At 45.3% G+C, this 144,179-nt stretch overlaps 1 protein-coding gene and 1 long non-coding RNA gene across 5 annotated transcripts; both read left to right on the top strand.

Moving 5' to 3' along the window:
• The first annotated feature begins 31,762 nt into the window (after positions 1-31,762).
• Positions 31,763-86,065, top strand: PFDN4 (prefoldin subunit 4). Of its 4 annotated transcripts, none has more exons than XM_053247195.1 (5): positions 32,006-32,332; positions 37,799-37,906; positions 39,800-39,940; positions 45,250-45,383; positions 84,671-86,065. In XM_053247195.1, the coding sequence occupies exons 1-4, from the start codon at positions 32,288-32,290 to the stop codon at positions 45,379-45,381; spliced, it is 426 nt and encodes a 141-aa protein (XP_053103170.1). In that variant the 5' UTR covers positions 32,006-32,287; the 3' UTR covers positions 45,382-45,383; positions 84,671-86,065. The 4 variants fall into 4 exon arrangements, with proteins under 4 accessions (XP_053103172.1, XP_053103170.1, XP_053103169.1 ...); XM_053247194.1 differs by lacking the exon at positions 84,671-86,065 and adding an exon at positions 63,803-64,151; XM_053247197.1 differs by lacking the exons at positions 32,006-32,332; positions 84,671-86,065 and adding an exon at positions 31,763-31,906 and having other exon boundaries at positions 45,250-45,635.
• Positions 86,066-96,057: 9,992 nt separating this feature from the next.
• Positions 96,058-105,708, top strand: LOC128323658 (uncharacterized). Its single transcript, XR_008306414.1, has 3 exons — positions 96,058-96,829; positions 105,383-105,444; positions 105,577-105,708. It is a non-coding gene; the product is annotated as an uncharacterized LOC128323658 (long non-coding RNA).
• The last annotated feature ends 38,471 nt before the right edge of the window (positions 105,709-144,179 follow it).

The raw sequence follows: 144,179 nt of genomic DNA, 5'->3' as shown, positions 1-144,179 counted from the left end.
AAATTACATTAGCTGGATAAATCCATGAGCAAGAATTTGGCCTTCTGAAGCTCATCTGAGAGGCATTAATAATCATGAAGCATAAATCCACAAGAGGTGGAATGAATTGTCCCATTGTGCATTTGCAGATTTCATGAGAAGTGTAATTAGTGCAGTGGCTAGGAATGAAAACAAAGCTTTTGATAAAAGTGCATATTTACAAGAAATGAGAAGTGTGGGAGGGAACTTGTCCAGAACAGTCTTTGAGACGGAAATCATTTCCAAAATGCTTTCCTGGCACATAAATCCTCAGGAGCTTTCCCAGACAGCAGACTTTACTGCGGATTTACTGTGAAGCTTTACTGCAAGTTTGAAGCCATCCCAAAAACTGATGCAAAAAGTGGATTTTTTTTAACCCCAATATTGGGTTACACTCTAATGTGCAATGAAAAACCTGAATTGTGTATGAAGTGCTCCCCAATAGCTCACAAGGACTTTGTGGTAAATTTGACCAATATGTGAACTCACACCCTCCATTCCGGAGGAGATGCGAAGTCGGGTGTGAAGAACTTCCAGGGTGACTGAAAAACTATTAGGGAGTGCATGAACCTGTTTGGAGACCCTTTTATGGGCCTCCAAACAGGTTGAACACTGGGCAGTTCGAAGGTTCGACGGGGGGGGGGGGATAATGTTAAGGACCCAGGAGGGTGCACTTACCCCACCCCACGCTGTGTTTCTCATGCCGGCGCTTGCTGAAAAACCAGTCCAGTGGGACAACAGCATACCTCCCTGATGCCCCGTCTGCCCCTCGGACTGGAAGTGACAGGAAGTAGTGTATGCATGTCAGTGCGCGTGCATGTCACACTCACACACACATTGGGCATGCACACATGTGCAACATGTGCACACTACTTCCTGTCACTTCTGGTCCGAGGAGTGGACGGGGTGCAGGAAGCTATGCTGCCCACCCACCCACCGGACCACCATTTTTCAGCGAGCACCAGCAGGGAAAATGTGGCAAGGGGAAACACGGTGTGTGGGAGGGTAAGTGCACCCTCCCCTGCCCTTAAAGTTATCCCCTGCTCCTGCCGGTTCTGTGCACATCCCTAAAATCTATCTTGGGAGGGGGAAGGAGAAAGCAAGGCAGGAGTGCCTGATGAGGTGCCTGCCATCCTGCTCCTCATGGTTTTAGCAGAGGTAGCCCCTCTGTGCCACTCAAGGCAATGAAGGAGCCATCTTTTATGAAGGAGAGAGAGGGAGAACCAAATTTAAGTGTATAAAAATAAACTGTCTTTAAAGAAGTGTTTCTGTTATTTGCTTTTGGTGTTTTGTTGCATTATATTGTTGAAGTTCTAATAATTGTATTTGCAATTATTGGGGTTTATTGTGGGGTTTATTATTAAAGCTCCTCTGTGGGGTTTGCTTGAACAGCAGTACAGGTGGCCCTCGTTATGTGCAGGGGTTCCATTCCTGCCTATAGGCATGAATATGGAAACTGTGAATAACGAAACCTTACCCTTATGGGAGCCACTTAATGGCGCACCGGGGAAATGACTTGACTGGCAAGCCAGAGGTTACCGGTTTGAATCCCTGCTGGTATGTTTCCTAGACTATGGGAAACACCTATGTCAGGCAGCAGCGATACAGGAAGATGCTGAAAGGCATCATCTCATACTGTGTGGGAGGAAGCAATGGTAAACCCCCTCCTGTATTCTACCAAAGAAAACCATATGGCTCTGTGGTCGCCAGGAGTTGACACCAACTCGAAGGCACACTTTACCTTTATCCCACTGGCATCCAGCATTCCTACACAAAAATGGGCTAAAAAACCAGGGAGGAGACAGAAATAAGATAAACAAATTACTGTACCTTGCAGTTCTTCAGCTCTCCAGTAACCCCACCCCCTACCCCCAATTCCTCTGATTTTCCATGAAAAATTGTGGGGAATTTTTTTTAAAGCCATAGAATGGCTCTATATGCTATAAAATGGCAGCTGGAAATGACATCAGAAGTCATTTCTGGGTCATTTCTGGCCACTTAAATCTGCAACCAAGTGAATTTTAGCCTATTTTAATACTGCGGATAAAGAAACCAGGTCTCTAGGACCCGTCTGTGGATACACGAAACCACGGTTGTTGATAATATGGGTAACAAGGGCCACCTGTACAAAGATACCTTAAATACATTACCATCCTGCTTGAGGCTGGTATATTAAGGGTGCCAGGAGTGCGGGCAGAGGGAAAACCTAAAAGGCAGCTCCTCACTTGAGCATTTTTTGGGGCGAGGAAAGACACTTTGGGAGTGGGAGAAAAATATTTAGGGACTGAAGATCTTAGTTTTGTGGAATCCAAGCGAAAGAGTTGTGGTATGCAAGGACAAGGCCGTGGAGTGGAATCGGGAATATTAATAGTTGAATGAAATAGGCATTATGTATAGAGAGTAAAGTGCAGACGGCTTTTCCGTGCTCTTGCTGCTGGCTGTATGCTAGCCCCGCCTCCACTCCAGGACTGGATGACAAGTAACTAGAGCCCCTTTCAAAAGCTGGCCTGGATCAGAGAATGGATTAAAACACCACAGGATTGGTGGGGAGAGTTTAGTAAAAATGAGGGAACTGCTCCTCAGATGCAGATTCTACATCTCTGAAGGGTGCTGATTTACTACTACTACTACTACTACTACTACTACTACTACTAATTATATCCTGCTTTTCAACAAAAACAAAAGTTCTCACAGCAGTTTACATAGAAAAATAATGAAAAGGTGACTCCCTGTCCCCAAAGGGCTCAGAGCCTTCACAGAAACACAAGGTAGAGACACCAGTAACAGCCACTGGAAGGATGCTGTACAGTGCTTGGATAGGGCTGGTTGCTCTCCCCCTGCTTCATATGAAGGAAATCACCACTTTGAAAGGTGCCTCTTTGCTCACTTAGCAAAGAAATCTCTCCTGTCATGTTATGTATGGCTGCTGTGGCACTGCTGCAGGTTAAAGCAATGGTTTAATATTGTTTGATATGGTTTTACAAAGTGTGTTGATGAGTGTTAGCTGATTTGGTTCATGAGAAAGAAAAGCAGGGTAGAAAACCTCCATTCATTCATTCATTCCACATACTGTATATACCATTCAATCACTAGTCTCTAGGCCAGGGATTTTCATACGTGGGTTCCCAGATGTTGTTGGACTTCAGCCATTGTGACAGGATAACAGGAGTTGTAGTCCAACAACATTTGAAGATCCAAGTATGTGAATCCCTGCTCTAGGTTACAATTCAAACAATCAAGAATCAAAACAGTCAAAATTAAAACAATTAAAAACAAAGTATTTAAGTACAACTACCCAACGCCTGGTCAAAAAGCTGTGCCTTTAGGACCTTCTTAAAAACCAACCAAGAAGTCAGACCTCCTATTCCGACAAGGAGTGCCTTCGAAAGTGCTGGGGCAGCTACAGGGAAGGCCTCATCCTGAGTTGCTACCAAACAATATAAATAGGTGAATCATGCACTCCAGAGGAAATCCTTTTGGGTTTCAGCATTAACCATGCTTCTAGTTCCCATTTAGAAAGAAGTGTGCCTCAGCAGTTGGAAATTTGTGGAACGCTGCTCCAATGAATATGGAAGCCACAACAGAAACCAGTGTGCATTCATCACACCACCTTGGTAGAAAGGATTTTGACTATACTTAACCAGTTAAATATACAAACCAATTTGGTGATGCAAGCAGGCTGGTTTCAGCAAAAACAAGATCCAGTGGGTGGGGGTGGGGCGGTGGGTTGATCTGGAAGGTGTAGAAATGTTTCAAAAGCCAAACACACTAAAGAAAGATTCTGTCAGCTGGCCTTTCTGAGAAGCCACCTATCTCAGTCATAAACATTGCAGCAGGGAGGCATTGAGGAACTTTTAAAAATCAGTAAACAAAGACAAAGGCCAAGACAAATGATGACATGGGAGTGAGGACCTATATGAAGTAGCTCATATATATTCGTGATGCAAAAATAGAGCTGAGATATTTATGAAGTTCTTTACATAATTCTACAAACTTTGGCTAGGTGTAAAGAAATCTGTTAATATTTCAATCATCTCCACCCAAGCAATGTCATAGGAAGCTGCCATATACTGAGTCAGGCCATTGGTCCATCTAGCTCAGTATTGTCTACCCAAACTGGCAGCAGCTTTTCCAAGGTTGCAGGCAGGACTCTCTGGAAACAAGGTGGCGCTTATACCACCAAGTACTACTACTTAATGCGGCTAAGCCATGGCTTCCAGAGGACCAGCAAGAGTGTCCTAAAATCACCTGCAAACAGAAAGCTAGTGAGCTAGGCAAAACATTCAGGGAAACCCACTCACATTTCTTAAAAGAGTGTGTGGTAGCCAAAAGAGTGTGGCAGGGAGTAAGCAAGCTGTTAGAGTGGCCTGATTTGGAAAAACAGACTTGGGAAGAACTAACCTTGGGTTTGAGCGATAGAACCACTTTTCAAGGTCCCAGAAAGAAACCTTCAAGGAAACGGGACGAAACTGGTGCCCTCGTACTAGGGAATTGGAACGTTCCCCTTCTTGTAATCAGTTTAGTAAACCTGTATGTCATTTATGCAATGCTCCTGCATAGGAATAGGGAGTGAAGACGTGACCAAGAGGTTCACACAGATGAGACAGTAAATCTCTTCTGGAAAAGTTTGTATGGTTATGTGCAAAAAGACAAGCGTAACTCTTCTAAACAGCAATGGGACAAATTATGGAAATGGACATTGGACGTAACCCCCCCACCCGATTACCTGATATGCCTTGTAATCCCCCACCCCTGAGTTACAGTACTACCTGCATATACTTCATACCCTTGTGGGTTTCCAAATCCTTGTGTGTAAATCTTTGTAGATATATCATGTACAAACAACCACTTTGTATATAATTGTGCGTTGGCAACGTACTGTATCCTTTGGTAGTTTGTTGGTTCAATAAAAAAACATCTTGTCCTATTTTGGATATGCCAGAGAGGGATGGCATATCCCTTACCAGATGAGGCTGCTCAGGGGAAAAGTAAAAGGTTCCAAGATCCCTCCCAGGCATCTCCAAGATAAGGCTGAGAGAGAATCCTGCCTGCAACCTTGAAGAAGCTGCTGCCAGTCTGGGTAGACAATACTGAGCTGGATGGATCAATGGTCTGACTCAGTATATGGCAGCTGCCTATGTTCCTAATAATAATACAAATGATTTATTGTACCTATAAGGACTATGCACTTGGCAGAAAAGAAATATGCAGTTGCTTCTCATGTGTGACAAAGGATGCAGTTCTCTTTCATCAAGAAAACGTTTTCTTGAACTGCATTTTAAACCACACAGCCAATTCTGGCTTTCTGTCTACTATCGATAAAATGCTGGGCACAGGGGCTGGTTAGGAACATGGCACCACCATCCATAGTTGTTTGCTAACAGATGACTGAAAACCAGGGGTGCTGCTCATTCACAACTCCCAAAGCTGAGCAGGAAGTTTCCGTCCTACCCAATTTACAATCATGTGAACTGACTGACAATTTTGATTGACTACCTTGTAAAAGTAAAGTGTGCTGTCAAGTTGATTTTGACTCCTGGTGCCCACAGAGCCCTGTGGTTTTCTTTGGTAGAATACAGGAGGGGTTTACCATTGCCTCCTCCCTTTCAGCATCATCCTATATCGCTGCTGGGTAGCTTTTCCTCCTACTTCGCTTCCACACCATCACTTCTACCCAGATTTCCATAGGAACATAGGAAGCTGCCATATCCTGAGTCAGACCATTTGTCCATCAAGCTCAGTAGCTTCACAGACTGGCAGCAGCTTCTCCAAGGTTGCAGGCAGGAGTCTCTCCCAGCCCTATCTTGGAGAAGCCAGGGAGGGAACTTGAAACCTTCTGCTCGTCCCAGAGCAGCCCCATCCCCTGAAGGGAATATCTTACAGTCCTCACACTTCTAGTCTCCCATTCAAATGCAACCAGGGTGGACCCTGCTTAGCTAAGGGGACAAGTCATGCTTGCTCCCACAAGACCAGCTCTCCTCTCCTCCATGGCAAGGAAGAACTCTCTGCTGCAGCTCCCATGTCAACTTTAATCTGGTTAATTGTGCAGTGGACTCCTCCCATGTGATACATAAATTTATCATCCTGGCAGCATTGGAAGGAATGCCTTGCTACTGCTCCCCCATGTGGAGTGAGGTTTGAGCCCTGCCTTACTGAGCACAACAGTAAGCCTCAACAACAGGCTGAGCACTAATGACATGATTCTAAACATGTTTACTCAGAAATATGCTCTACTGAGTTAAACTAGGATTTAAACCCTAGTATGTTAGGATTGCAGACCATTACCAGATCCCCACCCCAAAGGCCTTACACTGATGGTACCTTTTTATCCTCTATTTCTTCTTTCAGCTCTGTAATTCTGCTGGTTTTTCTTGCAAGCATGTTGAGTCATACTTGCTACCACAAAACCAGCTCTCCTCTTGCTCTCCTCCTTTCCTTCCACACAACTGAAAATTGGGAGCACACACGGCTCCCGAACCCAGATAGAATACTGGGTTCTTGATTGTGTGATGGAGCTCCTAGTTTGACCCTGAGTACTCGAGATCCCACTACTGACAAACAAGACAATTTCCCCCTCGCAATCATAGTCATAAGCCCTGTTATGAACTTTTTAAACCCTTCTCCACCCTCGCAATCCCTGAGTCACTGTGTTAATTATTTTACAGTTCCATTTCTTTTCTTTTTTTAAAAAAAAGAACTTCTTCAGAGGCTGAACACTCATCCTCCCCACCCGATTGCTCACGTAGCCCTATAAGAGCATCAGCAGGGGGGATATCTTGCTACACTTCAGCAAAGTCCTTCCATTTTATCTGGATTGGATTGGATTGGATTTTGAATATTTATACCTTGCCTTTGGGTTCAAAATGACCCCCAACGTGCCTTTCAAAGAGATAACAATACAACACAACTCTTTGATCTCCTGGACAGTGGCCAGACAGTCCTCATAGCTTCCATTCTGCTGCTTCAGGACATGGGCCATTGGAGCAGAGTAATTCTGGTAGGGAAGGGGGAAATAAGTGCCTTGCACCTGCAGTCCTGAACCTTCTCTGGGCCAGGGTTGGCCAACCTGATGTTATACAGCAGTTGTTGGACTGCAGTTCCCATCATGCACAGCCACAATGGCCAATGGCTAGGGATTATAGAGACGTAATCGAACAACAGCTGACAGGCCTCAAGTTGGCCAACCTGTGGTGATGGCCAAGGCCCTTGCTGTGGCAGTTTTCCAGGGAGGCAAGGGGCACAACTCACAGTGTGTGTCATCCTCTGGCCAGTGGCAGTCCAAGGGCAACTGCCAGATAGAACAGATCTCTTTCTGGTACATAGGAACATAGGAAGCTGCCTTATAATGAGTCAGACCATTGGTCCATCTAGATCAAACCTCTGGTCTGTCTGAGCAGTCGACACTAGGGCTGCTCAGCTTCAGCCCTCCTGCAGATGATGGCTTACAATTCCCATAATCCCTGGTATTGGCCACTGTGGCTGGGGATTATGGGAGCTGTCGTTCAAAAACAGCTGAGGGGCCTAAGCTGAGCAGGCTTGGTCTACACAGACTGGCAGTGGCTTTTCCAGGGTTGCAGGCAGGGGTCTCTCTCAGCCATATCTTAGAGATGCCAGGGAGGGAACTTGGAACCTTCTGCATGCAAGCAGGTAGGTGCTCTTTCCTTAGCAGCCCCCTTCAGGGGAATATCTTATAGTGCTCACATGTAGTCTCCCATTCAAATGCAAACCAGGGCAGACCCAACTTAGCAAAAGGGTTAATTCATGCTTACTATCACGCGTTGGGGAAGTAATTTTTCTTGGGTCAAGAGGTTGCTGGTTTGGATCCCTGCTGGCATGTTTGGGCAGCAGCGATACAGGAAGATGGAAAGGCATCATCTCAAACTGTGTGCAAGGAGGCAATGGTAAACTCCTCCTGTATTCTACCAAAGCCAACCACAGGGCTCTGTGGGCGCCAGGAGTCGAAACTGACTCAATGGCACAAATTTACTTTACCACAAGTCCAGCTCTCCTGCCGTGGTAAGGGAGGTAAAGCAAGTTTTAGTTAGGGCTCAACTAGAGATATGCACAAACATGCTTTCAAGAGGCATGCTTCCAACTGGAAGGGCCTCTTCTGGGGGGGGGGGGAGAGCCTTGAGGGCAGAGCTTTATTAAAGGAAAATTTGAAACTGCACAGTGATATGCGATTGCCTTCCCATCTGTAGCTCACACAGCTATAACATGCCTGAGCATTCTGGATATTAGAAATGAATTCTGCTGATGTTCAGATATCCTTTCCTCTAATGCGTTTCATAACGTCTGGACAGCAAAAGATACATAGATAAGGACAAGAAGTTTGCATATGCATACCTTAAGCATGCTCTAATACAATTCAGTTTTGGATGTTTCTTAACGGTAAGGTGCATTTTGTGTTTGGTGGCACATTTTAAAAAGCCTTGTTTGGTGGCGGGGTGGGGGGGGGCAGTTCTAATTGAGACTATGACATGCAGAGAGGAAGAAAGTCAACATTTCCCACCCACACTATTTCCCCACTGAAAAACAACCCCCCCCAGTTGCTTTTTACCCTCAGGGCAGCTACTAATGGTATTTCTTGTTCATGCAAAGCATGTGCTGTGCCACTGAACTCCCTGACCCTGCCTCATATTACTCTTTTTACTTAAGTCCAAACTAGTTGTTAGTTTAAGGACATGTTAGAATCCCATGATGGGGACTGCCCACATTCCAACCCACATAAAAGAAGATAGTTCCTGTTAAGAACATAAGAACAGCCCTGCTGGATCAGGCTCAAGGCCCATCTAGTCCAGCATCCTGTTTTGCACAGTGGCCCACTAGATGCCGCTGGAAGCCACAGGCAGGAGTTGAGGGCGTGCCCTCTCTCCTGCCATTGCTCCCCTGCAACTGGTACTCAGAGGCACCCTGCCCTTGAGGCTGGAGGTGGCCCACAGCCCTCCGACTAGTAGCCATTGATAGACCTCTCCTCCATGAAGTCATCCAAACCCCTCTTAAAGCCATCCAGGTTGTTGGCTGTCACCACATCCTGTGGCAGAGAGTTCCACAAGTGGATCACACGTTGTGTGAGAAAGTACTTCCGTTTGTTGGTCCTAGACCTCCTGGCAATCAATTTCATGGAGTGACCCCTGGTTCTAGTGTTGTGTGAGAGGGGAAAGAATCTCTCTCTCTCCACTTTCTCCACGCTATGCATGATTTTATAGACCTCTATCATGTCTCCCCGCAGTCGTCTTTTTTCTAAACTAAAAAGCCCCAGGTGTTGTAGTCTTGCCTCGTAAGAAAGGTGCTCTAGGCCCCTGATCATCTTGGTTGCCCTCTTCTGTACATTCTCCAGTTTAACAATGTCCTTTTTAAGATGTGGTGACCAGAATTGTACGCAGTACTCCAAGTGTGGTCGCACCATAGTTTTGTATAAGGGCATTATAATGTTATCCGTTTTATTTTCAATCCCCTTCCTAATGATCCCTATCATGGAATTTGCCTTTTCACAGCTGCTGCACATTGAATAGACACTTTCAACGAGCTGTCAACCACAACCCCAAGATCCCTTTCCTGGTCCGTCACCGACAGCTCAGATCCCATCAGCATATACTTGAAGTTGGGGTTTTTCGTTCCAATATGCATCACTTTACACTTGCTAACATTGAACCGCATTTGCCATTTTGTCGCCCACTCCCCCAGTTTGGAGAGATCCTTTTGGAGCTGCTCACAATCCGTTTGGGATTTCACTACCTGGAAGAGTTTGGTATCACCTGCAAATTTGGCCACATCGCTGCTTACCCCTGCTTCTAGATCATTTATGAATAAATTAAAAAGCACCGGTCCCAGTACAGATCCCTGGGGACCCCACTTCTTACTTCCCTCCATTGTGAAAACTCTCCATTTATACCTCCCCTGTTTTCTGTCTTTCAACCAGTTAGCAATCCACACATGTACTTGTCCCTTTATTCCATGACAGCTGAGTTTCCTCAGGAGTCTTTGATGAGGAACTTTGTCAAAAGCTTTTTGGAAGTCCAGGTAGACTATGTCAACTGGATCACCTTGATCCACATACTTGTTGACACTCTCCTAGAACGTCAAAAGGTTGGTGAGGCAAGATTTACCTTTGCGGAAGCCATGCTGGCTCACTCCCAGCAGTGCCTGTTCTTCTAGGTGCTTTACAATTTTATCCTTGAGGATGCTTTCCATCAATTTGCCTGGAACGGACGTTAGGCTAACCGGCCTGTAATTTTCCGGATCGCCCCTGGATCCCTTTTTGAAAATCGGTGTTACATTTGCTACTCTCCAGTCCTCTGGTACAGAGCCCGATTTCAGGGATAAGTTAAATATTTTAGCAAGGAGGTCGGCAATTTCACATTTGAGTTCCTTGAGGACTCTTGGATGGATGCCATCCGGCCCTGGTGATTTGTTAGCTTTCAGTTTTTCCAGACAGTTTAGAACATCATCCCTTGTCACTTCTGTCAGACTCAGCTCTCTAGCCTCCATCCCTAAAAAGCCTGGTTCAGGAACAGGTATATGCTCAGTATCCTCTGCCGTGAAGACAGACGCAAAGAACTCATTCAGTTTCTCTGCAACCTCCATATCCTCCTTAATAATCCCTTTCACTCCCTCATTGTCTAATGGCCCAACCGCCTCCCTGGCAGGTTTCCTGCTTCTGATGTACTTAAATAAGTTTCTGTTATTGCCCTTGATACTTTTGGCTAAATGTTCCTCAAACTCTCTTTTTACCTCCCTTATTGTCACCTTGCATTTCTTTTGCCAGAGTTTGTGTTCCTTTCTGTTCTTTTCGTTTGGACAGGCCTTCCAATTTCGGAAGGAAGTCTTCTTCCCTTTAATGGCTTCCTTGACGGTACCCGTTAGCCATGCTGGCATCCTCCTGGACTTAGTGGTACCTTTCCTCCTTTTGGGTATACAATCTAACTGGGCTTCTAGTATTGTGGTTTTGAGTAAACGCCATGCACTCTGGAGCGAAGTGACTCTCCTGATTTCCCCCCTCATCTTTCTTGTTACTGGTTGGGATTGTGGGGGTGGGGTGGGGTGGGGTGTGTGTGGTGTGTGTGTGTGTGTGTGTGTGTGTGTGTGTAACTCTCCTTACTGTTTTCTCATTGAAAATCAATCCCCACCCACACCACCCCTGTTCTGATTCCTGGGATTAGCAGCAAAACAAATGCATTGGCCAGGGACGTCATCATGTCTCAGGTATGGACAGTGTCAACATAGGGCATTGTGAGTCATAGGAGAATAAACCCTAGCCTAAGCCTGCATAACTTGGGGAGGAGAGCTGGTTTTGTGGTAGCAAGCATGAATTGTCCCCATTGCTAAGCAGAGTCCATCCTGGTTTGTATTTGAATGGGAGACTACATGTGTGAGCAGTGTGAGATATTCCTCTCATGGGATGGCACCATAGCTCAGTGGTAGGACATCTGCTTGCATGCAGAAGGCCCCAGGTTCAATCCCTGGCAGCGTCTCCAAAATAGGGCTGAGAGAGATTCCTGCCTGCAAACTTGGAGAAGCCACTGCCGGTCAGTATAGACAATACTGAGCTAGATGGACCAATGGCCTGACTCAGTATATGGCATCTTCCTATGTTCTTATGTAACTTCTAACCCCCATACAGAATGTAGTCATGTACCAGTCATGGACTGGAGTCTTCCAGGTGTCTGATGCCCCCCTCTTCTTGCCATCCCAGCAAAACCAGGAGATGTATCAAGCAGTTTGTGATTTATCACAAAGCCTTACATGGCAAGTTGAATTACATTTGACTTGGTGGACCACAAGTTGGTCAGGCTGGTTGCCAGAGCCCAGGGGCTCTCAATCTTGGGTCCTCAGATGGTGTCTTTGGCCACTGTGGCAGGGGATGATGGGAGCTGCAGTCCAACAACACTTGGGGAGGACCCATGGTTGAGAACCCCTGATATAGCCCAACAGGGGCTGCTCCAGTTAGATGACCACAGGTACAATGGATATTTATCTACCACTTTTTAACCAAAGTTCTCAAAGCAGTTTCCATGGGGGGGGGAGGTAAATAAATAAGACAATTCTCCATCGACAAAGAGCTCACAAACTAAAAGGATACATGAAATAGATACCACCAACAGCCACTGGGTGTGTGTGCGTGTGTGCATGTGTGCTGGGGCTGGATAGGGCCAAATTGAAGAAATGCTGTGCTGGGATAGGATAGGGACTGATTAAAGAGATCCATATAGCTTTTGTGAAGGGCACTTTTATTAAGGAAATAGGGGGCTCTCCTGGATGAACTGAGCATTTTTCAGCTGGATTCTTATCAGCAACTTTGCGCCATAGCCACTGCTTACTTATATTGAGTGAGGTTGTTGAAAGGCGATTGCACAAAAGCTTGAAACAACACCAAAGCCACTGGCCTTCCAAAGTATGTTCAATGACTTCTCTAAGAAGCCCTTTGTGCAACCCCAAAATATGTCCTTGAGGGCTGCACAACCCTCAGGGAAATATTTTCTGGTGGCACAGAGGGCTTTCTGGGGAAGAGGAGGATGTCAAAAATTGCCACTTTGCCCACTGCACCAGTGCAGTTCTTTTAGGCTGCTCTCTCATTGCACTGGTGCATCCTTGCTCTGCATTGTCAACCAATGGACATGTGAAGTTCCTCTGGTTTGGGTGGTCTGTAATGCTATATTGTAGTAATTTTATGCTAAAGGTAAAGTGTGCCATCAAGTCGATTTCGACTCCTGGAGCCCACGGAGCCCTGTGGTTTTCTTTGGTAGAATATTGGAGGGGTTTACCATTGCTTCCTCCCATGCAGTGTGAGATGAAGCCTTTCAGCATCATGGTGCTATAGCTGATATCCAGACTGATGTTATACATGCCAATAAATGTTCCATATATGCTGCTGGGGAGGGATGATATTTGCCGATCTCTCCTTCCTTCTGCAGTCACCTGTGCCTCCCAGAAATATGGCCCTGAGGATTGCTGAGCCCTCAGGGACATGTTTGGGAGGCACCAGTGGCTTCAGATGGAAGGGGAGATCAGCAGAAATACCCTCTCTCTCATGTGCATGTAGGGTGTTTTTGAGTGTGTGCTACATTCATGTTCTCAGTGTGTGTGTGTGTGTGTGCGCGCGCGGACGTGTGTGTAGAGAGAGAGAGAGAGAGAATATATATCACAAATATAGTTTTTAATTTTCATTGTGAACTTTTATGAGATATTAGCACAAATCGTAAACAACCAAGTGTAGCAAACAAGCAAGCAAACAACCAAAGAAACAAATAAATAGCCCCCCCCCCTTAACTGGGCAGATTTATTTTAAAAAGAATTATTGTTTTAATACAAGCACTTCTAGCAAAAACGACCTTAAAAGAGGCACACCTCTTCTCTCATACACTGAAGAGAGAATGCTTCTTCTGAGATGATGCAAGTTCTGACACATGTGCATCCAGAGGTGCACCTAGGTAATTTTGGAGCCCCCCCCCCGGCAAATTAAGCATCATCATGCTCGGCATGACCACACCACTCGGGACAGACTCAAGAGGATTTGGGGGGGCCCAGGACTGTGGAGGCCCTGGACTTCAGCCTGGAAGTCTAGGGGTAAGAGCCCCTCCATGTGCATCAACTAAAAGTATGCTTCAGGGTTGCTGCATGCAATGTACACCCAGTGTACGTTGCATGCAGCAATTTTGCCCCACCCAGCTGTTGATAAATCATGAAGCTGGTGGATTTGTTTGACTAGTGGAGGCTTCAGTTGGGTGCAGCCAGACAACCGTCGGAGCTCCCTCCCACCAAGCCCTCAATCAGAGATTGAGAGGCCTCCCTCCATTTCTCCCCGGAGAATAGTTTGGGTCTTGGTGGGTCATCCTTTTGAGGGGCAGGGAGGAATTTAGCCTCCCAAATCACATTGACCAGTGTGTGTGTTTTTGTTTTGTTTTTTTGTTTTTTTGCCTACCTCATACTGTTCTCTGTAGTTAACTAGCTTCCTTGGTCCCAACAGCAGATATAGTTTGGGTTAAGGTAAAGTGTGCCATCAAGTCGATTTTGACTCCTGGTGACCACAGAGCCCTGTGGTTTTCTTTGATAGAATACAGGAGGGCTTTACTATTGCCTCCTCCTACGCAGTGTGAGATGTTGCCTTTCAGTACCTTCCTATATGACTGCTGCCCGATATAGATGTCTCCCATAATCTGGGAAGCATACCAGCGGAAATTCAAACCAGCAACCTTCTGCTTGTCAGTCAAGCATTTTCCCACTGCGCCACTTAATGTGGTGGAAAGTGGTTAGGCACAGCTTATTGATGTGGTTTTGCATGAAAGGGAGATCCAGCCATTTTCTAGAGCAGTGGTTCCCAAGATATTATCAGATGTTATCCAGATGTTTCTGAACTACAACTCCCATTGGCCCCAGCTACAATTTATTATGGCTGGGGCTGATGGGAGTTGTAGCTCTGAAACATATGGAGGTCCCCAGTAGGGATGTGCATGGAACCGGCGGGGGCTGGTTCGAAGGCAGAGGGCATACCTTTAAGGGCGTGGGAGGGTGTCCTTACCCCTTCCGCCGCATTTCTGTCAGGCCTTCGCTATAGGACTCAGAAGAGGAGTGAGAGGCCGTGGATTTACCCGAGGATCAGGAGGACCAGCTCTGTGATTGGAGGGAAGAGGCACCCTTGATGGGCCAGGAGGAGGGCTTGGTGCAGGAGGCAGAGCAGTGTAACGAATCCCAGGAGGAACGCTCGCTGCTAAGGATGGGCCCGGACCGGTCTGGAGGCCATTGAAAAGGTCTCCGGACCGGTCCGGACCTGGGTGGTTTGGTTCGGGGTGGGGGGTACCTTTAAGAGCGGCGGGAGGGTTTACTTACCCCTCCTGCCACTTTCCCGCTCTGGTGCTGTAAACTCACAAGTAATTGGGGCGGCAGGATACCTCCCTGTCGCCCCTTCCCCGACGTTGCTTGCAAAACCTCCCAGGAGTGCATTGCGTGCAACTGAGGGAGGCTGACTGCTGGGTGGAGCAAATGATTGATTCCAGCTGGCAACCTGCTATAAATTCTGCTGCTTCACTTGGGATGGGCTGCTGGAGTCCACTCGTCAACAGCCTTGACGCCTCCCTCTGTGATGCCTTGGACCCTCGGACTCGGGGCCTTGGGGATCTGGTGAGCGACCTTGGTTGCGGGGAATTCGGGTTGGACTTGGTCCTTGGTAGTGATTTGTTCTCTTGTGCTTCTTTACAGACACTGGGCGAAACCTCTTGCCTGCCTGGAGGGTGTGTGTAACTGGAGACATTTCTTCGCCTACCACTACATTGTGAATTACGGATGGCTTATCAACTGTGGCGGGTTTACTGCAGTTTCCCCCGCTGGCGCTCCATTCAAAAAGTGCCCATCGAAGTGGCACTGTACCTCCCTGCTGCCCCGATGTCCTTCTCAGCTGGAAGTACTCAGAGGTACACAGGACACATGTGCCAGCTTCTTCTGGGTACCTCCGGGCTCGAAGGACACCAGGGTGGCAAGGAGGTACACTGCCATCCCAATGGGCACTTTTTGAATGGAGCACCAGCAGGGGGGACATGGTGGCAGGAGAAATGCAGCGGGAGGGATAAGGGCACCCTCCCCCACCCTTAATGTTATGACACACACACACCCCCTTTGAACCGGCTGAACTGCTGGGCATTTGAACTGGTTTGAACAAACCGGTTCCATGCACATCCCTAATCCCTAAGTTGGGAACTACGGCTCTAGAAGCTTCCCAGCTCAGGGTAATTGGCCTGGGGCTTCTTTTGGTGCAGGGGCATCATCAGCTTTAAAGGCTGCATGGCTCCAGGTGGTGGCGGGGAGCGAGGCTTCTTGCTGACAACTGCTGGGTCTGCTAAGAAGAGTGGTTCTTACCCTTATAGCTGTGGGGCTGCTTTAAGCGAGGATATAATCAACCCACAGGAGTTAAGTATAGGAATATTATTATTATTATTATTATTATTATTACATTTATATCCCGCTCTTCTTCCAAGGAGCCCAGAGCGGTGTACTACATACTTGAGTTTCTCTTTCACAACAACCCTGTGAAGTAGGTTAGGCTGAGAGAGAAGTGACTGGCCCAGAGTCACCCAGCTAGTTTCATGGCTGAATGGGGATTTGAACTCGGGTCTCCCCGGTCCTAGTCCAGCATTCTAACCACTACACCACGCTGGCTCTCCAAGAATAGCATCTTGGCTAACAAGCAATTAGCACCTGCACTGCAGGGGCGGGGAGGGTGGAGAGCCCATTTCTGCTGCAGCATTGATTGGAATTGAATGAATAAAACGATGGCCCTTAAATTCCAAGAAATCTTGCCCTATGTCTTGATTGGTCTGAGGGCAAATTTAACAAATTGCTTAATGGGTGTAATTGAAACTCATACCAATAATTCACTGGGATTTCCCCCCCATTGGGTGTTAGCTCTACATATTAATGGATCTGGGGGTGGGGGGGATGCATGCTGTTTTCCAATGCATATTGCATGCACTATGCTAAGCCAAACACCGAGACTCTTTTGTTGACCTTTTACATTACACAAGCAGAGCAGGCAGACTCCCACTCTATGTGGGTAATTGGAGCTGTTGAAAGAGATGGACTGATGATAAGCAGGCAACTGTCTTACCTTTGAGACACTGTTGAACTCAAAGATCTGGGCCACATTTGTGCTGTGAAACCACCCTGAGGTGTGATTTGTCCTCAGCCTTCATTTACAGGTAAGCCAAAAGAGTGACTGGACCAAGGCTGCCCTAGGCAGCTGGATGAGCCTGGATGTGGGCAGGCATTAGGGTTGCCAACATTTCATTGCCAGAATGAAGGACACAAATTTGGGGGCGGGCTGGGGGGGCAGGAGGTGTATGAAATGGTAATCAAGAGCCTGCATATCATTGACATACATGTAATTGAATTATATACTATTGAATAATGCCAGCATTGTTATTATTTAGAACATAATCAAGTTATACCACTTTTCAACCCAAAACCTCTCAAGATAAGCTGCTCGCCCCGCCACCAAAAGGAGGGACAAATGCTGTCCCTATAGGGACCAACATTTCATCTCTGCAATGTGGGACGACCCACATAATGAGGGACAGTTGGCAACTCTAGGTGGCATGTGCCCCCCTCATACTCCTCTCATGGGTGTAGAAGGGGAAAAAATGGAGATTGAGACATAGCCCAGTAGTTAGGGATGGTTCGGTTCAAGTTTGAGCCACTTGGTTCGGCGAGGTATTAGAACAGGTGACGGTTCGGTTTGAGTTGTCGAACCAGGTCACTCAGAGGCGGGGCCGGAATTGGGCTGCCTGCCAGCCCACAGTGTTTGTGGGGTGGGGGAGGGTGCACCAGCAAGGCCATGAGGGCCCCCCCCCCGCTGAACTGCCGTCACCACCACCACGGAGCTGCCACGAGACCTGGTAAGGTGCCCTCGCCTGCCCCCTCAAACCCATTTTTACATTGGCAATCCCCCTTTTCTTGTAAAGGGTAATCCTTACTGGATTCCTATTTATAAGCAGGGCAATCGAACCAGTCAAACTGGGCTGATCCAAACTGGGCCCGGTTTGGTTTGAACTCAGACCGGCCCCCTCTTTTGGGGGGTGGTCCAGTTTGAGCTCAAACTGGTTGAACTGGGCTGCTTTGAATCAAACCAGGTTAAATTTGAACTGGTTCTGCATACCCCTATCAGTGGTAAGTTTTCTGCTTTGCATGCAGAGGGTCCCAAATTCAACCCCTGGCTTCTCCAAGAAGGGCCGCGAAAGTTTCCTGCTTGAAACCTTGGAAGTTGCTGTCAGTCAGCACAGAAAATAATGAGCTCAATGGACAAATGCTCTGGCTCCATAGAAGGCAGCTGCAAATGTTCTATGCCTCTTATACCCAAGTGCTGTATGTATGCCATAGTAAGGGCATTATTTGGGCCAGAGCTCAGCCTGGGCATCTCCTTTCAGTGTTCAAGCTTAGCTCTAGAATATATGAAGCCAGAACAGATGAAAGTGCTCCTGAGCAGGTGCAGAGTGCATTTCCTTCACTGCTGGGTAACCTCAGAGATTAAGAGGAAAGGGTCTCCAACGTCATCTCCCACATCTCATCAGCAACCACAAATATTCATATAGTGCTTTCTGGCAAAAGTTCTCAAAGCAGTTCACATAGTAAATAAATAAATAAATAAATAAATAAATGTGGCTCCCTGTCCCAAAAAGTCTCACTATCTAAAACAAAGAAAAGTATCTCGAAATGCTATTCACACATATAAATGAAGTTGCGATTGTAATAAGACTGGTTTGATTCCGATTATGGGACCCCTGGCTTCACCCTCAGAAAGCGAGAGAGGCCTGCCAGCCAGGAACTCCCATCAGCCAAAGGTCAGTCCCTTTAGAGGCTGAGCTACTGTAGGATGAAGATTCTCCATCGACCTTCCCTGCAGTAGGAAAAAACCTGATCTTATTGCCAAAACCTGATCTTCTGCTCCACGACGTAGGCGGCAGCGACAATATATAAGACAGCTTTTGGAGAGTGAAATAAAAATTGTGATAGGATGCATTCTGGTATTCCGCATCAATAGGACAAAAGAATACAGTACATTTCTCTGCAATTGCCCATCCATCAGAATATATTTGTCTGTGATTGCACATCAGTGAGTGAGGGGATCTATCTTGCCTGCCAAGTCACCTGCAGTGCAGAGACCCAACTGGCATCTTTCCTCAATGGCCATGGAATAATTCCTGCCACAATCCTCCATGTTTGTTCTCTGCTTCCCCAGACTTTTCTTTTGCTGTTATCACTGCCTGCTTCTCTCTCCCATCCATATAATTTTTAGCCAGGATTTGGGCTAAATATTTCTCAATATGCCACCATCTGTCTTCTGGCATCTCTCCTTCCCCATACCTTTAGAACATCCCGAGTAAGAGCTTTGGTTTGCTGATTATTCAGGCGTTCCATTCCTACACACACACACACACACACACACAGACGGTGGGGGGAGAGGGAGAAGGAGAAGGAGAGAGAATAGAACAATCGCTCCATCTCTCTGCAGTGTCAGTTAACACAAACTTCTTGGGCCATAGTTCACTGAACTCAATGCCCCCTAAGCACTGACCCAGATATCACCATTCTTGTGTATCGATGTTAAAGATTAGATTAGGCTGCCAGAGAGGTTCTTTGGACGAATTATTTGCCAAGGATCCTGCTCCTCCTTTCCACTCCCTGAGGGTTGTGATTCTCCCCAAGGAATGGTTTTGGATTACAGAATGCTTATATTGCCACAGGGGAAATGATTGTGGCATTTATTTGTTTATTGCGGCCAAGTCTCAAATTAGAGGCACTCACTATGAATCATTTACACACACACACACACACACACACACACACACACACACACACACACACACACACACACACACACTCCCCTAGTGAGTCTACTTTGTGGGTGAAAAAAGAAAGGAGAAAGTGTGTGGAGGAATAGAAACAAATTGCCAGGTTTTTGTTTTTGTTCTGGTAAGAGGGTTAGTGTTGCAACAATGGATATGAAGGCACAACATGGTTATTGTAAAAATAATTATAAATGGTTTTTTCTTTGGTTAAACTGCAACCCAAAATAAAAACACAACCTGCAATAAAAATAATAATAAGCTGCAATGAACAGGATAAGGAACAGGATGTAAACCGCCCAGAGATGAAAGTTTAGGATGGTATAGGAAGGAAGGAAGGAAGGAAGGAAGAAGGAAGGAAGGAAAACAATCACATTAGGGTTAACTATTCATTCATCATTACTAGGTTAAATTTCAGTTTTTGCAATTCTGTAAGCTATTTTGGGAAGCCAGAGAGGTGGGATATAAAACCTTTTAATAAATACAAATAAATCTGTAGTGGGCTGATGTACCCTTGTTCAGTATGTCAGCCATGGAATGCCAGTGTCCTCCTTACTGCCTGTGCTGGGGCAGGTGGATGTATGATGTTCCATCTGAAGTGGTCCACTGATGGCAAAACCCGCCTTACAATTCCACAGTACCGCTTCCTGCATGTGCTCAGCTCCAAATGCCAGGTGCACACCTGGCAGTCTCATTCCAATATGCTGTAATCAATCTGCAAAGCCAAAAGAAATCCAGGAAAACACGCCCTGCAGTGCAGAGATTTGGGAGCAGGAAAATGTACTGCAGTGCCAGACTGTTGCATGCTGGTTCACTGGTCCTCCTCGTGTGATCTCCTGAATCATAATGCACATGTCACTGCTTGTCTGGATGCACTGGAGGTTACCTTGGATAGGATCACGTCTGGGGATGGGGCCATAGCATGGTGGTACAGCACCTGCTCTACTTGCAGAGTGACTCAGGTGCAATCCGCTCTCCCCGCTAACCCCCTTACGGCGAGTCTCACTGATTGTGAGACTCGCCTCTATATGTAGCCTTTTTACATAGTCCGGAAATTGCAACTGGTGCAGAATGTGGCAGCCGGGCTGGTCTCCAGGGTTGCCCCCAAAGACACCATTGCTCCTATTTTAAAAGAACAACACTGGCTGCCAATTAGTTCCCAGGAAAAACAGAAAGTGCTGGTTATTACCTAAAAAGCCCTGAATGGCTTGGGCCCCGGGTATTTAGGAGAGCACCCTCTCCTCCTCCTCCATCATCAACCCCACCGCCTATTAAGATCATCGGGGGAGGTCTGGTTGCAGCTGCCACTGGCTCGCTTGGTGGCAGCCCCAACTGGGCCTTCTCTGGGATTGCCCGAGGACTATGGAACCCATGCCCAAATAATATCAGAATCTCCCCATCTCTGGAGTTTTGAAATAACGAGACTCTACACGCTCATGTGTAGAGCCTGCAGGGCTTCTGCGGGCAAGCATCCAGATGTCACTGAGCAGCCAAATCGGCCACACACATGACTACCGGCTCTGTCACAGAACTGGTAGGGGTGGCGAGGATTGGGTCTGGTCGGAAGTCCCAGAATGCCCCATGTGAATGCATGGGGCATTCTGGGGAGACCCCCTAGGCTGGGAAGCTTGTAGGAGCCTCCCAGTTGGGGGTCTTCTCGTGAGTCACTGTGGCGCAGAGCTACACCATGGTGACGCAGCTCCCATTGCAGCACACGACCTCCGAAAACCAGGCTGGACTCCCCTAGCCTGGTTTTCGGAGGTTGTGAGAGTAGCCTCAGTCTGTTTGCTCTGGCTTTCCATTTATGATATCTTCAAGTTTTGTGGGTGGTCATTTTAATTCGTGTTTGCATGACTTCTAGGTTTTAGTTGTTTGTTTGGTTAAATTGTAAACCGCCCTGAGAGTTTATAAAGGGTGGAAAATATGATAGATGTGTTGTGGGTAACCACAACAGATGTATAGATGGATTGATAACCACTTCCAGGCAGCTGTCCAGTGCGTCTTTCAGTTGGCAACAGGGGCATAGCAAGGCTGGAGTGGGCCCAGAGACAAGATTTTAAAATGGGCACCCCCCTCACTGAAGCTCAGCTCATGAAGTAAAGAAATCTTAAATTAGGCTGAATAGTGGTAACAAAAAGCATAGTAAAATTTAGATATATAGCCTATGTGCCACAATAGAACATCATCCTAAATTATTTTTTTAAAGGTTTTGTAAATTGTGGACGATGCAAGTCATTTAATGGTACTAGAGAAAGACCTGCTGTTCTGGTAGCTCCAGGTCTTAATGCTCTCGTCAATTTCGGAGGATGAACACAACTGAAGGAAGCCTGGGCGGGTGCGTGGCTGGGCGAGTCAGTCATGTGACTTGCTTCGGGGGGGGCCAAGGCAGTGGGCCCCCAGACAACTGTCTCCCCTTGCCCTATTATAGTTACCCCCTGGTTGGCAACCCTCAAAAGGAAGGCTGCGCTACTGCCTGCAAGCAGTTCCACAGTAGCCCCATTGCTGCACCATCGGAGCAGCCTTTTAAATTTTGCAGCAGTTCCTGAAGGTCCTTACCATCGACCGAGTGCTGCTGCCCATCATGTTGGGAAGTAATAACAGAAATACTACTACTAATAAAAGCAACGTGCGGAGTGGCCATAGGCAAACCCCTCTTCAGCCCCAGCCGGGCCTTGCAAGGGGAATAATTCCGGCCTACTGTACAGGATCACCAGAAGGGTCACACTGGGTCACACTGTGAGGACAACCGGAGCAAAACACACGAGTTAAACCAGCACTGCAGCTGCATTGGCTTTTGTACACAGTGATTGTATTGGAGGTGGTGAGAGTCCATTGTTATGATTCCATTCTTATGCAAGGATTGCATTTTTCACATGGGTGGAACGGAGAAGCAGGAGGAAGGCATCCCACACAGCTTCAAAGCAGCGAGCCGCTTCCTTGTGGCGAAGGTCAGTGAGTTCAGCGGTTCATCTGATTTCACCAAGGCCACAGCTTTCTCTTTCAAGGCAAGGGAGGAAAAACAATAGGGCTCAGTCTCGGCAGCAGCATGTACCCAGCACAAGTCTTGCCTGTGCATGCGAGGGAAAGCCACCCCGACCCTAGCAACAGACCTCTTTTTCTTTCATCTGGAAAGAAAATCCCATTGAGTCAGACCCAACATGGATTATTCATCCGTGGAACTCACTGGGGCTCGAGCAGAAGAACCCACTTAGGGTAATGCCCTTTAGAGAAGGGAAAGGGGAAACAACTCACCTTTGCAAAAGTATTTAGGGTGGAGCAGGAGGCATAAAAGGTGAAGCCTTAATCTGAAGCATCCTCAGGGAGAGCCACCTCGAGAGATTCCCTTGGTGACTCAAGGCCTTGCAGCCCCTGGCCTGAGGTGAGATGCCAGATGTTGCCCAGCTCCACAACTGTGCTGAGGGGGGCAGCTTCCTTTTAAAACAGATCTTTGCAAGCTTGGAAAGTGACCGAGAGGGCAGGGTGGAGAGCAGGCTGCTGGCAACAGCCTCTTCTCTCTGCTCTCCTTGCATTTCTTGCAAGGTTCAGGATGGTGCCAAAGAGCCGGAGACACAAATTTGTGGCAGTATGCAAAGATACTAAACAAACAAACAAATCTGAACCCAGATCCTCCTAGGACCTAGCCCAAATCCAGCATGTCAGTTGCTTCTTCATATTGGTTTTCTTGGAAAAAATGAAAAGAGTGCTAATCCCTTGGCCCTGCACAGAAGCTTTTTATCAGCTGGTTGCAGCACAGCGATTGTGCAACACACTTCATCATAGGAGGGCAGAAAGTCACAACCTAGCATGTCACAGCCTAGTGGGGCCTCGTCTTGCACACTGCAAGCTACTCCCTGCTCTTCCTAGCAGCTCTGGAGCTAATGAGCCCAGAGGTGCACCTAGGTGATTTTGGAGCCTGGACTAGCTATTTTAACGGAAAGCTCCTAAAGGCCTTTGGAGGCCCCCCACTGCAAGTTAAGCATCATTTTTTAACATGCAGGTTCTTGAGGGCACAAACCACACCACCCTGGATAGACTAAAGAGGATTTGTGGGGCCCAGGGGGTGTGGAGGCCCTGGACTTCGGCTCCAAAGTCCAGGGGTAAGAGCACCTCTGCGTGGACCTAAAGACCTTTGGAGCCCACCCACCCCCCTCCACCAGGCCGGCTGCAAGTTAAGCATCATCTCCCTACACACCATGACAAACACAGTTATTTTTAACACGTGGGGTATATTTATGCAATATGCAGTAGCAGAAACATTTCAACATGCAACTTAACATATTCCCTCCCCACATTTTTCTTTCCCCACTCCCCCCTCTGTCTCTAAAGCACCCGGTGAGCCTACATTTCATAAGCAGGCATAGCCTGAGGGGGCTACCCACACTCTCGTCACATCACTGGTTGCTTTGCATCAGAATCAGACAACTGGTTGTTTTATGATCCTCTCTTCTGGATGGAGCTTTATGAAGTGAGGGAAGAGGCCCATTGACTGCTGTTCCTTGATGTGACACAATTCTTGCAGTCCAACATGTCCAAATGTCTGAGATGTCCAGCTGGAGATACGAAGCTGACTTTGGCAAGATGTTCAGGAAGAGAGAGAGAGAGAGAGAGAGAGAGAGAGAGAGAAGCAAAAATACAGGGCCAGCCTGACTCCATCGACAAGACAAGCAGCTGGCTGGGGTAACAGCTTTCCAGAGGTTCTTGGCTAATATAAATGAAAGCGGGGGGGGGGGGGTAGGGCTGAAAAAGTATTTGCAGCAAAATAGCTTGAGACAATTCTGCTTTCATATTGCTACATTCCTCAGGAATTTACATCACCCAGTGTCCCATCAATGTAATGGGTATGGTTAAGGCTTCCAAAGTTCTAAAAAATGGGAACCAGACTTGGACCCCCCCCCATGCCTTTGGATTGCAAATGTATCCCCAGCCACAAGGATGGCCATTGTGCTCAGAGATGATGAAAGCTGTAATCTAAGGACATCTGGAGACAAGAGTTGGAGAATCCTTGTCCTTAGGGGTTTTAAGGCTTCTTATAGCACATGGTGCATGATCATATACTCTCAGCTTTCAATTAAAATAGCTAGCCCAGGCAAAATGAATATTGTCAGATATTTTGTATATATAATAAACTCTTTTGCTTAAATATAATTTCTACCTCATCTTTCTATCCAGATGCTGGACACTCAAGACATTTTATAAATCACACACAAAACGGGGGGAAACATTTAAAAATGTAACTGGCTTGCTTTGATTTTGCTTACTTTTAAAGGTTTTGTTTCATTTTAAAGCATAATATATGTTTAGTATATTTGTTGCATTTTATTAATGTTGTGAGCCACAATGGAAAGTATGGCTGAAAGTGAGATGCAAATCTGCTAAATACATACATTTTCTTAAAAAGGCATTTAATAAAACACCGTTTTATAAACCACAGCTTCCCAGTAAAGGTTTCATTGTGTATCACAAGTGCAATGTGATCGAATCCCAGTTTACCCAGGAGCAAATCCTGTGGCGTTCAATGGGTCTTACTACCGTATTTTATGGACTATAAGACTCACTTTTTTCCTCGAAAAATATCCGCCAAAATTCAGGTGCGTCTTATATGTTTTAACAGTTTAATATGTTAAAACTCTGAAAAACTGGATTAAAATTAAGGTGCGTCTTATAGTCCGTAGCGTCTTATAGTCCGTAAAATACGGTATCTAAAATGTGCTTAGGCTAGCAACCACAAACTGCGTCACAGAAAAAGCTGTGTCCTATGCAACAACCAATCTAATTTCTGATAAATCTGGCACATTGCCCAAGACCCTGAGGCTATTCTCATGATTGGCCAAAAGTGGGCCCGCTTTTGGGCTAGCGTGAGAACCATCGGGCTTGCAGGCGAGCCCAGTTTCCTCAAAGCGGGTAACCCACTGAAGTAGCCCTCACCTAAAACGAGGTTAAAGGAGAGAATGCTCCGTTAACCACATGTTTTTGATCATGTATTGCTCCACACATGAGGCGACACCCACCGGGCGGCTGCAAGCAGCCTCCTGGGCTTGGGGGTCTCTCCAGCTTGCCGCGCACGCTTGCGCAGGGCATCCTGGAACTTACGGGGGCCACACGGCCCCCGATCCCCGCAGCCCCCGCCGGCTCTGTCACAGAGGCGGCAGTCATGTGGCGGCTGATTCGGCCACCCTGGGCTGCTGCTTTGATCGTCTGTGGGGAGAGCAAGCTAAGCTCACTCTCCCCGCTAACCCCCGTATGAAGAGTCTCACTGATCGTGAGACTCGCCTCCCCGTCTACTGATCTTTGTTGAATGTAGGATGACCAGAAGAGGAAAGGGATCCCATATTTTTAGAGAAGAGGACATTGGGCATTTGCAGCTTTTCTCATCCTTGCATCATCTACTCAAACATGCTCTTTTACAAAAGTCTCAAGGGTCCAAGAGCTTTGCCCATCTCTGGTTAGGACTTTGGTTAGAAGTCTTAAAGAGATGTGTTGAGATGTTACGGGCACTTTCAAATGCAGATCCTGGGTTAGCAATCTGCAATCACCAGAGGCGTAACTAGGAAAAACGGCGCCCGGGACAAGCACTGAAATTGCGCCCCCCCACTGCGCCCCGCCGCCGCCCCCCCAGCATACATCTGACTGACACACATGTGTTTTTTCCTCACAACAACCCTGTGAAGTTGGCTTGAATCTCAAACAACAGAATTATGATGCAATGATGATACACACTACATTATACTTAGGTTTTTCCTCACAAGCAACAACCCTGTGGAGTTGGCTTGTATCTCAAACAACAGAATTATGGTGCAATGATGATACACACCACATTATACTTAGGTTTTTCCTCACAAGCAACAACCCTGTGGAGTTGGCTTGTATCTCAAACAACAGAATTATGATGCAATGATTGATGATACACACCACATTATACTTAGGTTTTTCCTCACAAGCAAGAGAATATCTCCAAAGGTCCTGGCATATAACCCCCTCCCCCATTTTTCTTGCCAAACTTTGTGTCTTTAGCAGGATACTACAGGCACTTGTTAAAGCTAACACTGCAGGTTTTTCTGAGATGGAGCTGTTATAGGAGCACTTCAGCGTAAACTGAGATCACAAGGCAAGCTTTCACAGTGCAAAAACTAGCATGCCAGCAAGCAGTGCAGAACTCATGGTAAAACTCTCTTGAAACACCTTGTAACAATGCACAGGTAGCTATGTTACACTGCTTGAGTCAACTCACACTGCTGTACTACCCAGGCTGTGGGAATTGACTCTCAGTTCCATATACATGCATGCATTTAAGATTGAGTGCCAAAGAATCTTTATGATTTTTTTCTTTCTTTTGGGGCAGAGAGAGGAGCATATAATGCAAACATTAACACCTGTTAGGCACCTGAGAACCATAGTTGGGCAGCTAAATAAAAGCCTGATTCTTTAATATGTTTTTCCCCCCACATGTGGCTTCTGTAGTTTTTGCAACTCATTCAATTTCTCACCCTGACACTTGGTCTGCTACTTCCACCCGCCCGCTGCCGAATCCTTTCTTCCGTGCGGATGTCCGTGTGTGTCTTCGTCGTCCTGCCTGCGCCTGCTGCAGTGCAGCCCCAGCCCCAGCAACCACACTTTCCTCCGCGACGGCGACCGCGCCACCACGTGCAGGCAAACAGAGGAGGACGGATGCACCGCACGCATGCGCAGCATGACATGGCACGCCAGCCGAGTCATGCATGCGTACGTCACTGACTAGAGACCCTCTGGCTGGCAAGCCACTAGAGGGCCTCTTTCTGGCTGTTCCAGACTAAGCGAGTGATGGAGCGAGCGAGCCTCAGCCAAGGGCAGGCGCAGTGAGCAGCATGAAAGGCTCCCGCCGCGGCACCCACCGCCACCAAGCCAGGCCACTGACTGGCCGCCAGCAAAGCAATGGGGAGGTGCGGGCGGTGTGGAAGAGACCGCTCGTGGGGGAGGGGGCACCAACGCGCTCCCTTGACTGCTGCAGCGCTGCTGCACTGAGCAGGAGAAATTTGTATTAAAATTTTATTTTTTATATACATAAAGCATCTTTCAGCATCTTCCTATATTGCTGCTGCCCGATATAGATGTTTCCCATAGTCTGGGAAGCATACCAGCCGGGATTCAAACCTCTGGCTTGCTAGTCAAGTCATTTCCCTAGCATAGGAAAATTGCCTCTTGTCCGATCCTGGTTCATTTATTTTCCTCAACAGCATAGGAAGCTGCCTTGTACTAAGTCAGACCATTGTTGCATTTGGCTGAGTATCGGCTGTGGTGACTGGCAGCAGCTCTCCAAGATTTCATGCAGGAGTCTTTCCCAGCCCTACTGGATATGCCAGGGATTGAACCGGGGACTTTCTGCATGCAAGTAGATACTCTTCCACTGAGTGAAACCCATTGTGTAGAAGTATTCTCAGTCATGAGATTTTGCACAAGTCTTGTTTTCTGACAAGCCCACTCCCCTGCTAGTTAAACCCACTCCCCTGTGAACTGAGCAAAGTAAAAGGTAAAGTATGCTGTCAAGTCGATTTCAACTCCTGGCACCCACAGAGCCCTTTGGTAGAATTTTCTTTGGTAGGTTTTCTTTGGCAGAATACAGGAGGGGCTTACCATTGCCTCCTCCCACACAGTATGAGATGATGGCCTTTCAGCATCTTCCTATATCACTGTTGCCCGATATAGTAGCAGTGGGGATTCAAACCGGCAACCTTCTGCTTGTTAGTCAGGCATTTCCCCGCTGCGCCACTTAAGGTGTATAACTGAGCAAAGGGGCACCTTTAAAAAGTGGCGGTTTTCTTTATTTAGCAGCAGGAGAGCAACTGGCCCTATCCATCCCCAGCACCTCATCCCTCTAGTGGCTGTGGCTGGAGTCTATGTTTCTTTTTTAGATTGTGCCCTTTAGGAACCATTTTATTTACTTATATCTATGCAAACCACTTTGGGGACTTTTGTTGGAAAGCGGTATCTAAATATCCGTTGCATTCGTATTCGGAAACCAGATTCTCAAATGCAGGAGCTTTTATGCATGACTACCACAGAATAAGCAGCATGCATTTGCCCATTCACCCTGAAAAGATGTTTCTTTGTGCATCTGGGCATGGAGATCTTCTTGGGTTTGAAAAAGTTAGTATGCAAATATTCTTGAAGTCTAAAGGGCGCAGTTCTGACTCCATCTGAGTAAACGGAAATTTGGCTAGAGGGAATGTTTTGCTCTTTTCACTTGCTCTAAGTAAGGACTTTGCCAAGGCTGTGAGATCAGCAATTCATCCATAGCCACGCCCTGCCCCATCATAGCTCCCAGGCCTGGCACTGCAGCTCCCCTTAAATGAAAGGAAAACATTTAGTTGGTGACACAATGTGCCTTGAAGCAGCTGCCATTGTGAAATATTACCATTTGACTTTATTTTTGTCTTGCTCGTGTGCCATGTCAATTTAACTAGTCAATATAACAAAGCGGATCTGGAGAATAGATTAGAGTTATTTTCTCATTAAAAAAAACAGTGCTTAAAAAAAGCCTGTATTTAATTAAAACACATCTGCCTCTTTTAAAAGTTCCATAGGCACAAAGGGAAATATGAAAGCTTATGCAATGGAAACAAGTGCCCCTCATTGTGTAGAATTAGCACTCACCTAATAGGGGAGAGTATACCTTAAGTGGTGCAACGGAGAAATGCTTGACTAACAAGCAGAAGGTTGCCGGTTTGAATCCCAACTGGTATGTTTCCTAGACTATGGGAAACACATATATCAGGCAGCAGAGATATAGGAAGTTGCTGAAAGGCATCATCTCATACTGCGCGGGAGATGGCAAGGGCAAACCCCTCCTGTATTCTACCAAAGACAACCACAGGGCTCTGGGGGAGCCAGGAGTCGAAATCGACTTGATGGCACACTTTTACTTTATAGGGCAGAGTAGCCTTTTCCTTTTAACAATAACAAGAATTGGGAGGAGAGCTGGTCTTGTGGTAGCAAGTGTGAATTGTCCCCTTTGCTAAGGGTCTATCCTGGTTTGCATTTGAATGGGAGATGACATGTGAGAAGAGCATCTGCCTGCTTGCATGTAGAAGGTTCCAAGTTCCCTCTCTGGCATCTCCAGATAGGAAAAGATTTTTTTTTTTTAATAGGACAAGATTTTTTATATTGAACCAACAAACGCTAAGAGAGACTCCTGCCTGCAACTTTGGAGAAGCCGCTGCCATACTGAGGTAGGTGGACCAACGGTCTGACTCGGTAGAAGGCAGCTTCCTATGTCTCTAACGGTGATGGAAGAAAGGTGAGCTCTAAATGTAATAAGTGAAGGCTGTAGTCCCATGCACACCTACCTGGGAATAAGCCCTACAGACCTTAGTGGAACTCTGTATACACAGACGAAATCAGGCTTCACAGTACATATATATCTGAAGCAAAGACAGCCCTTTCATGAGGCAAGGTGAGTCAGGCACTTCAGGTGGAATACTGAGGCCTCCGCAGGGCAGCAAAATGCCCTGTGCTGCCACCCTCAGAGTAGCTCTTCGGGACCGATCTGGCCCTCGCTGGCTTGGAGCACCTCTCTCCTCACACTCCTTGCAAAGCCTGCAAGAAACATGAGGAGAGAAGGTTGCTGGAAACCTCCCCTCCTCCCCATTCCACTTTCAGAGTTCAAAAGGGTCAGTTTTAAGAAGGGGGCTGGCCTGGCCCCGCCACACATGACCTGCAACGTGTATCTCTCTATTCATTTCAAAATATAAGGCCCATTCACACATTATTTTCAACACTCATATGATGAGTGTACAGCGTATCCGGGTACAGATCCGCACAGAGGTACAGGCATTCACATGCCATGCCAAACACAGGTACAGAAGTACACTTCCTATCTTCTGTACCATGCATCTGAAAGGCCTGTATCCAGGTCCATTTTTTAAATGATCACAGGTACAGTCATTCACACAAACATTGTACACTAGTACAGTGTAATGTCTGAACTGGGCTTCAGTCATATTTATTTATTTAATCACACATTTATATCACCCCAAACACAAGTTTTCTGAGGCTGCCGCCTCATATGGCCCATCAAAGCCCAGAAATGTTTGCTAGCAGTTCTCCAATATCTCAGGCAAGTATCTTTCCCTGCTATCTTGTCACCGGAGATGGAATCTGGCACTTCTTAATGGTAAGCAGGTGCTCTTCTGCTGAGCTAGTTTTTTCCACATTCTGCTATAATATGTGCACACACATGCATTAGCTGCAGTCTATATGCATATGCAGACACATGTTATTATGGCCCCACTTTTAGAAGCAAAAGAGCACACGTGAGGATGCACTGAACAGAAAAGAAACATGAGAGGCAGGGGTGTACACGAACCGCGGTTCAAGCACCGGATTGGTGCCATGGGGAGGGGAGCATGGAGCAGGAGCTTTAAGAAAGAGGAGAGCAGGTCCTTACGTGCTCTCTGCCACCCGATACAGTTCCCTGCTGAGGTGGTGTGCGTCCCAAGTACTCCCACACGGCGCCAGCACACACATGGCGTCTGTGCATGTGTGGGCGCCATTTGTGTGATCAGAAACACCATTCTGACCACACAAATGACACCCACGCCTGCAAGGACTCTCATGTGCGTGCTGGTGTCACGCAGGGGTACGGACCTGCTCTCCTCTTTCTTAAAGCTCCCACTCCCCTCTCTGTGGCACCAAAGTGGTGCTCAAACCACACTTCATGCACACCCCTGAGAGAGGACACCTCAGAGTCTTTTGGAACCACTTTTCATACACGACCAACACATTGAGGAATATTCTTATTTCAAGGGCTCTTATGAAACAAAACATACATCTAAATAAGAGTGGAGGAAGCTTTATTGATGCATGTTTTGTCCCCTCTCATTTGCTTCTTTTCTCCAAGAGAAAGAGAGTGGCATACAACATTAACAGAGCATACAATAATAAAAATCATAATGATTTAAAAGATTAGACTTTTAAAAAGGCAGCAGATAACAATCAGTAAAATGGCGGGGGGGATCTCATGGAGCGAATAGCCTCCCAGAAGCAAACGTCCATATGGATTGCAATCATATGCACATAGTGTTATTGCACCGATCTACACGCGTGCATATATGATGATCGTATATGCCCACGTGTACATCGTTTCAATATTACCATCATGTGCACTTGATCTCAGTGTGAAGCTAGTATTTTCTCCTCCTCTCCCAGCTACTAACAGCCAGTCTTTCACTCTCAGGTTTGCTCCGCCACCTACCGGTTATTGCTGAGAACTGCATGCAGCCATCCGCCCATTTTTTCCAGTCGGCGGAGCGCAGTTTTCTCCCCCGCCCTCTCTTTTTTTAACGCGGGCCATACCAATATCCTCCGGAGGGGGGTGGATATAAGCCACCCCTCTCATAATCCACCCCCCCAAAACCAAATAAAACGGGGAGCAGATTTTTCACCCTTTGGTCTTCAAAGGGCGAAGAGGAGAGGAAGAGTGGGGGCATAGGAAGGGGGTGAGGGGAAGGCGACTGGGCATCACCTCCCTGCGGAGGAGGGAAAATAGTCCAGTCTTCAAGATGGCGGCCACCATGAAGAAAGCGGTAAGAGGCTGAGGAGGCGGGCGAGGGAGGGACGCAATGCCTGGGGGCTGTGATGGGGGTCTCGCCAGCTCCGCTCGGCCCGCAGCCAGGGCAGGGCAGAGTACGGGGGGACATCGCTATTGCCTTGGTCCGGATCTGTCCGGATCTCCCTCCACACGGTGTGGGGGTGGCGGGGCGGCGGCGCTTGGTCTGAAGGCACGTGATGCATCCGTCTTGTGGGGGTCAGGACCCGGCTGGAGGACCCCCTGCCTGGGAGCCCCGCCCATGCATGCGCTCCTCTGACCCCCCCACGTCATGGGAGAGGGGCGGGCTCAATAGCGCTTCCTCTGCCCAGCCTACCTCGCAGGGTTGTTGTGGCTAAGCGTTGGATCACCCAGATCCATGTACAGCCCCCAGAGCTCGTTGGAGGTGAGGTCGGATGCAGAGGTGAATACTACTAGTAATGATTAAGGAGATCTGTCTGGCCCCTGCATGGGTTTGCGCCTTTTGAAAATTCTTTCTCTTTATCATCATCATCATCCTCAATGGGAGGAGAGCTGGTCTAGTGGTAGCAAGCATGAATTGTCCTCTTTGCTAAGCAGGGTCCTCTCTGGTTTGCATTTGAATGGGAGACCATATCATCATTATTCATTTATGACATATCCTGCTTTTCTTCTGAGGAGCTTAGAGCGCTGTATGTGCTTATGTTTATCCTCACAACAATCATGTGAGGTAGGTTAGACTGAGAGATTCATGACTGTTTCAGAGTCACCCAGTGAGTTTCATGGTTGAATGGGGATTCGAACTTGGGTCTTCTCGGTCCTAGTCCAACATTTTAACCTAGCACCGCACGATATTCCCCTTAGGGGATGGGGCCGCTTTGGGAGGAGCACCTGCATGCTTGCCTGCAGAAGGTTCCACATTCCCTCCCTGGCATCTCCAGATAGGACTGAGATAGACTCCTGCCTGCAACTTTGGAGAAGCCATTGCCAGTCTGTGTAGACCAGTGTTTCTCAACCACCGGTCCCTGGACCGCTGCCGGTCCCCGAAGGGTTGAGTGCCGGTCCCTGACTGGGAGTCAACCCCCCCCCCTGAAATCAAGGGGCACACTTCCTCAATTTTGCACATGGCACGGAAGAGGAAGAGTATCACGGAGGCATGGGACCCTTCTTGTGCCTTGCCTCCACGTGCTGCTGAGATCTTCCTATAGCTATCTTATTCCCTATCTTTACAGCTTCAAACTGTATGCGATGCGGGGGCATGGAGGAAAAAGTATGGCAGTGGGCGCCACTTGAAGGGCTGCTGGTTCTTGCATGCTCATTGTTTGCAGCCAAAGGTTGGTTGATTGAAACCCAGCTGCCTGTTGTGGTCGAGGCGCCTTGAGAGGGAACACTGTTTCCCTCTTGCATCAGTGGGGCTTGCTTGTATGTTGTTTTCATTGGCCCCATGTAGCTTTTGAATTTTTCCAATGGCCCAGCATCCCCTCTCCATTGAGTAATCACAAGCACCTCCACTCCAGACATACTGGAGACAAATTTGTTCACCCAGGCTTTTAGATTCAGGGGTTCTCAACCTTGGGTACCCAGACGTTGGTGGACTTCTACTCCCATAATCCCGAGCCATAATGGCCAAATGCCATTGTTGTTGGGGGTTATGGGAGTTTAACTGAGGGACCCAAGGTTAAGAACCCCTAATATTCAATGTTTGCAAAAGATTCCAAATTTAATTATTTTAATGCTTATATTATTTTCATTCTAAACTGCCCAGAGATGCAAGTTTTGGGCAGTATAGAAGTCTGATAGATAGACAGACAGACAGACAGATAGACAGACTTGAAACCCCTTTACTAACTGCTGGTCCGGGAAACTGCGCATGAAGAATGTAGTGGTCCTTGAAACTCTGCACGAAGAATTTAGCGGTCCTTGACTCCAAAAAGTTTGAGAAACACTGGTGTAGACAATACTGAGCTAGATAGACCAATGGTCTGACTCAGCATATGGCAGTTTCCTATGTTCCTAAGGCTAGAGTCAGAGACATAAGATGTTCATGCACCTGCAGACTTCAAGTTGTTTTACTAGTTTATAGATAGATAATTAGCTATGGGGAACTCGATGGCACACACACAAGTGCAAATTGCTGTATCAGTCAGGGGTGGGGATAAAAAATAATAATAGGGCCATGCATTTGTTAGGTATCAAATGATAATAATTTATATATTTAATTCTCTAAGCCGGCATGCGTGTTCTCCTGGATTTGGCAGCGGAACTCTCGCAACACATTGCGAAAGTTCTGGCCTTGGGCGAGACTTGAAATGAAAGAAAAAATGGAGGTGGCAATGGGCCACAAAATGGCCAGAGGAGGTGGTGGTGGGACGGCCTGGCCTGGCCAGGCCGTCCTGGGTGAGGAGGCGGTGGTGGCGGCCTCAGCAGGGCGCTGGAAGGCATTGGGGGTGGGACAGCCTGGCCTGGCCAGGCCGTCCCAAGTAAGGAGGCGGTGGCGGCTGGGCGCTGGAAGGCGCTGGGGCAGGACTGCCTGGCTTGGCCTGGCCTGGCCGTCCTGAGTAAGGAGGCGGTGGCGGCCTAAGCTGGGCGCTGGAAGGTGCCGGAGGCGGGACAGCCTGGCCTGGCCAGGCCATCCGAGGAAAGGAGGCGTCGGCAGCCTTGGCTGGCCGCTGGGAGGCGGTGGGATGACCTGGCCCGTCCCAGGTGAGGAGGCGGCGGCCTGGCCTGGCTGCCGGGAGCAGGAGGCAGCGACAGGACGGTCAGACGAGGGGAGAGGAGGAGAGCTGGTGAGAGGAGAGGAGAGGAGAGCTGGTCTGGTGGTAGCAAGCATGACTTGTCCCCTTAGCTAAGCAGGGTCTGCCCTGGTTACATATGAATGGGAAACTAGAAGTGTGAGCACTGTAAGATATTCCCCTCGGGATGGAGCCGCTCTGGGAAGAGCATCTAGGTTCCAAGTTTCCTCCCTGGCATCTCCAAGATAGGGCTGAGAGAGATTCCTGCTTGCAACCTTGGAGAAGCCACTGCCAGTCTGTGAAGACAATACTGAGCTAGATAGACCAATGGTCTGACTCAAGATATGGCAGCTTCCTATGTTCCTATGTGAGGGCAAGGGGGCAGGGAAGCGAGTGGGGCAGCTTGTGGAGAGTGTGGGGACGGGGGGGAGGGGAGAGGAAAAGAGAGTGGGGCAGGGGGGAGGGGAGGGCGCAAGAGAGAGTGGAACCAGATGGGGGGAATAGCCAGCCCCAAAGAGCGTACAGATGCTCTGTGTGGGTCGGCTAGTCTTAAATATTACCCTTGTGAGCCCCTGGTGGCGCAGTGGTAAAACTGCTGCCCTGTAACCAGAAGGTTACAAGTTCGATCCTGACCAGGGGCTCAAGGTTGACTCAGCCTTCCATCCTTCCGAGGTCGGTAAAATGAGTACCCAGAATGTTGGGGGCAATATGCTAAATCATTGTAAACCGCTTAGAGAGCTCTGGCTATAGAGCGGTATATAAATGTAAGTGCTATTGCTATTGCTATTGCTATTGCTAGTTGCTTTGTGGCTTTTTCTAATGGTGCAACTCCGCTCCTTGTTAAATGCCTGCTCACAGCTTTGTGACCGTTCAGTTCAGGGGTTCCCAACCTGTGGTACTCCGGATGTTGCTGAACTACAACTCCCATCATTCTCACCCACAATAAATTGTAATTAGGGATGATGGGAGTTGTAGTTTAGCAACATCTGGAGTACCACAGGTTGGGAACCCTTGATTTAGTTGATCCTAATAAGACTATTGCCCTACTGCTACTTTTAGAATGATTTTATCCACGTAGTAAATGTTACTGAATGTGTGTCTTCATCTCTTTTATAATAACAACCTGATCCGTTGTGAGACTTGCAGCTTGATGTTCTGCATATTTTCTTGGAATAAGGCTTATTATATCTAAGGGGACTTCTTCCCAAATATGCACAGAATCACGGCCTTAAGCATCCTATTAAGTATTCTTAGCAAACTGATACAGTTGGAACATAACCTGCTTCAGAATCTAGTGTAGGACAGGCTGTTGCAGAGTGAATGGTTATAGTGCCCTGCATGTGAAAAAGGAGGAGCGGGGTAATGATGTTTGGTGTGAGAACTGAGCCCTATACAGTAGCCCCCAACCCAACTACCCTGCGTTTCCTAGGGTGCTAAAAGAACTTGCTGGTGTAGTCAGTACCTCGGTCCATCGTCTTTGAGAAATCCTGGAGTGAGTTGTTGGAAGACTGCAGATAGGGTAATGTCTCAGTCTCCAAAAGTGGGAGATGGGAAGAAGATCCAGTAAACCAGTCGGTCTGTCTGTCAGTACTGGGGAAGATACTGGAAGATATTATAGCAGTCTGTCTGTAAGCATCTTGATTACAGTGCAGTGATCAGTAAAAGTCAGCTTGGATTTGTCATCGGTAAATGCTGCCAGTCTAAACTTTTATCTTATTAAAAAATAATTGAAAGCTTTCACTGACCTGGGAGTTAGGCCATGGAGCACAAATGCGATCCTTGGGATTGTGCATCCCCTCCAACCTACTTGTACGTTGCACAGAGTGCTTCTGGGGGAAAGAGAGGTTGGCAAAAATGCCACCTCCCCACACCCAAGCTCCTGCACTCCAGAAATGGGAATGCATCTTCTGCACACACACTGCTTTTGACTACATGAATGTAGCATTAGTCAGGATGTCTGCCACTATCAGAATTAGAGGCTCAAAGTCTCATTTGCTGCTTTGAAAACTGGATCACATCTCTTTGTGTGTTCCTTGTACCTTATTTCTTCCTTCTGGCAAGTCTTGACTTCAGCATAGAATTGTCCAGAAATATAGTTGTGTTCCTGCATAATTTGTATAGAAAAAGTCTATATTGGGGCTATATGTGAACCCAAAACCTTAGGGTTAATGGATATGCAAATAACTTTGGCCTGTTCGTCAGATGAATTACCTTGCACATCATCCAAAGATAATATGTAGGGCAACTGCACATTCAGCATATTTGACTCTAGACTAAGCAGGTTATCAGCAGTTAAACATTTTGACATCTTCAGAAAGTATGAAACAATGGCTCTGGAACTTAAGGCATTTGGCAGTTTATGACTGATGGCACCTTGCAAAGGAAGAAATAATAATTCATGCTGAAGATTGCGCCTATGAGTTGGGAAGGTGTCACCCACAAATCCCTTAAAAATATTTTTTATTACAAGTACTGAGAGCTGTACATTTTAATGGTATTTATTTAAAAAGTATTGAGAGAGAAATGTCCCCCTCCATACGCCTTGGCATATGTTTCCTTTGTGATCTCACACATTTCCTAGGGTGTGTAAAGGTAAAGTGTGCCATCAAGTTGATTTCAACTCCTGGCACCCACAGAGCCCTGTGGTTTTCTTTGGTAGAATACAGGAGGGGTTTCCCATTGCCTCCTCCCACGCAGTATGAGATGATGCCTTTCAGCATCTTCCCATATCGCTGCTGCCCGATATAGTACCAGCAGGGATTTGAACCAGCAACCTTCTGCTTGTTAGTCAAGCATTTCTCTGCTGCGCCACTTAAGATGACCCTAGGGTGTGTGCAAATGTCTTTCCTGTAACTCTCTTCAACTTCCTAAGTGATGATGTGCTTCTTTTTATTTCATGATCTTGTCCATACAGTGCTGTACTTATGTGAAACTAGCTCCTTTGGAATGTTCTGGAAAATCATTCTGATGAAACATTGATATGCTAACAAATTAATTTACTTGTTAATTTAATTTAATTTAAACTGAATGGTGAGCATTATGTACTCTGATTCAACTGAGAAAGCAGATTACTGTCCCTTGCAAGCTGTGTGTTTAAAAACAGCATTAAAATTAGCATTAATAATAAAAAAGTCCAGTGTGTTTCTTGATATCTCACTGTTACTTTGGTTCTTGTCTAGGCAGCAGAAGATGTCAATGTTACTTTCGAAGATCAACAGAAAATCAACAAGTTTGCAAGAAATACCAGCAGAATTACAGAGCTGAAAGAAGAAATAGAGGATAAAAAGGTACCATCAGTGTAAGGCCTTTGGGGTGGGGATCTGGTAATGGTCTGCAATCCTAACATACTAGGGTTTAAATCCTAGTTTAACTCAGTAGAGCGTATTTCTGAGTAAACATGTTTAGAATCATGTCATTAGTGCTCAGCCTGTTGTTGAGGCTTACTGTTGTGCTCAGTAAGGCAGGGCTCAAACCTCACTCCACATGGGGGAGCAGTAGCAAGGCATTCCTTCCAATGCTGCCAGGATGATAAATTTATGCATCACATGGAAGGAGTCCACTGCACAATTAACCAGATTAAAGTTGACATGGGAGCTGCAGCAGAGGGTTCTTCCTTGCCATTCATGGAGGAGAGGAGAGCTGGTCTGGTGGTAGCAAGCATGACTTGTCCCCTTAGCTAAGCAGGGTCCACCCTGGTTGCATTTGAATGGGAGACTAGAAGTGTGAGGACTGTAAGATATTCCCTTCAGGGGATGGGGCTGCTCTGGGAAGAGCAGAAGGTTCTAAGTTCCCTCTCTGGCTTCTCCAGGATAGAGCTGAGAGAGATTCCTGCCTGCAACCTTGGAGAAGCCACTGCCAGTCTGTGAAGAAAATACTGAGCTAGATAGACCAATGGTCTGACTCAGGATATGGCAGCTTCCTATGTTCCCTGTGCTTTGTTTGTTAGCCTACCGTTATGGGAAGGAGCAGCACTACAGCAAGTGCCATGTCATCAGAATAATGGGAGTTCCCATGCCACCAGGGTAACGGCATTTTATACAACTCTGGGCGGGTTCGCACAATCATGCCGAGCCTGTCAGAAGGGGAACTGGGAGATTTGACACAGAATGCACGTTCTCCATTTCCGGTCATGAGAACCCAGAGGTTTTTTACTGACATAGAGGTTTTTGCTGAGCTCAACATTTGTCTGACCTCAATGATCTGGTATTTGATGTAGAGTGGAGGAGTTCTGTTAAATTTCCAGGTTCTTAAGACTGGAAATTGGCAGTGTGCATGCCATGCAAATCTTGCTTAGGAAGCTGCCTTCTACCCATTGGTCCATCTAGCTCAATATTGTCTTCACAGACTGGTAATGGCTTCTCCAAGGTTGCAGGCAGGAGTCTCTCTCAGCACTATCTTGGAGAAGCCAGGGAGGGAACTTGGAACCTCCACGCAAGCATGTAGGTGCTCTTCCCAGAGTGGCCCCATCCCCTTACCTGCACACAGACAAAAAACGGTTTGCTACCACAAGACCATCTCTCCTACCTTACCTGCCTTATACCAAGTCATACTATTGGACCAGCTAGCTCAGTATTGTCTACATAGACTGGTAGCAGCTTCTTCAAGGTTGCAGGCAGGAGTCTCTCTCAGCCTTATCTTGGAGATGCCAGGGAGGCAACTTCGAACCTCCATGCAAGCATGTAGGTGCTCTTCCCAGAGTGGCCCCATCCCCAAAGAGGAATATCTTACAGTGCTCACACATGTAGTCTCTCATTCAGATGCAAACCAGAGCAGACCCTGCTTAGCTGGACTCGGCATGATTGTGAGAACCTTTCCTTTGAGTAAAATTTGGTGCAGCTCAAAATTCCTGCCAGGATAAAGACTTTAGTTTGTAACTAAAAGAAATCTCCCTGTTTTGGATAGCTGAAAAGCCCCAGACTTTTAGCCTTCCTTTGCAGGATTGGTGCTCCAGTTCCTTGATGGTTGCATTTGTCTCTTTCACTACCATGGCACATTGTAATTATGTTTTCAGTGTGCTTTGTACTGTGACCCCAAGACCTCTTTCCTGGATAGCCACAGCCAATTTAGAACCCATCAGTATGTGTTTGAAGCATATATTTTCCCCTCTAATATGCATCACATTGCACTTGAATCACCTCATTAAATCAGAAGCTAGAGAGTGACTTACCTTTTGACCACAGAAGCAGCTTCAGAATTTGGAAGACGCCTGTGATGACATCATGATGCTTGATGATGATTCACTCCTGATACCTTACCAAATTGGAGATGTCTTTATTAGCCATCCTCAAGATGAAACGCAAGAGATGTTGGAGGAGGCAAAGGTTAGTGCCTGTTCTTTGTGGTGGTTTTGTTGTTATATATACTGCCCTTCCTAAAGTGGCTCAGTTGCAGTGGAGTAACAGCAGGATAGCAGGCATTCCCTCAACTCCTGCCTGTAGGCTTCCAGCAGCATCTGGTGGGCCACTGTGTGAAACAGAATATTGGACTAGATGGGCCTTGGGCCTGATCCAGCAGGGCTGCTGTTGTGTTCTTGTGTTCTTGTGTTCCTGTGGCAGTTCACATTAAGATCAGAAACACATAATAAAACAAAATAAAAATATTTAAACCAGATTAAAATTAAAACCATAAGGCTATTCTCACGTGCAGTGAAAATTGGGCTGGGTTTCCCTAGACCGATTTTCGCTGCGTATGATTGCCAGGAGCAGTGTGGCTCCCAGCGGCAGCTTGACGGCAAGCCTGCCTAAATTCCCTCCCCCTTAAATGAGGTTAACGCAGCAATTGCTCCGTTAACCTTGTTCAATTGATCGTGTGTCAGCCATGGCTGCTTGCACAGCGGGCACACAAGGGGAGCGGGGATCCCAGGAATACACTGCGTACTTGCGCCGTGCATTACTGAGGCTCGGGAGGGTGGGCCCGCACGGCGGTGCTTCCCTTCGCTCGACCCCCGGAGCTGCCGGCTGAGCCACAGCTGAGTGTGGGAGCACCGTAGCGAAGCCACTGCTCATTTGGGTGGGTGATCCACCCACCCGGGGAGAAGGCACCAATCATCTGTGGGGAGGTAAGCACTCCCGGGCTTCCTCCCTGCAAAACAGGGTAGCCCTTCCCACTTGATCGGGGGAAGAGCTTCTAGATATCCTTAAAAGCCAGGCTAAAAAGATGGGCCTTTAAGGCTCTCCTGAAGGCCTCCAAAGAAAATAATCCTCTTATATCCACGGGTAGTGCGTTCCACAATCCAGGGGGGACAACTGAGAAGGCCCGATCCCAGATCGCCACCAGATGAACCGGTGGCACCCACAGATGGACCCCTCCTGATGTCCTTAATGAGGCTCCTTTTCTGAGGCGCTTCTTAATGATGCAGCAAAAGAAGAGAACAAATCAGTCCGGTAGATCAAGCTCTTTCCTTGGGCTTGCTTCTCTTCTTTCTGAATATTTGTGTTCTGTTAATGATGTGCTCAGCTGAATTGTGCTGTGCATAATAGCAAAATTCCTGCTCTCTAGTTTTTCTGCCTATGTATATAATAGATGCACAGTACCCACATTAAAAGAGCAATCTGTTCCTGTACTGCTCCTGCAGTGACAAAGCAGTTTCTAGAAGTGCAAATACAAGCCTCGTGGCTAGTTCTCACCCAGGTGGTAAATCTGTATGTGAGCCATACAACTTAATAATGCATTTGGGGGCTCACTTGATAGAATGCTTCTCCATATGAAAAAATATAAAACCTTCACACAGAAAACGCGTATGCCAGAGAGGAAGCTTAGCTAATACCCTTCACCCTGAATCTAGTTAATTTTATCTGGAGGGATTTTGTGGGGAGAGTATAGACCAGGGTTTCTTAACCTTGGGCCCCCAGATGTTGTTGGACTACAACTCCCAGAATCCCCAGCCACAAAGGCCATGTCTGGGGATTCTGGGAATTGTAGTCCAACATCTGGGGGCCCAAGGTTAAGAAACCTTGGTACAGAGTGTAAGATTCAGTCATCGAGTCCCCACTTGCATTTTGAAGTGGTACTGCCCAGGCACTGGTACTGCCAGGCATACTGCCAAGGCACTGGCGAGAATGAAGACTAAGAATCTGCAGGACTGGAAACGTTGGCTGGGATTCTGACTAGGAGAGTGAGGACTCAGCAGGTCATCCCTAATACTGCCACACATGGACAGGAAGGGCAAGTGGTTTGTGCTGATCTTCCCTTCCTCCAAAAACCCTCTATGTGTTCCAGAAAATATGTCCCTGAGGACTGTGCTCACCTCACTCCTGAAATGGGTGCACCTGCCTGCCCCAAGCTTCATGCATTAAGCATGTTTCAGATAGTCTGCTGAACATATGAAGGTCTGTGTAGGGCTGCCCAGTATGATTCTGTTTTCCCTTCCACATGTTCACTTAATGCATGGCAGGGGCAAAATATTTGAAAAAGTCAGTTATATCCTCCATAATATACTTAAATGTTCAGAGTTAAAACTAGATAAACCTGTGATATGCCTTAAAATGCTTAAAACAGATCAGAGGAATCAGAGGCTGAACTGGAATATTAAAGAACTAAAGGGGTAATGCTTGTCTTCTTCCATATGTTAAAATATTACAAACAGTATTCTTTCTGAAGGATACAGCTCTAAAATTTTAACTAACTTGAAATGAAAATTGAACTTCAGTGTTTTGATATGAATGTGCATGAAGTATAGTGCCAGTGAATTATGCAGTGGCTTACAGAAATGACATTCTTACTACACAAATGTGCTTTTCATTGGTGACCTTTTCTGCACCTTTGAGTCAGTTACAGAAATGAGTACAGGGTACCTTGGTTTCCAGGAAGTGGAAGTGGTTTCCAGAAAGGATTGGCTTCAAACATCTACTTCTTACAGATCGAGCAGATGAGGCCATATAACATGATTTCTAATACAGAAATTGGTTGACATCTTGACTAACGAAGCACTGATACAATGGGAAAAACTCCAGTCAAAAGATCAACTAATTCAGCTCCACTGCTGACTCACCTGTGGGAGCAAATTTTGAATACCTCTGTTTCACCAGGAAGGGCTCTATGACAGCTGAAAATATGTCCCTGGGGGTTGTGTAGCCCTTAGGGACATATTTTCAGGTAACATAAGAGGACTTCCTGGGGAAGGGGAGGTCACTGAAATTCTACACACGCACTGGTGTAGCACTGTTAACTCTTCAGAAGCACTGATGCTACACTGATGCTTTTCTCATTGCACCAATGCTTTGATATGCAGGCTGTCAGCCACTGAATTCCTAGAGAATCCAGAGAACTTGGACCATGCTTTCCCAATTTTTGGCTAGGGAAAAAAAAGACCCTAAAAAGTACAATACTGAGCAAAAGAAGATAGCTTTCAGTGGACTATTTAGAAAATGACAGTTTTTGAACTACCGTCCTTCATGAGATTTAGGTCAGGGGTGGCAAACCTGGCCCTCCAGCTGTTGAACTACAACTCCCATCATCCCTAGCAACTTTTTATTGTGGCTGGGGTAGATGGGAATCCTAGTTCAACAACAGCTGGAGGGTCAGGTTTGCCCACCCCTGGTTTAGGTGTCCAAAACAAAGATAAAAATATATACATGTGGTTCTTCATAGAACTTGTAGAACACAAGGCCTTTGATCTAGTTCAGAATATTTGCAATCCAATTAATACAGGTCTGCTTGTGATAAAATTGCTACATTATTCCTGCATACAGCCAATGAAAATAGTAAATTTTCATATGTGAGAGTCTGCATGCAGGCGGGATTCTGTTCTCCCTGCGGAAATTTATATTTATTTATACTTCGCTTTGTTTTAGATAATGCTCAAGGCAGCTTACAAAATTAAAAATGGCACAACTATTCAGTAAAAATAAAGACAATAATTAAAACAATCTTAAAAGACAGCAATGGTAAACCACTCCTGTATTCTACCAAGAGAAGCACATGGCTCTGTGGTCGCCAGGAGTCGACACCGACTCGATGGCACAACCTTTCCTTTCCTTAACAGTATTTACAGAACATCAGACAGTTTAAAGCCTGCCAGAATAACTAGCAAGGGGTAACAGGCAAGGGGTAATGGGGGAATACCTTTCTAGTGGGGAGTTCCAGAGACTGGGCATGGGGACAAAGAAGTGTCACCTGAGCAGATGTTAGTATTAGGGCATGTTCATATGGGACAAAGCAGTCCTTCAGGTATCCTGGACCCAAAACATTTTAGGGCAGAGTTGTCAAACTGTGGCATTCTAGCTGTTGTTGGCCTACAACTCCCATCATCCCTGGCTAGTGACTGGGGATGATAGGATTTGTATTCCAACAACAGAAATTGTTGGAGGGTTGCAGTTTGACACTGCTGGTTCAGGGCTTTAATTGTACCTTTAAACTTGGGCTGGGAAATGATCCAGTGTAGAAGCTTTTACCGTTTTTCAGGCAGTGCAGAGTCTCTGCTAGAACATTTCTGCTGCTTTCTGTAAAAAGGCGCACACAGTGCCATGTTAAGAAGTACTGCTACTATTTACAGGTGGCCCTTGTTATCCACGGTCCCGGCACGTGTGGTTTCGTGTATCTGCGGTTGGGCAATGGACACCCGACCTCACTATCCGTGGTACTAAAAATAGGCAAAACTAGTCTATCTGTGGTTTCTGGGTGGCCAGAAATGACTTCCAGTGTTTGTGGCCGCCATTTTGCAGGATGGAGCCATTTTGTGGTTCATTCTTTAGAAAAATATATTTCTCTATGACTTTTCATGGAAAATCAGCAGAATTTTTTAAGGGCATTGCTGGAGGCCTGGAGAGCATGGCACGGTACTTTATTCCACTTATTTCTGCCTCCTTCACACTTTTTTTGGCCTCTTCAAACCTCGAAGAGCCTAACTCCCCAATTCCCATTGACTCAATCATTATCCGCGGTTTCGTTTCCCACGGATGTAAGCCAGAACGGAACCCCCGTGGATAAAAAGGGTCACCTGTATTTATTTTCAGTGCAAACATTCTCAAAGCAGTTTACATATAGAAAATAATAAGAGGATAGGCCTCTGTCCCCAAAGGGCTCACAGTCTAAAAAGAAACAAAAGTTACACTCCAGCAACAGCCACTGGAGGGACACTGTGCTGGGGGCTGGATGGGGCCAGTTGCTCTCCCCCTGCTAAATATATAGAGGGAATCACCACTCTGAAAGTTGCCCAATTAGCAGGGGTTCCTCTGAACTATTAAGCCTGATGAATCATTGGCTGTGATTAATCTGCGGGCAGTTCTAAACAGCTTGCGCTGCTGCTGGCATCTGAAACACACACCCATGTGGCTGCACAACAGGCCCATTCTGCTACTATTTGCCATTGCGCAATTGCACACTGCGACACAGCTTGCATTATTCCTAATGGAAGTCACGTTGCAATATGCAATTGCACATCAGTAAGTAAGAGTGGAACAGCCCTATTGCGCAGTAACGTGGACACTTGCCCACAGTGGTACAGATGTTTCAGAACTGCCCACGTGATACTGCAGGACATGTTGGCCATTATATCAGGTCACTTAGAATGTTTGTCACATATAATAGTCCAGTGAATTGTTGCTTGCTCTGAAAATAAGAGGCTGAGAAAGGAAACATTTTTGGTTTCTTTATGGTCATTAAATATATGTGTTTTCTTTTTCTTTTCCAGAAAGACTTGCAGGGTGAAATTGGAGCTTTGGAGTCACGAGTGGAATCTATCCAGAGAGTATTATCAGACCTCAAAGTCCAGCTCTATGCAAAGTTTGGCAACAACATAAACCTTGAGGCTGATGATAATTAAAGGTTCCAGAAATAGTTTTTGCTTTTTGTACTAATTGTTCTCCTCTTACAATAACGTTTTGAGAAGCCCCAGTTAATGTTTTTTTTAAAATTACATTCAGTTTTCTGTTTCATGTATTTAAAGAAAGAGATCTTATTTTGCATACCTATAACTATTTATATGTTTTAAGAGAATGGATCCAAATACTGCTGGTGCATCATCAAGGTTGGGTGCTTAAAAAGGTTTACGGAAATAATAAAAGTCATGCAAATGTATCGGGTTGTGGTGCCTGATGTCTTTAAGACGGTATAAATGTATTACATGAAGTGGAAAGGGATACAATTGTGAATTCATTCAGAAGTATTGATTGATCAGTCTACCTTTGGTAATCATTGGCTACATCCAGATGAATGAAGTGAACATAGGAAGCTGCCATATACAGAGTCAGACCATGGGTCTATCTAGCTCACTCTTGTCTTCACAGACTGGCAGCAGCTTCTCCAAGGCTGGAGGCAGGAATCTCTCTCAGCCCTATCTTGGAGAAGCCAGGGAGGGAACTTGAAACCTTCCCAGAGCGGCTCCATCCCCTGAGGGGAATCTCTTACAGTGCTTACACTTCTAGTCTCCCATTCATATGCAACCAGGGCATACCCTGCTTAGCTAAGGGGACAAGTCTTACTTGCTACAAGACCAGCTCTCCTCTCCTGATGCTGGTGCAGTGGAGTGTTATTTTTGTCAATCTCCCCTTCCCTCTGTGCCTCCTGAAAATATGTCCTTGAGGGTTGTGCAGGAACTATTTCCAGGAGCCACAGTGGGCTTTGGAGGCAAGGGAAGAGACAAAAAATGTCCCTCTCCCATAGCTCATGCGGCACATTTTCTTCACTAGCACTTTCTTAGTCTGGATATCTGCCATTGTTCTTAATCACCATCAGTTTAATAGTAGTAAAAATAGCAGCAACAACATCTTAGTGGTAATCATCAATGGAAGCATAGTAGCTAATGCTGGCTTCGTACTTAAGACCATGCTTGAGGTTGTTGCAAGCTGCCCCAGTCCTGCGAGCGAAACTTGTTTTTGGTCACAGTAATGCTGGACCAAGATGGGGTGTGTTGTACATGTAACTTAGGTTTGATGTAAGTGAAAGATATTCAGTTCTCTGCCACAAGGAGGCAGTGTTCCCTCTAACGGATTCCCAGATGTTGTTGACTACAACTCCCATAATCCCAAAGCAAAAGCCATTGCAGCTGGGGATTCTGGGAGTTGTAGTCAACAACATCTGGGAATCCCTGTTAGCGGGAACACAGCAAGGAGGATATGCTGTGGGTGGGCATGTCATATGAACCCGCCAATCTTGGCATACCATTACTGTTACCAGGGCGCTTTCCAGACTAGCTTCTCATCAGCAGCAAAATGCCTCCCTTCGGGCAAGTCACATTCAAAACATAAACAGTAAGGGGAGCAGTCTTGCCGCAACTAACAACCCAAAGAAACAGCAACTTTTTCACGCCAGATATAGGATGTCCTAGCTCTATTTTGCAGCGATTAAATTTGAAACAAGGCATTGGCAATGTGAATGGCACCCTGCTGTCCGCGTAGGGACTTCGGTGTCACAACGCAGGAAGTGTGGAAGCACACTTAGGAGATACGTCCTGACCCCATTGTAGCATCTAGTCTGGAAAGTGCCCGGATGTTGGGTTTGTGTGCGCTCCTAGGGCTCTGGCAGCAAATTCAGGTGCCATGTTTCTTTTAATTATTATTAAATGCTTATATTGCCGAATCCAGGTGGCCCTAGGCGCTTCACGTTATGTGTGAAGTCGGCACAGATTTTCCTCCGGAAAGAAATGCTTGTTTGGGCCAAAATGAACTCTCTGAAGCGCCATATAACTGCTGATAATAATGTTTAGTAATACCTTGCCAGTATGGCACACTTGTGCTGCATTGCTGTCTGCCTTTCCTTCAAAACATAAAGGATCAGTGTTATTAATAACTAGGGGTAGGCAGTTCATCTTCATCACTTATTATTGATCTGTTCTTATTGCCATGCTAAGAGTCATGCGGATGTTGGAGGAGAGAAGGCCCTTACAATCTAGTAATACCCAAAGAAAAGCGATCAGTTGTTAAACCAATTTAACGCTGTTCAATACTGTGTGTGTTATCCATTTCAAGTCTAGCATATGTATAGAAAACCCAGTGATAGATAGATGCAAATCGAAGTCTTATTATTGTAATTGCAGAGAATCTTTTGGATTATCCTGTGTGGCTTTGGCACCAATAAGGCATATGCTCTTTCGACAGTCCAGAAGATGGCACTAGAGTGCCAGAGATCTGCAGTCACACTCAGAAGAACCATGCAAGGCTACACCCCCCCCCCTACAAACAGTTGTGATTTTTGGCACATTGTAGTGGGAATATGGCCATAAATCAGGCATGCTCAGCTTTGGCTCCCCCAACTGTCTTTTTGAACTACAACTCCCATAATCCACAGTAGCCAATAGCCAGGGATTATGGGAGTTGTGGGCCAACATCTGCAGAAGGGCCGAAGTGGAGCATGTCTGCCATAGATCTAGCTCTATGACTATCTCACCTCTGCTACTGAAAGCAGTTTGGAGTGGCTCATTCAATGCAATCCTTGCCTTCTATAGAAACACTAAGCCGCTTGGGCTATGTACCAAAGTGCTGTGTACTTTGTTAGTGGCGTTTGGAAGCAGATGTCTGGAACAGTTTGTTTTTATTGCACTGGGACACACTGACTGACATCTGAATTTAATGAAGTGCTTGCAGCAGGCTCTTGCTCGGATTCTGCAGCTGGTGTTCCAGACTAGGGTTGCGCTACTGCCAGCATGCTTGTGCAACCTGTGGCATGCTCCATATGTGCTAAATGGATATTTTGTGCAAGAGTGCTCTAGCGTACAAGCACAATTCTACAGATCTCTGTTTTTCATATGCAGCCTTCTTGTGCTCTTTGGTCATTATGCATGAAACTTACGCAGAGAGGCACCTCTCAAAATGATGGTTCTCATATTTAGCAGGGGGGAGAGCAACTGGCCCTACTCAAGCCCTGCACAGTGTCCTTCCAGTGTCTATTGCTGGTGTCTAATTTGTATGTGTGTGTGTGTGTTTTAGTATGTGTTCTATTATTTCTCTATAAGCAGCGCTGAGAACCTTTTTCTTAAAAAGCAGCATATAAGTACTAATAAGCATGTCAATGCTTCACTATTTAGAATGTCAGCTATTGTTCCATTGAGGGGGGAAAGAGTGCCATATGTACAGTTGCCCAAGTGGATGTCAGTGTTCCCTCTAACAGGGATTTCCAGAGGTTGTTGACTACAACTCCCAGAATCCCCAGCTGCAATGGCTTTTGCTTTGGATTATGGGAGATGTAGTCAACAACGTTGGGGACTCCCTGTTAGAGGGAACACTGGTGGACTTCCTTTCCAGCAATGTCCTTCACCAGTTGAATTGCACTGTGTGCTGTCAAACCATTCTCTGGGCCCAAGTTAAAATAGAGTAAATATCCATTGTGTGTCCCACCCTTCCTCCAATGAACTCAAGATGGAGCTCTCTCCTTTTATCCTCACAACAGTTACTTGAGGAAGATTAAGCTGAGAGGGAGAGCCTGACCAGAGTGTTCTTTCTGGGTGAGCGAGGATTTGAACTCGGTTCTCCAGATCCAGCACTATTTGCTACAGTGGTTGGCTCATATCTGAATTTTAAGTAGTGATAGCTCTCTAAGATGAACTTCCTCCCTGTTTTTCCACATGAATTTGTTGCCTGACTTAATCAAGTAAAACATTGCAGAATTCAGTGGGTGGCTTGTGAGTTTGTCTGTCAGCAGCTGCTGCGTTTTGACCACAGACTGTATTTAGTCTTTGAGATCATGAGCAACAGCTTGGAGACTTCTTTGTTGTTGGAGAAGGTCTTTGATCAGCACAGAGTCCTACTTGAGAGAAATACTGGGCAGGTTCATATGACTGCCTGCCAGTCTGGAAGTGGAGACAATATCAGGGATATGTTGGGTGTGACATTTGAATCCACCCAAGTCTGGTTCCCACACACTCTGCCGGAGATTATCTTCCCAACTTCCAGGTCTTGAGTACAGCAGTTGGGAGAATGTCAAGTGGGAGTGTGCTCTCTCATGTCCTGACATATCCGGGACATTTTCCTCACTTCCAGATTGGCTGGCAGTCACGTGAACCCGCCTATTTTCATATACTGGGCAGTTATACCATGTTTTCCAGCAGTGTCTCTCACTGATTTGTGAGAAGGTACCTGCTGCTGTGTGCAAAGTTCTTCTCTCTTGTAGCAGCTAGTTTCTGGCTAATTTGAGTGTTCTCTCCCTGCGACCCAACCCCATCCCACTCGGTGTTCTCCCTAATCTTTTTCATCAGTGTGAGGAATGAGTTTTTTTCGGGGCGGCAGCATCAAAGCAGTGTCCACACACATGCATTCAGAGTGGGGCCTTCCTGATTTGACCTGAGCAGGATCTAAAATTAACTGAGCGGCCATACAAAAACATGTGAGCGCGCTAGAGGAAGCACTGCACCCCCCCCCCCAATTTGAAGTAAGTACAGGGAAGTGAATGAAAATAAAAGTCCATATTGTGCGAGTTTGAGACATGTCCTTGCTCCGTGGGGAACTGTGCCAAATAGATGCCTGTGTTCATCCTCTGCATTGGACTATTTAAAAGGTGCACAAACTTGGTATCTGTGGCCATCTTCTGGATGCTCCTACATGCTTTTGAATTTACTTTGAAAAAGTAACATCAAGCCAGCCTTTGTTTCCTCAGCAGGACAAAACTGGAATACAAAACAGCAGGGAACAGAAACCCTCCCCTGCCAGTACAACAGGGATAGATTAACTGTAAATCTTATGGCTTCTCAAGGCCAATTTACGCATGGCACTTTTAAAGCCACTGCACGGGGAAGGGTGGGTGTGCTTAATTGTTTTATCTTGTGCCTTTCCCCATATCAAAACTGCGCCATCTTCTCCCAAGACTGATATTATTTTTTTGTATTGTAACCTTATTTATTTATTTATTATTTTTATATCCCTCTCTTCCTCAGTGGAGCTCAACGCGGTTATGTATGTAGTTGTGGGGTGGGTGGGTTGGGAAAATGGTCTGTGTGTGGGGTGGGTGGGGGTTAAACATGCCTGTGCCCTGATCTTCTCATCCCCATCCTCACTTGATTTTCTTTTCTGCTTTTAAGCTTTAAAAAAATGATGCTGGAAAACCTTTTTTTCTTCAACTTTTTCAATTGTATGGTCCCACCAATTTTTGGCTAAAGGTAGCTTGTATTTTTTGCAGATGTTCCAGTATATCATCCCTGCTACCTTGTCATGCCTTGGTTTGTAGTCAGTCTGTGTGATCTTTTTACAACAGCTGATGAGGTGGTCCACTGTTTCATCTCCTTCTTAACAGAGACGGGACTTGCTGTTTGTTGTTGACTTTTCGACTTTTGCTCTTATTGCATTTGTTCTTAGTGCCTGTTCTTGTACAGCCAGTATTAAACCCTCTGTTTCTTTCTTCAAGTTGCCATTCTTAAGCCATTGCCAGGTCTTGGTGATGTCTGATTTTCCACTTATATTGTGCAAATATTGACCATGCAGGGGCTTATTTTTCCATTTTTCTGCTCGGTTCTTGACGTGTTCTTTCTTATAGGCCTGCTTTCTTTCATTGATTATTATTTATTTATTTACACAGTCAGACAGGTGTTATTGACTGGTTTGTTTTATCCAGACATCGAGTCCTTCCCAAGGACCTGGGATGGCTGGATTTTATTGTCAATGTTGTTGCTGTTGTTATAGGTATCGTTGCAGAATATAGGCTGTTCCCAGTAAAGCTGCCTTTTGTAATTGGCTGATGGTGATTTCTGTGGCCCCTATGGTGTCACAGAAATCACTATTTGTTGTTGTTGTTGTTGTTGTTGTTGTTGTTATTATTATTATTATTATATTATATTTTATTATATTATATTATATTATATTATATTTTATTTTATTTTTATTATTTTTTGTTTACACAGTCAGACAGGTGTTATTGACTGGTTTGTTTTATCCACACATCAAGTCTCTTCCTCCCCCTCCCCCCTTATTCTTCTCATTCTTCCCCTTCATTATTTATTATAATAATAATATCTGATTATAAGTTTTCCATGTTACATGTCGTTTGACCCTTGTCTACTTGGGGGTGGTGCTTCTACGAGGGAGAGTGCGGTGATTGCCTCAGATTTAGGAAGGGGTGTGGGGGGCAAATGCCGGGCTCCGCCACCAGGAGTAGTACTCTGCCATTCACTGCCCTTCCTTGCCCCACAGGGCCATGTTGTTCATTCCCCCCACCCCTCTGCTTGAGCTAGCAATGCCCTGGCATCAGTGTCTGGCTTGGTGGCCTAGTCTGCGTGTGTTTGTGTAACCGTCTCCAATTTCTCCCAGAGTCCACGCTCCAGAGACCAACACGGAAATCAATTCAGAGGCAAATTTAATTATTCAAAAGGTTTAAATAATCAATGCAAACAAATATGTGTGTTATACATATAATAAATGTACGTATTTAAAAACAAAGCCCCAATTCCTGCAAAAGGTGGCTGTTCATGAGGGTAAAGGTAAGAGGAAACCATGCACAAGAGTCTCTCAAATCATGTAGTCCCCAAAATGGTTGAAGCAGCAGATCCTCCCATTTCTCTGCTGTTCTTAGGCCCGAGTCCCTGGCTCCTGGTGGTGACTGGCTGAATGAAGGGTGCTTGAAAGCAGAAATCTGCTGCTCTCTCCTTTTCAATAGTTCTGATTTTGCCTTGTCTCAGTCTCTTTCTTCCTATCTTAATTTCTTCTCTCAAGATCTCCTTTTTCCTCACACAGTCTCTCGGAATCTTTCTCTCACAGACTGTCCTACAGCAACCTACCGAGGCAAAAAACCCCACCCCAATTCAACTCACTCCACATCCAACAGAGGTGTGTGTGCACACACACTTGCATGCCACTGCTATTGCCTTGGCAGTGTGGCCTGAAAATGCTGAGCTCTCACCCACAGTTCAGGAGGGTGCTACATGGCCTTCACCACAGGCACTAAAATGTCTTGGATCATCCCTGTAACTACTACCTTACTTATTACTAGGAGAAGATTCTGCAAGTATTCTTGAGCTTACCCACATTGTCTTCATAATTTCCTGTCCCCCAGCCCCCGCACACACAAACACTTGTAGAAAGTAGAAGCAAGACTCCACTAACTAGCTCAAACTTTTTCATTAATCATCAAAAAGCACAACTGGATTGTCTTTGGAAACACCAGAGCAATAAATCAGCACCAAATAAGGATTATTAACTGCTGCATGCAAAGGCACTCTTTGAAACTGGTGGAAGAAGATAGCATGCTCAGTATTGGCTTTTTTGAAATTAGCACTTGAGGGTAAACTAATAAAACTTGCAGTTGGATTCCAGTTTGGGTATCTTCAATCTTTGTTGCTCAATAAGATGATTAAAAATCTGAGCAGAGGAAGAAACTCTGGATGTATGTTTTCAAAAGGCAGACATTAAATGGATGCACGGGTCTGGTTCATCAAATGTGTGTGCCTTCCCAAGACTTGGTGAGTGGCAGTTGAATGTGTGGGTTGAACACCTTGAAAATCCGAACACAATGAAAAGTATCGCATTTGAAATTTTGGCTGCCTTTGCACATAACGCCAAACCAGAGTTGTACGAGCCAGAGGTTTCATTTCATGGTTATCTGAATGTGTGGAATTGCAATTTCATCACAAAAGTGACCCGTGGTTTTCGAAGCAAAACTGTAATTTGAACCTTTGGTTTGTAGTAAGTTTTGCTGTTCCAGCCTGAGGTTTGAAGACAGCATCATGTCATCCGAATTCCGCCACTGCTGTAACCTGTGTTTTGTGCTGTGGCTGCTGCCAAAACCATAGAGAGGGGGCTAGAACAGCCCAGAAACATGCCAACTCTATGCCTGCTACACTTCTCGCAGTCCACCTTTCCGGTCACTTGCTCCGCCCCCTGCTGTCTTTGCACTCCTCCTGTCCAGCAACAGGGGAACAGAAGTGTTTTGGAGGTTCCTGGATTGCTTTGACCACGTTTACCATCACAAGAGCTTTCTTTGTCACAGTGAACCAGACTCCAGGATCCTTTGGAGTCAGGCAGTATGTAAATTAAATAAATACACATATTGTCTCCTGGGAAGTCGTCATGATCCCTTCCCGGAGTAACAGAAAAATAGTGCCCCTCTCCATCACCCCATTAGCAGTAATTGTGCTTGTGCAGGACTGTTTGTCTGTGGGGCTCTTGCGAGGGTGGCAGTACAAGTGGTGTGAGGCAAAGGCTTTAAATGCCATTTAAAAGGGTTTAAATGCCCTTTACCTGCCAAGGCCATGCCAAAAAGGCATGATCACGCAGCTCTAGGACAACTCTCTGCGGGACACCTCAACACGGCCGACTCACTACAGGGACAACTTAATGTGAATCTCCGGCAAACACTTCAAAGCAGCTCTCTGCTCTCTCTTCGTTCTCCAACAAACCTGATAGTGGCCCGCACTTCAGAACAGTTCCCTGCTCTCTCTATAGGGATGGGAAGTGCGCTCCTGTCAGGATATGCTGGTACTCATGCAGCTGAGCTTGGGTCTAAGCCTCCTTGATTTGAATTTCTGCATTAGGACAAAAAGGGTTTGGAGAAGCGAGCCAGGTGCAGCTTTGGATATGCCAGTATGCATGCATCTTGGCTCTGCATATTGAAAATGGGCATATCTCCAAGCATCCTTCCTTAAGATTCCTTCCTTAATATTATCTCCCTGCATTTCAATGCCGTTTTTAAAACTTGATGTCCTGGGCTCTGCATATTGAAAGCTGGCATACCTCTGCATATTGTTTGCTTGAAGTTTATAACAGTTTTTACGCAAATGATTTGTATGCAAACTCTATGATAATGGGGGGAGGGGTTATATTCATGCAGTTATATGGGCCTGTAAGTGGTGGTGGTTTGTTTAATGTGGCTACTTATTGATTACTAGAAAAATGCTAGTCTACTCCCATGTTGGACCAAATATTTTCATATAACTGTGTATGGGTTTGTCTACCTTTTTTGTAAGCTACCTTCTGATGTATTGTATCCCAGAGGTGGGAGGAGACATCCTATTAAACTCAAATTCAAATAAAGTAATAATTGCATGTCCACTGGTTGCTGGCAGGAGCTGGAAATTTGCATTGAGTTGTCCCTGAAGTGAGTCAGCTGTGTTGTGGTGTCCTGCAGTGAGTTGGCTGCAGAGAGTTGTCCTGTTCCCTGATCTCACTGAGCATTTCCCCTTGAAGATCATAGCCAATGGCTGCCGCTCCTGTGCTGTGCTGACACCTTGCCCACAGTCTGGTGACGTGAGCACCACGGAGATTGCTAGGACGCGGCCTTGGTGGACCAGGAAGAGGCAAGGACTCCTCTGTCCTGAAACTGGAGGTTGCCCAACCCAGTTTGGAAGATCACCTGTGGGACAATTCCCAGGTTCAAGAATTAATCTCAGATTCATCAACCTGTGGTTTAACGCTGTGTCCAAAAGGGCCCAATGTGTGGATGCATGAAAACTCCATCTGTGATAGTCCATTCACAACTGAAACATCCTGTGATGTCATGAGGTGATGAATATGTATGAGTGAACTTGCCTACAATGTCCCATATTCCAAAGAAGGGTATAAAATGCCTCTATATCTGTTAGGCTAGATTGTGAATGTCTTTTATGTTCCTGAAGTGTTCTAGAACAGGGCTTATCAAATATGGATCCCCAGCTGTTGTTGGACTACAACTCCCATCATCCCCAGCCACAATGGCCTTTGGCTGGGGAATATGGGAGTTGTAGTCCAACATCTGGGGACCCACATTGGAGAACCCCTGTTCTAGAACATGGGAAGATAGAACAGGTTAATTGCCACAGATGGAACGTCTGTTACCCAGTGCATGTAATCAAAGGTCAAGTTATGCAAAGCATGTGTGAACCAAGCCAGAAACAACACATATTTACCGGAATAAAAGACTAGGAGGCGATTCTCGCAATCACCAAAAAGGAGGCTAAGAGAGCCTAGCCCGCTTTCTGGCGACTGAGAACCACTGGGCTCGCAGGCGAGCCTGGTTGCTCTCAAGCGGGTTACCCACTTGCAAAGCCCTCCCCTAAGCCCAGGTTAGTGAAGCGAGCGCTCCGCTAACCTGGGCTCTACGACCGTGTGTTGCCTACGTGTGTTGATCGTGTGTTGTCTACGATCGTGTGTTGCTGTGGCGTGGCTCCGTGCTGCAGCAACTCACGAGGAGACCCCCAACCGGGAGGCTAAAAAGCAGCCTCCCGGCTCAGGGGTCCCTCCAGCATGCTCTGTGCACATGTGCAGAGCATGCTGGAACTTCCGGGGGGCACGCAGCCCCTGCTGGCTCTTTGACGGAGCTGGCAGTTGTGTGGGTGGCCGATCTGGTTGCCTGGGGAGGGCTCAGTGATCGTCTGCGGGGAGAGCGGGCTTAGCCCTTCTGGTAAATACTGGCATAAACTTCATTTAACCTATTTTTAAGGGGGTTGTCTTAAATTCATGGTCATCTTCTCTTGGCTAAATATAGTACTTGCAGATCTAATGAGCTAGCTCTCTTTTTTAGTTCCCCCTGCCTTGTGCGGGCTGTTTAGGGAGAGTTTCTAAAGGCCCAGCATAGGTTGGTGTCTGTTTTTTGGTCTCATTTGGATCTTTAATCATTTATATTGAAGAACCTTGTTCATTTATACAGAATCCTATATGGAGGGAAACGCGTCCTTACAAAGGCCGATATCCTGACTCACACTGCACTTGTGCAAAGGTCAAAGTTGTGCTTCTGCAAGAGGATTGTATCGCTGCGCTAAATCACAGAGGTTTCTGGAACTGCGCTCTTTTCAAAACATACAAGATATGTCACAGGTAGGGATGTATGAGCTGGCTGTTTGGCTGGTTTGGTTTGAATCCGGACTGGATTAGAACCAAACAGTCCTGGTCTGGTCTTCGGTTCGGCCAAACTGGGCCCGGTCCAGTTTGGCCATCGAACCGGTTCGTGGGCTGATTCGGGGGGGGGTATATTGCAAAGGGGAATCTGGCGAGAATTCCCCTTTATACGTAAAGGGCAGTCCCTATAGTAATGTGTGAGGAGGGGGAGAGAAAAGGTTCCTTTAATATTGAGGAGGCAGGGATGGTGGTGGAGACTTCAGCGGTGGGGACGGGCTTGTTTACTAGTACAACAGTAGTCTGGAATGCAAGCTCTAGGCAGTGCAACTATTTATTTATTTGATTGATTGACTGATCCATTGATTGATTGATATACCGCCTTCCAAAACTAGCTAGCACAACAGCCTTGTGCTAGTGCAACATTAATCAGGATGTTGCCTAGTGTTTTGGAGCATGTGGTAAGTCAATTACGCACTGTTGGAAGAAATGTTTTCTTCTGTCTGTCCTGATCCTCTTCCCAATCCATTTCACTGAGTAATCCCAAGCCTAGTATTACAGCATTTGCCATTCCTTTCTGTTTCTCTTTTTGGAATTGTGTATCTACTGCAATACTTGTTATTTGGTTCTTTAAATCTTGCATATGATTATTTAAAAATATTTAATTTTGTTTGTAAGCTGCTCTGAACCCCTCAAGAATGAGGTGGACGAGTTTTAAACTTCCTAAGCAAATTAATAGGATGAGAGGAGAACATTCATCTAAGGAATCAACGTCCATCTAATATCTCTACATCATGCCGAGTTGTATAAGTTTGTACAGCCTTTCTCATCATTGGGGTGTGGCTTCATGGTCCTGAATGACTCATTGCCTGTCTGCAAGATTAGAAGAATCAAAGCTAAGTTTGCAAAATTATTGGATATATGTAGCTATATGTAATATATCGACATATAATCTGTCAGCACAGCAGACCACGTTTATTTGATCAGAAATAAATCTTCCTCTTGACTTAAAAGTGCAATGCAATCACACACGCTTGCTGATTGGATGTCTGTCACTTCAAACATCATGCTCGTAAAATCAGACACCAAAAATTTAGCCAGTGGCAATGATTAATTCAAGGAGGATGTGAGTGATTGTGGGTTGTTGTTGTTTTTAACCACATGCTGCTACTTGGCTTGTTGCCTGAGAATGCAGAAGCATGCAGGCCTGAAAATAGACATTAGCGTACCAAGTGAAAGTGAAATGCCACTGGATGATGGACATCTCCTTCCAATGCATGCAAAATTGGTGCTAAGCACTGTTAACAGCTGCTCAATCTCAGTGCAATAATAAATTAAGGGAGCATTGTACTAACAAGCAGTGATATCACATACTTCCCAGGCCGTGCATGCTAGATTTTTTTTAAATTAGGTGTGTGGGGCGAAAGAACGCCCATTGGAGATAAAATAAAGATGCTGTTTCATTGGTTCCCAGCACAGCCAACATGAGAACCACCCATGTTTCACTGGGGCATAGAATGATGCTCAGCATTCTTTCTTGTCCATCAAGATGCTTTTTTAAAAGGAGGGTGGTGGTCATGAGGGAGTCAGGAAAGACTCCCCCTAGGAACTAGCTGTGAACCAGTTGTTGGGTGTGTGTGGATGCAATCAGAATAAAATCAGACATCATAGAATGGGAAACCACCTGGAGTACATTTCACTGGCTTTTGCTGAAAATAAAGCCTCTGGATCCCTCTGCTTTTGGAAAGCCTGTTCCCTTCTATGGAACTTTTGACAAAGAAACAGCAAGCGAAGTCTTGTGGTTAAAAGATGACCACCCTATAAGGTAGTAGGTCAATATAATCTCCATCCTGCAGATCAAGGTGCTGAAACTATACACAGAAAGGTGACGTTTGAACCTAATATTTCATTTAGTTCAAACTTTACTTCTGGCTAACATACTGTGCAATGTTCTATCTGCCTTGTAATGGAATGTGTGTGCTGTTGCACAAGGGCGCTCTTGCGCATGATGGGCAACCATTAGTCCAGTGGCCATCCATCATGCAACTGTGAATTTTTGGGGTATCGCACAACAGCACACTTGTGCACCTATGCATACATTCCATTACCAGGTAGATGGAACTCTGTACAGTGTGTCAGTATGGATGCAGTCAACCTAAACGTTTGGCAGGGGGTTGCCAAAAAAGTAGTGGCACCAGTTTATCTAGCCTCCATCAGCCCTAAGTGCAAGCAACATTAATTTGGAAAAAAGAAGAAGCGTGTGTGTGTGTTAGATGGGGCAGGACCCCTCTGGTCCTCCCCCCCCCCCCGCTCACTTCATGGCTATGGGTCTTTGTCAGCCTCTGTTCTTATAGTTCCAGCATCTCCGTTTGCAGGATGGGAAGGATGAGTGGGAAAAAGTATGTAAAATGCTCTAAATGGTCGGGTACCTTGGTTTCTAAAGTACTGCCTTTTCCTGCATAAACCCACTGAACAATTAAGCTCTTTCCCAGAGGCCTTTCTCTGTGTCCCTCTGCTGTCAGAGATTAGGCATGTAGTTACTGGAGAAGGGCCTTGTCTGTAGTGGTGCCCAAACTAAGAGTTTATGACATGTTTGCCTGATGACATCTTTGCTATCTCACTAGGTGGATTCTGTCCTGTTCTCTTATGTCTTTCATGCCTTGTAATGGTACTGGAGATCTTTTTCATTGCCTTTTACCAGCTTGGACTTTTTACCTGCTGGTTTGGGGCAGCAGGGAAGTACCTTGCCTAGGGAGCAAGAGGTTGCTGGTTCGAATCCCTGCTAGTATTTTCCCTAGACTATGGAAAACACCTATATCAGGGCAGCAGCGATATAGGAAGGTGCTGAAAGGCAACATCTCATACTGCACGGGAGGAGGCAATGGTAAACCCTTTCTGTATTCTACTAAAGAAAACCACATGGCTCTGTGGTTGCCAGGAGCTGACACCGACCCAACGGCACCACTTTACCTTTTTTCTTGTATCCAATATCCATATCTATCCAATATGTTTTTTTCAATCTTTTTTATTGTTCGTTTTATTTTTAAAGCTTCAATACCACATGTTTTTTCAAAAAGAAACCAGATTGCCCTGCAGAATGTACGTAGACCAGTGGTGCCCAACTTGGGGCTCTCCAGATGTTGCTGAACTAACCCATTTTGTCGTTGGAGATGATGGGAGTTTTAGTTCAGCAACATCTGGAGGGCCCCAGGTTGGCAGCCACTGATATGGACAATGCACCCAGTATTATTCTGATCTCATTACGGTGCATTTCCCCAACATTGTTGCCAGCAGCAGGAATGAGGAAGCCTGACGGGCTGGTCACTGGTCCCCCCATCATACATTCACCCCTCCTGGCCGTGTTCCCCCACCACCACCAGCATCAGGAGCACCACCAGCACCACATGACATTTGCATGTTGGACATGAGTGTGAAGATGCTCTATATGGATTCAGCTGTTTGCTCGTATGGCTCCTTCCCACATCCAGGAACGCTGGTCACCTCATGGGTCTCAGAACCATGGCACAGCCCTGCACAGGCATTGCTGTATCTGCATGCAGCTCCCCATCCTAATGTCCAGTGCGTGGAGGTCAAGGGGCATGGCCAGTTGGTGCAGTCCAATTTCCCCCTTGTGCTCCCATGACACATGGAAGGGGAAGAGGGAATGCGATATGAGACTCCCATTTTCACTGGCAACCCTAGTCCTATTCATATGGTCATACATACAGTCTGTGTACATAGGAACATAGGAAACTGCCATGTACTGAGTCAGACCATTGGGCTATCTAGTTCAGTACGGTCTTCACAGACTGGCAGCGGCTTCTCCAAGGTTGCAGGCAGGAGTCTCTCTCAGCCCTATCTTGGAGAAGCCAGGGAGGGAACTTAGAACCCTCTGCTCTTCCCAGAGCGGTGGCTCCATCCCGTAAGGGGAATATCTTGCAGTGCTCACACATCAGATCTCTCATTCATATGCAACCAGGGTAAACCCTGCTTAGCTAAGGGGACAAGTCATGCTTGCTACCACAAGACCAGCTCTTCTCTCCCAGCATATACACTTACAGATCTGTGTGCACATACAGTCATCCACTGTACTGAATTCAGTGCACATACAGGAGTACACTTCCTATCTGTATCCTGCATTTGAGGAGGCCTGTGTCCAGGCTCACTTTAAAAAAAATGAGTGCATCCGCACTCATTTGCACAAAAAACGTATACATACACAGGCACCTGTGCACATGCACAATACAATATCTGAACAGAGAATCTGTGTGTGTGATCAATGTGTCATTTTGCCCTAAATGCTGGCCCCAATCCAATGCAGGGTTAAGTGCTCTTATGCCCATTTGAAAGAATGGGAGGAAGCATGCTTAGCTATACTGAACCGGGGCCTCTAAGGAGGAGGATGATCTTAGGAGACCAACTTTGCAACAGGGCAAGCAGCTTCATTAGCCTTTCTTGAACCAATGACTCAGATGAAGGAGAGCAGGCCTTTTCAAAGACTGCTATTAGCGCCCAATAAATAATTCATAGAGCACCGTTTAGCAGGCGCATTTGGAGTCACAAATTGGCTGTGAAAAAGTGAGTGTGATCTTTCTCCAATGGATTAATTATTCAGGATGTCACCAAATCATTCTCTTGCTCCTTCCTGTCCGTTTCCTTGCAAATATCCAATAACTAGGCAGTTTGGATGCTGTGGGTCATGCTGCTTGGATGGCATTGATTGGTTCACACCTGAATAGCACAGCGGCCCTCTCAAAATCAAGTCTGGGAGTCAATGCTCATGATTTCTAATCTGATATTCAATTTGTGTTCCATGTTAGGAAATCATGTTTTCTTCCAGCATTTTCTTTTTCCCTTTCAAACTCAGCACGCCTCGTAAGTAAACTCAATTTGTAGAAACAAAGCCATGGAAACAAAACTCATAAAGAGACAAAAAGAAACCACTCATTTATTGGATTAAGAAGGAATGCATAGGTATCCTTAAGGGGGTACCCTTAGATTACCCATACTGGATTCCATAGGTGCTTATGCCCTTGTTCTTCTATTGAATAAGAATGGCCAGTCATATCCTTCATGCAGTGGCCAATAACCTCACTAATGTTGTGGTCTAGCAAACGAATGGTGTGTATAGCAATGGAAGTTGTGCTGCTTGCATAGGGGGAAAACAATTTTCACCTGTCCACCCTCCCCTTAGAAGCAGGTCCTTTTAGATCTCTTAGTGGCTTTCAGTATTATCGACCATAGTATCCTCCTGGATCATCTGAGAAGGTTGGGAGTGGGAGTCACTGCTTTGCAGTGGTCTACCTTTTGGGCAGATTCTAGATGGTGTCACCTGGAGACTGTTGTTTTCAAAACATGAACTTTTATGTGGCAGAAGGAACAGGTATGCAGTCTGGGAGTACTTCTGGATCCAAACCTTTCCCTGGTGTCTCAGGTTGAGGCAGTGGCGAGAGGTGCTTTCTATCAGCTTTGGCTAATACAGCTGAATCCATTTCTTGAGAGAACAGAACAGTAGTACATGCTGGGAGCCTCCAGAAGTCCAGAAACTGCAGTTGGTACAGAATGTGGCAGCCACATTGGCCTCTGGGTCATCTTGAAGAGACTATATTACTCCTATATTAAAGGACTACACTGGCTACCAATAGGTTTCTGGGCAAAATACAAGGTGCTGGTTCTAACCTATAAAGCCCTAAGCAGCTTAGGCCCTGGGTATTCAAGAGAATAAGGGTCTACACATGATCCATATGTAGATCCAAAATGGGGTCTGCGGGGAGAGCGGCCTTGACCCACTCTCCCCACAGACAATCAGGCAGTCCTCCTTGGGCAGCTGGATTGGCCGCCCAGATGATTACTGGCTCCATCACGGAACCAGTTGGGGAGGCGGGGTTCAGGAGCTTCCCGGCCCCCAGAGGTCCCGGGCGAGTGCACAGGGCATTCTGGGGAGCCCCCCAACACTGGGAGGCTTGTTGTAGTCTCCCCATTGGGGTGTGTGTGTGTGCTCTCATGAGTCGCTGCAGTGTGGAGTCGTGCTGTGATAACACACGATCCTGTAACCCACTTTTGGGGCACTCTCGTGCCCGAAACTCATATTAAGCGACGGACTCTGTAAGCGGGCTTACCACTGAGCTGTCTCTGGGAGCCACATGGCTCCTGTTGCTGCACACGAGCAGCAGGAACTGGGCTGGGCTTCCTTAGCCCAGTTCCTGCTGCTTGTGAGAATAGCCTCCATGTCTTCTTCCCCATGAGCCCCATCGCCCATTGAGATCATAAGCCCCACTGAGGGCTCCGGCTGCTCCAGACCCACTAGCCCCACTTTTAAGCAAACTTGTTGTTCCCTTAACCTCGGCAGGCAATCAGCTGGGCAATCGCCACCAGGTTGAACCTTCCACCTGGCATGCCGCCATTCAGCAGAGAGCTGAGGGGAAGGAGCGGCCAGACCAAGTGGCACTTGATACCAAGCTCGTGGTGTGGGGCATCCTGGGATGCGAAAGGGGGAAGTCCTCCTGCTCCCAACTCTTGCTGTCACTGCTCTGCCGCTCATGTGGGTGTGCGGCACAGCAGAGGGCGGCACAGCCACCACTCATCTGCTGGGGGAGCCGCTGCCTTCCCCACAGCCCTTGGCAAGGGTGGCCGAAGGTCGTGTGCACCACCTTACTGTCTTCTCTGCTGCATTCCAGGCAGGGTTTCACTGTCCTCCCAGCAGGGGTTTTATTGCTGCGGCTGCTGCTTCCATCAACCAACTTCCTGTACACACACACACACACATCTCTATACACATAACTCTAAATAATATATTTACAGCTTTAAGCACATCTAAATAACACCTTTAACATCACTGAAAAATGCAAGCCATAACAGCTCTCCCTTCCTTCAAATCGCCACCACCCATTCTTTCCTCAGTTCTCTGCTTTTCAAGCGTCTGCCTACTTTGTCTGATTCCCTTTAGCAACCCTGTTTCTTGACCAGCCTTGCTAGTACTCCTCGCTCCTTCTCCCCTTAGCATACTGCCCCTTCACATCTCCACGACATTGCTTTGGAATTCCTTCCATTGTTCCTTTCTTGCCTCAGTTCTCAATCTCTTACTCTACCTTCATGTTCCTCTTAGTCTATTGCTTACTTTGCAACATTCCTGCAGCTTCCATGCTTCTGGCCTCCCTTTTTATTATCTCCCCTACCTTCTAGAACCTTCAAAGTCCTCAGCCTTTAATCTTGTGAACTGAGTCACAAGACATTGAGAGGGGGTGTTGGGAGTTAAGGATTTAAAGTGTGAGATTTAAATCTTGGCTGAACTGACTACTCCCCCTCCCTTCTCAGAAGCTGGACTGCAAACTGCTTTGTTCTCTATCAACATTCTGAGGCTTCATACCAGTTCAGCCAGGCAGTGTAGATTTCATTCTGCCACAAGCACAGTAGAATACAAGTGAGAGGTTTTTTGTGGGGGTCGAGTCAGAGAGTTGCTTAACTATGTCAACATTAAAAAAAAGTGGCCCATAACTCAACATAGAGGATTTTCTCTTTTAGGCAAGATGTTCTTTGCAAAGCTTATTCCAGGAAGACTGGGAATGAAATGACTGCACAACAGAACACAGAAGAAACAAGCATATTATACGCTGTGCAACATGGAACGAGATAAGCTTTTAGACATCCACACAGTTAAGGTAAACAAGGCTAAAAATAACCCTGGAGCGGGAAACAAATTGAGCAGAGAATGTGATTATATCTAATTTCCATGGACTTCATGTCATCTTGCACTCTCAATGTTGTTACCACTTTAGCAGAATAATAACTATGTTGTTCTTGTCTGATCATTTGTTTCTCCTGCCCCACAGAACAGTTTGAGGCAGAAATAAAAGTGGAGTGAAAATGGAAATGTCTTGAGTCCTTTCACCATAAACTGTCAGGGTCAGGCAGGGACCATGGGCTGTTGTAACCGGATCTACTGGTGTGTTCTTGGGACTAGGCCAGGTTGATGCAGGAATTGGGAGCATGTGCTTGACACGGGCTACACCAGAAGAAGGGTAGACTCATAGGCTCATATACTGGGCAATGCTCAATGTGCTGCAGCATCTTCCTAATTATTATTATTATACCACCCTTTGTCCTAAGATCTCAGGGTGGTTAACAAGATAAAAACAATAACATTCAATAAAAGCAGCATAAAATCAAAACAGATGCAGCTAAACATTTTAAAAGAGCAGGGCCAAAAAGCTCATTGGCCAAAAGCCAGAATGAAAAGGGCAGTCTTCACTATTCTCCTAAAGACTGGGAGAGAAGGAGCCATGCAGATCTCAGCTGATACAAGTTGAGAAAATGCACACTTGCAGAGATACCAACATTGCACAAGAGACTATCGTAGCGTGTTTGCATGGCCATTAATTTTTGTAGAGTTTTGAAGAAATTCTGCTAAAAGCTCCCTTGAAGCTTAACATAAGAAGAGCCCTTCGGAATAAGACCAGGAATCCATCCAGATCAGCACTGTCCTTCTAACAGTAGCTACCCAGATGTCTAATAGGAACATAGGAAGCTGCCTTATTTCGAGTCAAACCATTGGTCAATTTAGTTCAATATTCTCTACACCTGGGATTCTCAGTGTTGGGTCCCCAGATGTTATTGGATTTCAACTCCCATAATCCCTCACCAAAGGCCACTGGGGACCCAACACTGAGAATCCCTGCCCTACAATATGGTAGACAACCTTGGCTTTCCAGGGCGCTTTCCAGACTAGACCCTACAACAGGGTCAGGACATAACTTGGAAGTGTGCTTCCACACTCCCCGCGTCCTGACACCGCAGCCCCTACGTGGACAGCAGGGTGCCGTTCACATTGCCAATGCCTTGCTTCAAATTTAATCGCTGTGAAATAGAGCTAGGACGTCGTATATCCGGCATAAAGAAGTTGCTGTTTTGTCGGGTTGTTAGTTGCTGCGAGACTGCTCCCCCTACTGTTTATGATCTGAATGCGACTTGCCTGAACAGAGGCATTTTGCTGCTGAAGAGCAGCTAGTCTGGAAAGCACCCAGCTGTGGTTGAACAACAACTCCCACCATCCCCAGCCAAAATAAATGGTGATTGGGGGTGACAAAAGTTGTAGACAAGAATAGCTGAAGATTCAAAAATTGCCGGCCTTCGTCTTAGGGATGTGCACAAAACTGGTTTGCCTGATTCGGTTCGAATTCAAACCAGGTTCGAACTGGGGTGGGGAAGTTCAGTTTTGGTTTTTCTCAACACTGCCTTTGATTCAGTTTGAATTTGAACCTGTTTTGAACTGGTTCAAACCAGTTTGAACTGGTTAAAACTGGTTCTAGCCTCCAAAACTGGGTTGGATGGTAGGCGCCCATGGGTGCCAACTACCACCCAAACCCCAAAGCAATCAGACACTCCTACAATTTTTAAATGAATTTTTGAATTGTTTAAATATTGCCCCTTATTTCCTATGTGGAGTACCCAGGGGCAAAAAAACTGGGGTGGGTGATAGGCACCCGGGGTGCCTACCACCCACCAAGCCTCAAGGCAAATGGGTGCTCCTACTATTAATGGTGAATTTTGAAATTATTATTTTTCCCATAGGGAATAATGGGGATGTGGGGAAGCCCTGAACCCCCACTTTGGGGGTGGCAGGTCACCCCTAAGTGGGTCTGGGGGCACAGCAGGGATGGCCTCAAGCCATCTGAGACATCCCCAAGACCCTGGGATTTTTTAATTCTTAAGAAATGAATTTTTAAAGGTATTTATTTTCCTTATATTTTGCAGCTGGCAGTTGCAGACTATAACTTTCCCTGCAAGGGAACACTGTGTACTGCTGAACTTAATTGCTTAATGACTGACTTGAGGTCAGCAATTAGGGTCAGCAGTACACAATACACATTGGCCCCTTCAGTGAAAGTATTTCTACGGGCTGCAAAACGTAAGGAAAATAAATACCTTAAAAATTTCATATCTTAAGAACTAAAAATCCCAGGGACTTGGGAATGTCTGGGATGGCTTGAGGCCATCCCTGCTGTGCCCCCAGACCCACTTAGGGGTGACCTGCCACCCCCAAAGTGCTATGCCCCCAGACTCACTTTGGGGTGTCTTGCCCTCCAAAGGGGGGGTTGGGGGCTGCCCCACATTTGAGGAGAACCTGCCCATGACTCCTAATAATGTTACTTTCATAGTGCAGAAAAGAGCTAATTTGCCATGGCACCCCTACTATAAAGTTAACACAAAAAGGCAGCTATTTTCCGTAAGCTCAGCTCTGGAACATTTGAGGAAACAATGGCCTACATCCAAATTCATGTAACATTTGTGGAAGAGCATAGGTACTTCGTACGTCTTTGCCGTACCCATGAGCGGTGGAGTAAAGGTGGAGGAAGTCGTGCCCCACCTTGCCCCCCATCCCCACACCCTGTCGTTCATTGATCCAAAGGGGCTTGTCTGAAGAGGGAAAAGCCTGCTCCATGATAGCAGGCTGACCTGTGATTGCGCTCAATGCGCCCTCTCAATCACGGCCCGCCCACCGTCAATGGATGACAATGGGGCAACCTGTGGCAAGACAGCTTCCCCAATCGTGGCTTCAAAACACAATCAAGGCTACTTTTGAAGTTAGCAGCAGCCCCAGCACAGACCATTACGGAGGCAGTAGGCTGCACATCATGTCAACCATAGTATCTAGACTCCAAGGAAATACTGTATGCAGCCATTAATTTCTAAAAATCGTAGCACCTCTGTTTTCAGAAATTAATAGCTGACATACGAAACAAGGATGCAGCAGTGCAGTGAGAGAGCAACCTAACAGAACCTAACTGGCAGCACTCATGCAGAGGTGAAGTGGCAATTTTGGACACCCTCCACTTAGGGATGTGTGTAGAACTGGCGATAGGCAGTTCAACAGTAAGGGGGGTTACCTTTAAGGTGCATGGAGGGTGCTCTTACCCCCACCCCCACCCCCACCGCATTTCCTCCACTGGTGCTGTGCTTAAAAACAGACCCGTGGGGTGGCAGCGTACCTCCTTGCTGCCCCAATGTGTGTTGGACTGGAAGTGCCTGGTACGACATGCGCACACACACCAGGCACTTCCAGTCCGACGTGCACCAGGATGGCAAGGAGGTACACTACTGCCCCATGGGACTATTTTTAAGCCCAGTGCTGGTGGGAGAAATGTGACAGGGAGGGGAAAAGAGCACCCTCCCTGCTCCTTAAAGGTAACCCCCCCTGCTGATGAACCAGCCAAACTGCCGGACTCTTCGAACCAGTTTGGAGGTCTGTAAAAGGGCCTCTGAACCAGTTTGTGCACATCCCTACTTCCACTTCCTCAGGAAGTCCTTTGTGCTACTTGAAAATATGTCCCTGAGGGTTGCGTAGCCCTCAAGGACATATTGTCCTGTGGCACAGAGGGACTCCTAGGGCATGGGGGAATGTAAAAAATTGCCACTTCCCTGCAGCACTGGTGAAGATAGGAAGTTCTGTTAGGCTGCATCTTTGCTCTATATGTCAGCCAATGTTTCCTTGCAGCCTTCTCATACAATTTTTGAAAAAAGTGTCTCTTTCTGCATGAATTTCAGGGTGCTAAATCCTTGTGATAAAACTGACAGTGCTATCCTATGTATGTGTCATCAGAAATGTGACTCACAAAACTGAATGGAATTTAGCTCAAGCAAGGGTGCCTAGGACTAGCACTTCAGGTAGGAGGATGACAAAATGTGAGGCCTTAAAGCAGCTTAATTCCTTGTGTCAGAGAAGCAGGCTTGCTGTACGGTACCAATTTCCAGTGGCATACTCAGAAAATAAATGGTGATCATCCTGCCTCTCATTTCAGCAACATCACTTTAAACTAGTCTGTAAATGAGAAACTTGTCAGGAGGGAAATAAATTAACCCTGACAGCTCAGCTGCACCAAAACACATTCATGATTCGTAAGTATGCAAATGGTTATTCATGCTCCTGGACTGCCATCAGAGACTGTGGCTATTCTGACATTCATTATTGCAGCTGATCACTGGCATTTGGGTCCTAGACAACATCCCAGCTACACACTAATGAAATGCTACAGTGTAGATGTAGGAGTCTTGAGCAGTGCAAATGAATAACAAATTCGTTGAATTTAGCCAGCCTATTTGAGTTTTGCTTTAAAGATTTATGACAGCCAGTGGATATCGTCAGAGCTTGGGAACAGCTCAGAACACAGAGCGGCTACAGTTCAGTGGTCGAGTACATGCAGAAAGACTTTTGTTACAACTGATATAATACAACGAATACAACACATATTTATATACTGCTTTTCACCAAAAGTTCCCAAAGCTTTAACGTTGTGGCATCTGCAGGTGGGTTTGGGGCAAAGGTTCAGACTATGAAGGGTTAGCCCATCACGGATCTATTCACTCCATTCTGGGCAGATGATCAAACCTGGAAAGTGAATTGAATCTGGGTGTAAGGGGTTCCTCCTCTTTCCAGGTGAAGCCGGCTATGCAGAGTGTTGATTGGCTGACTCTTATGCCAATCTGATGCAACTTACTTCTATTACTTTCTTTCTTGGGTTGAAAAATTCAAGCCATATATTTACAGTATGCTGTATGAATGTACAGATGTCTGTACATTTGTATATGTGTTTGCATGAATGAATGTACCTACATTATTTTAAAAGTGCATCAGGGTGCAGACCCCCTCAAATGCAGGATCAGGGATGTAACTATAATAGGGCAAGGGGAGACAGTTGTCTGGGGGCCTACTGCCTTGCCCCCCACCCAGAGGCAAGTCACATGGCTGACTCCCCCAGCTGTGCACCCGCCCGGGCTTCCTTCAGTTGTATTCATCCTCCGAAATTGATGTGAGTGTTAAGACCTGGAGCGACCAGAACAGCATGTCTTTCTCTAGTACCATTAAATGACTTGCATCATCCACAGTTTACAAAACCTTATTTAGGATGATGTTCTATTGTGGCACATAGGTGTTGTGTATATAAATTTTTACTATGCTTTTTGTTACCACTATTCAGCCTCATTTAAGATTTCTTTACTTCATGAGCTGAGCTTCAGTGAGCAGGTGGGGGGGGGATTTCAAAATCTTGTCTCTGGGCCCACTACAACCTTGCTACGCCCCCTGTGCAGGATAGAGACAGAAAGTGTACTGCTGTACCTGCATTCAACATAACATGTGAATAACTGTACTTGTGTACACTGTAGACTTGTTGTACAAGTGTTGAACATAACATGTGAATAGGACTTCTGTCATAAACCATTCGTGAAGGGGTTTTCCTAATATTTTTTGCAGTATTTTTCACAATACTGTACTTACCTGAATCCAAGATAAGGCTTTCCCAAGTTCTTTGTTGTTAAGAAATTGGGTAAAAGGTAAAGTGTGCCATCCAGTCGATTTTGACTCCCTGCGCCCACAGAGCCCTGTGGTTTTCTTTGGTAGAATACAGGAGGGGTTTACCATTGCCGTCTCCCGCGCAGTGTGAGATGATGCCTTTCAGCATCTTCCTATATCGCTGCTGCCCGATATAGGAGTTTCCCATAGTCTGGGAAACATACCAGCGGAGATTCGAACCAGCATCCTCTGGCTTGCTAGTCAAGCCATTTTCTGCAGCTCCATTAGGTGGGCGTTGTCTTAAATTCACAGGCTTCTTCCTTTTTCACAAATAGAAGTATAACCTGTATGTCACCTTTATTTTTTAAGGAGGTTGTCTGAAATTCAAACTTGTCTTGTATTCGGGTTAATACAGCAACAAGGCATCACAATATCTGTTGTATTCTATCTTGCAATCTTTTATGTTTAGTGAATTAGAAGTTTGTCCCTGTAGCAATCTTGTAGAGATCATGCCGAGAGTGTGGGGGCAGAGTCAGAAAGAAAAGAGAGGGAAAGGAGTGAAACAAATTGAGTTGTTTCAGAATAAAGCTAAGTTAAACAAACATAAGGTTGCTTTGAGTTTATGAGGGAAGCAGCTAAAAAACATTTGGCAACAAGATTTGCGGGGGGGGGGGAGGAATGCGTGGGTGCCTGCAAAGCTTCTGAAGGGTCATGCATCTTCCTTTCATTTCATTATTGGGCCTACATTCCTGAACTACTGCCTTCTACTATTGTTGCTTGTTAATTGTTGAGACTATTGATTGTTTCTCCAGCTTCCTGACTTGCACAACCCCTGAAGGTACTTTTCCCTTCTCACCCCTGGATTATGTTATTCACTGGATGCCCACTGCAGCCTGGCTCAGATCCCACCACCATTTTTTTCTTATCCACCCCGGGGGGGAACCTGTTCTTCCCTGAAAATGATGGAGGTCCTATTTCTACAATTACCTCCTCGCTATACAGACTCCTGATTTTACTCCAGCACAGCAGAAATCTATATTGCTTCATTGACTGGGCCCTGAAGGCCAAATAATATACAGTCATTTGTCGTTTCTTACCAACTTGGAAGGGGATGCCAATCCTTATGGCAGCTCTTTGAATGTGATTGCTGAATGTTACAGTTCTATTTTAGATTCCAATTGCCTGGTGAATCTACTGATCATTATGTCACAGCATCGTGTGCCTTAAGTGTGACTTGTGAATTTGCCAGCTTTACTGATGAAATCAGTAAATGATCAGGGTTCAGATTGTTATGAAAACAAACTGCTCCAAAGTTCATGAAAAACTGCTACTGGAGCAGAAACGTACCTTGGATAAAAAGAGATGGCTAGGAGGATGGAAAAAGCTTTTCACTGTGCCAAATCACTGGTACCCCAAAACCAACTTCCTGAAATCAAGGCTGTTCAGTCTGTATCGTTCTAATCTTAATCTTCTCATATGGCTCTGCCCCAGAAAGAGGCAGCTCAATAAAGGAAGAGCTACCAATGCCCACAAACTACCAATGCTCACAAAGCCAATTTTGCTCACTGTCCTTCAGGGGAAATTACTTGCAACAGGTGCAAAAAATGGGGACACTTTGCTAAGGTGTGCAAGTTTGCAGTCCACTGCATTACTGATTCACCATATGATAGGGATGAAGCATATGAACCACTTCCTGACAGCATTTTAAGTGTGACAGACTCAGAGCCTGCTTCTCCACATTGTCAAGTTAAACTCAATGCCCATGAAGTGTGGATGATGGCTGATTCTGGTTCTCCGTAAACTATCATTCCCCATCATTTCTGATATGCTTTACAAGAAAGTCCTTACTACATCAGATCTGCACCTGCAGCCTTCAAACATCCACCTTTGGGGATATGGAGGTTCCTGTAGTGCCATAAATGGATACTTCACTGCTGTCCTGGAATACAAAGGATGTGCTGCCGAAGGGAAAGTGTATGTGTCACAAAAAGTAGTCTCAGTATTGGGCTGGAAACATCAGAAAGATCTATGCATAATGTTAGACCCAAATAGCATGGAACCTGTATTACAGATGATGGAGCATCAATAATGATGATGATAATGATGATAACAACAACAACAACAATAATCCCCCAGTGAGGCACTATCTTGGTGTGATTGTGGGGCTTGCGTGTTCTGAGGAAGGTGAGAGCTATGCCAGAGGTCCGTCCATACTGGACAGGTCTCATCAGAGGAGCCAGACGAAGAGTGCCTCTCCCATCAACAATATGGTGAGACGTAACTTTAATAAATCTATACCGGATTGGTTGTTGCCCAGGTCAACAAGGACTGCACCAGGTGCTGGAGTCCCTGGACATCTGGTGGCAAGTGGGCAACAGGATTCAGGATCTTCAGTTGAGCAACCAGGGCTGGAGACTGCAAGGTTACTGGAAGAAACGTTGCTTAACCGGAAAAAATATACGAAAAATGCCAACAAGGAAATAATGATCTGCTATTACAAGTATAGTCCAACTAGAAGAGGTTATTTAAAAAGAATGTACCAAATTTGGAAAGAGAAGCATCCAGATACAGAAATAACAGAACAAAGGCTAGCAGACCAGAGAAGATTCATAATAAGAAATAAAGTATTCACAGGAGTTGAGCTGGAAGAACTGCAAAGAGCAACAGAGGCTCAGGATATGGAAGAAGAATTTCAGGTGGAGGAGGTGCTGGAAATAGAAGGTGCCACTGTTGCTGAACTGTTTCAAAATCAAAACCAGGCAACCTCCCCTTTGCCTTCACCTCAAAAATCTGAATGCCATTTAACAGAAAAGCAACAAGAACTAAAGCAAAAAATAACTGAGAACATGAACCAAACAACCACCAGGGTTCGATTTTCAGCTCTAAAAACAGTTGCCAAAAAACAACTTGCTCAAGCATTAAAAGATGTAAATTCTGCACTTGCAGAAATAACAACCAATAATGTGCAAGAAACCAACCAACTAATGTACAGTGCAGCAACAATAACAACACAAGAGCTCGGATATAAGATCAGTGGACCTGTAAAAAAAGAGAGTAGCACATCACCTAAATGGAAGATTAGATTAGAAAATAAAATCGCCAGGTTAGATCAGATGCTAGTAAATTGAAAGATATGAAAGACAAGAAGCTGAAGAATGAAAACACCAAACAGTATCTGATCCAAAAATACCACATAAATTCAAGGAAAATTAGAGAAGTCCTGGAAATAATAAAACAGCAAATAACAGCAGTGTCAAAGAAGATTAGTAGATAAGAAGCCAGAATCACACAACACAGGCAGAATCTCCAATTCCAGTTGAATCAGAGATGTTTCTACCAAAGCATAGAAGGAGAAACTGCAAGAAATGTAGAAACACCAAATAAAGAAGAAACAGTGCAATTCTGGCGGAAATTATGGGACAACCCAATAGATTATAATAAAAAAGCAGGCTGGGTGAAAGAGGTTGGAAAATGTAACCAACAAATGCAAGATCTAATAATAACACCAGAATTAATAAGTGAAAGAGCAAAGAAAATTAAAAATTGGATTGCGTCAGGCGATGATGAACCGCATGGCTTTTGGCTTAAACACCTAACAAGCCTTCATAAAGAACTATCAAAACAGTTCAATCACATTTTGCAATGAGGTGATATTGAACAATGGCTAACAACTGGGAAAACTCATCTCATCATGAAAGACCAAGCAAAAGGTGCACTTCCAAGTAATTATAGACTGATAAACTGCCTGCCAACCATGTTCAAATTGTTAATTGGAATAATAGCAAATGAAGTAATGCAATACTTATTAACTAATAAGCAGCTTCCAGCTGAACAGAAAGGAAATTGCCCGAACACCAGAGGTACAAAAGACCAGCTGCTGATTGACAAAACAATTTTAGAAAATGGCAAGAGAAGAAAAACAAATCTAAGTGTTGCATGGATTGACTACAAGAAGGCCTTTGACTCATTGCCTCACACATGGATACTACAATGTTTAGAAACAACTGGTGTCAGCAAAAACATTCAGATATCTATAAAAAAAGCAATGAGCATGTGGCGTACACAGTTAACAATCAATGGCGAGACACTCGGACAGGTTAGCATTAGAAGAGGTATTTTCCAAGGGGACTCACTATTCCCTATGTTGTTTGTAATCACCATGACCCCACTTTCACAAATACTAAACAAAACAGGCCTTGGATACCAAACATCTAAAACATCAAGTAAAATTAACCATCTGCTGTACATGGACGATCTGAAGTTGTGTGGAAAGTCCCAGTCAGAAATTGAATCACTGCTAAACACTGTCCGTATATTCAGTAGCGATATAGCAATGGAGTTTGGACTAGACAAGTGTGCTGCATTAATAATGAACAGAGGGAAAATAAGAAAAACAGAAAGACTGGAACTGCCCAATGGAAGCAACATCAAGAACCTGGAAGAGAAAAAACAGTACATATACTTGGGCGTTCTTCAGGCTGATAACATCGCACACACTGAAGTTAAAAGAAAAATTGGAAGTGAATACATCAAGAGAGTTAGAAAAATCCTAAAGTCCAAACTCAATGGCGGGAACACCATACAAGCCATAAACACCTGGGCTATACCTATTATCAGATACACTGCAGGAATAATAGACTGGACCCAAGCAGAGCTAGAGATGCTAGATTGTAAGACCAGGAAAATAATGACCATCAATCATGCTCTGCACCCCCGCAGTGATGTCGATAGGCTATACCTCCCTCACAGCTCAGGTGGAAGAGGAATGCTGCAAGTCCATCAAACAGTAGAGGAGGAGAAAAGAGGCCTTGAAGAATATATCAAGGACAGTGAAGAAGATGCACTTCAAATGGTCAATAACGAGAAACTATTCAACACCAATGAAAGAAAGCAGGCCTACAAGAAAGAACAAGTCAAGAACCGAGCAGAAAAATGGAAAAATAAGCCCCTGCATGGTCAATATTTGCACAATATAACTGGAAAATCAAACATCACCAAGACCTGGCTTAAGAATGGCAACTTGAAGAAAGAAACAGAGGGTTTAATACTGGCTGCACAAGAACAAGCCCTAAGAACAAATGCAATAAGAGCAAAAGTCGAAAAGTCAACAACGAACAGCAAGTGCTGCCTTTGTAAAGAAGCAGATGAAACCGTGGACCACCTAATCAGCTGTTGTAAAAAGATCTCACAGACTGACTACAAGCAAAGGCATGACAAGGTAGCAGGGATGATACACTGGAACATCTGCAAAAAATACAAGCTACCTGTAGCCAAAGATTGGTGGGACCATAAAATTGAAAAAGTGGTAGAAAATGAAGATGTAAAAATATTATGGGACTTCCGACTACAAACAGACAAACATCTGCCACACAATACACCAGATATAACTGTAGTCGAAAAGAAAGAAAAACAGGTCAAAATAATCGACATAGCAATACCAGGGGATAGCAGAATAGAAGAAAAAGAAATAGAAAAAATCACAAAACAAATAATCAAAATCTGAGAAGATTATGTAATATTGGATGATGGAAAGAAATGGAAAAGTTCAAGACTCTCAGGCATGCATTTTATGAGAAAAGAGGGAAAGGAGTCTGATCTCAGGAGAGGAACTGAAGAGGAATTTTATCTTGTCTCCAGTTTTGTCCTCAACCATGAGGCTGATGAAAGTGATGGGACAATCAATCCTCGGTACCATATAAAACATCACTAACAGCTCATGTTCCAAAGACCCCAAGAATTTACAGGCCTGCTCAACTTAGGCCCCCCAGCTGTTTTTGGACTACAGCTCCCATAATTCCCAGTCACAGTGGCCAATAGCCAGGGATCATGGGAGTTGTAGGCCAACATCTGTAGGAGGGCCGAAGTTGAGCAGCCTTGAATTAGGAGAAGTGTGCGTGGTAGGAGACCACCTAAAAGATTTAAAGAATTTGTCACCAAATTTTAAATGAATTCAGTTCTGTTTGTTATAAAGGGTAGGGATTCTTATATTCTATCTAGCCATCTTTTATGCTTTGTGAATTAGAAGTTTGTCCCTGTGGGGATCCTGTATATAGTTGGGGGAGGGGGTGGCGTCATAAAGAAAAGGGAGGGGGAAGGAGAAGGAGAAAAATGTTGTTTCTGAATAAACAAACATAAGATTGCTTTAAATCTATCTATCTATCTATCTATCTATCTATCTATCTATCTATCTATCTATCTAATTTCTATACCACCTAATATGTACATCTCTAGGCGGTGTACAAAATTTAAAATATTTTAAAGTCACCAATTAAAATACACGGCAATAAAAACAATACAATAAAATAAATATTAAAATGAGTTTTAAAATTATTAAAATTATTTCTAATTAATTAATTAAAAGCCCGAGGAAACAGTAGAGTCTTGAGGTTCTTCCTGAAAACAGAGAAGGAGATGCTCTTATTTCAGTGGGGAGCATATTCCAAAGCCCTGGAGCAGCCACAGAGAAAGCCTGGTCCTGGGTTGCCACCAAACAAGCCGGTGGCATCCATAACTGGACCTCTCCAGAGGATCATAAAGACAGCAGCTTTATAACAGGTTTATGAGAAAGGAGACACTTTCTTAAATAGCCTGGACCTAAGCCATTAAGGGATTTATAGGTAAGAACCAGCACTTTATATTTCACCGAGAGGGAAGAGGGAAGCAGCTATTTAAAAGTCTCCAGGATTGCTTCAAATAGTCATCTGGAGATTTTGCCAATTCCTTGGGACTCTAGACCAATCCTGGACATACAAGGAGCCTAAAAAAAGAGTAGATATCCCCCCCAAATTGCTTGAATCATGCAGGCGGGCAGGGCAAAATCATGGATATGAGCATGGATATCCATATCCATGGAGAGCATGGATATGTGTCAGTAATGTAGTGAGAGTGGGGGGAAGGGAAACACAGCAGGAAAACTCACACTTGCTCTTGCTGGAAGATTCATTTGTCTGGGGCCTTAAAGGGTCTTAGGCAGCAGGGCCGGAGAAAACCTCTACCTTAAGTAGATTTGGGCAGACTTCAGGCTTTCATGGTCTACTTTGTTTTTATTTGAATGGGAGTCCACCAACTACAGCCATAATAGTAGCGCAGCTGGGGGTGGACATACATTTAGAACGAAGGAGCAGGATGCCTCTAGCATATACTCAGCCAAGGACGACTGAGGGGGGATATAACAGGTTTATAAAATCATGCATGGTGTGAAGTAAGTTGATACGATTTTTTCTCCTTCTCTCATAACACTAGAATCAGGGCTTTCATCCCATGAAACATAGCCAAGAAATGTAGGACCAACAAAAGGAAGTACTTTTTCACACTATGCATGATTAACCTATGGAATTCTCTGCCACAATATGTGTTAACAGCCACCAGCCTGGACGGCTTTAAGAACAGTTTAGATGAATTCATGGAGAACAGGTCTATTAATGGCTACTAGTCTGGTGGCTATAGGCCACCTTCAGCCTAAAAGGCAAAATGCCCCTAAATACCAGTTGCAGGGGAGCAACAGTAGGAGAGAAGGCATGCCCTCAGTTTTTGCTTATGGGCTTCCCAGCGGCATCTGTTGGGCCATTGTGTGAAACAGGATGCTGGACTAGATAGGCCTTGGGCCTGACCCAGTAGGGTTTATGTTCTTATATGCCGAAACTGGGCATGTTGTATGAATCAATTGGGCATGTCGTCAGGATATACTCCCCTACTTGTAAGTTCAAACCCGACATCTGTAACTTACTTCCAATCTTGGCTATAGATGTTGGGTTAGGAACCTCAAGTAGAGCAGAATATGCTGACATTGGTAGGTGCAGATGATATGCTCAGTGTTGGCATCTCCTTCCCAACACTGGAAGTTGGGCTTCTGCACACACTCTGGGAACTGGAGGTTCCCTTGTTGTGTAAACTCCTTGTTGTGTAAACTCATCCAGTGCTGGGCTAGATCTGAGGCAGATTCCTATGTTCAGCTTTTGACCCACAACTTGTGTCCCAAGGTCACTGTGGACCAAGAAGCTTGATGCAAGTGTGCACTCAGTGGGCATGAGACCCGTGCTTAACATGCCAAGCTCAAGATGAAGAACCCAACATCGTTCTTTGGTGTACTTTTGATTATTGGTTTAATCCTTGCAAACATTCTTGAGAAAATATCATTAAATTGCTTGAAGAGATGGAACATTTGCGCTCTTAAGAATGAACAAATTTTATTGGGGGAAAATGTAATATAAGCAAATAGAATTACCTCTTCATTTTCTTTACTAACAGGAACAATAATTCAGGATTAAAAGTAGAAAAAACTCCACGCTTTCTTCTTTGCACCTGTCGCTCTGTATATCATACCATCACATTTCCTTTTAAATCTCATCAGATGAACTCCCAAAGTCATTGCAGAGATAATAAAGTAGGTTATGACACTCGTCTAGTATACATCAAAATGTCTTTCATATATCTTTAAGCGGTTATTAATCTCTGAATTAGTTTAGAATACATTAACCTTCAAGGTAAATTAGTTCAATCAAGAAAATGACTCTAAAGAATAGATCTCACTCTCATTCTCTCTGTCACTCACTCACTTGCTCACACTTTTAAACTCAGTTTACAGATTTCAACAAGGTATAATCAGGCTCCATTTGGGAACAGTATGGGGTGGGGGTGGGGGACTCTTCATATCCCCTTCCTGTACTTCAGATCATATATCATTATGCCTCAGGAGGACTAGTATTTCTGGCCACCTCGCTGTTTCTATCAACTGAGTGGATCTTGTTATAAACAATTAAATAGGCATATGTACTAGGTATAAATGCCAAAGATACAGTTATTTTGTGTCAAAGCTAAAGGGGAATAATTGTTTGACCTGAGTTGGTAAAGTCATTTATGAGATATATAAAAAAACCATAGCCACAAAGAATGCTCCTTAACTGGAGATGTCAAGGGTCAGCATGGCATAGTGGTTGAAGTATTGGACTAGGACCGGGAAGACCTGAGTTCAAATCCCCATTCAACCATGAAGCTCACTGGGTGACTCTGGGCCAGTCATGTATCTCTTAGCCTGACCTACCTCACAGGGTTGTTCTGAGGATATACATAACCATGTACTCCGCTCTGAGCTCCTTGGAGGAAGAGGAGGATATAAATGTAAAAATAAAATAATATAGATAGATAGAGAAAGAAAGAAAGAAAGAAAGAAAGAAAGAAGGAAGGGGTTGATCCTGAGACGTCTGTGTAGGAACATAGGAAGCTGACATAGGAGTCAGACTTTGGTCCACCTAACTCAGTTCTGTCTATACTGACTGGCAGCAACTTCTTCTCCAAGGTTTCAAGCAGAAGTATTTCCTAGCTTTATCCAGGGATTGAACCTAGGACCTTTTGTTGCAAAGCAGTTGCTTTACCACTGAGCTACAGCCCCATCTCCTGTACAAAGCATATTGTCAGGAACTCCGAGTCCCAACCCTGAGTCCAGCGAGGACCAGACAGGAGAGATGACCTGGCATCAGATAAAGAGCTCTCGCTCATGGAAGAATCCCAGGACATCCGAGTCACCCCCAGTCCTGAGGCTGCTCTCATCCAGCCTCCCTCAGAGTCACCACCAGAGCTCCTCCACCAGAGCAGCAACCCAGAACACACTCTGGACCCCTCACTCTCTCCAGCACCTTGCCCCGCAGACCTCGCCACTCCCCAGGGACCATCTACCAACACAACACCAGACACCCTGCCTGATGAACAGGACACCTCTGAATCCTCACCAAACACAGACCCCAGAGAACCATCTCCAACCCGCCCCCACCTCTTCCTAGAGAAGCCCCTCCGAGTTCACATAGGCACAGATACAGCCGAGCTTGGGAAGCCCTCCAAGACTGGCGGAGAAGTACACAGAAAGCTACTCACCAATGGGCCTACTCGGGAGGAAGACTGACTGCAAGTTTACTTGAGAGTCATGTTGGTAGTTTGTAGGAAAGGACATGGCCCTGACCTGGACTATATAAGCTTCGTCCAACTGTTAGCACCTTGCTAGTAGTAAAAGCTTGCATAGGGAGCTACTCTCAGCCCCTAAGCACTGAACCAACTCTGAGACTGTGTACCTTGCTCCCAGAAACTGGGTTACCCTGCCCCTGCTGCTACTTCCCTGAGCAGAAACCTCGACTCACCCTGCAGTTTGCAGCCAAGCCTTCACTACAAGACCACCCTGTGTCTGGCCTGTCGACTAGCCGCCCACTCCAGCTGGTGAGGGTTGACCCCGCTCCACCACCAGAGCCCTGCCAGCGGGCCCAGGATGAAATGCTTGGCCAGAGGTGCACCTAGGTAATTTTGGAGCCTGGACCTAAAGGCCTTTTGGTACCCCCTGCAACTCCATCTGCCATTAAACACCCCCCCCCCCATAAGCTGCAATGCACTATTTTTTACACCAGAACATGCTCAAGGAAAGCTGGAAACTCTTTTTATTTTTAGAAGAGATTCTGGATAAGATACTTCCCACTGACTTGCAGAGATACACCACATTTTGCATGCTCAGCACTGGGAGGCCCCCCAGGCCTGCGGGGGACTGGACCTCTGCCCAGAAGTCCAGTCCAAAGAGCACCACTGTGCTTGACATACAACCCCTCCATTTTTTGCTTCCAGCATTGGATCTGTATGGGGAAAGCATTTCAGCAACGACATGTTGACAGGCAGAGCCAGGAGAAAAAAAATGGAAAGCAATTCCAGAGCTGAAACATGTCGTGAGAAATGCAGGGACTTGGCAAGTGTAGTGGAGCAACAGTGAGCAACGACGTATAATGGCACACAGTTAATGGTTCAGGCAGAGAATGCTCTGAATGCTGCATAGCAAAATTCTGCTGCTGTTGAAACTAACTAAGCAAGCTCCCGTTCTGCCTAGATGGGAGACTCTCCAGAAACTATACAGAAGTTGTGTTGAGCTCAAGGGGGTGGGTTTGGGGGTGGAATGTGTAAGAACAAAAGAATAGACTGTGGCCACAGAAGGGGCATGAAAGTGCTATGCCTGCCTTCCTACTCATTAAAACATGAAATCCCTGTCATATTAAGATGTTTATGTGATGAGGCAGAAGCCAGTTGTGACTCATTTAAACTCAAGCTGAAACATTTAATTGATTGATTAGATAGATTAATTGATTTTAAAAAACCCTTGATTGAGTCAAAAGGTGTCACTAATTGAAAAAGCAGCAGATATATTTGTACATAGGCATATATATGGTTTTTAAGCCACATCTGAACCTAATGAATGTGGTTTTTAATCTGACAACTTTTCTTCTGCTTTTTTCTTTTCATGTTTAATTTAGTTAATTTTATTACTTTTTATTGTATTTTTATTATTTTTATTGTATCTTGTGTCTATCTTATTGTTGTGAGCTGCCTCGAGCAGTAGTGTACTGGAGGGGCGGGGTATAAATATTTTAAATAAATAAATAAATGGGGGGGGGCAGATTTCCACCCTCCGCTGCATGAAGGTTCATAAACAAGCAAACCACTCCCAGCTACGCTTTTGTTGTCAAACACTTACCTGTACTCTGGTACACAATATATCCACAAGTATGGTCAAAATCCAGCTGGTCAAAGAGTCCAAAGAAAGATTGCATACACCAGGGAAGAGATTCAGCGTATAGGTGCTTATATGCCAATGCCAGAAGCCTCTGAGCCAAGATGGGTGAGCTGGAGTGCTTGGTTGCTAACACAGAAATAGACATAGTGGGCATAACAGAAACATGGTGGAACAGTGAGAACCGTGGGACACTGTTATCCCTGGATATAAACTCTATAGAAAGGACAGGAAGGGGCGCCTTGGAGGTGGAGTAGCATTGGATGTTAAAGAAGGGATAGAATCTAACAAGCTAGAAAACCTAGGAGGCCCGGAGTCCTCCACAGAAACCCTGTGGGTGACAATACAAGGCCTGAAAGGAAATGCTCTACTGGGGGCGTGCTATTGCCCTCTGGACCAAAATGCTGGCAATGACTGGGAGTTGCAGGAGGAAATCAGGGAGGCTTCAAGGAGAGGCAGGGCTGTAATAATGGGTGACTTCATTTACCCACACATAGACTGGGTAAATTCACAGTCAGGTAATGACAGAGAGGTTAAATTTCTAGATATGCTGAATGACTGTGCCCTAGAACAGTTGGTCTTGGAACCAACCAGAGAGAAAGCGACTTTGGACTTAATATTGAGTGGCACCCAGGACCTGGTGCGTGATTTCAGTGTCATCGACCCTTTAGAGAACAGTGACCATAGTGTGATTAAATTCAGCATACACAGGGAGAGAATCACCAAGGAAGTCTAACACAGACATTTTGAATTTCAGAAGAGGAAACTACTCCCCAAAATGAGGAGTATCAAGGGGAATAACAAAAACGTCTTTAAATACATTAGATGCAGGAAACCTGCCGGGGAGGTGGTTGGACCCTTGGATAATGAAGTGAAAGGGATTATTAAAGAGGATATGGAGGTTGCAGAGAAGCTAAATGAGTTATTTGCGTCCGTCTTCATGGCAGAGGATATTGAGCAGAGGATACGGACCTGTTCCTGAACCAGGCTTTTCGGGGATTGAAGCTAAAGAACTGAGTCAGATAGAAGTGACAAAAGATGATGTTCTAAACTGTCTGGAAAAACTAAAAACTAGCAAATTGCCAGGGCCAGATGGCATCCATCCAAGAATCCTCAAGGAACTCAGATGTGAAATTGCCAACCTCCTTGCTAAAATATATAACTTATCCCTGCAATTGGGCTCTGTACCGGAGGACTGGAAAGTAGCAAATGTAACACCGATTTCCAAAATGGGATCCAGGGGCGATCTGGGAAATTACAGGCTGGTTAGCTTAACATCTGTTCCAGGCAAATTGATGGAAAGCATCCTCAAGGATAAAATTGTAAAGCACATAGAAGAACAGGCCCTGCTGGGAGAGAACCAGCATGGCTTCTGCAAAGGTAAATCTTGCCTCACAAACCTTTTGGAGTTTTTTGAGAGTGTCAACAAGTGTGTGGATAAGGGTGATCCAGTTGACGTAGTATACCTGGACTTCCAAAATGCTTTCGACAAAGTTCCTTATCAAAGATTCCTGAGAAAACTTAGCAGTCATGGGATAAGGGGACAAGTACACGTGTGGATTGTCACGGAGCTGGTAGGAGTGGCAGAGATCGGTGGCAACTTGGAAGTCCCAGGATGCCCTGGGGAGACCACTGAGGCAGGGAGCCCAGCCCGGTTTTCTTCCAACATGAGAACCAACAGGCTTGTGGGTGATCCCAGTGGCTCAACGGTGGCTAGCCCGCCTAAAACACCCTCCCCTAAAACCCCATTTTACTAATCGTGGGCCGCCATGGTGCAACTCTGCACCATGGCGACACACAAGTAGACCCCTGACCAGGAGGCTACAATAAGCCTCCCTGCCTCAGTGGTCTCCCCAGGGCATCCTGAGACTTCCAAGTTGCCACCGATCTCTGCCACTCCTACCAGCTCCGTGACAGAGCCGGTAGTCATGTGGACAGCTGATCCAGCCGCCCAGGGATGGCTCTCTGCACGTGTGCAGGGAGAGTGGGCTAAGCCCGTTCTCCCCACCAAGCCCAGTTAGGCTCCACACATTGATCGTGTGTAGAGCCTCATTATCTTTTTTAAATTTTCCTCCCAGTGTATAACTGGCAGAGGCTCTCTTGAGCAAGGAGTTGACCTACATAGGCACTATGAAGTGCAGGAAACTAGACATACTCCCAGATATGCAACCACATTCACAAAGGCAACCATTATCATCTGTGTTTGGCTGGATGGACAGAAGACATTTGTTTTGTGTGTGCCCAAGGACAGCCAACAAGGAACTACCAAAACAGATGTGAATCTTGTGGGAAACTGACCTGTAGAATGTATTTGACCAGCTCCCAGACCTGTGTTGATTGCCTTTTGGTCACTCACAGTGTATCCTTTCAGCTGAAATGCTGAGAACTGAAATGATGAATATGGATCCTCATTAGTATGGGGTTTGAAATATTCATTTTTCTTTGCTAACAATTCACATGTTCAGTGTGTTGTGCACTCATGCAGGGTACCATGCTCTGAATGTGGGGGTCACTGCTACACTCTACTGAAGTGAAATATTAAAGTTCTACTCATGTGTAAAAAAATAATAATGTCTGGATGAAGGGCAATACAAGTACTTTTGAAAACCGATGGCAAACCCCTTTAAAAAAAAGGAATGTCCCACCCCCCATATAGGATAGAATGCCTCTTCTATCACAAGCATGCATCTTCTAAAAGTGAATAAGGCGACATTGTCACATAACATGGAACCGTGGGCCCATTGGACCTGCAGTTCCGCACCCCCTCCCCCTGCTCTCCTGCCAAATTTGGACATTCAGGAGAGCTTTCTCTCTCTCTACAGTTTTTCTAACTGCAGAGAGAAGGGGAACTGGATGCTGGGGTTTCCTTCTTTACTGAAGGACAGCCCCAGCAGCCAATAGCAGCTGGAGCAAAGAGGAGGAGCTTCCTCCCTCAACTCGGGTTACAAAGCAACCAGACTACGTTGCCAGCGTTTGGACATAATGCTGACACTGTGGAACTGGAGGACCAGATGACGGACCTTACTACAAACCGAAGGTACAAATCACTACCCATGGAGGTAAACTGGGGTTCAATTTTCTGTTGTGACTGCAGTCGTCAGCATTTGGACATACAGATTTTGAAACCAGAGGTCCCTTCACCTCCAGTTTCGTGTTTCGTGTTTCGTGTGAATGCGGACAATATGTGCTTCTTGCTTCTGGACTATTGTTTTGATCCGTGTTTAAACTGATGCTACAATTCACATGTTGAATTAACCAAGTTTTAGGTGCCACACATAATCTGAATATATAGGCTAATTCCAATAGCCTGGAAAGCAAATACTTCTCTCTCCCAGTGGCTTCCTCATAGCCTTTTTGCGCCTATTGACAATGTGTCTATTGACAACGGAAATCAAGCTTGACGCCTTGGTTCAACTCCGCAATGATCCAGCAGCAATCATATAACAAATTTGCCCAGAGTAATTTTGGGAATGATCTGTATGCTGACACAACATACAAATGACGCAGAACAAATTCTATTATTTCAGCTTGTTTATCATCTTGTCAACATTTCTCTTCTTTTTCCATGCAGGATTGTAAATCTGATTCACACAGGGGAAGTCAGAGGAAGTGCTCGCCTGTCTACAGCTGCAGCAATATGATGATGAAAAATGCATTCGTTTATCTGTAGGAAAGGATTTAAAGGCTGTTGCATTCATTTGTTACCTAGGACCTGGCACTTTATCATACAGACTCTGGCCAGGAAATTATCTCTTCTTCTCAAGTCCATTAAGGGTATTTTTTTTAAAAGCCCTGACAAATAGAAATACAGAAGTCCGTTCATGAAAAGAGCATCCAAATCGGAGGTTTTCGTGCTCAGAAAGCATGATGAATGCCATCTTAATTAACTTTTTTGCACTGGTAATCATGAATGTGTTGTCACACATTTTCAATTATCTGCACTGCCTACAAAAAAATTAGAACCATTCAGCCTCTCCAGTGCTTTCTGGAAAACAGACTAGGCATATGAAAAGTCACCATCATAAAAATGACAGGTAGGGCGAGGTAGGAATTATAGGTAAAATATTGTGAGTTAGGATTGCCACCTTTTAATGCTAGCCAGGCTCCTGTGCCATTAACTGCTGCACCTCATGCAGAGATTCAAGAAATGTACTTTTCACTGCTTTAAAATTACCTTAGGTAGTGTGGCAATTAAAAGCCCAGAAGCCCTCCAGAGAAAAAGATGGCAACAGTATTATCATTTGCTTGAGTGAACATGTTCCAAATAGGATTAGTGGATGTTCATTTTGTTACAGGGTTACTGGAGACCCTCCTCTTAAAACCTTTAAATTTCCTGCTGGGTTGGGGGAACAAGATACCAGCAACTTCTTCCCACTCCAGAAGCCCTTTGGTGTAGCCTCTCTTTTGCTTGTTGTAGTGAGCTTGACTTCAGCTGTGCCCCACAGAACAGGAGACAGAGAGGGGCAGGAGAAAGGGCAGAGAGAGCAGAGAGAGGTCATGTGGGATGTGGGAGCAGCTGCGTCTACATCTCCATAGCTTTATCCATGAGTCAGAACATTGGTCCATCTAGCTCAGTATTGTCTGCTTTGATTGACAGCAGCTAACCAGGATTTCAGGCAGGAGTCTCTCCCAACCCTACCTGGAGATGCCAGGGATTGAACCTGGGACCTTCTGCATGCAAAGCAGGCTGAGCGATGGCCCCACCTCCTATTTCAGCAATTCATTCATTCATTTCAACAGGAATCTCCAGTTGCAGCCTGACAACTTGCTGCTTCTTTTTTTTTGAGGATCAGAAGAGACTGAGTAAAGTGGTTTCATAGAAAAGACTGTTAGTCTTGAAATATTTAGTTGGGGGAGAGGGGGAACTGTTGTCCTTTCTTTATGGTTTATGTAGCTGTGGATTTTCTAGTATTTTTCAGATGACATTTTGGTTTCTACCGCCTCTAATTAAAAGAAATATTTTGTTGTTGAATCTACTTCATTGACAAACTGTAAAAACAGTTTGTCACCCTGGCACTACAATGGAACGCACTAGGAAGTATATCAAACGTACCTCGGTGTATTTGCATATGCATTCTTCAGTTATTAATGAACTAGTGGCTGTATGGTTGAAATGAATCTGACATTAAATCAAGAGACAGGGGGGCAGGCAGGGGAAGTATTTGCAACCAGTAAGGCTCTGTGAGTGAAGGGTTTAATTACACTCCCATCTTCAGGTCATTAGCTGCGTAACTACCTGTGGATGAAGTGATAATTACTCTCTCATAAAGCTAATGAATTTGCTTTGGCTACACTAAAATTCTGTGAACATAACCACATAAGATGACTTGTGTAATTGAACATCAGTGGATTTTTATGGTTATGTTAGTACCCTGAATGTTGACACTTTACAAATGTGGTGATGGGAATTATTTGAATTTGTTAATAAAATCATAGGTTCAGATGCCTATCTGGGTAGCAATCCTGCACACGCAGCAGAGGAGAGAGTGTGTCCCTCACTACCTACACACACATAAAATAATGTATGATGTAGGAGGTTCATGTAAAATTCCATGTACATGATCGACCAATATGCATGATCCTCCCTCCCTCCAAAAAGTACTGGGGGAGAGGTTTGCACAGTAATCCACCATATAAATGGAGCACTGCTTGGGTAACTTCATCAAACCACTGAGATGGGTCATCTGTTTCAACTTCTTTCAAGCAGACAGAGGCTGCCTTCACACAACCACAGGTTGATGAACCTGAGGTTAAACCTAGGAATTGTTCCGCAGACAATCTTCCAACCAGGGGCAGAGCCACCATTGGGCAAACGGGTACAAAGAACCTAGGCTGCCACCAATCAGGAGCCACACACCACGGCCTTGACACGGCCCCCACATCTGACATCAGACACGGGGTGCTGGTTTAGCTCCCGAGTGAGGGCCGCGCGGCCCCTTCAGGAGTTAAATGGCTGGCGCTGCGTTGGCGGTGTGGCAAGGAAAGTCTCTTCCTTGCCCTAAAGGCAGGGAAGAGGCGCTCCTGGCAGCACTGCGAATGCAGCGCCAGCCCCAGTATAGTTCCCAAATGCAGCGCCAGCCAGACTCCAACTCCCGAATGGAGCTGTGCAGCTCTGTTTGGGAGCCAGAGCACACCCCCCGCATCTGACATCAGATGTGGGGGGCGGGGTAATAGGGGCCGCTGCTGCGGCCGGACACGGGCCACTGGCAGTCAGGCTCCACACCTGCTTCCAACCTGGGTGGGCAACCTCCTGTTTCAGAGCAGAGGAGCCCGCCTCTTTTCCTGGTCTGCTGAGGCTACATCCCATCAAGCTCTGTAGCGCTCCTATCACCAGATTGTGGGCAAGGTGTCAGCACATCACAGGAACAGTAGCCATTGGCCACAATCTTCAAGGGGGTGTGCCTAGCGCGACTGTGCCTGTGACTGTGACAGGGAGAGTTGAGGGCATTTAAACCCTTTAAAATGGCATTTAAACCCTTTCCCTCGCAACCCTTAGGTATAGTCTTGCAACCAAACAGCACAAGCACAATTACTGACAATGGGAGGGATGGAGCGGGGCACTATTTTTCTGTTACTCTGGGAAGCGATCTTGATGACTTCCCAGGAGGGAATATACATATGAGGGCAGGCAAAGGATCCTGGGTCTGGTCCACTGTGACTAAGGATGATCTTGGGCAGCAGCACTCTTAGGACCAGACTTCTCGCACGAAGTCCGGTCCTCAGCACCGGGAGGGTGCCTCCAAATGTTCTGGGGAGGGGGCTCCCCAGAAGCCCAACCCCACCCCACCCCACCGCCACACTGATTTTTCCTGGTTTCACCACCATGTGTGCAGCAGGAGATAGCAGTGGAGGTGAGAGCTGAGCAGGCCTCCCACATGGCAGTGGCAGAGGCTGTCTGGGCCTGACTGAGCACAGTCAAGATGCTCCCACGCACCTGTAAGTCTTGAGTGTCTCAAGCCCTTGCCATCTGGAGAGGCCCCCCCAGGACAGCTGGAGGCCCCTGGAGGTGGAAAGTGGTGCACGCACACCACATGAAATGCAGGTTCCCGCCCTCAATTAATTCCCTTAAGTTGGGGGAGGGCCCTCCAAAGTCCTTCAGATCCAGGCTCCCTAAATGCCGAGGTGCACCACTGCTCTTGGCATGGCAGTCAAAGCAGTCCAGGAACCCCCAACACACTCCTGCCCATATGTCAGCTTGCCAGTCAGGGATTAGCCCACTCATGAGAGGGCCAGTCCACTAGAGAGGACCAGAGGCTCTATGTTCTTCAGGTATCTGTAAGACTGCACCCTCATGAATTATGCCATCCAACTATAGAGGCTCCCACTGATGTGGGACCCTGGTATATCTGTTTAAAAATAGAACTGATACTCCTCCCATTCCCCTCTACACTCAACCTCTAAAGATTCCCAAGGATTCTGGCTCACTCCATGTGTCTATCCATGTCCCTGTGGACTCAGTTTAGCAGCAAGATCCTTGTACACACTCAAAATCCTTGGGCTGGGACTGGTATTGCAGTATATGCAGATTGGCCGCTGCGAGGAATTGTGGGTGAGTAGATCCCCTATTTTCAGTTATTCCTGGCAAGCCAGGTGGCTGTACTAGGCAAAAATAAGCATGCATATGTGCCAAAGGACAACCAGACTGCCAGAGTGGGTGCTTTCACTCCTGCTGTCCACCGGTTTCTATGACTTGGAAAGATGTTGGTGTGGTACCCTTCCCCAGGGCTTGTGTGGATCTAGCAACAGGACTGGGCATTGACAGCCCTTGGTCCATATGTGTATCTCTATTGGCTCACCACTCTCAGTAATACCATTGAGTGCATTCTTGCACCCAAGGGGAAGGGACTGGCCCCTTCTCCCTTACTAATCTTTACAACAAATAGATCAGAGCCACTCTAGAATTCCAGGGGCTGCTTTTCAACTCATACCCTGGGTATGACACCCACCATATGTGTTTTCTTTGTAGGGAAGCAACAGGGTTGCCCGGTTTATGGTACCACTTGCTTGTGCACAGACTTCTTCATCACTTGAAGAGACCTCTCCACAACGTGACCATCTTGTCATCCCATCCCCTTTTCCTGCAGATTGCCAAGTGGGGGAAAACATGAGACACAGTGGAAAGTGAACATCTGCCAATGTGGCTTTCCCCTTTGACATGCTGCAAACCTTGGGATGCGGCTATGTGACGCCCCTGTTGCTGGGCAGCAGTTGGAGAAGTGCGGAGACTGTGGGGGTGGTGCAAGTGCTCAGAGAGGTGGCCAGTGAGAAGCGCAGAAGGCACAGAGCTGTTGGGTTTCTGGGCTGGTCTGAGCTGCCCTCTCTATGGTTTTGGCAGCAGCCCAAGTATAAAACCCAGGATATGGTGGGGGCAGAATTTGGATGACATGATGCCGCCGTCAAACCTCAAATTGGGGCAGTGAAACTCACTTCAAATCGAAGGTTCAGATTATGGTTTCAACTCGATAACTTCGGGTCAGTTTTGTGACAAAACCAGTTTCACATATCTTGACAACCACGAAATGGAACCTCTGCCAACTTCACCTCCAGTTTGGTGATGTGCATAGGCATCCGGGACCATCCATCCACCCCTTCTTACAAGGTAGACTACATTGTGCAACAAATGTAGAGCTGCTACAGTGCAGAAAGCCACCTAATGGCACAGCGGGGAAATGACTTGATTAGCAAGCCAGAGGTTGCCGGTTCGAATCCCAGACTATGGGAAACACCTATATCAGGCAGCAGCGATATAGGAAGATGTTGAAAGGCATCATCTCATACTGCGTGGGAGATGGCAATGGTAAACCTCTCCTGTATTCTACCAAAGACAACCGCAGGGCTCTGTGGTCACCAGGAGTCAGCACCAACTCAACGGCACACATTACTTAAGAACATAAGAAGAGCCCTGCTGGATCAGGCCCAAGGCCCATCTAGTCCAGCATCCTGTTTCACACAGTGGCCCACCAGATGCCGCTGGAAGCCACAGGCAGGAGTTGAGGGCATGCCCTCCCTCCTGCTCTTACTCCCCTGCAACTGGTATTCAGAGGCATCCTGCCTTTGAGGCTGGAGGTGGCCCATAGCCCTCCGACTAGCAGCTGTTGATAGACCTCTCCTCTATGAAGTTATCCAAACCCTTCTTAAAGCCATCCAGGTTGTTGGCTGTCACCACATCTTGTGGCACTTTACTTACAGTGCAGAAACTAGCTGGTATGGCAAGTTCATTGAGAAAATTCAAGCTAGAAGCCAAGTCATATGATGCAAGCAAGCTCTGCTACAACCTTCTGAATCTTCTTCTTCCTCTTCAGGTGACATGTAACATGGGAAGCAATCGTTTTGGTTTAAATGAAAATCCCTGTGTAAACCAAATCATGCAGACTGCCCTGCCCACAGGCTATTAGCGGTGGAGGGAAAGAATACGGGCCCTATGCTTGCCTTTGTGTAGCTAATAGCAACTCCAGAGAGGCAATTTGCTTCAGGAAAATGGCACATGGTGGATGGTGGATTAAATTCTTTCATCCCTTGCCACAGCCCCAGTCTCAGTCACAGTCCCAGCAGCTGCTGTTAGGAGTGTGCACGGAACCGCCAAACTGTGGTCCGGCCCTGGGGCGGGGGGTGGCTTTAAGAGCGGGTGGAGGGTTTACTTACCCCTCCTGCCTCTTTCCCGTTCTGGCGCCGTAAGTTTAGTAGTAATTGGGGCGGCAGGATACCTCCCTGCCGCCCCTTCCCCGCTGCTGCTCTGCAAAACTCCCAGAAGTCCTTTGGGCGTGCACACATTGTGTGCACGCTTCACATCTCTGTGACGTGCGCGCGCGCAAAGGACTTCTGGGAGTTTTGCAGAGCAGCAGCGGGGAAGGGGTGGCAGGGAGGTATCCTGCCGCCCCAATTACTACTAAACTTACGGCACCAGAACGGGAAAGAGGCGGGAGGGGTAAGTAAACCCTCCACCCGCTCTTAAAGCCACCCACCCACCCGAACCGGACCGCCCACGTCCGGACCGTTCCGGACCATTCCGGAGGCCTTTAGAATGGCCTCCGGACCAGTCCAGGCCCATCCCTAGCTGCTGTTTGCAACAGAATTTTGCCTATAACTTTGGACAGCTGCTGCCAATCTGGGTAGACAGTATTGAGCTAGATGGACCAATGGTCTAGGGATGTGTACAAAGTGTTTTGTGAACATCCTGGGGGGTGGGGGGTGGAAGAGTGAGTGCTTTATCAGCTTTGGCTGATACGTCAGCTAAGTCCATTTCTAGAGGTGAATGACCTTAAAGCAGTCGTACATATGCTGGTAATCTCCAGGTTTGACTACTATAATGATCTCTACATGGTGCTGCCTTTGTTCGTAGTCTGGAAACTACAATTGTTACAGAATGTGGCAGCCAGGTTGGTCTCTGGGACAACACGAAGGGACCACATAAAACCAGTTTTAAAAGAACTGCATTGGTTGCCAATATGTTTCCGGGTGAAATACAAAGTGCTGGTTATTACCTATAAAGCCTGGGTCCAGGCTTGGGTTCAGGCTATTTAAGAGAGTGCCTCCTTTGTCATAAACCCTGCCACCTGTTACGATCTTCTGAAGAGGTCTGGTTATGGTTGCCACCAGCTTGTTTGGTGGCGACCCAGGACCCAGCTTTCTCTGTGACTGAACCAGGGCTTTGGAATATGCTCCCTGCTGAAATAAGAGCATCTCCTTCTCTGTCTGTTTTCAGGAAGAAGCTTAAGACTCTCCTGTTTCCTCAGGCTTTTAAGGAGAATTAATTTTAATAATTTTAAAAAACTTGTTTTATTCTATTGTTTTTATTGTTTCGTGTATTTTAATCTGTGATTTTTAAATTTTTAAAATTTAAATATTTTTAAATATTTTAAAATCAGGTGGTATAAAATGATGATAAATAAATAAATAAATAAATACACAAATAAGAGGAAAGCAGGTCTTTCCTGCTCCTCCATGGTCTCTCTACCACCCCCTGCCAACCCACTAAAAGCCCCTCCGGCAGCTGCAGGGCTGCTCCCAGTGGCCCACGGGCAGGGGTGGCACAGAGATGGCTTCTGAGCATATGCAGGCACCATCTTGAGTGGTCAGCATGAGGTTGCTGACCACTCAAGATGGTGCCAACACATGCTCAGCCTCCATTTCCTTGCCGACCCCACCCAGAGGCTGCTGGAAGCAGCCCTACAGCTGCTGGCCAGGTGTTTAACCCCGACAGCACTGTGTTGGTGTGGCAGGGAGTGGCAGAGGGGCCATGTTGGAGCAGGTAAGACCTGCTTTCCTCTTCTTAAAATGCTTGTCCGCCCCTGCTGAAACGATTCAGTGGGGGAATCTTCAAGCGTTTCGGCGCTTTGAAAGAGAGGCGCCAAAATGCTTCGTGTACATCCTTTCAATGGTCTGACTTGGTATAAGGCAGCTTCCTATGTTCTTATGGGACAGAAAAAGACATTGGATCAGGGGCATACCTATAATGGACACAGAGGGGGAGACAAATGTCCCTGGGCCTTGGGGGAGGGCCCTTCTAGCTAGGTGATAGCTCACTCTTCCCCTTCCACGTTCTTGAATGCCTTGGAAGGTGGGGCCCCATCTTGCTGCTGAGCTACAGTCCTCAGTAGCAGCAGGGGTTGATCATAGCCCCCTCCCAACATTCCCTGGACATCTACAAATATTGGATGCTGCTCAATGCCAGAAATGCAGAACAGACTGTGCAGAGGTGTCTCATTTTTAAATAGTTGCCCAATACTCCAAGGAAGCTTTTCCCTGGGATGTGGATGTTGAAAAAGGATCCTTGCCTGTTACTGTGGTATTCGCTGCATTAATACTTCATGTTTGTGCCTCTTTAACCCTTCATAGTCTGAGACTTTCATATCTCAGAGAGTGCCTTTCCCTATACAAACCCCTTTGCTCATTAGGATTATCCAGAAGGGTATACCTTGTTCCATGCATCATCTTCAACAGTAGTGAAACCTGCTGTTGGGAGAGTAATGGCCTTTTCAGTAATGGCCCCAAGGCATTGGAACACCCCACCCCCACTGGCCTTGCAAAGACCCAGCAGTTTATCCCGTCTGTTGATTATTAAAGTAAAGGAAAGTGTGCCGTAAAGTCGATTTTAACTCCTGGTGCCCAAAGGGCCCTGTGGTTTTCTTTGGTAGAATACAGGAGGGGTTTACCATTGCCTTCTCCCACACAGTATGAGATGATGCCTTTCAGCATCTTCCTATATCACTGCTGCCCAATATAGTACCGGCGGGGATTCGAACTGGCAACCTTCTGCTTGTTAGTCAAGCATTTCTCTGCTGCATCACTTAAGGTGACTAGGAGGAGCAGACTGCGAGTGTGATGCTTTATCCTTTGCACATACCTTCAGTTAGGTAGCTTAGAACTGAGGTTTTAATAAATAGTAGTTTTTAAATTTGTTGTTGTAAGCTGATTCAAATTAAGGAAAAATGGGGGGGGGGATTTTAGTGAATAAATAAGAATTCCAGTCTTCCTGCTTCCCAAACAGTTCCAGGCTGAGAGCAATGGCATCTGATGCTTGAAAACGACAAGCATCAAACTCCGTAAAAAAAGAAGAAGGAAAAAATGTAATTTAAGCCATATGCTCTCTATCACGAGGATACATGCCCTTATTTCTTTTATGAAACAATAAAAAAACTCTGCAGTGAATAAATAGCACTTTTTATTCCTTCTTTATTATAATTTAACATTTTTATGAGATTGTCAAAGTTGGTAGTCAAATTGAGGTCTGTCTTTTGTGTCTAACTTAGTTAATTGGGAACAATTTTGCTACACTTCATTTAATTTTCCTTTACGACCAATTAAAAAAGACCTGAGTGGGGTGCCAACCTTTATGGAACTCATAATATTCCATCTCTTCATGCCTTGCCTCTTCTGACTACGTTTATCTTAAGGTTTATCTGAGATTATAGCCAGAAGAACAAACTGTTTATGATGGAAAATCCAATGTAATAAAATTTTAAAGCTGAAAATTTAAACAGAGGAAAAATGAACATATGGCTGAGCCTGAAGTCAAAGCCTATACAACAAAATGGAGTCATTACAGTGACCTCATCAATACAGACACACAAACACCCCTTTGAAAAGTGCTTCTGACGGTTGGGATTCCCTCTGGAGTGGGGCTCAATACAGGATGAAAGTCTGCACATGGAAAAGAAAATTGTCAATCCTTGTCCCTCCTTAAGAATCCCTCCCTCCATTTCCCTCCCCTGAGCAAAGAGACACTTTTTCGTCGTGATCCTCTTATATTTAACAGGGGGAGAGCAACTGACCCTGTCCAACCCCAGCACAGCATCCCTCCAGTGGCTGTGTTGCTGGTGTCTACCTTATGCTTCTTTTTAGACTGTGAGCCCTTTGGGGACAGGGAACCACCTTATTTATTCATCTGTGTAAGCTGCTTTGAGAACTTTGGTTGAAGAGCGGTATATAAATAGTAGTAGTAGTAGTAGTAGTAGTAGTAGTAGTGCTTCCCTCTCATACATGGCCATTGGTTATTTCCCAATTTTAGTTTTATTATCCCAGCTGCTTAACACCTGGGTGCTTTCAGAAAAGTCAGATCAATGCTGTCTGATTCCCATTAACTTGGCACTTAATTTGTCAGTTTGTTTTTAATTTTCATTTTGGTGACCTCTGGTTGACATAGTGTTTTCAGAAGCACACTCCAAAATAATGGTTCAGGAATAAGTCTCTCTCTCTCTCTGCAATGCAGACCATTCATTTGGCTTCTCTGAATTTCCCATTTCATCCTTCAATATTCCCTTTTCACCATGTCCATCTGCAGTTTTTGGATATATCTAAAGAAGTGTTTAGTACTTGTTTTTGTATCTTTTGACTGCCCTTGGGCAGGAGTGGCTCCAGGTTTCAGGGGATGTGATGTTCTGTAATTCTATCAGTATCATTTATTTACAGGTGGTATTTATATGTAGTTTAAAGGTTATGGATATGGAACTATGTAAACTGTTGTTTACATAAACTGTTGTTGCAATGTAAAGTAAGTATGTGCCGGAGGTAAAAGGTTGGCCACATTCACATGTAACGTGGAACCCGAGTTGCAGGGGCCAAAGGTTGTCAGGCGACCATTATATCCAAATGCGTGCAACTCTGATCCTGTTTATCAAGCGAACCAAGAAAAGGTTGTGCTCCGCGGACTCCAATTTGAACTCTCAGTTTGTAGTGAGTTTCGCTGCTCATAACTGGGCTTGGAGTCTTGGCGCATGATATCCGAGTGCAGCACTGGAGGCTGCATTTGCTCAAACCAGAGTTGAAGGAGGAAGCCCCTCCCTCTCTCTGGCTGTGGTTGTACAGGCTGTCCAAGTAAGAAGGAAGACCATAAAGCCAGCTCCCCCTCCTCTCTGAAGCCTCTCTGACTGCAGAAGGCCTGTTATCTGTTTCGTCCAAATGCAGACAGGAGAGCAGGATGGCGGGGGGAGTGGAACTACGGGTTCATTGGACCCACGGTTTCACATCATGTGCTAATGTGGCCGTTGTGTCAGAGCCATGAGACCATATGGGGCTTCAATTGCATGCATAGTAGAGAATCATGTAATTGTTGCGTTAGCCTTTTATAGCAGTTTGTGTAATCTTTAGGAGAATCCCTTAGAACAGGCCTGCTCAACTTCGGCCCTCTTGCAGATGTTGGCCTACAACTCCCATCATCCCTGGCTATTGGCCCCTGTGGCTGGGGCTTATGGGAGTTGTAGTCCAAAAACAGCTGGGGGGGCCTAAGTTGAGCAGGTCTGCCTTAGAATAAGCCATAGATCAATCAAGTATACCTGTATACGTGTGAGCAGAAATCACCTAGTCAAGCCTTATCAGAATCAGAGTCAAAAATCCAGGTGCCAGGGCTTGATTGACAGAGTCTTCTCTCAACCAGCCAATCCCATGGAAGCCACCCTGCCTTCAAACTCTGGTGTGAATCGCCATGAAGTGATTTCAGTACTCACCGGGACCTACTCACTCCAGTACTATGTTCCCTCTAAGGTGTGCGGCTGCGCGCCCGCGCACAATATTATGTCCCACGCTCAGTCACTTCAAGCAGTCTCCCTCTGATGGCGGCATAAAGTGCCCACCCCTGCCGCCGCAATAGCTCTTGCCGCCAGAGCTTAAAATGCCGGAGCGGTGTTTTTCACCGCCCACTACATCTAGCATTTCCTTCACTGACTCATGACTCCTGGGGGTGGAGCGGGGAGTCAGAGCCAACAGAAACGGCTGGCCCGTCCTCGCCTGCCTTCCGGCCTCCACTTGCGACCAGGCAGGATGTTACATGCAGCCTGTCACATGTTTGTTGGGGTTTTTTGCTAGGCCAGAGGCCTGGGCAGTTTCAGCCAGTTGCATTGGGGGACTCTGGTGGTGGCCCTCAGAGACGCGGCAGGAAGGCATCAGGAGTTGCTCTGCAGCAGGGCGGCAGTTTGTGTGAGCGGCGGAGGGTAGCGGTGTCACAGAGGGGCCTACCCCCAGCATACTTGATTACTCTTGGGACCTCCTCGGTGCTGAGGGGGCTTTATCCTGGCATTTCTGGGTGACCTGCCATCCAAGGCCCCAATGTTTTTGCCTGTGGGCGGGAGCTCTTCTCCCCGCTCATGTATGCAGCTGGGTGTTTCTCACTCTGCAGTGAGCAGCATTTGAAATGTTATTACACAAGCTGCTGCTCCCTTCTGCAAGCGCCCGAGTTAGTAAAAAGAGAAGTTCATTTCAGGCAGCGCCACTGACAGAAAAGCAAGGCACACAGAGGGTAAGTGTGCATTTGAGGGGAAGTGGGCTTTGGAAGGCACAAGGGAGAGGATGTGTTGTGCCTGGAGGCCTGATGGGGGAAGGATTATCAACTTTCTTTGTGGACAGAGAATCTGGGCCTTGGGTAGAATCTACCATGGGTAGAATCTACCACAGAAACAGAGGTGAGCTGGTCTTGTGATAGCAAGCAAGCAGGTAACGCTGCCTGGGAGATACTCCTGCCTGTAACCTTGGAGAAGCTGCTGCCAGTCTGTGGTGGACAATACTGAGCTAGATGGCCATGCACATGTACGCACACTGCCTTGATACTGCCAGCCAGAAAAAAACTCATTCCACTCACTGATGAAAAAAAGTAGAAGGAATACTGCTCCAGTACTCACCAGGAAGGTCTCAATTTAGGTAGAAAAACCACCATCCTTTCATCTAATGGATCAAGAACCAACACTCTCTGATCTGCAATAATGTATTCCCTGGGATGTCATCTCCCTTTGAACCATCAATTGTCTCGGCAAAATCCTGCCTCCTTACATGTAAGTTATTTCATACTTTGGGATAAATACATTCATTTAAAGCTAGCTGGGACTCTTGACTGTTTGGGTTGACACCTAAGGAGATCGCTAAGATGCTCATGACAAAGATCAAAGGGGTTTGAGTGACAGGGAGGCTGCAGTAGTCATGATGGGACCCTTGCAGGTCAGTTGAGAAACCTGTTTAAAATGGCAGAGAGGGAAAAACTGTTAGGCAGAGGGAAAGCAGGTAGGAGGGAGATGTGGCTGGTGGTTATCTGCTAAGAAGGTGTTGAGAGGGTATGTGTGGAGGCTTGTAAGATAAGACTGGGCAAAAAAGAGATTTCAGATGGAGAGGCAGAGGAAGGTCTGCTCTCTATAGGAAAGCCCAAATCTCTGTTCAGGGGAAGACTCGGGAGTCCATTGCCTCTGTAACAAAATATCCAAGCAAGGCATCCTAACCCTAAAAGGAGAAAAGTCACCTCGGAGTAATCTTAACATCTCAAAAACATCATCACTGCTATAAGCTCTAAGTTAAATTTGAAACCTGAAACCACTGCGCTTATAAGAGTTACATTATAAAACCTGTTGGATTAGGACCGGGAAGACCCGGGTTCAAATCTCCATTCAACCATGAAACTCACTTGGTGACTCTGGACCAGTCATGTATCTACCAGCCTAACCTACCTCACAGGTTTTCTGTGAAGATAAAAATAAGCTTGTATACCGCTCTGAGCTGAGCTCCTCGGAGGAAGAGTGAGATATAAATGTAATAGATAGATAGATAGATAGATAAGAACTTGGTCAACACCAACTGAACAAGCTGTAGTACAATAAAAGCAGTTATTTAAATGTTACCAAGGTGCAAGAATCAGTTTTCATTCCTCCCTCATGTTCCCCAGGAGTGTCACACTACACTACAGAGCAACATAAGAGAGGGAAAAGAATAATAATAAGAAAAAAGCTATAGCCTGATTCAGACATTATGCTGTACAGTTGTACTGAGTCTGTACATTCTTACATGTGTTTGTGTGAATAACTGTACCTGCACTCATTTTAAAACTGAACCTGGATACAGGCCCTTCAAATGCATGATACAGATAGGAAGTGCACTTCTGAACATACGTTCACGTAACAGGTAAGGTGACCTTCACAGGGTGTGTGTGGCAAACTGCAGGGGCGCACAACACAAATGCCTTGGTGGGCCGGAACCTACCACAACATGGTATTAGAACATAACAACAGCCCTGCTGGATCAGGCCCAAGGCCCATCTAGTCCAGCATCCTGTTTCGCAGTGGTCCACCAGATGCCACTGGAAGCCTACAGGCAGGAGTTGAGGGCATGCCCTCCCTCCTGCTGTTACTCCCCTGCAACTGGTACTCAGATGCATCCTGCCTTTGAGGCTGGAGGTGGCCTATAGCTCTCCGACTAGTAGCTGTTGGTAGACTTATCCTCCATGAAGTTATCCAAACCCCTCTTAAAGCCATCCAGGTTGTTGGCCATCACCACATCTTGTGGCAGAGAATTCCACAAATTGATTATGCATTGTGTTGAAAAGTACCTCTGTTTGCTGGTCTTAAATTTCCTGCCAATCCATTTCATGGGATGACCCCTGGTTCTAGTGTTATGAGAGAGGGAGAATAATTTCTCTCTCTCCACTTTCTCCACACCATGCATGACCTTATAGACATCTATCATGTCTCCCGCAGTTGTCTTTTTTTCTAAACTAAAAAGCCCCAGGTGCAAAGGTCAATTTTCAGCACATTACATTAAATTTTATAAACATATTAATGAAAGCAGTTATTAGTTACATGTGCATCTTCTACTCTTGTTAAGGAACCCACAATTTCAACTAAGGAAAGTGGTCAGAAAACAGGACCTGCCCAAGCTCAGTCAGTGGGGCACCTACCTGGAGATGCCAGGGACTGGACTTGGTACCTTCCACATGTAAAGCAGATGCTCTACCACTGAGCTATGGCCCATTCCAGAGGCGTAACTATAGGGGGGCAGGGGGGGCACGTGCCCCGGGCGCCATCTTTTCTGGTCACGTGGGGGGCGCCGCCACAACCAAAATTTTTAAAAAATTTTAAAATTTTTTTGTTAATACAAATGTTTCCTGCTCAGTGCAGCAGTGCTGCAGCAGTCAAGGGAGCGCATCGATGCCCCCTCCCCCATGAGCAGTCCCTTCCGCGCTGCCCGCACACACACCCCATTGCTTTGCTGGCGCCTGGCAGCCAGTCAGTGGCCTGGCTTGGCAGCGGCGGCGGGAGCTTGTGAGGAAAAACCTACGTATAATGTAGTATGTTGGGGGGGCGGCGGTGGGGGGCGGTGGGGGGGGGGTGCCATTTCAGTGCTTGCCCCGGGCGCCGTTTTCCCTAGTTACGCCTCTGGCCCATTCCATAGGTTAAGCACCTATCCGCAAAGTTCCTGGTAAACCGGGGCAGCCTTTCTGTATGGACAAGTGTGCATACATAGGCTCCTTAAAGTAAAAGTAAAGTGTGCCGTCAAACAGTGACAGCCCATGAACACGCCTCGGGGGGTGGGGGGTGTCAGCTTTAAGAGTAAAGTAATTTGGTACTCACCTCCGCTGCCGCAGCACCTGAATGCTATTCAGAGCTGCAACGTGCTGCCCAGCAGCCCCAATGGCGGGGAAGAACCTCCACCACTCTCCTGGCCGCTGGTGGGGGCTCGGCTCCATGGAAGCCAAGTGAGTGGTGGAGGTGCTTCCCCCGCCATAGGGGCTGCTGGGCGGCATGTTGCAGCTCCAAAGAGCGTTCAGGAGTTGCGGTGGCAGAGGTCAGTCCCAAATTACTTTATTATTAAAGCTGCCTCCCGCCGCACCCGCGGAGGCGCGTTCACAGGCTGCCGCTGCCGTCAAGTCGATTTCGACTCCTGGCACCCACAGAGCCCTGTGGTTTTCTTAGGTAGAATACAGGAGGGATTTACCATTGCCTCCTCCTGCTCAGTATGAGATGATGCCTTTCAGCATCTTCCTGTATCGGTGCTGCCCGATATCGTACCAGCGGGGATTCAAACCGGCAACCTTCTGCTTGTTAGTCAGAAGGTTGCCGGTTTAAGTGCTGCGCCACTTAAGGTGGCTGCTATAGGCTCTCTCCAGGTGTTTAAACCAACAATTTCCTTTCGGCATGTGTAAACTTGGCACTGAACTACAGCTTCCCCTTGTATGTTTGTTGCATTCATGTTGAATGTTTGGTTGAAAGGGGCTAATATTCAGAGGGCATAATATAATATGGGTTGAATATTAGCCTCTCTACTGTGAAAAGTTTCACCTGCTGGTTGTTGCATGTCTGATTGCTGTTAAAGGCACAATAGCAGGCTAGGCCAATTTTGTGGCCAGTTGTTGACCCTATGCCTGATTCTTTCAGCAATTTCTCTCACACTGACATGTATGCGAGTAATTAATTGGCTGTATTAAAATGAATTTTCACCTAGTTAGTCTTTTAAATGGTTCTAATTAACATCTCTGATTACCATGCCCATAAGCCATGAGATGAACAAAGCAATATTACTCATGAAAATTGGGAAGAAATATGGTAACACATGTTAATACACTTGGGTCCAATTTTCATCTTGTGCTGGAGGCCCCTTAGGCTGTGAAATGACATAGAGGGGTTATCTACCTTATCTACATGCTTCCAAAAAGCTTTTGACAAAGTTTTACAGCAAATCTCTTGAGTAAACACAGCAGTCATCCAGCCCTGTGGGATCAGGCTGAAGGCCTATGTAATCCAGCATTCTGTTCCATACACTGGTACACCAGATAGGGGTGTGCACAAACCAGAACTCACGGTTCAGTTAGAATTTGAATCAAATTCAAACTAAAACTGATTGCCAAGAAATTTAGGACTGACAAAAGGAAGTACTTTTTCACATAAATACTTTTCCACACAACTTATGGAATTCTCTGCCACAAGATGTGGTGACAGCCAACAGTCCAGTTGGCATTAAGAGGGGTTTAGATAAAATCATGGAGAACAGGTCTGTCAATGGCTACTAGTCTGACGGCTATAGGCCACCTCCAGCCTCAGAGGCAAGACGCCTCTAAATACCAGTTGCAGGGGAGTAGCAGTAGGAGAGAGGGCATGTGCTCAACTCTTGCCGGTGGGCTTCCCAGAGGCATCTGGTGGGCCATTGTGTGAAGCAGAATGCTGGACTGGATGGGTTTTGGATCTGATCTAACAGGGTTTTTCTGATATGTTCCAATATCTCCTTACAATGGTTCTGGCAGTTATAAGCAGCTGGGTTTGACCTTAGAAGTGATACCAAAGTAATCAAACTTTTCTTTCCTAATCTTCCTCCCAGCTCTTTCCTTAACCCCAGCCCAATATTCCTTCTTATGTCTAACCCTTCATATCTTAACCAACTATTTTCCTTGTCAGCCCTTCTATCAGAGGTGTAACAAGCTCTGAAGGGGCCTGTTTGAAAGAACTGAACATGGGCCCCATCCACTGTTCTCTCTAAGGCGTGCCCATGTGCACGTACTCACACATTTTCTGATGTCCGTTTAGTTAATTTTAGATCCTGCTCAGGTTGAATCAAGAAGGTCTCACTCTGAATATATGGGTACACACACTGCCTTGATACTGCCACCCAGAACAAAACTTATTCCGCACACAGATGAAAAAAAGTAGAGAGAACACTGGTCCCATCAGATAATTTCCCCATAGGGATCAATGGGAAACTCAAAAAGTTTAATAATTCTAAAAATTATCAACACTGTCTCCAAACTAGAACTACAAGGATAAGACTGATCTAAAACATGTGAATATTTCTAGTGTAGATACAGTAGGTGTCCACAAGCTACATCAATCCCCAGTGCAGAAGGATGGCACTGCCCCACCCCCATCTCTGCAGGTGGTAATTATGACATCAACTGTGGTTTCTCTGTCAAGATATGCTCATTGTCTCCACAGGGATGTGGAGGATGCAGTAGAGGAAGCACCATCTCACAGGGGCAGCTTGGTTCTCCTCCTCCTTTTCCAGTAGTAGACGGGATACTCATGGAAAAGTACAAGGCCCGAAAGTAGGGGAAAAGGAGTATAAACTTAGAGCCTTTGCGGATGATGTGGTGTTTTTTTCTAGAAAATCCATTAGAGAAGATTGGAAGGCTCTTGGAAAAAACAGAACAATTTGGCCAATTGGCTGGGTTTTATATAAATAAGAGTAAAACGAAGGTGTTGACAAAAAATATGGACCAGAAATCCAATGATAGACTTTATGAAATAAACGAATTGAAAGTGGGGAAGAAAATTAAATACTTGGGTGTCTGGTTGACAAACAAAAATTCTTCGTTGTTTTCAAATAATTATATCAAAATATGGAATACAGTAAAAATTGATTTGCAAAGATGGACTAGAATGAACTTATCGTTAATGGGAAGAATTTCAGTTGTGAAGATGAATGTTCTACCTAAAATGTTGTTTCTTTTCCAGACTATTCCTATAATTAATACGTTAACCTGTTTCAAGCAATGGCAAAAGGACATAACCAAATTTGTTTGGCAAGGGAAAAGGCCAAGAATTAAATTTAAAAATTTAACTGATGCTAAAGAAAGAGGAGGTCTTACCCTGCCGGATTTAAGGTTGTATTTTGATGCTGCTTGTTTGATGTGGTTAAAAGGATTGATAACATTAAGAAATCCCAGAATACTTGATCTGGAAGGATTTGATAGAAGGTTTGGATGGCATTAATATCTGTGGTACGATAGAAGTAAAGTGCATAAAGACTTTCTCAATCACTATGTAAGAAGGAGTCTAATGGGAGTGTGGGTAAAATACAAAAAAATGTCTGGAATCTAAAACTCCATTATGGGTATCCCCGATTGAAGTTCTGGCACGTAAAGAGATAAATATGCAATCTGAATGGGGTACCTATAGGCACTTGTTATGTTTTCAAGGGGGGCTGTAAATTAAAAAACCTAATCGAAGTACAAAATTTGGTTAGTAACTGGTTTCAGTATCATCAGCTAAACAAAATTTACAAGAAGGATCTTAAAGTTGGATTTGAGGATCAAATGTCGAGATTCGAGAAGGAATTGTGTGAAAATGATGAAAAATTAGTCTCTAAGATGTATAAGTTGTTGCTTTTGGAGGAGACAAGAGACGAAGCGGTTAAAACGACTATGATAAAATGGGCTCAAGATGTGGGTCATAATATAGATATGGCAACTTGGGGAAAATAATGGAGAAATGATTTAAAGTTCACTGCATGTTATACTTTAAAAGAAAATTATTATAAGATGATGTACAGGTGGTATTTGACACTGAAAAAATTAGCATTAATCTATAAAAATGTTCCAAAGAAATGTTGGAAATGTGGAAAACGTGAAGGAAGCTTTTTTCATATGTGGTGGTCATGCGGGAAGGCAAAGGCCTTTTGGGACATGATATATAATTAGTTGAAGAAATATTTTTAAATGACATTTCCTAAGAGGCCAGAATCCTTCCTGCTGGGAATAACGCAAGGAGAGTTCTCCAGAAGAAAATTAACATTTTTTTATGTATGCAACCATGGCGGCTAGAATACTATATGCGCAGAAAGGGAAAGATAATAAAATGCCCTCAAAAGAAGATTGGTTGATAAAATTTTTGGAATACGCTGAGATGGCAAAACTTACAGCACTCATAAAGGATGAAAACTTGGAATGTTTCAAGGAAGATTGGGAGCCATTCTTACTTTACTTAAAGAACTATTTTTCCAATATGGACCTTTCAGCAGGGTTTGAAATGTAGTAACAACAGCAGGTTGGGTAGGGTAAAATTGAGTTTGCAATGTGGAGTATATGTGTTTTGAATGATTATAGCAATGGTAGATTTGTATAACTAATACGAACCGTGCAGACTGGTAAGCAGGAAGTCAATATTTACTTAATTAAATGTAATTGGACTGTGAAGATATTGTAAAAACCAATAAAATTTTAAAATGGAAAAAAAAGAGGAAAAGTAGTTGTGCTCCTTTTAAATATGTGAATGAGTGGTAAGGCTGCTAGGTAAGAAGTATAGGAACATAGGAAGCTGCCATATACTGAGTCAGACCATTGGTCTATCTAGCTCAGTATTGTCTTCACAGACTGGCAGCAGCTTCTACAAGGTTGCAGGCAGGAATCTCTCTCAGCCCTATCTTGGAGAAGCCAGGGAGGGAACTTGGAACTTTCTGCTCTTCCCAGAGCAGCTTCACCCCCTGAGGGGAATATCTTACAGTGCTCACACTTCTAGTTTCCCTTTCATGTGCAACCATGGCAGAAACTGCTTAGCTAAGGGGACAAGTCATGCTTGCTACCACAAGACCAGTTCTTCTTTCCAGAACAGAAGTATCTCATTTCTAGAACAGAAGTATCTTTCTGTTCTAGAATAGGAATTCATAGTGGCTGGAGGCAGTTTGAAACCAAGCAAACCAGCGATTAAGGCAAGAATTTCAACCTTTCTAAATGCCGTTCTTTCACTTCCTTTCTTTGCTTGTCTCTATAAATAACTTTTACTAAGGCCTAATTCTAGAGACAGTGTGTGGGGGGGAGAGATAATATGTTGCCTGGAGAGTTTTCCTCACCCTGCTAATAGACCAACTTGAATAGGAAACTACAGCAAATGGAAAACAATAAGACAACTTTCATTTTGGAAATCATCTGGAAATATTTTTTTTAAGATCCCATCAAGTTTAAGAAAATTAATTCCTAACAAAAATTGTGATGCAAGGTAAGGAGTAGTGCAAGCCAATGTACATAATTTGGTCCACTATTTCAGAAAAAGGGAAATGAAAAACTTCAGATATTAATATAACCAACACAGAGGTAAGTGCTTTGTTGGAAGGAGGAGGAGGAGGAGAAGAAGAAGAAGAAGGAAGGAGAGGGAGAAGTAGTAGTAGTAGTAGTAATTTGGTTTCTTTCCTAGAGAATAAGAGGCAACACCATCACAATAGCCTTTATTAACAGGAAATGGCTGTGCTTGAAATACATGGTTTTCAATCAGTTTAAGAAAGCAACACACTCATAACAAAAAGTCCAATGCTGTATATTGTTGCACTGTTTCAGGAGAGAGGAAGTGTAAAAGATAACAGATAGTCACCACCAACATGGAGGTAAATCCTTAAGAGGTAAGTCCTTTCTTGCCAAAGAAAATGGCTATTCGGTTTCTTTTCCCCACACACTGGCCTTTTAAAACCCACCACAGAATATATCTATTGTGGTCAAACATTGATCTGACCATTTTGATTACTGATTTGCAGATTGAAAGGCAATTTTCAAGGAACTGCCATCTATCTATTCTCTCTCAAAACAAAGAGACACTTCTCCAAGGTAGGTAAAATTACACCTTTGTCTTGCATGGGAACAAACCTGGGTGGAGAAGTGGATGGAAGACACTCTTTATTTGCAGGAAATGAGTTGACTTAAAAAGCATAAAGCAGTTTATGGTTTCCCAGAAGCTTAAGAAACCAACAAAGTCTGGTAGGAGGCAAGGGACATCAAACTAATTGCTTTGTTTTAGGACATGTGAACATGGAAACAGATCCTTGAAAAGTACATCCTTTACTGCTAATGGAAGTGGCTGCTTGGCTCCATTTCTAGCCCACTGGCCTTTTCAGAGCAATCACTGAAGACCTCTCTCATGGTTAAATATTGAACTGGTTGTGTTCATTACTATTTTGCAGATCGAAAGACAATTTATAAGGAATTGCAATATATCCATTCTCTCATGAGAGAAAGAGATACTTCTCAAAGTGAGTGAAAGGGGCACCTTTGACTTGCAAATGTACAGAGCTGTATGGAGAACTGGACAAGGGGAAAGTCTCTATTTGCAGGAAATGGCTTGGCTTGAAAAGTGTAAAGCGATTCATAGTTCCCCCCAAGCTCAAGCAAGCAACAAACATATAACAAAAAGTCTGGCATGAGGTAAGGAATACCAAAATTGTTGCTTTGCTTCAGGAAGAAGGAACCAGAGGCGTATCTATGGTGGGGCAGGCAGGGTACGTGCCCGGGCGCCACTTGAAGGGCGGTGCCATTTCTTAATTTTTTTAAAAAATTTTTTAAAATGACCACCAAAAACAAAATGGCCACCGTGCATGCTCAAATGGCCTCTGTGAGGCCCTAGGCCATGCCAGGCCTTGCAGAGGCCATTTGAGCATGCATGGTGGCCATTTTGTTTTCAGCGGCCATTTTCTTTTTTTAAAAAAATATTTTTTTTAAATGGCCACCACACATGCTCAAATGGTCCCTGTGAGGCCCCAGAGAACAGTGGGGGGCAACCTTTGAAGACCCCCCCCATGGCCTTTAGGAAGAAATTTTACCTACAGGTAAAAATTTTTTTGTTAAAAAATGTAATATAATATAAGTCACTGTACACACATTCAGATTGGCACTATGTACAGAGAATCAGGGCTTGTGAATACTGAGCTGAAGCTTATGAGCTAGGGTTGTATTCATTTGCTTTTATTTTGCTTCTTGTGATAAGTGAGTTAAATGTGATGCCTTAATAATATGGCTATTAATGGTGAGTTTGTCTTTGAATCAGTGTGAAATCCTTAGTATTAAGGCCCACTGGGAGTTTCTTGCTCTCTTTCTCTCATGTTAACTGTCTTTCTGAAAGACTAGAATATATTCCAAGCTGTGACACAGTTTACTCTGCATATCCTTTAATTATTTTCAGAGTATCTGGGAAAAGTCAAATCCTCCACTTATTTTTAAAACTTATGTAATAATGATGCTACAATGCATAGTAGAGAATTAGACAGGGACTTCTGTTTAGTTTTCCAAGTACACCTCCACATAATATTTGGGTATTTCATGAGCCCCAGCATACTTAAATTTGTAGTTTTCCAGCATTTTGTGGACTGGCTACATCCACTGCTAAATAGTTCTTGAAATATTAAAAGATGAACGAGCTTGACTTGTATTTTTGAGCTGATATTATGGTAAAGTTATCTGAAAGATGGGTGTCAGATGTTTGGACGGGGCGCAATTTCAGTGGTTGCCCTAGGCGCTATTTTCCATAGATACGCCTCTGGAAGGAACCAACGTGGAAATAGAGTTTTTATGCTTGTGTTTTAAATGTTTTAATCAGATTTGTCTTATATTTTTAGCTTAATATTTTAACTGTGTCATTTTTATAATCATGTTTTTAAATTTTGCTGTAAACTGCCTTGGGATTGTTTTAATGAAAGGCGGTATATACATTTAACAATCAATCAATCAATCAAGCATTAAGAATTAAGACTTTTATTGCTAATGAAAGTGGAGAATGGTCTCTTTCAATGAAACACCTAGGATGCTTAAACATCTATTTGATCATTTATGTATCTTTTTTCTCAGATCGAAAGGGAATTTAAAGTTAAAACGAGCTGTTCATTCATTCTTTAAAGGAGTCATTGTTATAAGTGGTTACTTTTCAACAGATAAGTAGCTGAAAGTAGAATACCATCTTTTAAAACAGTGTATGCTCTATAAAACCAATCCATCTTTCTTACGAAAGCCAAGCAGTAGATTTAGTAATAGGTATATTGGCAGCACAGAAATTTCGTTGCTTTCTCTCATCTAGAAGTAACAGCAAGAGGCATGTGAGAAGAAAGGAAGCCCTGAGACTTGTGCAGTATTGTTTGCAATGAATTGCGTTTGCCATTCAGAAGGGATCGTTCCTTCTCGTGATGCTTGAACAACACTAAACTTCTCTGTAGTTATTCTTTCAGATAGAAGGAAACAAAACACTTGGATTTGGACACATCTGTCAATCCAGAGCAGGGGCAGTAGGGACAAAGGCTCAGGGGGAGACGATCTTCCCTTGGCTGCCAGGGTCTGGGGGGCCACCAATGAAACACTGACTAGAAAGAATGGGAGAGGGTCTGAATGTGGCTACTCCCGGGAGTAGCCATGCCCCCGCATCTGAAATCAGACACAGGGTGTGGCTTGGATGTGCGTGCATGCTTCACACGTGCAATTAAAATTCGCAAGGGGGGTGGGGGAGCCACCACCACCACCAAATATTTATATACCGCTTTCCGACCAGTTTCCAAAGCAGTTGACATAAAAAAATAATAAATAAAGCAGCAGGACATTGTCCTCTGGCCGCAGTCAAACTCTGTACACCCCTGATCCGGAACCAAACAGATGAATAGCTAATAGCAAGGAAATCTGTAGCAAGGGAATGAATTTAAAAACCATTACTTTAAATTGTAATGTAAATTGTAATTTGAATTTAAAAACCAAAACATACACAGAAAGGAATGACATCCCACTTGTTCAGAAAACAAATTCACACCCCACTGTGCCTGCATAATGATTTTCCATGGAGGTCAGCAATCCAGCCTGCAAGACATCAGTCAGCCCTTGCAGTAGGAAGGTGGGCTGAAGGAACTTGCTCTCATGCCAGGGTAGTGCTGACTGCCATCTTGGGGGTTGGGGAGACATTTTGCTCTAGGGTTGATTGGCCATGATCCTGGAGAGTTTTCACCTTCCTCTGAGCATCCAGTAGGGGTCACTTGATGTCATTAAAATGTCTTTAAAACGTGGCTTTTCAAATTCAGCTCTTTAGGTGTTGTTGAACTATAACTCCCATCATCCCCATCCATAACGGCCAAGAGGTATTGTTGCTGGGGATGATGGAAGTTGTAGTCCAACAACATCCGGCGGCACCGCTTTTAGAACCCTTGTTATTAGAAGGATATTAATTTTTTAAAAATCAAGTTCCAACAAACATAATTAGATTGATTAGGACTTCTTTTTGGTTCCTTTGCCTTTCTCAGTGATATATTGAGTGAAGATTCTGAGCTTGTCCACACCACAGATTTAAACTTCATCCTAATCAATAAATTTTACTCACAAGTAGGACATCTTACTCCTAAGTCGTTTCATTGGTTATGTAAGATGCCCCCCCCAACTTTACCAGACCACAGCACCTACAATAATTTATAATTCGCTTCTGGGGAGTGCAGTGGTGACCCCACCCCAAGCATGGCATCTTGTGTGACTGCACCATCAGTGATGTAACAAGCTCTGAAGGGGACTGTGTGCAAGAACTGAATATGAGCCCCATCAGATAATTTCCTCATAGGGAGCCTTGGGAAACTCAAAAAGATTATTAACTTCTGAGTGGCTAGGCAGAAAGCGCTGAAATATCACATGGTGTTAAATTAAATTAAACTAGGTTAACCTTCACAGAGCATTTGTGTGCTAGTACCTGATTGCTCCCCTCACCCCCTTCCACAGCCCCCCTCACCTCAGAGATCTCTCCACCCTCACCTGAGCCACACTCCTGCTCCTCCTCCTCCATCCTGCTGCTTCCATCCCCCTCACCCCTCGTGGTCACTCCTCCATCCCTTTACTCCACCCCCCTCACCCCTCTTGGTTGTAGCTGCAGCATTGCTGGTCCCTATTGGCCAAGCTGAAGCCTCCTATCCCCAGAGACCTCCCCACCCTCACTGAAGCCCTGGTCCTGCTCCCCACAGGAGCAGCAGCAGCAGCAGTTGACACCATGGCCACTCGTTCCCCTTGCTCCCCAGGCTCAGGTCCGTCCCTTGCCCTCCTTTCTTTCTCTCTTCCCCTACCTTCTCTCTCTCTCTCTTTCTTCTCTACTCACTCTTCCCCCCTACCTTCCTGAGTTAACAGATCTTGTTCATCTTGTTTTCTCATCTAATTCACACAATGGCAGCCTCCTTCACCTGAAGGGGCTCTTTCTTCCCTCACGACCCCTCTCTTCACAGACTCCTGCCCACTAGACTATATATTCCTCTCCTCTACAATCAAGAACATCTTCCGACCAGAAACAGTTGCTCACCAACTCACCTTAACCATCACAGGCTCCTCCTCCCTATCTGCATATGGAATCTCCACTGCCCAGTCACACAGTGCTTCTGCTCACAAACTCTCACGAGAGCTCCCACTCATGGAATTAGCCACAGGTACGCCTTAGAGAATTTATATGGAGAGAGATGCTTAATGCTTTCACATGATGATAACTTAAGTTGCAGATTTTCGAGAATATTGGTTTTCTCATTGATTTTTAAATCATTTTTAAGAGTTTATAAAACTCTTTAGTGTCATAACTGCTTTGTTTCATAGCAGAACATTAGAAAAAGTTCTGGAGTGTAATCCCCTACCCTATCCATCATTCAAGCCTCTTTTTGAGCAGGAGCGGCCAATGAGGGCAGCGCTGGGAGGTAGGTGGGTGGCAGCGAGAGACACCTTTAAGGAATAATAAGCAGGTGCTTACCAACAAGTGATTACCACCTGCAAGCTGCCGCACTCCATTTGCAATCTCGTGCAGGGTGGCAGCACTCCCCCCGGTATGGCCATGGCATGGCTCAAGTCTCTGTTCATGAGTGGAGCCTCCACACATGCAAAGAGACCAGGGGCATGCCACAGCTGCTCTGGATGCTGGGTGGAACACCGCCACCCTGCTTGGGATTGTGGGTGGAGAGCAGCAGCTTGGAGATGCTGCTTATACTCTGGTAAGCACCTGCTTATTATTCCTTAAAGGTGCCACTCGCCGTCCCCACCCCGGTGCTGCCCTCACTGGCTGCTCCTGATTTAGAGGAAAGTGCTCCTTGCCTTCATATAAAAGGAGTCGTATTCCCATTTTTTGTATGCCATGTTATAACTCCAGAATGGCTGGGTAGAAAGCTGTCAAAATTCATATGAGAGTAGCACTGTAGTATTATGGATGTTCAATGAGATCAGCCCAGCTGTTCATTTTTAATGATTTTTTAAAAAAGTTTTTTAAAAATCAACAGATGGACTGATTCCTTGAACAGCCACACATGTAATGCTATAATCATGTGTAGATACACCATGTGAAATTTCAGAGCTTTCTCTCCAAGCATTTGGGCGTGATTAATATTTTTGTATTTCCCATTGATCCTTATGAAGAAATTATGATTTAGTTTAGATATTCATGCATGGCCATGTTCATTGTACAAGTCTGCTCAATTGTAGATCTTTCCCTGACTTCCGCAACTTGTTCCCAACCTGTCAATAACTTCTTCACCCACTGCCTGTTTAACTCCCAACTGGACTCTCTTCTCCTGCCATCTAATTTCTGAAAACCCACAGAACTCCTTCCATCAATCCAATCCAGTCACACACCCTAGAGACCATAGCTAGGGTCCAAGCCCTTGGCAACCATTTCTATGCTCCCACTAAACCACCAGACAAAGCAACATACACAAACATAAGCAATTTTAAAAATTAAATCCCCTTTCCTCTGAGCCAGTTCTTCACATGCTATCTCTGGATTGCAGCCTGGCAACTTATTTGAAAATAAGTGTTTTATCCTTAAAATTCAGGCCTGCCATTCATTCTGGGCACCTTGCATATATAGGTAAACAACACTGTGGCTTCACCCTATTATTTATAATCTCTAACCTTAGCAAAGGATAGACATTGATTCTTACTTCATATGATTCTGACTTAACCTGTCAGAGAGTAAGATAGGAAGTGGCAATTTTCACCATCACTTTACAAACACTTCTAGAGGGCAAACTTTAACTTGCTGTTGTTTTTGTTTGTTTTCTTATATTTTTAAATGCTTGGATGAAAGTGTCCAGTGCCGCTCTTGCAAGCTTCCAGAGCTTCTCAGCTTTCTTGAAACATGGTTGTTTCTCTGTGCAATGTATTTATTTATATTAGGCATAAATCAGTGAACTGTTTACCTACGAAAAATTGAAGTCAAAGAGTCACAGAACAGTAATTTATCATGGGGCTTTGGTTCAGTGATTCAGAACATAATAAAAAAAGACAGCTAAAGGTCTGATTTTGTAGAGATGGCCAGACAGCCTATAGGTGACGCAAAGCTGAAGTAAAAGACATAAAATGGGCAATCTCACCAGAATTTGTTGAGAGAGAGAGAGAGAGAGAGAGAGAGAGAGAGAGAGAGAGAGAGAGAAGGTTATTTTGAAACTTTTTTTGAGTATTGTCTCAAGAATGATTTGAAACTGAAAGCTGAGCATAATACTCAAATGAAATTTGAAAAGCACAATTACAGGGATTAATGCAGTCAAAATTAAGCACTTTTCAGTTCCATTGGTTGACATACTGTGCAACATTCCATCTGCCTTCTAATGGAACATGTGCATAGTTGTGCAAAAGTGCTCTTGTGTAAACTGCAAGAATTGTGCAACATGGTTGCATGACCAGTGGCCATTATTTCCAAAGGCCATTGGCTATGCAACTGTACTTGTGCAATTCATGTTCTTGCAATTCTTGAGCAAGAGTGCTCTTGTGCAGCTGTGTTCTTGTTCCATTAAAAGACAGACAGAAGGGTGTGCAATATGCTTTGTTGTGCCATTGATTTCTAGGCATGTGTATCAATGTATGTGGAACTAAGTAGGAGAGGTGAGGCAGCAGCCAGGAACAATAACACAGCAACACAAGGGGAGGATACAGATAGAGGGAACAGCTACTGTGAATTGCTTGTTATTACAGAATGGAGTAGGAGCAGGAGGGACTTAGATGGATGTTGAAGCTGACTTTTCTTGTAAAAGACTTTTGTTTTATACTGCTGCTTGATCCTTTAATGAGTGCAAACCCCACTTGGAACAAGTGGCATCCATAATGATGCTCACAATAGATATTTCAGTGGCGGCGGCACTCTGCAATACTGAGCAACCACTGCAGAAGAACGTGTGAAAGAGGTAATGCAGCATGTTACACAAAGCCTTCTTCTAGCATAAGAACTGCACTGGAACAGAGATCACTTTCTCAGGGGCGTAGAAAGCCCTGAAGGGTCCCGTGAATTGAAGATGGGCCCCTCCCCGCTTTATATGGCTCCATATAAAGAGAGAGAAAGGAGGTTAGAGGGAAAAGAAGCTTTAGCCTCCTCCTGCTATAGCTGATTGTGGGGCTATTTGGAGGAGAACCAGGACATAAGAACATAAGAACAGCCCTGCTGGATCAGGCCCAAGGCCCATCTAGTCCAGCATCCTGTTTCGCGCAGTGGCCCATCAGATGCAGCTGGAAACCTACAGGCAGGAGTTGAGGGCATGCCCTCTCTCCTGCTGTTACTCCCCTGCAACTGGTACTCAGAGGCATCCTGCCTTTGAGGCTGGAGGTGGGCCACAGCCTTCCGACTGGTAGCCATTGATAGACCTCTCTCCATGAAGTTATCCAACTCCCTCTTAAAGCCATCCAGGTTGTTGGCTGTCACCACATCCTGTGGCAGAGTTCCACAAGTGGATCACGCGTTGTGTGAAAAAATACTTCCGTTCAGGACTCAGATTAAGACATCACAATGTTGATATAGCTAAATTTTACTATTAGCATTTTTGATGAGTGTGTCATTCTTATAACTATTTTAACACTTATACAATTTTAATCTTTTTAAAATTGCAGCACTTGGTATATAGTTATAGCTATTTGCCTGTTATGTGGAATGCAGGTACACTTCAGAGAACAGGGTGGTTGATGGCTATTAGCCTGGACAGCTGTATTTTATTTATTTATTTATTTATTTATTTATTTATTTATTTATTTATTTTCATTCATTCATTCATTCATTCATTCATTCATTCAATTTTTATCCCGCCCTTCCAGAAAGGCTCAGGGCGATTTACATTAAAACTATATAAAGAATGAATACTTTACTTACTGCGGCGGCGGGGGTCAGTCATTTGACTTGCCTCTGGGGCCCCTCCAAGGCAGTGGGCCCCCAGACAACTGTCTCCCCTTGCCCTATTATAGTTACGCCCCTGGCTTGTACTCCACATTGACAGGAAGACCGTCCTTTTGCATACTGAATTCAGTTCTTCAGGGCAAAAAGGATATTTTCAAGTTTGCAAAGTTTCAGAGGAGAACTTTGAGGATGTTCTATAGAAGGAAAACAATGATCAGAAGAGTGAAAGAAGAGGGTCGAGATAACCCAGAGAAAAGATGACTGTGGGGCAAGGGAGATATTGGTTTCCAGCCCAAGTTGTTCTTTCATGAGGCATTTCCATTTGTTCAAGGGGGCCAATATTTGCCGCCACCCCACATTTTGTGCCATTTTCTATGAAAATTCTGTTGTGCAGCAATACAAAAGACAAACCTTCCTGGTGATAACCTCCAAGTGTAAATTTTCTGAACCTCCCAATGCACTTCTTTTATGTCACTCATCTGTATTATTTATTCATGTCCTCATCGCATGGATCTGTTTCACTCAGACACCTTAGTGGATTTGGAATCATTTTATGTTCATTTAAAAAAAAGAGACAAAGCCTGGCTTGGAAACATAAATCAATTTTAGTGTGTGAGTGCCCAATATGGAATAAGAGAAGGTGCATTCTCCAGAGCAGATGGCTTTCTCAGTTTGGGTATCAGTATTTCTCAAATCTCTTTCCTGAGACAGCCTTGCTTTTAATCAAGAAGTTAGAAGTAGTTCAAACATACAACTTCACAATGATAAAATACTCATTTGGTGGGAGGAGAAAAAGAATAAAAGTTAGACAAACTTTCAAACATCAATCACCACACACATTCACTGACTCATTGGTCCAGTAGCTATATTCTATAAAATACTACACTTTGCATGTTATTTCTATATTTATTATGTATATCACTTGATTAAAGAATTATATATGTTAATCCAATGTATTTTAATGTATTAATCCATTTATTAACTGTTAAATCTGCATATACAGGTGACTTTTTCCAGGGGTTCTTTTATTGCCTATAGGCATGAATACAGAAGCCGTGAATAATGAAACCTTACCCCTATGGGGAATCTAGGGGTTAGGTTACTTTAAAAAGAGGTGATAAAAGCAGGCAGCAGTGGAAATAAGAAGAGAAAAGCACTGTACCTTATTCTCTAGGTCTTCAGCTCTCCATGCCCTAAAACCCCCAAAATGGTTGACATTTTGGTGAATATTCGCCAAAAATGTTTAAAGAGGAAGAGGAAGGAGGAGGAGGAGAGCCACAAAATGGCTCTCTGCTGTAAAATGGCAGCTGGAAATTATATTGGAAGTCATTTCTGGGTCATTTCTGGCCACTCAAAACTTTGGATAGGCGAATGTTGCCTATTTTTTTACCTGCGGATAAAGAAACTGGGTCTCTGAGACCCAACCATGGATACATGAAACCATGATCCATGAGTCTGCAGATAACGGATTTTATGCATTGTTTTAACTATATTGTAAACCGCTTTCAGATTATTTTAATGAAAAGTGGTATATAAATCAATAAAATAAAGTGGGCCTCCTGTATTTGCATATGACTAAAGAAAGAAAAAGACTTGACTTATTATTAGATGCTGCATAGGTATTTCACAGCAGGTGTCATCTTAGAAGGGGGTGTTCCCTTCAAAATGAGAAATAGCCATTTGTATTATTCTTGATTCTGTAATGCAAGAAGGAATGTAAGGTAATGGACAAAACAGAGATATCTATTTCCCCCCTTTTTAAAAATATCACTGTGCAAAGATTTAAAGTATCCTTTTAATGTGGCTTTATAATTATGTGGGATTTGGTATATTTATGTAGCTTTCTCCTTTTGTATTTAATAAAAAATATTAGAGGCATTCCCTCCTGTGTGAGAATGCAGGTGCTGGTTGAATGATGCTTCTCTGCATCAGAACTGGCCTATGTGCTTAAGAAGATGGAAGATGGCCACTTATATGCAATCCAAATACTAGTGTTAGTATTTGGGTCGCATGCAGGAGATCAATCTGGACATAAGAAAAAAGGTAATGCTTTGCTAGATCAGGCTCAAGGCCTCTCTAGTCCAGCACCCTTTTTCACACAGTGGTCCACCAGATGGCTTGGGAAGCCACACATCCAGGAGGTGAAACCCTGCCCCCTCTCCTGCTGCTCCTCCTCCTCCTCTACTACTGGTATTTGGAGGCATTCTGCCTGTAAACCTGGAGCTGGTAGCCTATAGTCACCAAGACTAGTTGCCAGTGAATTTGTCTAAGCCCCTTTTAAAGCCATCCAAGCTGGTAGCTATCACCACATCCCATGGCAGAGAATTCCACACATAGTGCATGTGTGAAGAATTCCATTTTTTCACACATGCACTGTGTGAAAAAGCACTTCCTTTTGTTGGTCCTAAATTTCCTGGTCTTCAGTTTCATGGGATGATCTCTGATTCTAGTGTTGTGAGACAGGGAGAAGAATTTCTCGCTATCCACTTTCTTCACACCATGCAAAATTTTGTAAATCTCTATCATTTCTCCCCGATGTCATCTTGTTTCTAAACTAAAAAGCCACAGATGTTGTAGCTTTACCTCATAAGGAAGGTGTCATGTTCTAGCCCCCTGCTCATCTTGATTGTCATTTCTGCACATTTTCCAATTCTACAATATCCTTTTTGGGATAGGGATCCTGGAACTGTACACAGTATTGCATATGTGGCTGCACCACAGATTTGTATAAAGGCATTATAGTAGTAGCAGTTTTATTTCAATTCCTTTTCTAAAACTTCTGCACTGTCACTTGATAAAGGAGAGGAGAGCTGGTCTTGTGGTAGCAAGCATGACTTTCCCCCTTAGCTAAGCAGGGTCTGCCCTGATTGTATATGAATGGAAGACTACATGTGTGAGCACTGCAAGATAGGCGTGTGCACAGAACCGCCAACTGCGGTCCGGCACTGGGTGGGTGGGGTATCTTTAAGAGCGGCAGGAGGGTTTACTTACCCCTCCCGCCGCTTTCCCGCTTGGCGCCCGTAATTCTACGAGTAATTGGGGCAGCAGGACACCAGCCAACGTCGCCGCCCCCACACGACTGGATTACGGGCCAAATCGGCCCAAACTACTGCTGCCGCTGCCGACCAGCCACCCAACACAAGGCCCGATTTCGGGCCAAAGAAGTCACCCCCACATGGCCGGATCAAGGGCCAAATCGGCCTGAACTACAGCCGACGACGATGACCGCCCGCCCGCCCAGCTGCCCGAGTCCCAACCCCAACAAGGCCTGCGTCAGTCGGGCCGATCAGGGCCCCACAACTCGAAGGAGAGGAGCTCGCAAACAGAGCTCCTCTCTCCGCAAAGTCTCGGGCCGAACTGGGGCTTTGGGCGCAAAGGACGCCTGGGAGTTTTGAAGAGCAAGGTCAGGAAAGGGGTGGCAGGGAGGTGTTTGCGAGGCCGCCCCTTTCCCGACGTTGCTCTTCAAAACTCCCAGGTGTCCTTTGCGCCCAAAGCCCCAGTTCGGCCCGAGACTTTGCGGAGAGAGGAGCTCTGTTTGCGAGCTCCTTTCCTTCGTGTTGTGGGGCCCTGATCGGCCCGACTGACGCGGGCCTTGTTGGGGCTGGGACTCAGGTGGCTGAGCGGGCGGGTGGCGGTGGCGGCTGTAGTTCGGGCCGATTTGGCCCGTGATCTGGCCATGTGGGGGTGGCTTCTTTGGCCCGAAATCGGGCCTTGTGTTGGGCAGCTGGGTGGGTGGTGGTGGTCGTCGTCGGCAGTAGTTTGGGCCGATTTGGCCCGTAATCCGGTCGCGTGGGGGCGGCAACGTCGGCTGGTGTCCTGCCACCCCAATTACTTGTAGAATTACGGGCGCCAAGCGGGAAAGCGGCGGGAGGGGCAAGTAAACCCTCCCGCTGCTCTTAAAGATACCCCCCCACCCGAACCAGACCGCCCAGGTCCGGACCGGTCTGGAGGCTTTTTAAATGGCCTCCGGACCGGTCCGGGCCCATCCCTACTGTAAGATATTCCTCTCAGGGGATGGAGCTACTCTGGGAATAGCAAGGTTCCTCTCTGGCTTCTCCAAGATAGGGCTGGGAGAGATTCCTGCCTGCAACCTTGGAGAAGCCGCTGCCAATCTGTGAAGACAATATCGAGCTAGATAGACCAATGGTCTGACTCAGTATATGGCATCTTCCTATGTTCCTAACACAATGGGAGGGCATCAGGACAACTGGAAAAGATGGGCGTGCTCTTGAGACATCCCCATTCTTAATCACATGGGCTTGTTTGGCAGTGGCCCAGAGGGATTGCCTCTCCTAAGATAGTTCTCTCATCTACATGTTGTTGTTCTACTTTTCAACAAAACGTTCTCAAAGCAGTTTGCACAGGGGAAAAAACTGATACAAATAAGTTGGTTCCCTGCCCCCAAAGGGCTTACAATCTAAAATGAAACACAAGGGAGACACCAGCAATAACCACTGGAAGGACAACAGCCACTGTTGGAGTTAAACAGGAGCAGCATTTCTCTCTGATAAACAGAACAGAGCCCCACTTTAGAGGTTTTTGCCTAGCTAGTGGATGTTTAAAAATAAATAATGAACATAAAAAGTGAGTTGCCTGGAGATGCCTTTTTAAAGTCCATTTTGAAATCAGGGATGCAGATTTCTCCCTAAGCATTTTAGGAGGTTCCCCCATTTTATTTGACTTCCTCCAAACATATTTTTCTCCCCTCAAAACTGTCTTTCCTCCCCGCACAAACAAATGAGTCATTGTTCCTCAAGCTTTTCTTCTGTCTGCGTGCGCGTGCGCGCACACACACACACACACACACACACGTTCTCAGCACAATTGCCTGTCCTTTTCGGAGATTCCAGGGATTAAACCTGGTGTATGCATGAGTGTGTGTGTGTGCAAATTAAGTCAATTGTAGGAGTAATAGAGCAGTCTTAATTTATATTATGGTTCCTTCAGTATCTTACCCCTTACATCTCACCTGGCACCCCCTGGAAATTGAAGCACCCCTCACTAATTTTAAATTCTGGGAAAATTATTGTTCTCTGGTGGAGAATTACATTTGCTGCTATGGGAAAGCTACAGTTTTTGTTTCTGGAGTTATTTTTGCATTATACTGTGTAATTCAGACCACTGAGATTGGGAGCATTCATGGCATAACAGAACTTTGGCAAGGACATGAAGGAGAAAGTCAAGTGTCTCAAAATGTATCATCAGGAGATCTTTAATATCCCTTCAGGGAGGAAGAACATCTGCTCACCATCTCAGTGAAACCTTGCATTTATCCCTAAAGAGGTGAACTACAATGTTATCAGCTCCCAAGCAGCATATTTTATTGGTGCCATTAAAAGATGCTATTTATGACCAAAAAGAAGGAGCAAAGGGGAAAACCTATAATAAAGCAACTCCATGTTCAAATCTTATCTTCAGAGTACTGTACAAAAATGCAGTATTACAGCTTTTGCACACGGGGTGGTTCACGTCACGTTGCTGCCTGAGGTGAAGGAGCATATGATGTCCCCCATATGCAGGTAGGTGCTCAACATTCTCAGGCCATGCTGCCAAGGACATGGTGATGGTATATGAGCACTCTTAGACTTTAACAAGTTGTTCTAGTAAGAACTAATCAGCCTACTTTCCTTTCACTGTCTCTACAACTGGACTAAATTTGTTTCAAATCAAAGTCCACAAGTTAGATCTCTTGCACCTCAAATGTTCATGCATCCACCATCTTGGATCGGGGTGGATGACATCACCACAAACTACACCATTGGGGCATCACTATATGTCCATACAGCTGTAGCAAATTTGGTTCAAATTGGTTAGACAGTCCACGTTAGTGCACTTGAGCCTCAAAAGTTTACATGTCTGTCATCTTGAATTGGGTTGGATGACATTGTTGCAATCTACACTGTTGACGTGTCCCTATGTGTCCCTACAGCTGTAGCAAATTTGGTTCAAATCGGTTAAGTGGTTCACAAGTTAGCCCACTGGTGCCTCCAAAGTATATGCATCTGCCATCTTGATCGGTGTGGATGACATCATCACAAACGACGCCATTGAAGTGTCCCTGTGTGTCACTCACTGCCACTGTATGTAATTTGGTTTAAATTAGTTAGGCAGTCCACAAATTGGCCCACTTGTGCCTCACATGGTGCTTTAAAGAGAAGAGAGGTGAGCTGGTCTTGTGGTAGCAAGCATGACTTGTCCCCTTAGCTAAGCAGGGTCTGCCCTGGTTGCATATAAAAGGGAGACTAGAAGTGTGAGCACTGTACTGTAAGATATTCCCCTTAGGGGATGGAGCTGCTCCGGGAAAAGCAGAAGGTTCCAAGTTCCCTCCCTGGCTTCTCCAAGACAGGGCTGAGAGAGATTCCTGCCTGCAACCTTGGAGAAGCCACTGCCAGTCTGTGAAGGCAATACTGAGCTAGTTAGACCAATGGTCTGACTCGGTATATTGCAGCTTCCTATGTTCCTGTGTTTCTCCTCACAACAACCCTGTGAATTAGGTTAGGCTGAGAGAGAAGTGATTGGCCCAGAGTCACCCAGCAAGTATCATGGCTGAATGAGGATTTGAACTCAGGTCTCCCCGGTCCTAGTCCAGCACTCTAACCACTACACCACATTGGCTCTCCATTATGGGAGTTATGGGGGCCTCCCAGCCCCAAAACCTCCCGGCTGCCGGTAGCAGCCAGCAAACATTTGGGTGAGTGATCCACTCGCCCAGCCAGAAGAATGGGATCATCTGCGGGGGGAGGTAAGTATTTTGAAGCTTCCTCCCCTTGCCCCTTTTGAGCCCTTTCTCCCATCTTAAGAAAGGGCTCATTGGATGAAACGCTTATTTTTGTACCCATGGATTGTTTTTCATTTGGTTTTGGTGCTGTACTCCTCTCTGTCCTGCCTGCCACTCTCAGACTATGCTGCCAAGCCAGACAGAGCTGGTAGGGGCATGTTGGACCCCGTCCCCTAATCTGCTGCCCATCATCGCTTAGGATGGTGGCCATGGCCCAATGGGGAGACTTACCAGGTGGCGGTAGGCAGCAGTGGGTGCTTTTCCTGACCTGGCCAGCCCCTGATGGGAATTCACTGTGTGCCTTAAAGCAAAGTGCAGTCATACAGCATGACCCTCCTTGGGTTAAACATATTGTTCATTTGAGTTCTGCTTTTGAAGAGCTCCCTATAGAAAACTACATATGGGGGAAATAACTTCCAAAGTATGGGTCTAGTGATTAACCCTTATTTCATCATCATAGGAGAGGGAGGATTGGACTGTCTAATAATGGGATCATTTCAGGCAAAATGTTCTGTAGTCTCTGATTAGAACAGACAGTGATGCTCTTACCCCTGGACTTTGGGGCCAAAGTCCAGGACCTCCACACCGCCTGGGGCCCCCAAATCCTCTTTAGTCTGCCCTGGGTGGTGTGGTTGCCTCTGGCCAGCACTGCGCCAGGTGGGCAAGTGTGATTGTGACCCATGCTGGGTGCTCTAGAGCAGGGATTCTCAATGCTGGGTCCCCAGATGTTATTGGACTCCCATCATCTCCAACCATAATCCCCAACCAAAGGCCCAACCAAACTCCCATAATCCCCAACCAAAGGCCACTGGGGCAGGGGATTATGGGAGTTGAAGTCCAATAACATCTGGAGACCCAACATTGAGAATCCCTGCTCTAAAGACAGAATGGGGAGTGGGGAACAAAATATGTGGGATGGGAAGATGTTAAATTGTGTGTTGAAACATTTCTGCTAATGCGTATTTGCATAAATGTACTTGATTTATATTCTTACATTCTTGTGAATTCAATTGCTGTTGATGCCCTCAAGAACCCATGTGTGAAAAATACTGCGTGTGTCACAGTGTGTCTGTAGGGGAATGATGATGTAGGGGGGATGATGATGGGGGTGGGGGCGGCGGCTCCAAAGGCCTTTGGATCCAGACTCCAACATTACCTGGGTGCACCTCTGAGAACAGAGCCATCCATGAGCACATAAGCCCTGCTAACTGGGCCAAGAAACACTTTGTCAAGTGGCCACTCTCTTACACAATGCTGCCAACTGAGCCATGAGGCACCTTTTAAAGTGGCGATTCTCTTTAAGGAGCAGAGGGTGAGCAACTGGCCATATCCAACCTCGGAACAGCATCCCTGCAGTGGCTGTTGCTGGTGCCTGTCTTATGTTTATATTTTGTCTCTGAGCCCTTTGGGGATAGGGATCCATCTGATTGATTGATTGATTGATTGATTGACTGAATGATTGACTGAATGATTGCTTGTTTGTTTATCTAAATATATAAACTGCTTTGGGAACTTTGATCAAAAAGCAGCATATTCATATTCATAATGTTAGTGGTGGTGGTACTACTACTACATTTAGCAGGGGGAGAGCACAGCAGTTCCCAGCATAGATTCCTCCAGTGTGGCTGTTTAGGGCATATAGGTTAAAGCCAGTGAGGTAGAAACCAGCACCTTTTGTCTGGGAACAAACTGGGAGCAAGTGAAGATCTTTTAATATCATGTTTGCTTTACTAAGCTTACCATACCTGCAAAAACGTCCGTTCCAGGGAGGAGGAAGCATGTCTGTTAGCAGCTTGGTGCCAGGTGAATTTTAACTGAATTGTGGTATTAGATCCACAGAGGTGTCATTTCTAGAAGTCAAGCTCCGGGCAGATGATAAACCAGGGAGGTTGCTGGCATCTTTGACCAAAGCATTTCTTTCTGATTGAATGTGTTATTGAGGTAGTGCAGATCAACATCACATGGCCTCACAGTATTATTTTCCATACCACATCCAGAAGAGCCAGCAAGAATTGATTCTTCAAGCTTCATGCTCTCATCTCCAGTGTTTTTATTAATATTGCTGCTGCCCTTTAGGATTTGAAGAACAGGCTTTTGGTTTTGTTGTGGGGTCTAAATTTCTTGCAAAGGAATGGGCTTGTTCATATCTTCCAGCACCTGGCAAGTGAAAGCAGGTACACACATTACATTTTTTCTCAGTTATCCCTGCTAACTGAGCAAACAGGCACCTTTTAACGGTGGTGATTCTTTTTATTTAGCAGGAGAAGAACCACTGGCCCTATCCATTCCCAACACATCATCCCTCTACTGGCTGTTGCTGGTATCTATCTTATGACTCCTTTTTAGATAGTGAACCCTTTGGGGACAGAGCCATTTTATTGATTGATTTTGATTGATTGATTGATTTTTGGGTTGTTCATGTATGTATGTATTTATTTCTATGTAAATTTGGGGGACTTTTGTTGAAAAGCGGTATAGAAATATACCAGCGTGGTATAGTGGTTAGAGTGCTGGACTAGGACCGGGGAGACCTGAGTTCAAATCCCCATTCAGCCATGATACTTGCTGGGTGACTCTGGGCCAGTCACTTCTCTCTCAGCCTAGCCTACTTCACAGGGTTATTGTGAGGAGAAACTTAAGTATGTAATACACCACTCTGGGCTCCTTGGAGGAAGAGCGGGATAGAAAATGTAAAATAAATAAATAAACAAACAATAAATATTCTACATTCATATTACATCAGTCAGACTTTAGGAAGCAAACAAGCTAATAGAGGGGAGATCAAGCACTTACCATATCCTGAGGCAGGGATTCCCAGCCTTGAGTCCCCTGATATCGTTGGACTACAGCTCCCATTTCCCCCCGCCACAGTGGTGGGCTATTGAGGTTAGGGATAGGAACATAGGAAGCTGCCTTCTACTGAGTCAGACCATTGGTCCATCTAGCTCAGCATTGCCTATGCAGACTGGCAGTGGCTTCTCCAAGGCTGCAGGCAGGAATCTCTCTCAGCCCTATCTTGGAGATGCCAGGGAGGGAACTTGGAACCTTCTGCATGCAAGCATGCAGATGCTCTTCCTAGAGCAACCCCATCCCCTAAGGGGATTATCTTACAGTGCTCACATGTGGTCTCCCATTCAAATGCAAGCCAGGGTGGACCCTGCTTAGCAGAGGGGACAAGTCATGCTTGCTACCATAAGACCAGCTCTCCTCCCTGGGATGATGGGAGTTGTAATGGTCCCTGTATCTGCTGCCACCATTTATCTTCCGTCATCCTCTCCTGTAAGAGCTATTGCCCTTAGTAGCAGGAGAATGCTACTCTTAACAGAGAAAATCCAAATATTTTAAAAATAAAAAGGATTTATTGTTCCACAAAGAAAAGCAAAACAAAAACATGAACCAAAAGGGGTTCTGATAACAGCAACAGGTATTTACCTGGTTGTGAGTGTGCCAGAAATAAACCAACCAGGCAGAGACTATTTCTAAGAGCTTTATTGTTCTGCAGAACAAGCAAGCAGCGATCCTGGGAAACCAACAGTTCCAGAGCAGGACCCCAACATGAAGACCGTTCCACACCTTTAAACATGAGAGTATAACTTGCAACATTTCAGTACAACAACCCAGACAGGTAGTCCATACATACATCATGAGAGAGAGAGAGAGAGAGAGAGAGAGAGAGAATAGAATCACAGTAAGGTCTTTGTGCATAGAAGATCAGCATCAACTACAAAGAGCAGCATCAGCCCTTACCAGGGCACATTCCAGCTGGGGCAATATTCCCAGACTGGAAGGCATATTCTTGCATACTATGTTGCTAATTGTCAAGGCCCACATCAGGAGACTAAGCTGAGAAGCTTAAGCTAATACAAGCCTCATTGTTCTCTATGAGAAACACAGCTGAAAATACACTCAGTTCATGCACGCATTTCCAATATGGCGTTAGTCTGGTTCACCCTTGTATCAGTTCCTTTAAAAGGAACTGAACCCACGATTCAAAGCACAACCAGTTATAGTTTTCTATCATTCCGTCTGAATCCCTGTCTACCGCTCTCTGGCTTGGCAGGTAGAACTCCTCCTGTCAATCGAAGTACCTGCAAGTGTTGTCATGCTTTATTTGTGTGTTTTTCAATTCATGTACTGCTTTTCATTAAAATAATCTCAAAGTGGTTTATAATATAATTAAAACATTGCCTATAAAGGGCCTGCCTCAGCCTTCCTGCCTCAGCCTGCCAGAAGCCCTGCAGCAGAGGGAGAGACCACCTGCCTCCCGGACAGCCCGCAGGGTGAGAGACTGGTGTTGGCTGTCTGTTGCTGCTGCTGTTGAGTGCCTGCCTGCAGAAGAGGGAGAGGGTGAGACCACCTCCCAGCCCCCTGCTTGACCTGTGAGACTGTGGCCTTTAGCTGTGGCTGTTCTGCGGGGAGTCTGTGCGCGATCGGGGCCCAGGAGTGACTCATTGGGAGTCACGATTGGGACCCAGAGTGGCCATCTCTGGGCCTATAAAGGGATGCTGCTTGTGGCAGTGGGCACCAGTGGGGTCGCCACCGACAGAGAATTAACATGTGGGTGGGTATTTAATGGTGTAGCTTCTGTTTTAATTAGTCCTGGGTGATTTTGTTTTAATTCTGTTTATAATGTGTCTGGGCATATCTGGAGATGGGGAGACAGGGGGTGTATCCACTGATTATGGGGCGGCAATTTCCATGGTGGTGGGGAACAGAAGTAACGTTGGCAGGTCAGTGGGCCATTACAGGGGAAGGGGAATTGAACATCTACTAGCTGTTTCCCCTTCCAGCTGTCCTGCCAGCTCTTTAACATTGGGGAGCAGTGCCTGCCAACCACCCTTGGAACCTCACCTTGTTCCTTTGTGATGCCAGGTCGGCCCAGAACAAATCAGAAACCATCCATGATTTGATTCTGGATGAAGATGCAAACCTTGTATGTATTACAGAGACCTGGCTGGGGGAGGCTGGTGGCCCAGTGTGGTCCCAGCTTCTCCCTCCAGGGGACTCTTTTGAGGAGTGGGTGAGGGACTGTGGGTGGGGAGGTGGAGTGGCTGTGGTCTATAATAATAACCTCTCCCGTGCCAGGATCCCTGTTGAAGTTTCAGACCATATTGAATGTGTGTACTTAAGTTTGGGGGGTAGGGATAGATTGGGACTTCTGTTGGTGTACCGATCACCCCACTTCTCAATGGCATCCCTAACTGAGCTGACGGACTTGGTCTTGGACTTGGTGATGGGGTCACCCAGGCTTGTGGTGGTGGGGGACTTCAATGTCCATTTTGGGACCAATCTGTCCGGGGTGGCTCAAGAGTTCATAGCGGCCATGACAACTATGGGCCTATCCTAAGTGGTCTCGGGACTGATGCACATTGTTGGTCATGCCCTTGATTTGGTCTTTCACTCTGATGAGGGTGGTGTTCCGTGGGTGGTGAATCCTGTGATTTCCCCATTGTCAGGAGAGCTTCCACTTCTACTTCCCAGGCAGGTGCCAGATGGTGTCCCTTGGAGACTGTTCTTCAAAATCTGAACTTTTGTATGGTGTCCCTGAGGGAGATATTGTCTCCGATGTTGTTTAACATCTACATGAAACCGCTGAGAGAGATCATCAGGGGATTTGATGCAGGGTGCTATCAGTATGCTGATGACACCCAAATCTATTTCTCCATGCCAACGTCATTGGGAGAGGGCATAAATGCCTGCCTGGAGGCAATGATGGGCTGGATGAGGAACAACAAACTGAGACTGAATCCAGATAAGATGGAGGTACTCATTGTGCAGGGTCGAAACTTGGGAGGTGAGTTTGATCTGCCTGTTCTGGGTGGGGTTCCACTTCCCCAGAAGGAACAGGTACACAGACTAGGGGTGCTTTTGGATCCAAGCCTCTCCCTGGTGTCCCAGGTTGAGGCAGTGGCCAGAAGTGCCTTCTATCAGCTTCGGCTGATACGCCAGCTGCGTCCGTTTCTTGAGATAAATGACCTTGGAACAGTGGTACATCTGCTGGAAACCTTCAGACTGGATTACTGTAATGCGCTCTGTGTGGGGCTGCTTTTGTATGTAGTCTGGAAACTACAGTTGGTCCAGAATGCGGCAGCCAGGTTGGTCTCTGGGTCATCTTGGAGAGACCATGTTACTCCCGTATTGAAAAAGCTACACCGGCTGCCAATAAGTTTCCGAGCAAAGTACAAAGTGCTGGTTATAACCTGGTATAAAAATATGTTAAATAAATAATAAATAATTAAAATTCAAAATTACAGATAATATAAAATATAAATAAACACATACACAGTTCTTAACCAGTCAGTTCTTCACAGGAGTTGTACTCCATCACCATCTGCGTACCCAAGGTTTTGAACCCCTACCCTAGGAAGGATTGACCTTATTTGATCCTCCTTGACCGCCAATTTTTGTGTTTAGTTTTTCTTAGAATTCAAACTGATGCCTCACCATGAGAATATCCAGGCAGTGCTTTTTAGCTCGCTTCTCCTCCAGAATGGAGGGTGTGCATTCACATATTGGCCAGATATTTCCTGAAGTCCCTACAAGCTATTGGTAAGCACTCCAGACACTATTTGGGTTTTTCATGGCGCGTTAGAGCATAGTCCGATTTATCTCCAGGGTAAAAAAAAAAATCAACTTTTTGCAGCAGTTTTTGGGGGCAAACTCGAACTCGCAGTATAGCCTCACAGTAAACCTACGGTAAAGCCTGCTGTCTGGAAATGCTCCATACGATTTTGAGATGTTTCTGGCAGAGTAATCAGCCAACAGCCACCACTTGAGGAGACTTTCAGCACTCGCCTTAATCCTTCATGCATCTGAGGATAGCTGTGTTGTCTTGGCACAACAATCTATTATATTAATTCTCCTGGGTGTGCCTTGGAATGTGCGTTCCGGTGCCCAGCTGATTGGCTGGGCGGCAGAGGCGCCTGATTGGCTGAGGTACACCCAGGAGGATTGGCCGGCCGGGTGGCTGTGGAGGCGGCGGCGGGCCCGGCCTCGGCAGCGGCGGTGGACCAGGCTGCGGGGGCGGTTGTGGTGGGTCCAGCTGTGGGGGCGGGCCCGGCTGCAGATGTGAGGCGGTGGATGCGAGGCGGCGGTGGGCCTGGTGGCGAGGCAGCGGCAGCACTCGGCCTGGCAGCCTGGGCCTGGCCGGAGACTGGGGCAGGGCGGAGGGGTAGAGGTAGCCAGCCCCAAAGAGTGCACAGATGCTCTGTGTGGAGTTTGGCTAGTCCTTCTGAATTCACATCGGAACTGACAGATGCCGCGCAGGACAAACAACAACCAAGGATTTATTCTTGTTATAAACAATTGTGACATCTCTCTCCTCTACACAGAACTACATAAAACACATCTCCCAACTAAAAACAATTTCACCCCAATTGCCATTCACTGTCACAGACTCTCTCCTAATCTGCATATGGAATCCCCACTGCCCAATCACCACAGTGCTTTTTGCTGTCTTCACTACATTCAGCACAAAGCCTCCAGTATCTCTATACCTTACCACAAATATAAATATTTTATAATTGAAATTCTAGAATGAAAGAAACTCCCCATCTGCTGCATAAAGAACAAAAGTTAGAAGAACTGCAAAAGAGAAGGAAAGAATATTAAGTTTGTCAATTTTCTTTATTTAAAATATTTGTGCCCTGCCTTGCAGGGCCAATTCCTCTCATGGCTACTAACAACAATGCAGTAAAGCCATTGACATAGTCAACTGACAGGCAGGTCTATTCACATGCAATGTTCAACACTTGTACAACAAGTATGCAGTGTACACAGGTACAGCCATTCACATGTTATGTTGAACATAGGTATAGAAGTACACTTCCTATCTTTAACATGCATTTGAAGGGCCTGTCTGCAGGTTCACTTTTATTTATTTATTTGATTCCTATACCACCATACCAAAAATGGCTCAGGGCAGTTTATATCAAAGTAAAAACAATTAAAATCAATTAACAATTAAAACCAAAACTATAAGAACAGCGTAAAACCAATTAACAGTTAAAACAGGCTGAACACTTACAGGCTGAACACTTACAGCAGTTAAAAACAATTTACAACAAATTAAAATCCCTGGAAGGCCAGGCCAGGTTTTAAGGGTTCTCTTGAACGCTAGCAATGAACTCAGATTATAGATTTCATTACGAAAATGAACACAGGTACAGTCATTCCCACAAACACATGTATGAGTGTACAGATATCTGTACAGATATCTGTACACTCGTATAGCATAATGTCAGAATTGGGCTAGGTAATTGTACCTGTCTGGAATATGTATCCACAAATTTGGTAGCCTTGCTTCTTAATCCAAGATATGGGGTGACCATGTAGAATAAATATACAGTCCAATTCTTTTGTTGAGATATTATATGCCAAGTATCTGGCAGAGGACCATATTGTGACTGTTGTTTCAGAAGTTTCTCCATCACTTGAACAGAGGCATGTCGTGTATGAAAAGTTTATAGTCCAAAAATGGAAGCTGAGATTTTTCATCATGTCAATAAATAAAACAACATAACATTTGTCACACATCCACCCACGCCCAAAAAGTTCCTTCACAAGCTACAGGTTGGCGTCAAATGTGCCCATAGGAATTGTTCCTACAGCAACTCTAGTCTAAACCTTTCACAAGACCCAGCTGTCAAAAAAGGATACATATCTCCAAAGCATCAAAAAGATTAGATCACATCTGTGGTTTCAATGCAATTCTTCCAATCTGAAGAACATAAGGAAACCAATGTGTGATATTTTAAGAGCAGGATTTTTTCTTCTTACAAATATATATATTTTCTCTGATGCTTGATCAAATGTCACCTTCTGTTGTGATCCAGTTTCCAGGAGCTGTTGCCCCCAACTTGAAGAAGCAGCAATGTATTTTATCAGCACTACGATCTTGCTCAGAAGACAGCCTTGTGTTTGAAAAAAGATTATGCTTCAGAAACAAATTGAGCCAGTAATTGCAAGCTTGTAAGGCAGAAACAAACACCACTTCGCAAGAACACCACTGGGCCTGGGACAAATTTTGACCTCTCTTTGAGCAAAGAGCATATTGGTCAACAGGAACAAAGCAATGGGGCTTAAATGCTGACAAATAATAAAAAGGAACAAGCACAGACTCATGCGGGGGGTGGGGGGACCACTGTTTGTGTGCTTTGATTCTATCTCTTTTGTTGTGTCTCAAACCCAAAGAAGAAGAAGGATGGGAAAGAAAAGGAAGTTAGTTTTCCTCATCTTAGTAGCCCCTGCTCCACTACCTTAACCAGTCTACGTCAGGAGATTGTCCTGCCTGGAAGTTCCAGTGGGATGTAAGGGACTCTGAGACTCGTGGTTCTTGAGAGGGCTTGTCACATAGGGTGCCACACATCTCTCTGTCTCTCAAACTCCAAATCCTAGTGTTTCCTATTCCATTTCTCTCTCGGCTCTCTCATCAATGAAGCTTACATATAAGACTGACAGTATCAGTATCCTGCATTTGAAGAGCCTGTTGTTGCCAAACAGCCTGATTGGGGGGTTGCCCAGAGAGTAGGGATGTGAGAATCAATTCGGATAGGAATAGATTCTACTTGAATCTGGCCGATTCCAACTATTTAGATTCTCCACAAATCACCCCTAAAAGGGATGATACTAGTTGAATAAATTTGAATTGATTCAACCTGATTTTAAAATTAGAGCCTGGGAGGAGGGAGGAGAGCCTCCTTTTAAAATGACAGAAAGAGGTGCTGAGGCACCAGGACCTCATCTTTCAAGTGCAGAGAACACAGCAGTGTGTGTGTGTGTGTGTGTGTGTGTTTGCGGGGGGGGGGGGGAGCGTGGAGGCAGTGACTTGACATGCCTTCCCCCAGTGGCCAACTGGCTGCTCATTTCAAAAACAAAGAAGCCTGGAGGAGTTTTGAACCACTCCTAGGCAGTGCCACTGGCATTGAGGAGTGGTACCGGCTGCAGAGCAGCAATGGGGGGGGGTGACCCTACCCCCACCCCCACAGCCTACCAGCCACTCACCAGGTTTCTGCACAGATGCAGAGTCCATTAGAATGGATAGTGTGTGCGCTTGTGGAAGAGCACCTGTGCTCTGCCACAAGAGCACTGCACTATCCATTCTAATGGCCTCTGCATCTGCAGGAGAAGCAGCATACAGCGTTACGAACTGCTCTGAGGTGCGGGCTAGATACCTCAACTATCCTTTTGGCTTGACGTGGGAAAACTAGCTTGGCTTGGGGAGCAGTTTTTCTTCAGTCTCAATTTGAGCACCTTTTGGCATCTTGGAAAAGATGAGAAGACAGAACTACAGCTCAACAAGTTTTATTAAGTGCATATGGGGGTGCAGAAGGCAAAAGTTCAGTTTGGAGGACAGGTGAGTGGCTGGCAGGCCACGGGGGTGTGTGTGTGGCAGGTTTGGTCATCACCTCCCTCCTGCTTCCTCTCTGCAGTCAACATCACTCCTTGGCACCAGCTGCACCACCACAGAGTGGTTCAAAGGCACTTCCATGCCTTTTTTAGTTTTGAAATGAGTGGCCGGGGGGGGATGGTGGTGGGGGTTGCTGTCTCTCCCCCCACACTGCGTTCACTACACTTGAAAGGTGAGGTCCTGGTGCCTCAGTGCCTCATTTTAAAAGGAGGCTCTTTTCCAATCTCTCCTCCCCCCGCCCAGGTCGAACTTTAAAAAAATAGTTGGAATCAATTTGGATTCATATAGAATCAATCAATTCCAAATCCAATCGACCTGTTTCAGGGGTGACTCGATTTGAATTTGAATCGAAACAACGCATTTTGATTGAAATTCGAATCGTATCACATTTTTCATTCTGTGTACATGCCTACCAGAGAGCACTCCTTTATCGATATTACATTGAAAGGCTATACAACTGAGGACTGCGTGATCATAGTCTCTATGGCGAACTTTTCACCTGCCTGGGTTTGGCATGATCCACAGCCGGTTGCTCGGCATGAGCAAAGCTTGGGGCAACGTGCCCCAAAGTCAGACTGGCAAAGACCGAATGGGACGCCGCCCACCTTTCTCTTTCAAAAAGAAGGCAGTAGTTGGTGAGCATCCATTTCAAAGGGTGAATTAATCAAGGAAGGAATCTTCCCTTTCACAAGAGATAACAGTGGAGCACTCCTCAGGAGGCACACAGATAAGCGGTCCATTCCCTAACCTGTTTTTGAATTAACAACTTAGCTGGCAAGGACTCAGGGAAATGCGTGCATTAGAATTGGAGATGTGTAATCTATACACCTGGAGGGAGGCATCCTGTTCTTCAGACAGTCAGTCCAGCAGCTCTGTTCAACACATCCAACACATATACATAACTTTACCCATGCCCTTCTTGGGCAAGTTACCCTCAGAGTGATTAAGTTTGAGTGGCAATAGATTTCTTTGTCTTTCATGAAATCTGCCACCTGCTGGGTAAGCAAAATGGCTTGGAAACTATCTCAGGGCACATTGCAAGGTATAAATAAGTCTAGCCAGAGCACATGGTCTTGGAATCTGTTTGGATCACTATCCTATGGACTCTCATACACATGAGTTGTATCACCTCCACTCTTCTTCTTCCCTTTTCCTGCCTTATCCCCTGAGAGGAAGCCTCCTTGCCAATGTGCAACGAATGCATCAACTTAAATCCAGGAAGGATAGTTAAACTAACCTCTTGCCCTTCTAAGCTTCCTCACTCTCCCACTTTCAGCCTGCCTGATCTTAAGCACTTTCCACAGCTAGTCTTAAGTCAGGCTCTGGTCTAAGCACCTTAGCCAAGCTAATTGATCTCTAATTAGAACCTTAAGCTAAATTATTGCTAGCCATGCTCTTGCCTATCCACTAAGATTTATTGCCTTGCCTTGATACAACTCATGTGTATGAGAGTCCATAGGATAGTGATCCAAACAGATTCCAAGACCATGTGCTCTGGCTAGACTTATTTATACCTTGCAATGTGCCCTGAGACAGTTTCCTTCTGTACCCAGATATGCCCTTAATAAAACTTGTTGAACTGTATTTCTGTCTTCTCATCTTTTACTAGATGTCAAAGCTTGCTCAAATTGATACTGAAGCCAAACTGCTTCCCAAGCCAAGCTAATTTCCCCACTTCAAGTCAAAAGGATCGTTGAGGTGTCTAGCCAGCACCTCAGAGCAGTTCTGTTAACACTGTATCCTGCTTCTTTGCATCTAGTTTCTCTGGAGCAGATAAGGCCAACTTGAGGCTTGCTGGCAATTGCCAGACTATAAGTCCTGTCAGGTGCAGCTGCAATTGTAGCTAGGAATTATGGGGATGGTCGCCAAACAACCGGTAGAGAGCCTCATGTTGGTGACCCCTGCTCTAGAGCAGGACTGCTCAGATTTGCCCCTCCAGCTGTTTTTGGGCTCCAGCTCCCAGCATTCCTAGCCAGAGTGGCCAATATTCAGGGATATTCAGCTGTAGGCCAACATCTGTAAGAGGGCCAAAGGTGAACAGCAAATTAAAAGTGGATCATGTTAGTGTTAAAGATGAGTCCCGGGTTTGAAAAGACCACTTCTCAGAGATGACTCAACTTGGTGAAAATGTGGGAGTGTTGTCTGCTCCAAATGAGCAGTGAAACTATAAATTCACTAGTTGTGAATCATGAAGCCCTCTGTGTCTCATGAATATAAATTCAGATTTCTCCAGTTTATTTATAACAGATGTATATTATTCATTATAGGATTGTCAATTCCACATGCAACATGAGAACAACCACAATATTCCTCTCATTTGAAAATGAAGAACAGTTTTTGGCAACATACATACGATCAAATATCTAGGAAGACAGATGATTTCATTTTAACTCCTGCTGACATGCAATATGTCAATTAAAATATTAGCATAAATTTTAATTTAAGAGATTGATCTTTTTGTGTGTGTGTGCTTTGCTTTGCCTTATTTTCAAGCAATCCATCTTTGTTTTCTCCCTGAGAGGGACAGGGTGTATATATTATGGCACAAAATGGCATCTGCTGAGTGAATTATTCATTTCAAATTCTCTGCTTTTAAGCAGTTTTGCTTAAAATTGGTACAAGTGGGAATCTGCACCCTCTAAAGTCAGGAAGTGGAATTGCAGTTGGTTATCAGAGGCCGTATTCTCATGTAACGCAGAACTGTTGAACCAATGGCTCTGCAGTTCTGCTTCCCCCTCCCCCTGCTCTCCTGGATTTGGATGTAAGAGAGAGTTCCCTCTCTTCAATCAGCTAGACTGCAGAGAGGAGGGGTAACTGGCTACCTGGGCTTCTTTCTTGACTGAAGGACAGCCCAGACAGCAAATCACAGCTGGAGGGAGGGAGGAGCTCCCTCCCTCAACTCTGGCTGCCAATGAAGGAGACTGCAGTGTTGCATTCAAATGTAAGACTGGCACCGCAGAACTAAAGTTGCAGACAGAGAAACTCACTACAAACTGAAAGTGCACATCGGAGTCTGGGGAGGAAAACTGCTGGTCCATTCTTTGTCTGAACGGCAGTAGCACACATTCGGATGTACACACATTTCAACAGGAGGCCCCTTTACCTCTGGTTTCATGTTACATCCTAATGCAGCCAGAGTGATGATTATTTGGGGAATAGATATAACACAGTATTTTAATTCTATTTTCTCACGTTCAGGCTGTGTTCACACAATCATGGTGATCCTGTTTAAAGAGATAACCAGGATTTTACTGAGCCCTTCAGAGCTGATCACAAGAACCCAGAATTTCCAAGCAATCCTAGCCAAACTATTGTGATTAAGTTTCACACGATCTGTGTGTAGAGCCTGGGAGGGTTCTGGGAGGCTTAGCCTGCTCTCCTCACAGATGAGCAGATGCTCGATGATGGGCAGCCAGATCGGCTGCCCACACAACTACCGGCTCTGTCACGGAACCAGTAGAGGTTGCAGGGATAGGGGGGTCGCCTGGATGCCCCCATCACTGGGAGGCTCATTTTAGCCTCCTGGTGGGGATCTCTTCATGAGTTGCCATGGCGTGGGTTAGCAGAGCACTTGCCCCGTTAACCCCGTTTAAGGGGAGGGCTTCTTTGGTGGGCTAGCTGGGTTTTCCCCCATCGTGAGAATAGCCTCATTTATAATAAAATGCCTCCACAGAGCAATCCCCCTATCCAAATGTAAAAACCAATCAAGGACCAGAACCTCATGATTAGCTCAATCCCAGGGCCAAGCCTCACTCCAGTGATGATCCTCATGCTCAAGCAATTCAGCATATCTGAAATCCTCCAGAAATAATAGATTGCTAGATTAAGGTTCTAGAACAGGACTACTCAACTTTGGCCCTCCTGCAGATGTTGGCCTACAACTCCCACAATCCCTGGCTATTGGCCACTATGGCTTGGGATTATGGGAGTTGTAGTGTTATGTAACCATGTAGTGGTTATAGTGCTGGACTAGGACTGGGGAGACTTGAGTTCAAATCCCCATTCAGCCATGATACTAGCTGGGTGACTCTGGGCCAGTCACTTCTCTCTCAGCCTAATCTACCTCACAGGGTTTTGAAGAGAAACCTAAGTATGTAGTACACCGCTCTGGGCTCCTTGGAGGAAGAGCGGGATACAAATGTAATCATCATCATCATCATCATCATCATCATCATCATCATCCAAAAACAGCTGAGGGAGGGGGCAAAGTTGAGCAGGCCTGTTCTAGAAGGTGGAAGTTGCTCAGCCTGATCACTCCCAAAGCTTAGTCTTTTGGGCATAAAGACCCCTAAACCTAATGTTTTGTTCAGCATCTGTGATTCTCTTTGGTTCAGTGTTTGATTCATCATTTTGTCCAGCCATTCTAGTTAGTCTTGCCTACTAAACCCACTTGCTGATTTACCTTCCTGGGCATTGAGTTTGTCCTAATTCTTATTACTTTGACCATTCGCCTCATTGAAAGCCCAGATAGTGTGCATATTCTGTGGATGAGTCCTAGTGATTCCCAAGCCTGAGAATCTCTGAGCTGAAATCACTTACTTGTGGGCCCTCAGTTGCTTGCAAGCCAAAAGCCTAGCTGCCTGGAGTTCTCCTCACCAAGTGGATTTCTCATCTCATCACTCCAGCACAAGGCAAAGCTGCAAGACAGGTAGATATAGCCCCTGCTCATAGTGTTGGCATGTTAAGAAGCTAGTTTAACACCAAGGACACTTGATAGGAATCATGCCTTTTAAAACTCTATGTTTATTCTATTCATTTCAATGAGTGTTATTGAATGCATTGCTTTTCTGTGTTGTTGTATATGCAAGTCAATTTAGGCCACTTTCAGACGTAACACAGAACTGTGGGTCCAATAGATCTGTGGTTCCACGCCCCCCTCCCCCTGCTCTCCCATCTGAATTTGGATGTACTGGAGATTGTACACTCTGCAGTCTCGCTGACTGCAGGTAGGAGGGGGAACCGGCTGCTGGGGCTTCCTTCTTTTGTAAATGACAGCCCACAAAGCCAGTAGCAGCTGGAGTGAGGGAGGAGCTTCCCCCCTCAACTCTAGCTTGGGAGAAGGCTAACAGCAGTGTCAGAGTTCAGATGAAATGTTGGTGGAAGCTGCAAAACATTGAGATAACCGAAGGTACAGAATAGAGTTTGGGGAGGGAAACTGCAGGTCCATTTTTTGCTGTAACTGTGGTTGCCTGCATGTGGACATACAGTTTATGAAACCGGAGGTGAAGCGACCTTTGGTTTCATGTTATATGCAAATATGGCCTTAGTCTGTTACAATTCCCCACCTTAACAATTTGATTTGCTATCATTACAATTACTTATTATTTATTTATTTTATCATATTTTATACTGCCTGATATGTACGTCGCTAGGCAGTAGTTAAAATGCAACCATGTAAAAGAGAATAAAAACAGTTCAAATCCACAAGGCAAATAAAAACAATCTCACAAGATAAAAGCAGATTAAAAAGTTTAAAATTAATTTCAGTTAACATTTAACTGAGAAAACAGGTGTGCCATGAGGGTCTGCCTAAAAGCAAACAGAGAAGGAGATGCTCTTATTTCAACAAGGAGCATATTGCAAAGCCCATGGGGCAGCCACAGAGAAGGCTCAGTCCCAAGTTGCCACCAGTGGCAACCGTAACCTAACTTGATCTTAAGAGGCGCCAGGGTTCATGACAAAGAAGGCATAATTATAAAGAATTATAAGTCTTTAAAAAGGATCACTGTGGTTGTGTGAACACAGCCTCAGTTTGAAGTGATGAAACACATTTGACAACAGCCAAATTATCCATTGTTTTACTGCTGTAATTTTAGGGTAGGAGTTGAGCCTTCTTAAATCATTGTTTCTTCAATGGAAGTCAAAACAATGGCAATAATTTAGCAACATCTCATAGGGTTAGAAAAGGCTCTCCAATAACAGCTGTCTGCTGTTTGATGAACTAACCATACTTATAAATATACCTTTCACAATTGTTATTTGGGACTAACTAGGATTGTGTTTAAATTCAACATTACTTCAGTATCTCTTGATCTAACTACATTAGGAAGTGCGTTCCAGAGTCCTCGGGCAAAGGCCCAGTTTTGAGTTGCCACCACCTGAGCTGGTGGCAATTATCTGTGGGATTCTAAATCTTGTTTATGTCGGAAATCACATATAATCAGTCAAATACAAAAATCTACAATGTCCAGGATTCAGATCAGGATTGGGCTGATAATTCAGCCTTTGCACAGCCCTACTGTTCAACACTTAGTTATCTCAAGCCATATTTCATATCTGAAAGCAATTATTATGTCTCCTGACTGATGTAATATTGTAGCTGTAATCTCATTAGTCGAGCAGTAATAGTGAGAGAAGTTGCAGTCAGGATGAATTCACTGCCAAGACTAAACTATTTATTTCCAATGAAACCCATTTTTAAGACAGCAGATGGTTTGGTTCTCACAACCAGCTGCTAATAAATAGCATTTGGAAAATCAGAGGTGGAAAATCAAATTGAATATTATTATCCATCCTTGTAAAATTAAAAGAAGAAAAAAAGGAACATTGTGCATAGCTCCATACAAGCCAAACACATGTTTTCTCTGCATTGATTTTTTTGTGGGTGGTGATGGTGATAGTGTTGAGGAAGCATGTACTTGGTTATATGTGAAAATAGTGCATGGAAGGTTTACCACATACACATATTTTGGGAAACTGTAACTATACATGAGTTCATGCATGGTAAACAAATATGATATTCAGGCATCTACAAATCCATTTGCCAGCTCGCCAATGGCAACTGCCCTCAGCCCTCTGGCAAGTGGGACATCCAGCTTTGCACAGATCTCCTTACCAGAGATCTTGTTTCCATGGCTTTCTGAGAAGATAAGAATCAGCAGGAATACTTTCTGAGCGATAGGAGAAGGCTTCCACTGGTTCTTACCATCTCCATATCCCAGTGCGATTGACAGAAGACCTGCCTCTCTCATAAGACTTTTGCCTGTGTGCCAGGAAAGGATTTGAGGGAAAACAGGGGATTATTAATGACCACAGATAATGGCTGGCTAGTAAGCTAAGCCTAAATTTGTGTATCCCTGATAATGTTCACATGTGCCAGTATGCATTAAAGCAGTGGCGCCCAACATGGAGGCCTCCAGATGTTGATGAACTACAACTCCAATCAGCCCCAGCTACAATTTATTGTGGCTGGGGATGATGAGGGTTGTAGTTCAGCAACATCTGGCAGCCCCCAGGTTGGGAACCATTTTATTAGTGGTCACTGACATCCCAATGGCTCCCTCAGCATAGCCAGCAGTCTGAACAGCTTCATTCTGTGCTTGTAAATTGACCCGAGGTATTTAGCTGGTGCCACCTAACGGCCCAGTGGGGAAGCAACTTGCCTAGGGAGCAAGAGGTTGTTCGTCTGAATCCCTGCTGGAAACACCTATAGTGGGCAGCAGTGATATAGGAAGATGCTGAAATGCATCGTCTCATACTGCGTGGGAGGAGGCAATGGTAAACCCCTCCTGTATTCTACCAAGAAAACCACATGGCTCTGTGGTCTCCAGGAGTCGACACTGACTCGACGGCACAATCTTCCCTTTCCTTTATCTAGCTGGCAGCCATTGAAAACAGACTACTGGAGTAGATTGGCTTTTGGTGTGATCTTGCAAAGCAATTTTTATGTTCATAAGAGCATAACAGGAACCCCATGACTTCCACATGCCATGGACAATTCTAATAGTTAGCTCCCTGTGCTTCATCTGGAATGTTTCAGTTACACTATTCCAAATCATAGCAGGTCATTCAACCTGTTTGGGGAACACTGAAGGTATTAAACTGGGAAAGAGTGCTACCCCCAACAATGATGGCATCTGTGGATATTTCTCCCTCTCTTTCCCACTCAGCTTGGCAGATTTCTCTTGAGCAGGTGTGCTTTGTTTATGACTTCATACAATCTGTGATTTTTGCACCTGTTCACATTTTTGTTTGGACAATGCTACTAATCCTCACTGACCCGCACGGGCCTCCATCAAGACATTTTTTGGATATTCTTAAGTCACTTTTCCAAGTGACTTGGTTTGAGTCTGGAAGGTTAGAGTGCACTATGAGAAGCACTCTGTCTATGGTCTTTTGTGTCCTTGGCTTTTTCCTTTTATCATCATGGTGTGATGCGTAAAAGCAGGTTCCTCTCTTTTGCTAGAAATGAGGCAAGTAACACATCAAAGGCAACAAGATCAAAGAGTTGGTAAAAAGATATCCATTTCCTACTGCCATGGAGGAAACAGAGTATATCTTTTATTTCCAATGTGATTCAAGCATAGCCCTTTCTCAAGAGTGTCAAACTTTACAAATCTGAAACATACACAAAAAGGAACTAGTGCTCCACAAATATCTGTGTTTGAGTTTTCAGTCCAAGAATTGGTGTTGCAAGGGTACAGAAAGTTCTGTGAATGTCCCTCCATCTTCCACTGCTTCACATTTTTCCCCATGCTTGTTCACAGCCACGAAGCCCTAATTTGCTGCTGCTGTAACATTTTTTTTAAAAAAAAACAAACACAAAGGATTTTGCAAGGATGTCGTCTGAATTTTTTTGTTGTTGTTGCCCGATTACTGTAATGCACATATTGATTCACAGGGAAAGGCCCTTTTAAGACAGTTGCTATGCACTAATGAGTATAAATGCCATAATTAAAACAAAAATAGAAATCCCTCCTAACAACGTTGTTGTGCCTTTTGAGTGTCTTCTGAAATAAAATCAGTGGCTGACACAGAAAGCAAGGATGTACTGGTGCAGCAAGAGAGCAGAACTTTCTGGATAATGGGGAAGCAGCAATTTCTGACACCCACCTCTCCCTCAGGAAGCCTTTGTGCCACCTGAAATATGTGCCTGACAGCTGTGCAACCCTCAAGGATATATTTTTGGGTTGCACAAAAGGTTGCCTGGGGAAATCGAGGTTATAAAAAATGGATACTTTCTTAGTGCACTGGTGCAGTTAGTTGGAAAGGTCTGTTAAGTTGCTCTTTCATTGCACCGGTGCATCCTTGCCCCTGAAAATTGGGGCACTTTTTGAGGAGCAAAAAGATATTTTCAGAAATCAGCACTGTGGTTTGGCTCTGTTCTAAAAATACAGTTTAAAAACCAGCACCCATATTACACCGTCATTATATACGAGGAATTCCCAGCCTTGGGTCTTTGGATGATGTTGGACAACAACTCCCATCACTTCCAGCTACAGTGACCTTTAGCCATTGTAGATGCTGGAGCTGTCCAGTATTGGAAGACCTAAAGCTCGGAACCCTTGTTTATATATAGAAAGCTTTGGGAGCTCACACACAGGACACAAAAGTGATGACTCTCCCTGCTGTTGGTTCCCATTATTTATTATGTGCCTCTGCACTGGAAGGTTAACTGGGCTGTCATTGCTAACAGTTGCTGATAGACTTATCCTCCATGGTTTAATCTAGTCCTTTTTAAAAGCCTATAAGGTACAATAAGCAAAATGATCTAAACAGAATTGTGTTAATCTTTCAATGCAGGGAATTTAGTTATAAAATCGCCTAGAGCCTTTGGAGTCAGGCGGTATATAAATTATATATATTCTGGATTTTCACTGTTACCTCCAGCATTTTATGGAACTTTTAATTACTATTTCCCCCCTATTTTTCTTCCTAGTGACACAGATCTTAACAATAATAGCAATAGCAATAGCAATAGCACTTACATTTATATACCGCTCTATAGCCGGAGCTCTCTAAGCGGTTTACAATGATTTAGCATATTGCCCCCAACATTCTGGGTACTCATTTTACCGACCTCGGAAGGATGGAAGGCTGAGTCAACCTTGAGCCCCTGGTCAGGATCGAACTTGCAACCTTCTGGTTACAGGGCGGCAGTTTTACCACTTATTACCACCAGGGCATAATGAATTTGTGCCATTCTCCCCCCACACACACACACTTTATCGTGCTTTATTTTCTCAAGTTGGAAGAAGGCACAGTCATCAGTGAAATGTTTTGGCTTCAGTCGAAGCAATTAAAGCTTCTGGCTCCAGACCCAATAGACAACCCTAAGTATAGTGGACACTTTGGTGCGATGACAGAGATCCTAACGAGTAATGACTGGCACCCTGCATTTGGACGTGTCACTGATCTGGTCACCATGGCTGTCAAGGTCTCTTGGAGGTCAGGAGCTGAGCTGCATTCAGCACCAGATGGTCAATCATATGTGAGCACAACTGACTTTGTATTCTTGGGTTGGTTAAGCTGTGGAATAAATGTTGCCACCTCAAAAATAGCTGTGTAGACTTCAGATTGCATTATGCTGCCTCGTACTAGAGACGGTGCCGTGAAATATCTGGCTGATTGTTTGAATCTTTATGCAACATTCAGCTGCCTAACAAGCCCTCTTTCTTTCCTGGCATCTCATTTATTCTGCCTCCCCAACTTCTTTACTTCTTGTCTTTCCCTTCCAGTGGGCAACATCCAGCTCCTGCTTCTTAGCCTTTTGCAAGGAGATACAATACTCCTCTGAGAAAATATTAGGAGCCTTATCAAAACTCATTGGGGACCCACATCAACATTTCTCAGATGTTTTGTCAAAGGAATAACCTCCTAATCTGCCTTGAAACCATTTCAGGAAAGATCTGGTGATGTCAAGCAGTGTATAGGAAAGAGCCCACATATTTTGTTGAACAAACGCATTTGTCTCTCTGCTAAACTTATTTTGGTTTCCCTCAACATTTCTCAGGAGTTTTGTCTGAGGAGGAACCCTGAAACTTGCTGTTTATTTCACTTTGCCTTTCGTTGGCAGCTCCAGTTTATGGTGTGTCCCCACCGCGCCCGCGCACGCATACACACACACTCATATATGTGCATTCCTGGATCCTCATTCACTTAAATCCTGTTCTCTTCATTCCCTCTTCCTCTTAATTTCTATTTCTCAAACATTGGGAGGTATGTGATTGGATTCCCCCAGTTAAGGTGCCCCCCCCCTTTTGGGGAGAAGGAAGAAATTGGTATCACAGTACTGGGTGAGCAGGGGAAATTTACCCATCCCACAGCACCATTTTCCCAGATAAAATGGTCTTACTTGAAGTTGCTGTTTATCCAGGCAAAATGTACAAGAATGAAGGCAACAGATTTCTCTAACTGGTTGTTGCTGTTTAATTTACATTTCACTTTTCAACAAAAATGTTTGCAAAGTGGCTTGCGTAGCAAAAAGTATGAGAAAATAGTGGGGGTAGGGGGAGGTTCCCTGTTCCCAAATGGTGCACTTGCTGAGACTGGTTTCACACATACAGTATTTACCTGAATGCAAGACTAGGTTTTCCTCAAAGTTCTTTGATGTGAGAAATCAGCAAGTCGTCTTAAATTCTGTCCTGTTCCTCTTGAGTAAATACAGATATAACCTGTATTTAACCTCTCTTTTCAAAGGGCTTGTCTTAAATTCAGAGTCGTCTTCTATTTGGATAAATATGATAACACAACACCTGAGATTGCTATGAGCTTTTGTAGTCTTGGGAATGTGCAGGACCCCTACTTCTGTTCTCAGTCACAATATGCCAAGACTGGTCATGTCATATTAAATCACCAATCATGACCTATCCTGCCCTACATGTTGCACAGAACTTGACATCTATCCCTCACTTCAAATCTAAGTTACAGACATCCAGTTCTGTGCCACAAGATATGGCAACGTTGCTGGATTTGTACGACAATTCCGATCTTGACATATCATTACTGAGACTGGAAGAAGGGGTCGTATGTGCTTCTGGGGCTGTGACAGCTCATGGAAATCTCACATCTGTGTTAAGTGTGAAGTCACCCTAAAAGAAACATTTGCAGAGAGACTCAAAGGTGACATTAGCAAGAACCACTGGAGAGATGCTCTGCTGGAATGAACAGGGACAGTTGTTTTCCCCAGGATAAATATAAGAGAACCACCACTCTTTGGCTAGTTAGCCATACTGTCTCCGAACACAGAAGCTCAATATAGCCATCTTGACTAATATGGGTAGGTCCGTCTACAGCTGCCATTGGTTCATCCAGTAGCCACTCAGGGATGGACCTTCTCTATGGCTACCCCAAGGCTTTGGAATGCGCTTTCTGTAGAAATAAGAGCTCTGCCAACGATGACAGCTTTTAAATAGATCTTTAAAAATCTGTTCAACCAAGCTTTTAATTAGATTGTAAACCTATGAATTGTTTTAAATTGAATTGTTTTCAAAACATTTCATTGTTTTAAATGTTTATTATTGGTTTTAACATTTATGTTGGTTTTGGATGTAAACAACATAGAAGGTCCATTCACACATTCTGTTCAACGCTTGTATAACAGGCGTACAGTGTACATAGGTACAGATCTGTATGCAGGTACAGTCATTCACATATTATGTTGAACACAGGTACAGAAATACACTTCCTATCTGTACCATGTATTTGAAGGGCCTGTACCCAGGTTCACTTTAAAAATGAACACAGGCACAGTCATTCACACAAACATATGTATGAGTGTACAGACGTCTGTACACTCACACAGCATAATGTCTGAACGGGGCTAGGGACACAAGTTGAGATGGTATATAAATCAATAACATAAATAACCTTCATCCATGAATTTGGAGATGCAGGACTCCTGTGTCTACTGATCATCACCCCTGATATGCCCTTTTGCTGTTGCACAACTTGTGTGCATGCAAAGTTCCTAGGCTGACAGATCGTTGTGTAGTATGTCAGTCATGATCAGCACAGCAAGCATGATTCTGAGTAGAAATCCTCATGATGTCTGTCCCTGTTGGCCTTGTTTTACATGAGCATCTCCCTCCCTCCCTCCCTCCGTGTGTGTGTGTGTGTGTGTGTGTGTAAACAGATAGACAGATAGACATACACATACACACAAGCTGCCTATAGGTAGCAGTGTGTGTGTGTGTCTCTGTGTGTGTGTGTTTCAGATGCATAGCTATCGGGGGTACAGGGGCACCCAGGCAACTGATGCCTGTTGATGCCCAGGAGTGCCCTGCTGCCCCCACTGCTCGCCCACCACTGGCACTGCCCATTATGCCCC

The sequence above is a fragment of the Hemicordylus capensis genome, chromosome 4, assembly GCF_027244095.1.
Source record: "Hemicordylus capensis ecotype Gifberg chromosome 4, rHemCap1.1.pri, whole genome shotgun sequence".
In the NCBI taxonomy this organism is placed as follows: Eukaryota; Metazoa; Chordata; class Lepidosauria; order Squamata; family Cordylidae; genus Hemicordylus; species Hemicordylus capensis.
The sequence above is the reverse complement of the archived record's forward strand: the minus strand, read 5'-3'. Positions and strand labels throughout refer to the sequence as shown.

What these genes read in the sequence shown, in the direction of transcription:
- PFDN4 (XM_053247195.1), top strand. Translation starts at nt 32,288, where the DNA reads ATGTACAGCCCCCAGAGCTCGTTGGAGGTGAGGTCGGATGCAGAG. An exon ending in AGGTGAGGTCGGATGCAGAG is followed by an intron (nt 32,333 to 37,798) that starts GTGAATACTACT and finishes GTTCTTGTCTAG; the next exon opens with GCAGCAGAAGATGTCAATGT. An exon ending in AGATGTTGGAGGAGGCAAAG is followed by an intron (nt 39,941 to 45,249) that starts GTTAGTGCCTGT and finishes TTTCTTTTCCAG; the next exon opens with AAAGACTTGCAGGGTGAAAT.